The 121,896-nt window shown below is 44.5% G+C and overlaps 1 protein-coding gene across 3 annotated transcripts; it reads left to right on the top strand.

Moving 5' to 3' along the window:
• The first annotated feature begins 331 nt into the window (after positions 1–331).
• On the top strand, positions 332–96,691 carry RPS6KC1 (ribosomal protein S6 kinase C1). 3 transcript variants are annotated; one of them, XM_083604975.1, is made up of 16 exons: positions 332–983; positions 8,997–9,032; positions 18,006–18,126; positions 27,675–27,790; positions 33,264–33,357; positions 34,101–34,157; positions 34,610–34,972; positions 50,324–50,445; positions 55,170–55,262; positions 67,377–67,424; positions 69,596–69,728; positions 75,976–77,499; positions 77,771–77,860; positions 90,645–90,727; positions 91,619–91,714; positions 94,525–96,691. In XM_083604975.1, the coding sequence occupies exons 1-16, from the start codon at positions 879–881 to the stop codon at positions 94,633–94,635; spliced, it is 3,192 nt and encodes a 1,063-aa protein (XP_083461101.1). In that variant the 5' UTR covers positions 332–878; the 3' UTR covers positions 94,636–96,691. The 3 variants fall into 3 exon arrangements, with proteins under 3 accessions (XP_083461101.1, XP_083461103.1, XP_083461102.1); XM_083604977.1 differs by having other exon boundaries at positions 341–983; positions 8,997–9,073; XM_083604976.1 differs by lacking the exon at positions 18,006–18,126 and having other exon boundaries at positions 341–983.
• Positions 96,692–121,896: the final 25,205 nt, after the last annotated feature.

Genomic DNA, 121,896 nt, shown 5'->3' with positions numbered 1-121,896 from the left:
TAAATTGCCAGAGCAGGTGCAGAGTCTATTTCACTCGCCACCACTGAATAAATACAGAGAACTGATGTGGCCTACTGGCTAGACATCTGTCCTGGATTTACTAAGTGGTCTTAAGTCTCTCTCTTAATCCCCCCCTCTGGGAATAATAATACAGATCTTCCTTACAGGGTTGTTGTGCATAGGTCTACATCAAGACAGTGTATATGCGACATGCCAGGAACATGAGAAAATGCTGCATAAAACGCATCATTATTAGAAATCATGAGTCAGGATTAAGACTGCATTTTTACGCACCGTTTTATTTGGGAGCAAGAAGGACTTACTTCCGAATAAACATGTTTAGGCTTGCGGAAAAGAGCGCCCCCAGAAGCGGAAGAGGTGGTGGGAAAGGACAACAACCCCGCGTCTTCGTGCTACTTTCTCTCAAATTAAAACTCTGAGCAGAGGAACCTTTTTTCTCTCGATCCTGAAAAGGGTCGCGCGCGCGCAGTCATTTCATGCGCCCCTGGACACCCCGAGGGACAACACACCCGGCTTGATTCTGCCGGCGCTTCTCCTTCCAAGGCGTGTGTGGGTGGGGAGGCTCCATCCAGACCCCCGCGGGAAGGATCTGGCAGGGCGGGTGGGGGAGGAAAGAGAGGCAGGCCGGCGAGCTGCGTCGCGGGGGCCGCCCTCGCCTGCACCGCGCGCCGGATCCACGCGGAGCAGAGGAGAGGCGCTCCTTTTGCGGCTGCCGCCGCCGCTCCCTCTCTCCCATCGCTTCCGCCGCCGGCTCGGGCCTGACCCGGGAGTGGATCTCTGCAGCAGCCTGGCGGCGCTGGGCCGGCGCCGAGGAAGCCACGGCCTCCGCACCTCCTGCCGGCCCGCTGCAAGCAAGGATGATCTCCCCGCAGGGACGAGGCGGGGACGTGGCCCGGTTCTACACGGTCACCGAGCCCAAGCGCCATCCTCGGGGATACACCCTGTATAAGGTCACCGCGCGGGTGAGTGAGCCTTGGGAAGAAAAGGGAAACAGAAAGAGAAATGGGAAGGCCGTCTTCCGTGCAATCTTCGATTAGGGTCGGAGGGGTCGGGAGAAAGGGATCCTTCCCCTTCTGATCTCCGCCACGGGCAGGGAGATCCTGGGAGCTTGCCTGCCTACAAGTAGGCAGGTTGTCCGTGCGGCTCGCGGGCAGTGGCTTCCCGGCATCTTCCGAAGCCGGAAAGGCAGGATTGGAACCCAGGGCCTCTTTTGGAAATGCCCGGCGGGCATGTGCTTTTGCCACAGCGCCGTGGCCTCCTACAGGGATGCCTTTGCTCGTCCTCCAAGCAGATGTCCAAATCTCTCTCCCCCCCCCAATCTGCTGAAAGGAGTGAGTGGGCGGCCAAGAGAGAGACCGATTCTCTTTCTTCCCCGACATCTCTATTCATTTTTCCTCGCTCTATAGCAGGGGTAGGCAACCTAAGGGCCGTGGGCCGGATGCGGCCCAATCGCCTTCTCAATCTGGCCCGCGGAGGGTCTGGGAATCACTGTGTTTTTACATGAGTCGAATGTGTCCTTTTATTTAAAATGCATCTCTGGGTTATTTGTGGGGCATAGGAATTTGTTCACCCCCCCCATATAGTCTGGCCCACCACATGGTCTGAGGGATGGTGGACAGCCCACGGCAGAAAAAGGTTGCTGACCCCTGCTCTATAGGATGAAGGGAGTCGCATTTCCACTCGGACCCCACTCCAGAAGTACCTAGTTTGGGGGGGTAGGAGGGATTATGGCATCTCCCTTCCATCTCAGATCCTCCTCTTCCCTCATTTCCATGCATGTGGGTTTATCTGGAGGGGAGGAGTGGACGGGATGTAGGAATAACACTGCAGTCCTCTGCATGCTTAACCTGGGATAAACACCGCCGAACACGGAGGGACTGGCTTCTTGCACACTGGGTCAGGGATGTGAGCTTCCCCCAGTAGAGATGTGTTTGGGGAGAGAGCCAAAATCTGCATTATGTAAGTAAGGCTAGGTCAGAAGGCACAGCCATCACTATAGGTGTAGAGATGGGAAGCAGTTTGTAGTTGTGCCTGATTTATCGATGGGCCTGGTTGTCCAAAGGGCAACAGGAGGTTATGGTTTGATCTGGGCTTCCAGCTCAAAGGGCAGAGCCAGGTTTTGATGGTGTAGTAGCACTCATTTGTTTCCTAGAACTGGTCCTTGAGTACAATGCAAAGAGACCATGTACTCTCATCTGTGCTACTGAAAATGAAGGAAGAGCTGGTTTTTTTGCACAGATGACAGCCTAACTCAAATGAAAGCCAAAAAAAGTCATATTTCCTATGTCTTGGATCTCCCCACCCCTATTTTAACATGGCCTTAAAAACATTTATTTGAGACCCAGTGTGGCATAGTGGTTAAAATGTCCGACTAGGACCTGGAAGATGAGGTTTCAAATCCTTACTTGGCTATGAAGTTCAATGGGTAACCTTGAGCCAGTCACTGGCTCTCTCCTACACCTCCCTCACAGGGTTGTTGGGATTAAATGACAAGGGGGAGAACTATGTCAGGAATTTGAGCTCCTTGGAGAAAAAACATGGGATATAAAAGCAACAAATAGGTAATCAATAAATAATAGATTGGCACCTATCAGAGAATAGCCTCTTTTGAAATTCCGTGCTCCCGGTAGGAGACAAGGGCTCATTCAGACATTACTTGGGAGAAACCTTCATCTGCTAAGAGTCTTGGACTCTCATCTCTCTTCTCCTGCAATCCAGCCCACATTCTCACTGCTGGGAGGAAGTAGCATTATATGCAGGCTATACTGGTGTTAATTTAATATATTTATTTTGCAAGGTTTATATATCTTTTAACAAAAATCAGCCTCCAAATGGTTTCCATAAAATACTATTATTATTATTATTATTTTAAAATGGTATCCACCTGATTCCCTATCTGTCCTTGGAAAAAATGTGAGTTTCCAATCGTGATGATGGAGATACTGCAGTCAAATAAATCTGGTACAGCCTGGATTAGATGTTGCTTTCTTTTCCTTTCAGTAGTTATTACAACAGTGTGTGTGTCCAAATTGTGGTCTGTGGACAACCTGTGATCCGCAGGCTTCCATGGCATGCCTGCATTAAGTATTCATAGCGAATTTACATTGCATTACTATTGCTGCTTTTATTTCGTATATATTTTATTTTTTTGTATTTTGTTAACATAAGAAGAGCCTGCTGAATCAGGCCAATGGCTCAGCATCCTGTTCTCATAGAGGCCAGCCAAATACTCATGGGAAGCCTGCAAGCAGAACATGATGGCAACAGCAATCTGCTCACTTGCAGCTCCCAACAATTGGTATTGACAGCTGAGATAGCCATCATGGCTAGGTATTCATTGATAGCCTTGTCCTCCATTGACTTTCTCTACTCTTCTTTTAAAGCCATCCAAGTTGGTAGCCATCACTGCCTTCTGTAGGAACAAGTGCCATAGTTTAACTGTGTGCTGTATGAATAAGTACTTTCTTTTATGTGCTCTGCTCCTCCTAACATTCATCAACCTGCTACTTTCAAAGGTGCACTGGTTTAACAAACATTTAAACTCTGGTTATAACTGCCTCTACTTTTTGCATCTTGGTGCCCATTTGACTCCTACCTTATAATTTTTCTCCTTTGTATACAGTACTTGCCAACTAAGATTTCGCTTTGTGCATCTGAGGATGTGGGTTTCAGCCCATGATTGTGTTTGTCCCAAGAAGTTTGTTAGCCTTTAATGTACCACAAGTCTCTTGGGCCACACCCAAACCCTACATTTAAAGCCGTATAATACCACTTTAAACAGTCATATCTCCCCTCCATCCCAATCCTAGGAACTGTAGTTAGTTAAAGGTGCTGAGAATTGTTAGGAAACTTTTATTCCCAGGGCTTTTATTTTCAGCTGGAACTTTCTGGAACTCAGTTCCGGCACCTCTCAGGTGGCTGCCTTTGCCATTATAAGAGAACAAGGGAGGCATTCATAGTGAGTTCTGGCACCTCTTTTTCTAGAAAAATAGCACTGCTTATTCCCCTCACAAAACTCTGGAAACTGTAGCTCTGTAAGGGGAATCGGGGTCTCCTAACAATTCCCATCATTCTTAACCAACTACAGTGTTTTCATTGTTGGAACCTGTCCTGGGATCTGGCAGGTGTGATGTTCTTTCCTGTCATTTTTGCAAACATCTTCGTAACACAGAGTTGGTCTGCCAGTGAACCTGGTGCCAGAAGCCAGCTCCCCATAGAGCACACCTTTGGGGAACCTGTTGTCTTCTATGCTGTGGATGGGACCAAGCCAGTGTCAACGTTGCTGAGATAGGAGTGCAGACATGCTGGGAATGTGGGCCCAGGAGAGCGAGAGCACATATTTGCTTGAAACTCTGTCCTGCCATGTGATACCCCAAATCTTCCTGAGGCAACACATGTAAATACTAATAGTAATAATAATACAGTTCCCAGGATCCCTTGGGGGAAAGCCATAACCGTTAAAAGTGGTATGGTAGTACTTTAAATGTAGGGTGCAGACGATGGGCCCTTTGTTGTCCATTCCTGGTGGTAAATTCCACAGCGCCTTTCTCTCAAGAGATAAGAAAACAGGCTTGTCCAGGAGGATGGTAGATAAGAAAACCCGGCTGTTAAATTTCCAAGACAATTCAGTTACTTCATTGTAAGCCTGAGGTGAAGTGGGATATATGTGTGTGAGAGAGACAAAGAGGAAGAGGGGCGTAAAGATTGTGCAAGGCATGTGAAAGGTAAACAGTGAAAGCCAGAACTGTTCCACAATTATAGATAAATGCTCTTAAATCAATATATTAAAACCTGCAGGCCCTTGCTCTTTAAGAGAATTGGATTTGAAATGCACTCGCCCAAGCAAGGTTAAAGAAAAGACCCAGCGCACCTGCTCACGCCCACGATAACAGTCTCCAAAAGAGGCTGGGATTCCTTTCCTCCCCCTGCTCATTGCATCATGCTCCCTTGGTTTTATTTGGTTCCCGAGTAACCAAAGCAAATGCATCCGAAGCTTCAAATACCAGGGGGATAGTGCTTGTTAAAGTAATGTTAACAACAAGCATCTATGTAAGGTCTCCCCATTTTTGTCACAGAATAGAGCCAGCCAGCAGTACAGAGTTTAGTGCTGGTGGCGCTTGAAGCTGCTGGCATGAACTGAGCTTACATGTCAACATGCTGGAATTGGAGTTAAAACTTTGACGGTAAGCTTCCTTAGAATGTTCACAGTCTTCTCAGGTTGTGAAATGAGTGATAATCTGAATCAGCCTTCCTGTGATGGTAGGATTGCTTAGTCTTGGGAATTGTGGACTGCCATTGGTTGAGTTGCTGTGATGTCACTGAAGGGCTGTGCAGCCATAGGACAGGCAGCCCAGCATGAAAGCAGATTGAGAGACCTTTAGCAGTTTGAGTTCTAAAGTCAGAGCCTTTGTTGAATTAAACTTTTTATGTGTGTTGCCTTCATGTAGTGGGGTACTTGGTTGGTTGAGTGGATGCAGAGAAGGGTTGTGGTTCAGTGGTATATACTTTGCATGCAAAAAAATCCCCGGCATCTCCAGGTTCAGCTTGGAGAGAGCCCTATCTGAAGCCCTGAAGAGGTGCTACCAATCAGTGTAGGCATTACTGATCCAGATGGATGGATGGTCTGACTCTGTATAAGGCAACTTTCTATGCTCCTCTGAGTGGTATTGGAACATTTTAATGACCACTGACCACTCGCTGCAAGTACCACCGAACGCTTTCATTAAGAGTTAATTGGAGTTACCTTAAAGGGTACAAAGGTTATTGCCCTGATCCATCACATACAAGCTGCCTGCAGAATTGGGTTTGTCTATGGCCCCTTTCAGTTGTTGTTAAAGTGGCAAAAGTTATCAGCTGGGAGTGTGGGGCAGTGGGGTTGATGAATGTACGGTACTAGCTCCACATCTTTCTTTTCATTTAAATTGTTTCTATTAAAGATTTTGTTGGGTTTCAAAAGTACATACTGCGACACTGCTATCAGTTCATAGAGTTCTTTCTAACAGATCATCCAGTCTTCCAAGAAATATGCAAAATAACAAAAAAAGGTACTAGAAGCCACTCCAGAACTGGCCCTACTGAATATTTTCCAAGACAATAACACACGCTACAAAGAACTCATAAGCCACCTTCTCTCAGCAGCCAGGGATCATAGAATTGTAGAGTTGGAAGAAGTGGCCACACTGATCATCCTGCAATGCAGAAATATGTTGCCCAATGTGGGGCTTGAACCCGTAATTCTGAGTTTAAGAGTCTCATGCTTTACTGACTGAGCTATCCCAGAGGTCGCATCATAGCTGGGCACTGGAGGGACCTGTCAGGAGTAAACATGGACCACTGGTACCAAACTATATGGGAAACAGTAGGGGACAAACAAAAGATGAAGCCTTCACCCTGGTGTGGCTCCCTACATACACAGCCCAACAAGACAACAACAGGAGCCCACTGACAGCATATGAATCGATATTTCTCCCAACTTGTGGAAGCTGACCTTCTGAAGCGTGAATCTTAATGTGCTTGTGGAGGATTATGTGTTTTAAAATGCTGGAAAATCAGCCTTTAATAGTGCAGAAGGCTCCCCATTTCATAGGGATAACCTCCACAATTGGAGGGAGGTGAGAACAGGAGTGGAAATAGCCCTCGCTTGTGTTAACTCTCTTTAGTAACACTTGAAGAGGATTTGTATAGATCCCTACTGGGTTTGGCTGTGGTTCCTCCCCCCACCCTTGTGTCTTCTTTTAAATGGGCTCTTAAGACTACTTCCTTTCACCAGGCATTTTTTAATTAGAGCCTGTGGGCTGATGCATTTTTATCTGCTGTTCCTGGTGTGTGTTGTTGTGGTATTTTACTGGAGTATGTTGTTGTGCATTTTAGCATCCATCTCTATATGCCATTATATCTTTAAAGATTCTGCATGCCACCTTGATTTGGCACAAAAAGGTGGAATATAAATGCCAAAATGAAGAAATGAATAGCTTGGGACTTTTTAGCTTTAAGAAAAGGTGAATAATAGAATCTTAGAGTTGGAAGGGACCCCAAGGGTCATCTAGCCCAACCCCCTGCAATGCAGGAATCTCAGCTAAAGCATCTATAACAGATGGCTATCCAACCTCTGCTTAAGAGACAACATGCTAGAAGTTCATAAAATTATCTCTGATGTGGAGAAAGTGAATTAAAAAAAGGCCCCCTCCCCTCATAATATTGGGCTAGCCTTTCTATCACTTGAGCCCTGCATCCTGTTTGCGGCCTTCTAAGGATTGGGGCACCTAATTAAAGAGCTTGTGGCTCTAAGGTCAAACTGCCTGCATGGGGGTCTCAGACCTGGTATTGGCAGTGAGCACTGGGACCCCAGTAGCTGCCTAAGATTCCAGCTGCTGCTGCTGCTTGTCCTGCATGCAGAACAAAAAACATCAGTAGGTTTGTAAGCCCAGAAATGGCGGTTGAGTGAGCTCCGAAATACAGTAGTAGCTTGGATGCCAAACTCTTTGCGAGTCGAACATTTCGGCGAACGCCGCAAACCCGGAAGTGAGTGTTCTGGTTTGTGAAGGTTCTTTGGAATTCAAATGTCCGACGGGGCTTCCGCAGCTTCTGATTGGCTGCAGGAGCTTCCTGCAGCCAATCAGAAGCCGCACTTTGGTTTCTGAACGTTTTGAAAGTCAAACAGCCTTCCGGAACAGATTCTGTTTGACATCCAAGGTATGACTGTAAGGAGGATTGGCAATTTAAAATGACAAGAATATGCAGAGCTGGCAGGTCTAACAAGTAAAATAAAACAACAAGAAGATCAGGTATATAAAGAGGAATGGACAAATTTTGTGTACTATCTGGAAAACAACTGTAAACATGTGAAAATGTTAGTAGGATTAAAGTAAATTCAACAGTTTAGCACATAACAAAGGAGTAATAAAGGAATAAGGGAGTTAAATGGCTATGCAAGAATATGCGGGAATATTAAAGGAACCAGGGAAGGGGAAGAAGGGAAGTCGTGAATGATCCGTTTATTTTAAAGAAAGATATGAATGGGGAAATGTTTCTTTTAATGTGAATGTGGTTTTGAAAAAAAATTGTAACACTGAAAAATATAAAATTTTAAAAAAGAAAAGAAAAGAAAAAGCGTAAGTAGGTCCCAGTGTATGCATTCCGACTTGTTGGTTTGTTTCACCTACAGTGCATCCCTCCTTTTACCTGCAAGCTTTATTATGGTTGTTTTCCCATCAAGTGGGAAAGACCAGTCAGAGACATTTCCGACTTTAGTAATTCAGCAGGTGACTTTTGGATGCTTTCTAGGGTGTACTTTCCATTTGTACTGGGCAATGCTGAGATCTTGGCCTGCTTGTCTTGTGAACTGATGATGCACCTTAGACTATTCCCTAGAATATGGTACCGTACAGGGAGCTTCTGTGTTAAGACACACAGGGGCTTATTAGTAGATTGGTGTGAGGGGAAGTTGAAAATTACTGATGAAGAGGGAAAAGAGGTTTCTTTTCTTATCGTGCTGTTGAACTCCATTGTTTAATGACTTGCCTTTCTGTTCCCTTGCACTTCTGCATTTTTGCCTACGGTACAAAAATACGCTGAATGTGGTGTTGTAAATGACATGTTATTTTGAAGACAGTTTGCAAAGACAACATACACTGAGAGTAATAGGATTGGGTGCTTTTGCTCTGCCTTGCATTGGATCATGATGTTCTCATACGGTCTGAAGTGCATTGAATTCAATCTGCATAGGTGTCAGCTGCACTCTATGGGACTCACATGAATTGGTTTCTATGTGTATAAACCCCTCTGCAGATATGATGCTGAAATGTGTGGATATCAAGACTGGGATGGATGAGTGTAATCCTAATCAAGCATAGCCTGGGTTTTTAGAAAGGGTTTTTAAAAATCAATATTAGATCATTGGGCGCTTTTGCGTGCTCTCTCTGTGTCTCTCATTAACAAACTCAAGCACTGACAGGGCCTTTGCTTTTGTTTTTCAGATTGTATCTCGAAAAAATCCAGAAGATGTTCAAGAGGTAAACTTTTTTCCTTTAAAGCATCTTTGGTTCTAGCATAGGTATGGCACAAACTGTTTTGTCTTTTTATAATGCAAAATAGAACAAGTAAGTTCTGTTCCTGTTTTAGTGACTAGATTGGCAATTGGTGGCTAATCTTGTTTCTGCTGCCTCAGTTGGTCATTTGCTCGCAGGCTAAGTCTAGGGACCTCCTGTGCAGGTGTGCACACACCTCCACACGTACACACACACACGTTCCTCATCTTCTATCAGATATTTGAAAGAGAGTCCTAATGGATTGTTAAGGAAATGGGTAGCAATGCACTTTTCTCTTTCAAGCTACCATTGTGTAATTAGCACAGTTCTAATTAAATTAGTGAGGTCGTCAGTCCTACCTTGGGTGTGTTACCTACCCAACATAACTGTGAACTCCTGGTGGCCATGAAGTTTTGCCCAAAATGACAAATGTAGTACAAACACACACACACACACACAGAGAGAGAGAGAGAGAGAGAGAGAGAGAGAACACAATGCCCAAAGCATAAGCACAGCACCACTTTCTGAAAACATCTTAAGAGTCAGGGAAACTACTCAATAGCCTATCTACAACCAATACCAGAATGATGGATGGAGAATTGGAGAGAGATGTGATCCATAACCATCTGAACACTCGACGGTGAAAGTGATTATGTAAGATTAACAGGATGCAAAACAGAGTTGACAAAAGGAGAAACAAGGGTAGGAAGGTAGGAAACTGTCTTCTCTGATGGGCAGTGGCTCCCTAGAGCCTCAGGTAGAGAGGTCTGTCATATAATTTCCTACTTTTTGTCTGAACATTTCCGGGATGAAATCTGAGATTTTATTCATTCACATCATGTGCTCTACCACTGAGCTATGGCTTCTTTCCCAAGGGAAGCGGAACAATCTAAAATACTTGCAACTGAGAAAGTCTTCACATAAACCTTTGGGCAAAAGCTTTGATGAGTGGAGGAGTGCTGTTTATGAGAACACAAGCAGGCCAAAGGCCCATTCAGGTCACATGCATGCCATGCAGTTAGGGCACATGGCTTCCCCAGAAAGAATCATGGGCACTGTATTTTCTTAAGGGTCCTGGGTTTGTCCTCTGAGGGATAAACTACACTTCCCATGATTCTTTGTGAGAAACCATGTATGGTGTGGATGTGAAAGCAGTTCAGCATTTTCTTGTCATGGTGACCACATGTGCATCTGCACATGTGAAGTCTGCAACAGGACCTGAGTCCTGCCTGCAGTAATTGGTGTACAGAAGCATGCTGCCTTTGACAGTGAAGGCAGAACATAGCAATCATGACTAGTAGCCACTGATAGCTTTATCCTCCAGGCATAGGCCAGGAGGCCTGAGGCTGTGAACAGAGCAATATAATTCCACTTGTGCAGTTTTGGGATGGGAGATGCTCAGCCCCTGTACTGCTGAAGTGCTAACCTGGCTGCATGAAACAGAAGAACCAATGTTTCTCAATCTTTCTTGCCACATTCCTCATGCAAGGCTTCTGTCCGACGTGTTTTGCATGAGAAAGTCACATTCTCTTTAGATCGAAAGCTGTTTCTGCACACGAAGTAGACTTCTGGGCATGATGGAAGAAATCAGCATGTAGGAAGGTGCAGGCAGAATCAAACAAGAGGGACTGAAAAGGGCAGATGGGTCTGTAGGCAGAGGGGTGAGTGAGAAAGGGTGTGTAAGGTCAAGGAGAGTTGGGAGTCCTTAACACAAGGTTCTGGCGGTATGCTGGCAGTAGAGGCTTAGTGAGAATAAAGTGGGTATGATTTCAGTGAGATGGGATTCTAGCAGAGGCATTTTAAAATGATGGAAGTGTGGAAGGGGAAGGGGAAGATGGTCAGGGTAGGTATATCACAAAGCCTTCTCCCTTGTGGCTTCTACAGTATATTTAATATTTCAAAATAAGATCTTTGCCGTAATGAAAGATGCATTATGCACTCCCACTTCACCCACAATCTAGAAATAAAACATTTTTTCATACACTCAGTTGGTTCACCTATTTATAGCAAATTTAGTAAAATATCTATCTATCATCTATCTTAGAATCATAGAATCATAGAATCATAGAGTTGGAAGAGACCACAAGGGCCATCGAGTCCAACCCCCTGCCAAGCAGGAAACACCATCAGAGCACTCCTGACATATGGTTGTCAAGCCTCTGCTTAAAGACCTCCAAAGAAGGAGACTCCACCACACTCCTTGGCATCTATCTCTATCATCTATCTATCTATCTATCATCTATCATCTATCGATATCTATCTCTCTATATCTATCTATATCTATCAATCTATCATCATCATCAACAACAACTATCATCTATCTATCAACGAGGGAAATTTGAACTTGAAACAACCCGATTGATTTTGACAGTCCTTGGGTATGGATCATTGAGTAAGAACAAATATAAAAATGGATTAATTACAGAAACATTATCCCAGTACTGTCAAATTGTTTGCTTCCTACTTTCTGTGTGCAAGGGTAAAACCAAGTTGCCAAATCTTTTCCTTGTTTGCCCAGTGGGGGGTGGAGAACCTGCAGCCTTCACAGATGTTGCTGGACTCCAAATTCTATAATGCCTGACCCAGTTGTCATGCTGGCTTGACCTGATGGGAGTTGGAGCCCAACAAAATCTGAAGGGCCACAAGTTCCCCATCCCTGCATCGATCACAATCTTTCTCGGACCTTTTCTATTTCACCTTTACGTCTGTGACAAAGGTAGACCAGCAAATGAACTCTCTTCCAGATTTGTCTTCTTCTAGTTTGTAACTTGTTCACCTTTTCCAAGGAGGATCCTGAACTGGAAATAACCTGTGAAAACAGGTTGCCATTATCATCTTCCTAAAAAGAAGAGCCTGCTGGATCAAGCCAATGGCCCATCTAGTCCATCATCCTGTTCTCACAGTGGCTAACCAGATGCCTGTGGAAAACCCAGAATCAGGACCTTGAGGGCAAGAGCACTCTCTGCCTCCTGCGTTTTCCAGCAACTAGTTTCAGATGCGTTATTGCCCCCGACTATGGAGGCAGAGCATAGCCGCCATTTTGTCATACTAGCCATAAGTGTTACATTCATGAGGCACACCGTGGCCTGGTTCACACATCCCATTAAACCATAGTTAAAATACACAAGCCACGGTCTGGCTTGCCACATCATCTGAACCTGGGCTCTTGGTTTGCTTCTCTCTAGACAAACCATAAGCGGAAGATAAAGTTTGTTTTTGGCTTGCCACTTGTGGCTTATTTGGAGGAAAGAAACCACAAGCTTGGGTTTGGATGACACAACTAGTCTGACTTTGGGTTGCTTTTCAGAAGCAGGTCAGGTCCTGCTTGTGGGCTTCCCATAGGCATCTGCACTGTGAGTGCAGGATGTTGCATAATATGGGGCTTTGGCCTGATGCACCAGGGCTTTTGGCTTTTCTTATGTTCTTATGATATGCCATTGTAAGTTTATCAGCCATTGTAAGTTTACTTTCTGTTGCTGTGCTACCATCCCCAAACCTTGACATTTCTCCAGGGCTTTATTAACAAAGCATAGTAATGCATTTCCTTTCTGGGCCTTAATGGTTTCTGAAAGTGCAAACACTAAGGTGCCATACATGGTAAATCACCAGGGAGTTTTAATTTATATAGATGCGGAAGGCAGATAATAATGCTGGTATACCAAAAGCATTTGTTTGCAGCAGCAAATGCTGCTGATGTGAAAGTTTGCAGCAGTTGACTGTAAGACATTCACTATTTCAGACTGATGCCTAAACCTTTCTCTGCATGAAATAAAATGACTTTTCAAACGGGTTTGGCTTAATGTCTTGTGTGAGCCAGTTCATTGCACAGGCTCTGTTTTAAACAGAGATGTGATTCCGGTGGGATTCCCCCTCCCCATTAATCTGTTGGAAATGGAAACAAGACCTACTGTTCCAGGGGTGGTGAACCTTTTTCAGGTCAAGGGCCGCATTCCCTTCTAGGTAACACTCTGAGGGCCACGGGTCTGTGCTAAGTGGGGCCAGGAGCAAATGCTAATTTACTCACACATCCCACTCTAACCCCCCATGTAGGCAAGGAGGAAGCACTTATCAGAGTTCAAATACACATTGTAGCCTGGCAAAAGCACTCAAGGAAGGACGCAAAGTATGACCAGGGAGGGATGTGGCCTTGGGAGAGTCCTGAGGGCTAGATAGAGAAGCCTAGAGGCCTTCATTTGGCTTAGGGCCTCTTCTATGTTCTTAAAGCGGCAACAACAGCACACATAATTTATAATTTTGGAGCCATTAGTGACTTTTGCTTCCAAACAGTTGTTCACGTGTAAACTTTGGCCCAGGTACAGGGTGAAATGCGCTGTTTGTTGTCAGAAAAGAACCTGCCATTTGTCCATATGGAATGCCTGACTTCCAAACTTGGAGATGAGGGAAATTATCTGGCAAATAGATAGTGCAATTGTGTTTAAATTGTTTTGTTTGATTGCCAGTTGGCTTTGCTTAAAGCTAGTATTATGTGCAGTATATTTTAAAATATATATTACATAATAAATAACAATAACAACAACAACAACAATAATAATAATAAATGAACCATGACCATCCAGATTTTACTCTTAGGGTTAGAAGTGTCAAGATCTGGAAAGAACAGTATCTCCCTTTCTGTTTTTCCAATTCTTTGGAGAGAAAAAGCAAGTTAAAAACCACATTGCCAATTGCGACTGGAAAGAGCCAACACAATGTGCAAGGCATTGAGGCCCTCAGCTATGCTTAGTTGGTGTGTTCTGGGGTTTGCTGGGTCCTGCTCAGTCTGCTCCTGATTATTGCTCTAGAAAAAGGAACAGTCCACTTCAGATCTTCTGAATTAGCACTGAGCTTTCTCACCAGAAAGCCTATTCTTAATTTGAATAGTGTTGCAATTTGAGTAGCCCGGCAGCTTCTATGTCTAGTTGCTTTCAGAAAATTGTTACCACGGGCAATTTAAGTGGATGGCTATTTAGAACTGTGTGGCAGGGCCGTCTTGAGAGGAAGGACAAGATGGCGGCCATCTCCATTTCTCCTACAGAAACTGACTGGACTGGAAGTAACAGTAAACAGTAAACAGTAAACAGTAAACAGTAAACAGTAAACAGTAAACAGTAAACAGTAAACAGTAAACAGTAAACACTGACACTTCCACCACACCTAAGGGTGGCAAATTAGCTTAAGGGGTGCAGGGCTGGCTGTGTGGCACACATACGCCTGCCCCCAGCAGAAGGGGGCTTTTCTGATGCTCCTCATACACTTCAGTACCTGAGGCAGCTTCCTCACTCTGCCTTATAGTAGGGCTGGCCCTCTCTGGTAAAGTGGTAAGAGCTTTAAAGGGATGAGTCTTGATGTAAATCTTTGAAGTGAATGGCCTCCCTCAGAGTAAGAACCTTTCATGATTCACCTTTTTCAGTGAATTTGGGTCATTTTATTTGCTCACTTCAACACCTTAGCAATTTTATCTACTCCCCCCACCCTTTACCATAAGAATTGGCAAATGTTAATCTTAAACAAAGAGCTGCTCCGGTTTCTTAATTTTTTCATTTCAGCAAAAATGTTGTAACTAGGTGGAATAGGCACAGACCACTTATTCTTAGCATATCATTATTTTTAGTGGTGGATTTTCTGTTTCTGTTCTTGTGGGTGGACATTATTCTTCTCCCTTTCCCTTTCCTTTTGGTTGCTGTTAAAGAATTACAATAAGACAGAACCCTTTTTGCCATGCTTAGCATTCCTTGTAGCACCATCCTCTTCTGCTGGATCATCCGCTCAAAGATGCTGCAGACACTGTGGGAGTCTGTTATTTTGCTACGTAACTGCTGCAAATGAGGCTGAGGTTTTGAACCAAGGGGTAGCAAAGGGCCATAGTAGCTGGTTGTTGTTCCTTAATGCTTCAGTGGTCAAGCTGTACGAGCCACCATTTTTGTTAGGGGTTAATGGCCTGCAGTATGGACAGGGCCCAAGCCCAAAGTGGATGGGACCAAGTCATACAGGTGTGCAGACATAGGCACACACATAGATTTTGAAACAAAGTTGGCTGACGACTGAAGCATTTTGGGATGCCGTGTGACCCTCTCTGAGATTCTAATTTAGAGGTAGTGACTTCACTGCCCTCTGGGCCAGCCCAAGGCATTCTGCCACCTGAGGCAAAGGACAAGATACACTCCTCCAAACAAAATTATGTGCGCAGAATCCAGCTGGACTGGCAGCTGAATCTTACTTCAGCAGTAGTGGAGGACAGCGGCCCCCGCCACATGTGGGTGTGGCAGGCTATTTCTCTGTCCCTTGATACCTTGCAACCACTGCCCAACCACCTGGTGCCTGAAGCAGCTGCCTCACTCTGTCTAACACAGGGACGTCCAACTCCCAATAGACTGTGATCCACTCACAGTATAAAAAAACTGGCAGTGATCTACCCATTGTCGTTGGATGGACCTCAGTTGAGCTTTTTTTAGGAAGCCAAAGTTCTTGAGCTTTTTTTGGAAAGGCAAAGTTCTTGTGCTTTTTGGGGGAGGCCAAAGTTGTTGAGCTTTACCAGGAACGCCCCGCGATCTACCAGTAGATCGTGATCTACCTGTTGGGCACGCCTGGCCTAACGGAAGGGCTGGCACTGGCTGTGCTGCCAAGAGTGCCAAACTGTTTCCCTCCAACTATGGGTGACTGTAGGGGTGGGGGTTGGCAATGCACGCTGTTGCCTCTTCACCAGTTAACTGTAACCTTCAGATTCCAAGCTTTCGGTTTTATTTTGTTTTTCAAAAAGACTGTTTTCTAGCGTTTGTAGAGTTAGCATTTGTAGGACCCTCGTACCTACGGGACCGCCTCTCCTGGTATGTCCCATGGAGGACCTTACAGTCTTCAAACAAAAACATCTTGGAGGTCCCGGGCCACAGGGAGGTTAGGCTGGCCTCAACCAGAGCCAGGGCTTTTTTGGATGTGGCCCCGATCTGGTGGAACGCTCTGTCACAAGAGACTAGGGCCCTGCGGGACTTGACATCTTTTTGCAGGGCCTGCAAGATGGAGCTGTTCCACCAGGCCTTTGGCCAAGGCACAATCTGACCCCCTCCTTTGGTAATCCTCACAGAACTCTAGCCCAATGGTTGCCATTAATCTGATTTTGAATTGATTTTAGAATGGATTGATTTTAGAATGCTGTGTTTATATTTGTAAGTAAAACAGATATTACAGAATGCTGCAAGTCCCCATTGATCTTTTCTTCAAAAGGAAGTCTCATCCCCAGGTTAGTGCTATGCCTGGAACTTCTTCCTGCCCAGCGAAGTGAGGAGCATGTGATAGTATAAAGTAAAATTTACCGTATTTTTCGCCCTATAGGACGCACTTTTTCCCCTCCAAAAATGAAGGGGAAATCTGTGTGCGTCCTATGGGGCGAATACAGGCTTTCGCTGAAGCTTGGAGAGCGAGAGGGGTCGGTGCGCACCGACGCCTCTCGCTCTCCAGGCTTCAGGAAGCTATCAGCAAGCCTGGGAGTTCCCGCAGGGCTCCCTAGGCTGCGGATAGCAGCCTGCTGCACGGAGCGCGGGGCGCGCTGAAGCAGAGCGCCCTGCGCTTCGGGCAGACATCAGCCAGCCCCACAAGCTCGGGGGACAGCGGGGAGGCGCAGCGCTGCCTTCCCGCTGTTCCCCAACCTGGTTTGGTTTCCCCGACCTGGTTTTGGGGGGGAAATAAAGGAAAAAAATTTCCCCTTTATTTCCCCCCCAAAAAACTAGGTGCGTCCTATGGGATGGAGCGTCCTATGGGATGGAAAATACGGTATATAGGCAACCTGAAATCATTTTATGTGTCCTGGGGGTCTCTTTTCCTGGCGTTCTGCAGCCCATGTTTATACATGTTGCATAATGTTTGAGCTGCAGAAGAGGAACTGAGAGAAGGGCTGTAGTTCAATGGTAGAGCCTTCCTTGCATGCCAAATGTCCCAGGTTCAAATCCCTGACATTTTCGTGTAGGACTGGGAAAGAAATGTTGGGCCCCTCCAGACTTCTGGTTTTTGTGTTTCTTTGTTTTGCGGGTTTATTCTGCAGCATGTCACTGATTTAATAATAGAGTGTTGGGGTGGATTTGTACTGGATAGTCCATGCATCATTCTGCTTTATTTGTTGCTTTGCAATGCTCCCGCAATGTTACTGCTACTATTGCTGTTTGGAGGGGCACCTTTGAGTTATTATAGTGCACCAAAAGCGAGACACACGCCTGTGGGAATGTTCATGGTATAAAAAAGTCACAGGATTTTAGCAGGAAGCTGCAGGAGATGTGCACGTACTGGGAATGAGGCAACATGTCTGCCTTGAAACCTTTGCAGGTGCAAATGGTATTGAAAGTAAGGTTGTGTATAACTGCCCTGATACCACAAATCACAGAATTGATCATCTAGTCCAACCCCCTGCAATGCAGGAATCTTTCACCCAACATGGTGCTCGAACCCAAGACCCTGTGATTAAAAATTTCATGTTGTGCTGACTGTGCTATAATCATGAATGCACAATACAAAGCAAATTGAAATGGGAGGGGGGAAACTGTCCCGAAAACCTGCAGAGGTGCTGCCACTCAGTGTAGTAGACAATACTAAGGTAGATAGACCAGTGGCCTGACTCAGTATAAAGTAGCTTTCTTCTGTTAACCCAAATCCACAAATGCCCTTTCATTGGGGTGGAAATTGTTTAAGTTTAAGCACAGCAGCTGCTTGCGTAGTTTAAGTAGTTTATGGACTGCCTTGGAGATTAATTGTTGCTTAATATATTGGCGGAACGATACTTCGCAGGGATGTGGGTGGGTGTACAGCAAGGGCAAGATTTGATTAATAGCTGCAGTTAAAGAGTTTAGTGACTTTTAAAAAGATCTCATAGGGCACGTATAATACGCTACTGTGTTGGTTTCTGCCATTCTTGGTAAATGCTCAATTAGCAGGAATGATTGCCTCATGGGTGTTTGTTTTCTGTTTTCACTTCAGATAGTCGTTTGGAAGAGATACAGTGACTTTAAGAAATTGCACAAAGAACTCTGGCAGATTCATAAACACTTATTCAGGCATACAGAATTGTTTCCTCCTTTTGCTAAAGCAATAGTATTTGGTAAGCATATATACTTTTTTTTTTAATTTGCTAAAATCATTTGGGAAAGATTGGTGAATAAATCTGTGGATTTTCAGAGTTCTGTATTGTGCTAGCATTGTTTTGATTCTGCCAAAAGCAACATAGTAACTGAAGTATATTGTGTGTGATCAGTTGTTTAATAATAATAATAATAATAGTAATAATAATAATAATACCCCACCCATCTGGCTGGGTTTCCCCAGCCACTCTTTTAAATGCTAGTGACTGGTATTGCATAAAGAAACAAAAACCCACAAACCTCTCCTCACCCCCTACATTGGGTCTATAACACGTGCTAAGTTTTATTAGTGATTGTAGAAACTTAGACATAAATGATAGTGCAGATCTGCAAACTTTGCAGGGGGACACTTCTGTGAATTCGGTATAGACCCAACATTACCTAATATTTTCTTTCATATGTAATATTTTATTTCATATTTTCATATCCTGGAGTTCCTTAAGCCTTTCTTATTACTTCCTTCATTTGTGCAGATTCCCCTTCCCTTTTATTTTTGAAATGCACCAAGGGTTAGCCGTTAACCATAATTTCTTCATGTGTTTTTTAATAACCACGGGGTTAGCTCCAAACCACAGTTGGCTGTTGTGCTGATCTGTGTGTTGAGATAACTATGGTTAGTCATGTGTTAGCTCTGAAAAATTATTAGGAAAGGGAAATCTCATGGGCTTGAGGCTGCAAAGCATTCCTGGTATTATAACCACAATTGCATGGAAAGGGCTTTTATACTTCCAAGTGTGATTATCTTCTTAAAAATAAGAAAGTTTAGTATTTTGTCCTAGTTATGGCAGAGGGGGCTCACCTGGTGGGTCAGAGCCACAGTGCTAGCTTCCTGGCGGCGGGATTCCTGCGGCTTACCAGGGAGGCAGAGAAGATTGGGAGGGTGGCACGGTGCAAATGCACTTGTGGAGTGCCGGATTGATTTCACCACTGCCCTCACACACTGCACTGACCTCTCTGCTAGCTCCTCTTTCCAGTAAGTGACAGCAATGCCGCAGCCAGAAAGCTATCATTGTGGCTCTGCCCGACTGGGTGAGCTGCTGTTGAATTAGAGGTGGCAAACGTGGCGCCTTTCAAATGTTGTTGGACTTCAACACACATCTTCCCTGCCTATTGGTCACCCTGGCTGGGACTGATGGGAGTTGGAGCCCAACATAATCTGAAGGTCACTTTGTTGGCCACCCTTGTACTAAATTAAACGAGAGAGGAATTGCTAGGACAAAACAACCATAATAGAGAGAGCTAGCTTCGTCTCACAACTTCTGCTAGCACCAAGAATGAGCCTTGTATCAGGCTGCAGAAAGGCTTTCTTTCCTTTGAGCTTTGCAGTTTCTCTGGGTTTCTCCGTTGCAGAATAACATATTGGCCCAGACTGAATGGGGTTTTTTTTTTTTGCAAGGCTCATGCTGTCGCTAGAACAGGATTGGGCCACACTTGGCTACCGAATTGCCACAGAGCGTTAAGTTTTTAAAAAGCTCAAAGACATGATGCTGATGTGCCCAAAAGATTTGGCAAGGAGAGGGGGAGGGCAACCTATTTCTATAATTTAAACGTCATCCTGGTTAGTATACAGAGCTGCTGAGCAAGTGGTCCAAAAGCTAGCGATGAAATTATTGCATCACTGAAGTGGTAGGCAGCTGTGACGTTTGAAATACATGCACCAGGGCTTCCCCAGTTTCTTATTGCAATTGCACCTCTTCCAGCTGAATGCAAAGGCCATGTTTGTGGTGGGGACCATAGTTCAGTAGAAGAGAACCTGGTGCAATCTTTGCAATCTTCTGTCAGGTAGCAATGAGATGAATCACCTCTACGCCACACTCAGTGGAGGCTTAAAGGTAGCAAGTTGAGGACCCACTTAGAAATGTGCCGTATGTGCAAATAATGATGCCGCCCATCAAACTATATTTGTTACTAGGGATTACGCTTTTGCTCTCTTACTCACCAACCCCATCTGCCCCCTACCAAACCCCCCTTGCCAAAGCCACACACACACACACACACACACACACACACACTGTTTCTGCTAGAGCACCCAAAACTTCCTCAGTTCACCTGGGCCGCCCGCTCACTTGCTTGCCTCACCAACCCACCTCTCCTAAGCACCCACTATCTCCGAGGGGTGCCTGGGAAAGAAGCCTGCTAGCCTGGAGGTGGGGTGGGTGGTTGATGAAGGAGAGAACTAAGTGTCTTTCTCCCCTTCATTTCTCCACCTGCCAATGCCGTGGGAATCTGAGAAAGAAGCCTGCCCACTGGCCTGGGCTGCCAGTCTGCCTATTGGCCTGCTCACCTGCCTTCATCTCCAGTTCCCTCCCTTCTTGCCCACCCTCCCACCCAGCTTGCCTGAGAGCCCAGTTTGTCCTCATGGTGCAGTTCACTGCCCCACCTATCTGTGGCCAAGTGAACCGCAGTGTGATAACATTCGTAGATTTTCATTATATGTATCGAAAAACATGTTTGATGATATTAGAGTATGCACTTTCCCATATATATTTGGCAAAGGTCTCTGCCACGTGTTGGAAGTTATGTAGCACATAGTTCAGGTGGTGCAGATATTATATATACACCTGTATACTTTTTGTCCTGGCTTTCGATGAAAATAATGATTTTTCAGATGGCCAGCTACACTATGCACTAAAAGTTCTAGAGCATCTCCTGCCTTTTATTCACCTAAAGTTCATTAAAATCAGCCCAGGAGGCGCTGCCCAACCCTCCCCCCTTTATTGTTGTGTGGATGGGAGATCCCAAACCTTTTCCCCAATGACTCTCTCCCTTGGGAATCCCCTCCCCAGAGAGGGACATCTGGCTGGCTTCCTTTTATCATTGATCTTTCAGAGGGTTGACAAAACCTTTCTGCTTAGGAAAGCATTCTGATTGCTGCATTAGCTGGTGAGATTGTGATTTTTATTTATTTTTTACTGCTTTTTGCAAACTGTGTAAACATATTGTTGTTTATCCATTTACGGTATATGATTATGCCAGCCATTGTGAGAGGCATGTGCTGATCATGGAGGGTAGCAGTATTAAAACATCTAAGTTGGCAAGTATTATTCCATCCTACTGGGTACAGTTGGCTGGTAAGGGCAGGTGTTTGTAAGTCGCTTTGGGTTGCCTTGGGCAAGGCAAAGCAGCTAACAAATTTAATAAATAATAAGAATAAGATATGAGGATGCCATTGACAGTGACTGTTGTTCTCTAAATCCCAGTGAGTTTTTTTGCCTTAAATTTTGAATTAATTGGATAATAATTTAGCCAGTCTGGCACATATTCTTTCATCTCTTCTAATTTTTTCATTTTTGGTTCTCCTTCCGAAAAATCTAATTGCTCATGGTAGGTACCCCATTTATCCCCCATGTTAATTTTACATTTGCCTTCCAAATCTGAAGTATCAGGGCTCCCTCTCCCCAGAGAAACTTGTGAACTTGGGAATTGGATGAATGCCCTCTTCTTTTTTAATAAAAAAGGTGGGCTTGTTTTTCCAGCTGCTGATCCTCAGATAGCCAAAATGGCACCATCTATACCCCAGAGGAAGATGCTGGCAGGCTTGGAGGAGTTTCAAGGTTGGCAGAAGCACAGATCTGCTCAATGAGGACTGATCATACTCAGGGGGCATGGGATATTGGGTGTCTGTTGGTGGTGGTGGAAGCAGGGAGGGTGGAATGGGGTGTCTTAGAAGAGGTCATGGCTGGCTGGCTGGTGCTCTGAACAGGAGCACTTGACGTTGCAACATTTTGTTGCAGGTCCCATTTCTCTAATGGAATTTCCAGCATGCTTGTAATAATACAGCAATTCTGAGGAGTTTCCAAAAGGAAGCAATGATCAATAAAACAGTCCCCTCCCCTTCAAACAATCATCTCCTCACCTCCCTGGATGCTTTTATTGAGTTGCATGAGCAAGATTAGAATCCTGGGTAAAATGTGCTCTGAAAGTGGCATTGTTTAATTTCTCTGCTCAAGCAGAGGTTGTAAAATATTCAACGTCATGATTGGGTTTTGTGGGTTTTGGATGTGTGTGTGTGTGTGTGTGTGTGTGTGTGTGTGTTTTTAACAACAGCTTGCTTTGGGAACAAGAGTTGGCAAGAGCGAGAGCCCAATAGAAGGGCGGACGAATATTTGGAAGGATGAGAGTAAGACTGGAATGTTTTGCGCATTTGGAATAGTAAAATTAAGGCGATGTGCTTGACAGTTATTGCTCGTTAGTTTTCTCATTTATTTTTTGAAAAAGCAAAAACTAATTCCCCTGCTTTCAAGACATTTTCTAACACAGAATAGGGACGAAAACCTATTGTTACCTGCTCCTTTGTTCTGTAGACCTTCCCAGTCAGGGATGATGGGGGTTGGAATCCATTTAGAGGATACAGTGTTGGCTAGCCATGTCTTGGTGTATATACGGAACAGAATATCCACAGAACAGTTAACCTAAGTACCCCACGTTGAAAGAAAAGGCTGTAGCGTGGAAGGCAGTGCTGGTTACCACTGGACCAGAGCCCACCAAACATCTGCAGGCCACTTACATGAACCTAAACACATTCTCTGAGTGCCAGTCTTTATGTCGCAAGGCAAGTTGTTAAGCCTTCAAAAACTACTAGGGGCCAAGCTGATCTTCCCTTTATGGGAATAATCTCAAAAAGGCAGCCCACTTCCAGCAAGGCTTAGTTTTTTGGGTGATGAGGGAAGCCAGAGTGTGCCCATTCTCCTCTCCTCACCTCCGTAGCAGCACAGAAGCTTGAATAAATGTTTTCTAAATACTTCTGTAGTCCGGAAGAGCTGCTACATTCCTTTCTCTCTGCACCCTGTCCCCCTTTGCAAAATGGGTGGAGAGCTAAGAATTCCCCTGTTCCCACAAAGTTTCAAAGATGGAAAACCGATGTATTGTTCTGTTGGTGCTGCTACAATAGAGACCTGTGCACCACGGGGTTATAAGAACCCTTTGATGATGAGGAAAGAGTTCATGCTGCTTTCCTGAATTTTGCTTGGAGTTTTCCACCTTCTCCACCGGTTAGACAATGCTGGCACAGAGCATGGAAACCAAAAGTTAATGACAATAGACCCAGCTGCTCAGCTTTCTTTGATCTTCGGTCCTGCTCCCAGATCTGGCTCCAGCAAAGTAACTTACAACCCCATACGCACCTACTCAAAAGTGAGTGCCGCTGAGTTACTCCTAAGTGTGCATGTCAGAGGGTAGCCTTAATCAGTATTTTAAATTCCTGTTCCCCTTCCTTGTGAGGCTCTCTCCTAGTGGCTTTTGAATGATTACAAATGTTACGTGAAAGATCCTTTCCATCTACAACTTGGTCTCTACAGCTCACGCCAGCCCCAGCCAGAATGGCCAATGCTGAGGGATAATGGGAGTTGTGGTGTCACAACATCTGCAGGATACCACATTGGCTGCTCCTGCTTTATTCATTCATTGAAGAGACAGCTAATACACAATGACAAGCAGTGATCCTAGTCAATGTGGCACAGAGCAATAATGCATCTCTCTCACTCAGAGGCAAAAGTCCTCTTGAAAACCCCAGACTCTGCAACTTTTCTAAATGGCCGAAGTGAACTGGCCGTAGTAACTGGTGTAGTCTTTTCTATCTGACCCGTGTTAGAAAGTCAGATATAAAAACCGGGCACCAAATGGCTCCTAAAACCAGGGTTTCAGTCGCCAAAACTAAATGTCTAGTTGCCATTTTTGGGCAAGCTGGCTGTAAAGTCTTATTTTTCAAATGATGGACTGGCTGTGATTGATTCTCAGTTAAACATCTGGCTAGTTCAGATGACAAACTTGAGCTAGGCACAGTGTTTCTCAACCTGTGGGTTCCCAGATGTTCTTGGACTACAACTCCCATCATTCCTAGCCAGCATGACCAGTGGTGAGGGATGGTGGGAGTTGTAGTCCAACAACTGGGGACCCACAGGTTGAGAACTTGGAGAACTTAATGAAGAAAAGCCACTTAACCCAGGGACAATCCACAAATATCTTGGCCTATTCCTACCCCTCTCTTTTAATGGTGACACGGACCATTCATAACGTAAGAACATTCTTCACAACTGTGAGCGGGGCAGTGGGGTGGGGTAAGTGAAGACAAGTGACAACCACGACATTGTTCAGTGCTCCTGCTGAGGCTGCACAGAAGAAGCACTTTGGTTCCTGCAATTCATTCTGATTGTGCAGATAAAATATAATGGATAAAATTCTACAGGGTGTGGTTATTAGTGTGTGAAAACAGTCCAGATCCAAGGATTCTTGAGGCAGGCACCTCCAGATGGTGGAGATGTCGGATGCCACCCTGGCGCCCAGGCATCTTCGCTTGGTCACAAGTGGCTGATAACCAGGTGCAAAATGCGCCAACGCCTGGCTCATTTCGAACACCGATTATGACACTACAGTGAAAAGTCCTTGGAGGGCTGTTTCAGTGTACAGTGGACGCTTGGCTTGTGAACGTGATCCGCATGGGAGGCACATTTGTAACCCGCAGCGCCGCGTCTGTGCAAGCGCGGGTTGCGATTCGGTGCTTCTGCGCATGCGTGACCGCTGAAACGCGCCGAAACCCGGAAGTACCAGAACGGGTTACTTCCAGGTTTCGGCGCGTCTGTAACCCGGAAAAAACACAACCTGAAGCTTACCTTCCTTGCATCTGTCTCATTCTTTTTTAAAGGTTATATTTTTAATATTTTCCCCCAAAGAGATACATTGCACGGAAAATAGCATAACCAAGGAACATTACAGCTACAATATAAATAAAAGTGTCTTTCCATCAGGGTTGGGGAAGTCTGTTTCTGTTAGTTATGTGGAAGTGTGAGAAGCAATACAAAGCCCTCAAACTGCTTCCATGATGGCTGGAACTTGGCCACTCCTGTAAGATTTTGTCAGGCATTACCCAGAGCCTTTCAAGTCTATTTCTGCAAAGATAAGGGACATTGGCTCCCTACGTTGGGTCCCAGTATGTTTCCGAGCACAATTCAAAGTGTTGGTGCTGACCTTTAAAGCCCTAAATGGCCTTGGTCCAGTATAGCTGAAGGAGCATTTCCACCCCCATCGTTCAGCTCGGACACTGAGATCCAGCTCTAAGGGCCTTCTGGTGGTTCCCTCACTGCGAGAAGCCAAGTTACAGGGAACCAGGCAGAGGGCCTTCTCGGTAGTGGCGCCTGCCTTGTGGAATGTCCTCCCATCAGATGTCAAGGAAATAAACAACTATCTGACCTTTAGAAGACATCTAAAGGCAGCCTAGTTTAGGGAAGTTTTTAATGTCTGATGTTTTATTGTATATTCAATATTTTGTTGGAAGCTTCTGAGAGTGGCTGGGGAAACCCAGCCAGATGGGCGGAAAATAAATAAATAAATACATAATTACTATCATCATCATAATCATCTTAGCTACACAGGTGAATTTATAACGTTATAAATGCATCATAAAAATGTGACACCAGATCCTGCTGTAGAGCAGAAATCCAAAGTCTGTGAAAATATCAATTGGGAGCTGTATTTTTTTTATAGCTTTTCTCCCTGTAATGGTTCTAGGGGTTGCTCGTGCGTAAATCGACGCCACACCTGGCTAGGTTACCTGGGTGAACCCTTTCTGTCCGGACAGCCACTCACCCGTGGCTGTCTCAATCGCTGGCAGAATCCGTCAGTGGGCGTTTCTTGAACTTCTTCCAGCAAAGAAGCTCTTTGACGCCTAGTCTTCTGCGCAGGGAGGGTGTGGGCAGCGGAGGACCCGTGCTCTCCCCGCTGGTCTCCGGCGAGGAGTCATGGAGCCACCTCGCCGATTCCCCCATCTGCCCCCCTTCTCCACTGGTGCTATGCTGATTTCCTTCCCCAGAAGATGGGCTGCTTCTCTCCCTCCCTGGACGCTCTCCGGAACCCCTCTGGAGCCCTCCCTCTCCCTCGGGCTCCGATGGCAGTTCCCTGACACTCCCCATAGTGTTTTTTATATCTGTGTAGATCCAGCCAAGGTCTAAAAGCTCACCCTCTCACCCCCACAATGAAGGCTGGCAGGGTTCAGAAAGCTGAATTCATCACCCAATGCGAAAGATAAAGTATTTATGGAGCATTTCGGAATATAAATATTACTACCGTTTTGTGTTGTTCTTTTGGCCATCATGGTCATATTAACCACAGAAAAACTGAAATGAAATGTGCACTGTTAATATTATCTTTAGATTAAAACAGACCAAAATACTACTACTAAATATTCAACATACAAAAGATGACAAAAGAATAAAACAAAAATACGCATTGGAGTACAAATGGTCAAGAGAGCTGATACATTTAAAGGCATCCAGATAAATGTTTAAATCAAATCATCCAATTAAATTATCGTGCTTTGCCATATTAGCCTCCATTAGTTTTTCCCTCCGCTTTTGGGCTGCCACTGCAAATCTCATAACTCTGTCTTATCTCAAAATTGTCAAAATCAGACAACAGATACGGAATACATATATATTGCAATGAACCACACTTTTTGGGAACAAAATAATAAATCAAAAAAATGACTAGAACATTTCTGTGGAGGGGAGGACTCCTATTCACACAATAACTTTTAATCCAGTGGGGTCTCTCTTTGATGGGGGGAGAAGGTGCCAGTTTCTGACTATTCCCATTTCCCCCAGCAGCTCCTGTACCTCCAACTGTTCTGGGCAGTCCTCCAGCCCTCCGGAGCAGATTTCCGGGTTGGGAGGGTTGGGATGCACAGGGGCTGCAGGTGGGAGAGGGAATTCGGGCGAAAATTGCCTTTCCTTTCGATGGGAGCGTCCCATAAGCAGAGTTCCACTCAACATCCATCCAAGCCTCTGCCTTTATGTTAGCTGAGGGCCCAACTACGTGTGATGTTAATGATGCGATTAGTAATCGCGCTGTGTGTCTTTAAAAATTAAATAACTGTCTGGGGGGAGACCCACACCTGGTACCAAGATTGCAGCGTTCAGGAAGGTGAAATAGAATCTTTCCCTCTCCAGCTGCAAACTCTGTAAAATCCACCCCCCCCCCACTCCAATCCTGGTGCAGCAATTACCATTAGGGGAAGGGAAATTAAAAAAAGAAAAGAATCCCATTGGCGCCCGGTATTTAATTTTAGCAATCGTGTCGTTGACTTAACACGTGCAGTTAGAGCCTTGCTAGGTGGCGATCCAGTCTGCGCAGGCTTAGGCCTGTAGCTAAGGCAGAACGTGGCCATCCATAATGTGACAAGGAGGATTAGAACATTTAGCTTCTGGAAACTGATGGACATATGCTTGTGTCTCTTGGCTAATCTGGAGTGTTGCTTCGCACGTCTTTTAAAGAGGGTGGAATCTTGGGTTCTGTGAGCCGCTGCCAGATTATATCATTTGATTGCAGAAGGCAGGATTGTAGGGGGCATTTTGAGAAGTGTGAAGCTTGTCGCTGTCTCCCAAAGCGATCATGCGTCTTCATAGATGCGGGGCTTTCTTCTCGTAGGGTGGTGGGTTTTGTTTTGTTTTTTGTTTTTTGATAAAGCAAGGAAAAGGCTTAATTGTTTCTCAGAATGTTGATGCTTTTTATGTTTCAGGGCGATTTGAAGAAAGCGTGATTGAAGAGAGGAGACAGTGCGCAGAAGACTTGCTTCAGTTCTCTGCCAACATCCCGGCGCTCTTTAACAGCAAGCAGCTTGAAGATTTCTTTAAGGTTAAATAACTTCTGAGCCGCTCCACGCCTCGTCAGTGATGCCACTAGGCAGAATAAGCAACAGCCTCGCTCTTTAAGGCAGCTACTCTTTTGAGAGTCAGGTCAAGGCGACATAAACAGGGTCTCCCCTAGGGAAGGAGGGAGGAGGAGGGATCCATTTTAAATGGGTTTATATGTGGGGTGGCATTTGGCCAAGATGGGCTCGGGATAGATCCATTGAAATGAAAGAAACCTAGTAAGACAGGTCCATTAATTTCAGTGGGTCTACTCTTGAGTAGAACTTAAGCCACACCCACACCATACCTTTAAAGCATTATCATACCACTTCAAGCAGTCATGGTTTCCCCCAAAGGATTCTGGGAACTGTAGCTTATTAAAGGTTCTGAGTAGAGCTATTTTTTCTAGAAAAAGAGGTGCTGGAACTGTGAATGCCTCACTTGTTCTCTTATCATGGCAGTGGTGCCCACCTGAGAGCTGCCTGATCTGAGTTCCGGTGAATTCTGGCTGAAAAAAAGCCCTGGTTCTGAGAGTTGTTAAAACTGCTAAGGTAAAGGACCCCTGACAGTTAAGTCCAGTCGTGAACGACACTAGGGTTGCGGCGCTCATCTTTCTTTACTGGCTGAGGGAGCCAACGTTTGTCCGCAGACAGATTTTCCGGGTCATGTGGCCAGCATGACTAAGCCGCTTCTGGCAAATCAGAGCAGTGCACAGAAACACCATTTACCTTCCCGCCGGAGTGGCACCTATTTATCTACTTGTACTTTGATGTGCTTTCGAACTGCTAGGTTGGCAGGAGCTGGGACTGAGCAATGGGAGCTCACCCCGTCGCGGGGTTTCTGAGAGTTGTTAAAGGTAAAGGTCAAGGGACCCCTGACGATTACGTCCAGTCGTGACCGACTCTGGGGTTGCGGCGCTCATCTCGCTTTATTGGCTGAGGGAGCCGGCGTACAGCTTCCGGGTCATGTGGCCAGCATGACTAAGCCGCTTATGGTGAACCAGAGCAGCGCATAGAAACGCCGTTTACCTTCCCGCCGGAGGAGTACCTATTTATCTACTTGCACTTTGATGTGCTTTCGAACTGCTAGGTGGGCAGGAGCTGGGACCGAGCAATGGGAGCTCACCCCGTCGCGGGGATTCGAACCGCCAACCTTCTGATCGGCAAGTCCTAGGCTCTGTGGTTTAACGCACAGCGCTACCTGCATCCCCTGAGAGTTGTTAGGAGACCCTTATTTCCCTCACGGAGATGCAATTTTCAGAGTGGTTTAACAGTCAATCCCTCTTCACAAGAACTCTGGAAATTATAAATCTGGGAGGCAAACGGGGGTCTCCTAACAATTAAGTATCCTAGAGAATCTGCAGTTCCCATAATTATTTTGGGGAAACCGTGATTATTTAAAGTGGTGTTAGTGGCCAAGGGCCTTATAATTCAACATATTCAGACTAACACATGCAGAGAAGAGGAAAATAATTAGAGCACCTCATTTGAAATTGGAAAGTTAGATAAAGTATTAACACGAATAGTTAATGGTTAAAAATGCAGCCGTTATCGCAGACTTCCGGGTTGGCGCCTCCGGCAATGGCGGAGCTCCTCCGATCGGGAGGGACTTGATCCGTGAAAAGCAGGGTCTAACCTCCACGGCGAAGGCAGAGACCCATAGAAATCACAGGCGGGAGAAGCCTGTGAACTTGGGATTCGGCTGGCACCTTTTGCGCCTCCCCTACTCACGGGGAAACCCTGTTTTGGGGATCCGGAGTGACGTGGGGTGAGTGGCGCGGTGCTTTGAATTGACTGCTTCTTTCACGGAGTGAAGCCGCATTGCTGCTGCCGGAGAGCGCTGACTTTTTCCTGTGGGCAATTGGACCTTAAACAACTACCCGTGAGTAGATTGGAAAATTTGGATCTTCAAATATTTTAATTTGGCAACGAAGCGGGAAGGCTCTAAACAGGAAGTCCGCCTTCCGCTTTTGTAAACAGACTGAAGCAAAGACGTTACAAACTAAAGTCTCTGAAAGTTTTTGATAAAGGATTAAAATTCCATCGGTTAAAAATACAAAACCCCCTTGGAAGCAGGAGAAGAGGGGGGAAGTTGTGAACCTAGTGAGAACCTGCAGGAGAGAGTGAAAAGCAAACTACCACCGCTCTGAACCTGGGAACGGTCTGCCTGATGACGTTTGGGGAAGGTTCATTGACAGAACGGATTTGACAGTTACTTAAAATTGGAAAGATACTGTTTCCATTGATCTCTTCTGAGTTTATCAAAGGGAGGAAAAAAATAACTGAAAAATTGAAACTGTTTCTGTGCTTGAAAGAATTGATACAAGTGGAGACTGTGTCCCTCTAGAGGGAGCATGTGAAACTGTTACAGGAGTGTAACAGGGTAAGCTCCAGCTGCAAGATAAAGTTTCTGAGAATCAGAGATTGACCTTGGACTATTCAAAATGCTGATAAGAGAAGGTATTGTGACTGTATTATATAAGATAAACCATTCACTTGAACAGCTGCATAAAAAGGCAGATGACATGATTTCCAAAATTGACAGCCGGGAACAGAAAGTGACCAATTGGAATCAAAAAGCAAGCAACAATACAGAAATAATTCAGGACTTGGAACAGGAATATACCTTGGTAGGACAAATGGTGGAGGAAAAGGAGAAAAATGCCGTTGCGAAACCTAAGGTAGTTCAAGCAGGATCCTCAGTTCTACAGGAGCAAATTGAGGATTATAAATTGAGGCCTTGCATGATTGATTCCAGCAAAAGCCAGATTTTGAGGATTGGACCCTGGCTTGGACTGAAGAACGAAAGTTGGAAAGATCTCTTTATTCAGGGACCAACTGACATTTGGGACATGGGTTTGGGCCTGGAGGAGGTTGAAGCTTTGGGGGCCTATGGATTTGGAGGAATCCTGAAATACGTCCTGAAATACCCTATGGACCTTAGTTTCAATTATGGAAACTTGGCTGAGCTGTTCAGAAGGAAGAAAAGGTTTGTTTGGTTGGAGTTTTCGCGAGATTTGCTCCTGAGCATTAAAGAATATGAAGAAGGGACTTGGAAGGGACTTGGAAAATAATTAAGAGCCTCGGATATAAGATCTCCAGGTTGATGGACTATATGGGTCGAAGAATTGATGCTTTTGAATTATGGTGCTGGAGGAGACTCTTAAGAGTCCCATGGACTGCAAGAAGATCAAACCTATCCATTCTTAAGGAAATCAGCCCTGAGTGCTCACTGGAAGGACAGATCGTGAAGCTGAGGCTCCAATACTTTGGCCACCTCATGAGAAGAGAAGACTCCCTGGAAAAGACCCTGATGTTGGGAAAGATGGATGGCACAAGGAGAAGGGGACGACAGAGGACGAGATGGTTGGATAGTGTCTTCGAAGCTACAAACATGAGTCTGACTAAACTGCGGGAGGCAGTGGAAGACAGAAGTGCCTGGCGTGTTCTGGTCCATGGGGTCACGAAGAGTCGGACACGACTAAACGACTAAACAACAACAACAACAAAATGGATCTGACGGAAAGGACTGGCAGAGTCCGAAACCAGGGAGAAGGGAGGGTGGAAGAAGATTGGGAAGTTAAAGTTCATATTTAGAAATTTTGTAAAATTAATGACTGTTAGAAAAACCGTGGAACGATATTATATGGATTTAGTAGAAATGTTAGAAGAAGTTAAGTATAGATAAGTAATTTAGTCTTAAAGGGAAATAAGGTTAAAAAAATATGTTATTTACAAGATGATAAAAAACAGAGAAAGATGGAAAGGATTTGCTGAAACAATTAGAAGAACTGGAATACAAAAAGGGAGGTGTGAGGAAGTCGAGGAAATAAGGAAATGAAGGATAGAATATGGAAAAGGAGAGATGTATTTTAAACTGTTTTTGTTTTAATTTATGTGTTTAATGTAATGGGTTTGGGTTGGGTTTTATAATATTTGTATACTGTATTGTATTGTGGTGTTTTTTCATATTTTTTTTCTCTTTCTTTCTTGTCTTTATTTTTCTTTTTTCTTCTTTTTCTGTAACCTTCAAAAGTAATAAATATTATTTTTTTAAAAAATGCAGCCGTTATCTTAATGATTAATATACCAACAGAAATATAATTAGATGATAATAAAAAATATGAACTGCAACAATATAAGGACTGCATAAAAAAAATGATCAAGGAGCACGGGAAACCACTTTGATTAAATTGTATAAATTTGGAATCAGTTGGAATTATTTTGACATTAACTGGAATCTGCATAATTGGCAAAACTGTGGTAATATTGGGTCAATATTGGAAAATCAATTAAAAAATTATTTTTAAAAATAAATGAAGTGGTATTAGGAAATGCAGCTCTGAACCTTGGTTTGCCTGCATTTGTAAAAGCTCAAAGCAGAGTTTCCCAAACCTGGGTCTCCAGCTGTTTCTGGACTACAGTTCCCATCATCCCTGACAATCGGTCCTGCTAGCTAGCGATGCCATTCATTTCCTATACATGTAGGCATGAATGGCATTTGCCTGTCTTTAAACACCCATATACCAGATTCCGGGAACCCTTGCGCAGTTAGCATGGTCAGTAGGACGTTAAGAAGAGCTCTACCTGGATCAGACCAAAGGCTCATCTGGTCTAGCACCCTGTTCTCACAATGGCCGACCAGATGCCCGTGGGAAGCCTGCAAGGAGGAAGTCTGCGTACAACAGCACTCTCCCCTCTTGCAATGCCCAGCATCTTGGTGTCCAGAGTCATACTGCCTCCGACAGTGGAGGCTGTCATAGCTAGCCATCATGTCTAAGTAGCTACCTATCTATCCCCCATGAATTGCAAGAGGTGCTGGTGTGTTGTGTATCACTCGATATATGAATAAATGGGAATATGCCTGCAAAGGAGACACTTGTGTGCAGCCAGAATGCCACTCACGCTTCAGAACTGCTCTCTTTTGCGGAACAGGGCTGCAGGCAAGCAGGGTGATTTAAAGTTTAGGGAAGCTTTTAATGTTTGATGCATTACTGTATTTTAATATTGTGTTGGAAGCCGCCCAGAGTGGCTGGGGAAGCCCAGCCAGATGGGCGGGGTATAAATAATAAATTATTATTATTATTATCATTATTATTATTATTAAAGTAAATGATATTTTTTTTCACCGAGAAGGCTGCTTAGAATGTGTTGCTTATAGTTGCTAGATACTTAGGGCTATACTGCACACTCAATAAATACGTAGTTGGCAACTATGAGCTTAAAAAAATACCATTCAGGTGTGGGGGGCTTCCAGTGTGGGGAGGGGAGGTATAACTTTTCCTTTCCCCAGGTGGGTGAAAATACCAGTGAGCCTTTTATTTAAGAAGTTAGGTTTTGAATGGAGAGGGTGTTAAGCCTCTGTGGCCTGGCCACGTTTATCTATAGCTCTTTTCTTTTTCTTGGGGAAAGTGGAAGTTGCGTTAATCCATAGTAAGTAACAGTTAAATAAGTCCTAATTTCTCTTTCTCTTTCAAGGATGGAGAAGTACATGCTGGGTCCGAATTGATTGGCCCTGCAGATCCTCTGTCGGATTCCCTGACAGACAGCCTGTCGGTCTGCAGTTCTGAAGGTTGGCTCCCACCGTGTTACTTCTCGTAATTTTGTCTCCAGCCCAAGTTTACCAAGTAGGATGATTTATAGCATAGTCAAGGAATTTAAAAGCTCACCTTTTCCCTCCTCATCTCCTCTAGATGGCAGCATTAGCATTTCAGCTAGAATTTTTTGGTCCATGCAAACATGTAAACGTAGTTGGTGTTAGCATGCATGGAGTCCCAAACCTTGCCGCTCTTCGCTGATATGGGATAAAACCTGCTAATGCCAGAGCTTGAGATACCTTAATGCAGCTGTCTTTCTGTAAAAGGCACTTGCAACCCTAAGCTTGCTTGTTTAGGGTATAAGCTCTGTTAAAAAACTGTGGGGATTCTGAGCAAAAGTGCCTAGGACCAGGCTGTAAGTTCCTAGTTTGGCGTATTTGCAATGTCTTTAATAAGCATGTGATTCATTTATATTGTTTTAGTTCATGAGGGGTTGGTTTCTCAGACCTTTTTTCTCACACCATTTAAAGTGCTGTGGTACCACTTTAAATACTCATGGCTTCCCCCACAACTGTTTAAAGCGGTGTATTATTGTGCTTTGAGCTATGAATGCGGCCAAGGTCATTTGATTTCTACACAGAGTAGAGAAAGGGTTCAGTATCCCAGTTATAACACATGCAGGCATCATCTCAAGAGTTGTGACTTGTCCCGGGCTACAGAAACTCACCCACTTTCCCTTCTATATATTTCCCCTCTCTTCCCTCCCTTTGGTTTCAAGCTCGGAAGGATGCCGGTCTCCTCGATGACGTGACACTCAGCCAGTCAGAGTATGGAGGTAAGCGTGAGTAAGGAGTGGCCGATTTGAGTTTCGGCCGCGAACGCCGCAGCGTCGTGCCGATGGTTGCTTCTGCGATTAGCTGAAATCTTGGATTTTACCATGTGGGGAGGGGGGGTCTTCTTTGCCAGTGCGTTCCCCTTAGAAAATGTACTGGTGAAGCAGCACCCAGCAGGACTGAACTGTCTGCTCACCAGTGGATGAGTGGAGAGGAGACTTCAGTCCTACTCTATGCAGGGGTCTGTTTCACCAGCAAATTCCACCCCCTTGCCTATCAGCTGACATCACCCAGTGACATCACCTGATTGACACTTGGACATGGGTCTCACTGGCCAAATTGGACCCTCTGGCAGCCATGATTTGCCCACAGCTGGAATATGCCATTTTGGCTACCTCTGGACTAGATGACCCACCAGATTCTTTCACAACTCCATTCTCCTTCTGCCCTTCAGGTTTCTCAAGCGACAGCGACCTGATCTCTTTGACCGTTGATGTGGACTCTCTTGCTGAGTTAGATGATGGAATGGCATCTAACCAGAATTCCCCCAGCAGATCCTTCAGCCTCAGCTTTCCCGCCGAACCGCTGGCGCAGGCCTCTGCCGTTTCGGACCATGAATGGAGTAAACCCGATGGCGAGAGGGAGAGCCGGGGCCTGTTCACTGGGAGCTTAAAGGCCAAGCTTGGCAGGCGAGACTACCTGGACAAGGCAGGGGAGCTGATAAAGCTGGCCTTGAAGAAGGAGGAAGAGGAAGACTATGAGGCTGCCTTTGGCTTTTATCGGAAAGGAGTGGATCTGCTCCTGGAAGGGGTGCAAGGTATGGTTTTACTTATTGTGTTTTTTTGGCTGCGTTTCTTGTTGACTTGGTTTAGCTTTCGCCAGCCTGCTGCCCTCCAGATGTCTCAGCCTCAGGTGAGAGTTGCCTCTTCTCTTTCGCCGGTTGGAAGATCCCATGTGTGGAACTCTGTCCAGGGGATTCTCCTGCCAATGGGAGCAAACTCAGCATCCCAGTCAATAGCTGCATTGTGTTTGCATAGCTAGTTTGCTAAGTGCTAAAAAGAGTCCACCTAAATTATTAAGCCTGTTTGTCTTGAACTAGGTTTGGCATAAAGTAGGAATGGGGGGACTTGCAACTTCTTAAATGTTGCTGGGATTGGACTCTCATGATCCTTGACCACTGGCCATGCTGGTTAGGGCTGATGGGATTTGGGAAGTTTGGAGAACTACGGGTTCCTTATCTGTGGTGTAAATTGAAAACCGCCCTGTGAGGATATCAGAGTAGCCCTGCTAGATCAAACCATCTACAGTGGTACCTCGGGTTACATATGCTTCAGGTTACATACGCTTCAGGTTACAGACTCCGCTAAACCAGAAACATTACCTCGGGTTAAGAACTTTGCTTCAGGATGAGAACAGAAATCGTGCTCCGGCGGCACAGCGGCAGCAGGAGGCCCCAGCTAAAGTGGTGCTTCAGGTTAAGAACAGACCTCCAGAACGAATTAAGTACTTAACCCGAGGTACCACTGTAATCCTGTCTCTTCTGTCCATCGGTAGCCCTGAACATGGCCTCTGACTACTCACAAGTGTGGCCATTCCTTGGTGTCGTTATCTTCTGACTCCTGCTGTTCCAAAATCGATTTGATTTGATTTATTGTGTTTCTAGGCTGCATTCCTTTCAAATGAATCCCAAAAGCGGCTTACAAACAATAAAGAGCAGGAGCATATGATGGAACGTAACAGAACATCATGAATTCAGCACAAATCAAATGGAATAATGAGCAAATCATCAGTGTAAAAACTATTAACAGTCCATAAAACACTGATAACAAAGCAACAACTAAAAAAACCAAGCTAAACATTGTGATTAAAGGAAAAAGTCATATTATATGCTTTAACTGCTTTGGAGAGGAGGAAAGGGACTGTGTCACTGTTGGTGCTGGGATGCTGGATGATGGCCAGAAATGAGCCAGGAGCAGTGGGATGGAGAAGCCTTGGGGTCAAAGGACGAAGCAGGAGGTAGGACTGAGGAGAACAACCCAGGGGTCAGGACTGAAGGGCAATGAAAGGATATGGGAACATACTGTACGTCAGAGCTCAGGAAGTGTTTGTTCTTCAACTGGAACAAGAAGCTTCTTCCATAGCTTTCTGCCCAGGAGGATCCGTAGACCAGCCTGGGTGGGTGGAGCCACTCCAGGGCCTGAGGGTATTTCACTGAGAAGCTGTCACCTGCATTTCAGAGGCTCAGCGTGGGGCAGCTGTCCACAGATCACAGCTGCTCCCGGCAGTTAATCAGCCCCATAGGAATCTGTATCCTGCCTCACATTGATTTTCGGAGCGGGCTTCCTCCGAGCTTGATCTAGGGGAGAAGGCTGTGCAGCTCAGTTGAACGTGCTTCTGCAGTAGGCAAGCTGGCCAAAGTTATGCCCCTGTTGCGGATATGCATCCTTTTTGCCTATATTCCAAAAAGAGAACTTCCTTCCCAGGTTATTGGCGAAGAGGGCCTTCTTGATGCTGTCAAGTCCACACAGGGGCTACTTAAAACTCAAGTTCCCCTGAGTTAGAGGAATCCTTTCCCTTGGAACATTAGCTGAAACCGGAAACTTTAAAGTTCGTGGCTTCCTCAACCTCATTCATTCGTTCCCTTTCTTCAAAATATTTCTAGGGTCGAATGATCTCAGTAAGCGCAGGCTAGACTCCACTCAAGCAGGACTTCCCTCCCGCATTTTGGTTTCTTATATTATTAAATGGGTGAGGTTTGAGCACTACAGACCCTGGCTTTTCAACCTTTATGTGTAAGCATTCCAGAACTGCACAGCCGGGTAGTGATGGAACCACCAGCTTGGATGGCTTTGGAAAAGTCTTATCCTCCTTTCATTGGTCTAATCCTATCAACGGCTACAAACCGTGATAACTATTTTCTGCTTCTGTGCCGAACACCAGTTGCTGGAGAACATGAGAAGGGAGATGCTGTTGTTCTCATGTCCTGCATAGTTGGCTTTCCACAGGCATCTGGTTGGCCACTGTAAGAACAGGATGCTGGACTAGACGGGCTGTTGGTCAGATCCTGCAGAGCTCTTCTTATGTGTTAATGTCTGTCGAAAATGATGTGGGTGCATGAGAAACAGTGCATTCTTGCAGAATTTACATATCTGCATTAATAGGAAGCTACCTATGGATTTATCCTTCCTAGTGGGCTTGTGTCAGGAGACTTACACAAGTGTTGGTATGTTTTTGCTTGTGAACAAGAGTTTCCATTCTCCATTGATGGAAAAAGTGGCAATACAGATTATTGCCACATGGTGGCGCCAAGTAAGTAGGATTTGAAGCTTCCAAACTTCAGTTGCAACACGGAGAACAAAAAACCCCAAAGCACCGCTTCTTGATTTTTATCTTTGCTCTTAATGATTTCTGCTATCCGTTGATCTAGAGCACTTTACTTCGCAGTGTGCCTTGCAGAAATCTCTCCTTTCCATTGACTCCTATCAGTGCCATATCCCTGTAATAGTGTAATAGCCTCTTAACTGCTGTCTCCTTTAGTTCACAGCATTAAGTTTTATAATTTATATAGTCCAAAAGGCCACTTCTCATTTCCTCTTGCAAGAATCTCATGGTGACATTCCATATGCTGTACGTGTAGTGAGTTTAAGGGGTACAGCATTGCCCGTTCAGGTGATCATTACTTGACTTAATATACTGAGATATGAACAAGCATTTTGCCGTAAGTGTGGGAGCGAATTTGGGCAACCCACTATCAAACTGGGAAACCTCTAATTAGCCACAAGCTTCCAGTCCCCCCACCCCTTGAACTGGGAAACTATCAATTTCAGTTTGGTAACAAACCAGGAAATTCAAAGCTGCTTTTGATTATGTATGGACTTTATAATTGATTTTATACAGTGGTACCTCGGGTTACATATGCTTCAGGTTACATGCGCTTCAGGTTACAGACTCCGCTAACCCAGAAATAGTACCTTGGGTTAAGAACTTTGCTTCAGGATGAGAACAGAAATTGCGCAGCGGCAGTGGGAGGCCCCATTAGCTAAAGTGGTGCTTCAGGTTAAGAACAGTTTCAGGTTAAGAACAGACCTCCAGAATGAATTAAGTTCTTAACCCGAGGTACCACTGTACTTGACAGCCATTTGGGCAGGCAAGTGGTATGTAAATTAATAAGCAGTGATAAATAATGGACTTCACACCGTGGTTTAATATCCTGACTGCTCTGAAGCTGGTAACCGTAGTCCCCCAGTTTGGACGTAACAGGAAACTATGGTTGGTTGAATACTTCCTAGTTTGTTTGCCTGTGCCACAAAGGGTCTGCATGCCCTGACAAAAAAGTATGTCATAGCTCTGCTTCTAATAATAATAATAATCTGAGAGATGCTTGATCTCCTAAGCACAGCCAGTGCATTAGAAGGGGTTATATTTTCATGAGAATTTACTTTTGGATCTCCTGAGAAGACCTCTCTCTCCCTCAGTAGAGTTTGCATCAAATACCAAACGACTGCAATAAAACTTCAGATTGGTTTGCATATGAGCCCTTAGTAGTTCGTGGTACTAAACGGTTGCCATCCTGCCAACATGCAACATTAGTGTGAAAATCAGATGAACCCAGCCTTTTCTCAGTAGCTCAACCAGCATTTATTCTTACTGTATCTGTAAGTTGCTAAAAGGACTCTTCCCCACCTGCTTTGTTTAGTATAGTGGGGATCTGCGTCCCTTTCCATATTTAACATGTGCACGTACAATCACCTAGTTTATTATCCAAATGATAGAATAGAATACAAAAAGAAAAAGGGAAGCAGATTTTTATAGTGCTCTAGACTTTTTTTTTAAAAAAATTATGCTGGTGCTGATGATGACGTTGGCTGCTGGATTTGAAAACTATTTGGAATCAGAAACCTGGGACCCTGAGGGTCATCTAGTCCAACCCCCTGCAATGCAGGGATCTCAACTAAAGCATCCAAGGCATTCAGAGGCATTCAGATGTATGGAAACATAGGAGGCTGCCTTATACCAAATCCTCAGAGGTTTTATTTACAATTAAGCAGTATACAGATTCAATTAAATACACAAATAAATAAATAAAATCTGTTTGATTGCCGTGGCCAGTACAGTGGTACCTTGGTTCTCAAACTTAATCAGTTGGAGGATGGATGGCGGCTGATGGATTGAGGTTGAATCCTGACAAGACAGAAGTACTATTCTTGGGGGGCGGGGGCGGGCTGGTGTAGAGGACTCCCTGGTCCTGAATGGGGTAACTGTGCCCCTGAAGGACCAGGTGCGCAGCCTGGGAGACAGTTGGACTCACAGCTGTCCATGGAGGCGCAGGTTAATTCTGTGTCCAGGGCAGCTGTTTATCAGCTCTATGCAGGCTGAGACCCTATCTGCCCGCAGACTGTCTTGCCAGAGTGGTGCATGCTCTGGTTATCTCCCGCTTGGACTACTGCAATGTGCTCTACATGGGGCTACTTTTGAAGGTGACCCGGAAACTACAACTAATCCAGAATGTGGCAGCTAGACTGGTGACTGGGAGCAGCCGCCAAGACCACATAACACAGGTCCTGAAAGACCTACATTGGCTCCCAGTACGTTTCTGAGCACAATTCAAAGTGTTGGTGCTGACCTTTAAAGCCCTAAACGGCCTTGGTCCAGTATACCTAAAGGAGCGTCTCCACCCCCATCGTTCTGCCTGGACACTGAGGTCCAGTGCCAAGGGCCTTCTGGTGGTTCCCTCACTGCGAGAAGCAAAGCTACAGGGAACCAGGCAGAGGGCCTTCTTGGTAGTGGCACCCACCCGGTGGAACGCCCTCCCATCAGATGTCAAAGAGATAAACAACTCCCTGACATTTAGAAGACATCTGAAGGCAGCCCTGTTTAAGGAAGTTTTTAATGTGTGACATTTTAATGTATTTTTAATCTTTGTTGGAAGCCGCCCAGAGTGGCTGGGGAAACCCAGCGAGATGGGCAGGGTAAAAATAATAAATTATTATTATTATTATTATTATTATTATTATTATTATTAGTCTGTTCCAAAAACAAGGCACGCTTTCCCATAGAAAGTAATTCAAAATGGATTAATCTGTTCCAGACTTTTAAAAACAATTCCTAAAACAGCAATTTAACATGAATTTTACTATCTAACGAGACCATTGATCCATAAAATGAAAGCAATAATCAATGTACTGTAGTAAAAAATACATAAAACAGTATTGTAGGTGATAAAAATTTAAATTAATGTTTTATTCCTACCTGCACTGATGATAGTCATTGTTTGGATGGGGGGGCTTTTATCCATTTCTGCACTCACTCACTCACTCACTCAATCCATCAGTAGCTGAACTGGGACCCACACAGTCACAAAAACAAATTAACTGAAAAAGTCGCAAAACAAAAAACGCAAAATAAATAGCAAAAACAAAAGCACCAAATATAAGCTCCAAATATTACCTCAGAACACTGCAGTTGGAAATGGAAGGCTTGAATGGGGCGACGCAAATTAGCAGCACAACAGGAAACATAGGGGGACTCAAAATGGAGCACGTTTGATTTCCAAGAAAAAAGTTTGAAAACTGGAACACCTACTTCTGGTTTTGCAGCATTCGGGTTCCAAGCTGTTTGTGAACTGAGCTGTTCGAAAACCGAGGTACCCCTGTATTGTCTGCTTGGACTGGAAGCAGCTTCCCAGGGTAGCGGAAAGAGGTTTCTCTCATTGCCTGCTATCTGATCCTTTTAACAGGAGCTCACCGGGTTTGAATCCGGGGTCATCTGCATTCAAAGCATGATAGAATTCATAATGCTATGTTGTCAAGGATGGGTAATGGCCATATATGGTCAAGGGACCAGGGGCCGGTACCTTTTTCAGAGTTGAGGGCCACATTCCATTATGAACAACCTCCTGGGGGCCACAAGTGTGCAGGGCCAGAGGAAAAGGTAGGCAAAGCAGCAAACCCATAAATCTTACCTGTGAGTGGCAGGCTAGTTTCTACAGTATCACACACCCTTCCAGCCAAGCAAGCAAGGGGCATTCAAGGGCACATTCCTGCAAGGCAAAAATGCTCAAGGAGAGAGGAGTGTGTGGCCGAGGAGGTGTGGCCTGGAGAGAGTCCTGAGGACCAGATAGAGCAGTCTGGAGGGCTGCATTACACCCTCATGTGTGAGGCCCTGCAGCCTTGATACAGTCCAGTCCTATGCCAAATGCCCCCATGCACCTAGGAGAGGAGGGGCTTCTTTAAAGAGTCTCTCTAAACCAGAGGCTCTCAGACTTATTTGGCCTACTGCCCTCTTTTCAGAAAAAAGAAATTCTGTAAGCGAACAAGCAGGAAGATACAGTGACAAATTTGCGTTCTTTTATGTATCTCTATTTCTACCTACCGTATTTTTCGCTCTATAAGACGCACCCAACCATAAGATGCACATAGATTTTAGAGGAGGAAAACAAGAAAAAAAATATTCTGAATCAAATGTTGTTGAAGAGGCTTTGAGTGGCTATCCCTGAAGCCAGAACACCACACACATTTCCCCTACTTTTTTTGGGGGGGGGGAGTGCGTCTTATAGAGCAGAAAATACGGTACATCCTACGACATGGTAAACAAAGATGTTGCGAAGAAGACACCTTAAAGCTTGAAGTGATAAAATTATTTATTAAAACCAACCATAGTAACATTCACATTGCACACAGAAAAGTAAGACAATGAAGGATAATATTAACGTAAAAATTATGAATAACGTTGAAAATAGTCCTAATGAGAAGGACGAACCTTCTGTCTTTTTGCTTCTGTTGCCCCCTTATTTTTATTCAACGCCCCACAATTGCATCCGAGGCTACTACTGCCCCCCTGGATCATTCCAGCGTGCCCCCCCGAGGGTGGCACCTCTCATTTCGGGAAACACTGCTTTAAACCCATCAGTGTAAACCTCCCCGTTTCTTGATAACCAGAGCAAAGCTTCTTCATCACTCAGCACTCAACAGTGGAAGCAAGCATTGCTATTTCCTCCTTGGATCCATCATCTGAACTGGCCTTTCTGGTTACATACAAAGCTTTGGTTCACCTCCATGTCTACATCAACTGGCATAAGGTTGAACCTGACACCCCTTTGTGTGCAACAGAGATGCTCCCAGCCACGACTCTCCCCTTGGTGTTATCGTTTACGTGCTCTCCAACCAAGAGAAATTGAAACGCAAGGAGATGTGCCTATATCTCTGTGGCTTCACCCTTTCATCCTGGCTTAGCTCTACCAAGAAATGTTGGCCATGGTGCCAAGTTGCTGAAGAGAGCCGGATCTTCTGAGGCACAGAACTGTCAAGGAAATTACCCTTGCTTATCAGTGGATTTGGAACCCTTTGGTGGTGCGGCATTGTTGCTGTTGTTTTTCGCCGTCCCTCGTCGCTCTTCTGTCACATGGTTTCCACTTACAAGTCTCTCCAAGAAAACTGATCTGCCTGTCGCTTCAGGGCGAAAGCGGTCGCCTGCCAGTCTCCGTTTGGAAGCTGGAAAACTAGTAGCGCCTGATGGCTGCCCAAGGCTCAGGTACAAGGAGTGAAACCTCTTGGCCCAAATTCTGTTCCTTGGGGATGGTCCAAGGAGAGAGAGAGAGAGAAAACGATAGTGTCCAGTGAAATAACAAGAGAGCAGGACCAGACGGAAGGATTTTATTTTTTGCTTTGGCTTGGAAATGATCCAGCTGTGTGTTTATATACTGTATTTGAAATCCGACTTAACCCTAAAGCACAGGCTGGGTAATGACCTTCAAAACAAAGACAAAACAAAAGCACGATAGATAAGAAGAAACCCCTTCGTGTCATGGTGGCGGTCCTAGTGTTTTGACTAGGGAGATACTTGGCAGGGGTAACGTGGGGCCCCAGATGTTGAGAGCCAGTGTGGTGTAGTGCTTAAGAGTGGTAGACTCGTAATCTGGTGGACCGGGTTCGCTTCCCCGCTCCTCCACATGCAGCTGCTGGGTGACCTTGGGCTAGTCACACTTTTTTGAAGTCTCTCAGCCCCACTCACCTCACAGAGTGTTTGTTGTGGGGGAGGAAGGGAAAGGAGAATGTTAGCCGCTTTGAGACTCCTTTGGGTAGTGATAAAGCGGGATATCAAATCCAAACTCTTCTTGCTAAACTACAGTGGTACCTTGGGTTAAAAACTTAATTCATTCTGGAGGTCTGTTTTTAACCTGAAACTGTTCTTAACCTGAGACACCACTTTAGTTAATGGCGCTTCCCGCTGCCGCTGTGCCGCCGCGCGATTTCTGTTCTCATCCTGAAGAAAAGTTCTTAACCCGAGGTACTATTTCTGGGTTAGTGGAGTCTGTAACCTGAAGCATCTGTAACCCGAGGTACCACTGTACATCTGTCACACATGTATCTATTAGGAACCCTCGTGTGTGAAGCTGCCACTCGTGCCCCTTTCTCCTATTGCCCCTAGCTAGCATGGCCAATAGTCAAGGCCGATGGGAGCTGTAATCCAACAACATCTGGAGGGCCGAAGGCTCCTCACCCCTAATGTAACTGCATGGCTGAGGCCCAGAGTTCACAACCCTGCGAGATGGGTTGCTTCAGGGATGTGCAGCATGGTTGTCTCCAGATGTTGCTACAACCTCACTTACCAGGCTGGCTGGGGCTGATGGAGACCATCGTCCTCTTGACTACCACTGGCATACACGACAACAGCCAGAACAGGGATAAGGAACCCATGGCCCTCCAGATGTTGCCAGGCTCAATTCCCATCAGCCCCAGCTACCATGGCCAGTGGGCAGGAATGGTGGGAGTTGTAATCCACTAACACCTGGTGGGGCATAGGTTCCCCATCCCTGCCGTGGAACTGCGCTGGCTCTGCTTGGACTTTGCAGCTCCAGTTGTAGAGAAAGTCACGCTCGGGCCTCCTGCTGCTGCCCCTCCTGTCTTTGATCAGCTTGCAGAGCAGTCTGAGGTCGGTACACCCCTCCAGGCCCATTGATTGCCCTCTGATTTAGTGAGCAGCCTCCTTCTTAATTGACCCTTTGCGGTAGTCCTCGAATGACCCGTGTGCCACATAACTACGTTGCCCGCCCTGTCTTCAATGTTGATTTAAAAATCAACAAGCGAGAAATCTGATTCCTTTATAAGCAAAAGCAGTGGCTTTCCTATTTGTTTATTTCCCCCCTTTAGGGAATTCTTCCCAAGTTGACACGGTACTGTTTTATTATTTGGTGAGGTGCCTTGAGCATTTTAGAGGATTGCAGGGAATGGAAACCATTTTAAATAAATAAATATTGGCCGCGGAATCTCTGCTTGCCACAGAGCATCCTGGGAATGTTCTGGGCCCCTGTTGCCATTTCTCACAGAGCACTGCATATTGGGTAGTGTTCCCTAGTAGCACCTCCACTGCCCTTCTCCTCGCATCTGGTTGCTCTTTATTTATTCCTATTTTGCTTTATGTACTGCGTTGATCTTCCACCTTTTCCCTGCAAGGAGATGAAGGTGGCACACATAATTCCCCAGTCCTCATTAATCCCCACAACAACAGTCTGAGGTAGGTTAGGCTGAGAGGCAGTGTCTGGTCCAAGGCCGCCCATTGAGCTTAATAGCTGAGTGGGGATTTGAACCCTGGTCTCCCAGTCCCTAGACTGACACTAAATACCACACCGGCTCACAATTTCCTACATGGAAGAGACTTGTCTATGGAAGTTTGGCAATGTGTGAAGAGGCCCTAGTACAAAGGCAGCAAAGTACACCCAGTGCTATGGGTAGCTAATCTGAGGCCCATCAGCCCCAGTCAGCATGGTCAGTGGCCAGGAATTATGGGAGTTGTAGTCCAAAAGTGTCAAGAGCCACATGTTCCCTGTTTTACCCTTTTTTGCAATTCAATTTGCAAAAAAATGGAAAAAGAAGATACTTCAGTATCTTCCAGGAAGCGTGTAATACAAATATTTTTCCTGCAGCCCCTGTATCTAAAGTTATGTTTGCTGTTCAAGCTGCTGTAGCTGGTTTCCCAGGATCAGGCGTCTGCTAGGTTCCTCTTTGTTGCCTAACAAGTTCCTTTTGTGCTACTCTGATTCTTGGCCATCTCTGCCTTTGCTAGATTGAAAGCTCTTCCAGAACAGAATGCAAAGGGAACTGGAAAATATCGCGCCTTCCTTCCCCACTGTTCAGAGGTTGTGTGTGAACAACCTCAGAACGTGGCTATGAAAACAGCCTCCTCCTGTTTCTGTAGTCTTTATGCTGGAACATGGAGCGCTTCTGGCACCATTTTGTTTTCTTGTCGGCAGTAAGAAGCTGTTGCTTCTCCCTCTGTCTTTTGTCTTGATCCAAAGCCCAGATTTGAAATTTCAACCAGCACAATAAAGCACCCATTGTCACAGAACCAGCTAAGAAGGGGAAACAAAATTATCTTACGTCACCTTTAACCGGATCCTTTAAATGCCAGCCTAAAGAAAGAGGCAGTAGTGATTATGGGAAGTGCTCCATCTTTGATTTTGAGAGATAGTCAAAGGAAAGTTTCCTTCTCCATAGAAGGCCAAAACCTTATTTACATCCCGAACCAGCAGCGAGGGGACTCCTGCCCTGTGGCATGATTCTCATGCTGCTGTGATTTGAAGACCAAGCTGCGGGAGGCAATGGAAGACAGGAGTGCCTGGCGTGCTCTGGTCCATGGGGTCACAAAGAGTCGGACACGACTAAACAACAACAATTGGGAAAAACCCACCTCAATGGGTCTTCCTTAAAGGGCCTTTGGACAGTAGTTCAGAGCCATTTGAAGCATCTGATGAGGCTATGCCCAGCCTCAGCTTGCTTCCCCCCTTTCTCCACCCCTCTCCCCTTTCCCTTGTGTCTTTTTAGATTGGAAACCTGAGGGCAGCTGTTCTTGTAAACCGCTCAGGAAGCTCTGTATGTGTGTGTGTGTGTGTGTGTGTGTGTGTGTGTGTGTGTGTGTACTAAAGAGCGGGGTAAAATACATTGAATAACTAGATAAATGAACGTTAGGAGTGGGATTTCAAAATTACAGTGGAGCATTTTCTAGTTTTCTAAATGGAGCTGCCTTCTGCTCTGCTGCAATGCTTGGTGGTGGAAAGGAGGACACCTTCTAAGCAGGTTTTGGGGGCACAAGTGGTACGGGGTGGCGGAGGAGGGAGAGGAAAGGGAAGTCCCACTGGGCAAAATGAACCCTGCTTGCACAACCTTAGACATTGCCTGATACCCTGTCATAGGATCCAACCACGTTGTTTTGCTACCATTTTAAGGTGAGGAGAGGTAAAACTACAGTTGTGTTTACTATTCTGCAGTTGAAATACTCTTTCTGTTAGAAACAAGGAGATGTGCAGAATGGCGCCTGGCGCCAGTGGGAAGATTTCTCTGAACTATAGTTTATATCACATCTCCAAAACTTTTTCTGTAAATCTTTTAGTCTAGCAACCTACATGCACTGGAGTCCTCAAGATGGTTCTTCATCCAGGAATCCTCAAAATGTTTTGGACTGCAATTCCCATCAGCCATTGCCAGGGGTTAGGGGTGATAGGAATTCTACTTCAACAACATCTAGAGGACATCAGGTTGGAGGAAGGCAATTCTAGAGCTTCTAATCTTTTATTATTATTATTATTATTAATGTGACTGGCGTTTATTGATGATCAAATGCTACTTCCCTCAAATGGCCTCTCCTGAACAAATGACTTCCACACCGAGAGCGCCTCATCCCGCTGCTTGCAGTTGTCGTGCCCTGAAGCCTCTACTGTGAAATTAACAGAGTTCTTTATTGATAAAAACAACAACACAAATTGATTATCTCATTTGCTTTTGAAGCCTACCAAGGAATGTAGTTGACATGTACCATAAATGAATGAATGCAACTCTCATCTTGTTTTCAGATAGTGTGCTTTTATAGGGTAGTTTTTCAAATTATTATCTTATTTCTGTAAGTAAGGCTTGAGATGCAATATTAACTTTCTATAGTTGGTTAGTGCTGCAGTTTTGACCCACCATAGGTCATGCTATAATTCAGTTACAGCCAATGTTTTAATGAATTATTAAGCTTAAACACTGGACAGATCAAATACTCTGCCCATCATACTTGAGGTACAGTGGTACCTCGGGTTACATACGCTTCAGGTTACATATGCTTCAGGTTACAGACTCCGCTAACCCAGAAATAGTGCTTCAGGTTAAGAACTTTGCTTCAGGATGAGAACAGAAATCGTGCTCTGGCGGCACGGCGGCAGCAGGAGGCCCCATTAGCTAAAGTGGTGCTTCAGGTTAAGAACAGTTTCAGGTAAAGTACGGACCTCTGGAACGAATTAAGTACTTAACCCGAGGTACCACTGTATTGGCTGTACAAAAAAACCAGTGTCGAAACTAGTGGCGTTGCAGGAAACACTGTTCCTGCATAAGGTGAGGCAGCCCTTGGATATTTGGGGCAGAAGGAGGGGTGGAGAATGAGACAGGTTTTTCTGCTTATCCGCATTGCATACAGAAGACCCCAGGTTCGATTGGAGAAGGAGGTCTGTAGCTCGGTGGTAGAACATCTCCTTTGCATTCAGAGGTTTCCAGGTTCAATCCTCGCTATTTCCAAGGTAGGGCAGGGTTGAGGTATCTGCACCACATAGAGCCAACTTTCCCCATTTGGCCTGCAAGGCTAGTTTGGGCAAGCAACACCCATGTACCCTGTACCTGAACTCATACATGGGTGAGGCTTGGCCCTGCCAATCAACCCCCTTCCGGAGCTTCCAGGGTGCGGCAACCAGGGGCTGGCATTGAAACAGCTGCTGAAACATAGCAAAAAGCCTTTTAGCATCACCTTGCTGCCTGCCAAGCGCTTTGAATAATAATAATATAATAATAATTTATTATTTATACCCCACCCATCTGGCTGAGTTTCCCCAGCCACTCTGGGCGGCTCCCAATCAAGTGTTAAAAACAGTACAGCATTAAATATTAAAAACTTCCCTAAACAGGGCTGCCTTCAGATGTCTTTTAAAAATAAGATAGCTGCTTATTTCCTTGACATCCGACGGGAGAGCGTTCCACAGGGCGAGCGCCACTACCGAGAAGGCCCTCTGCCTGGTTCCCTGTAACCTCACTTCTCGCAATGAGGGAACCGTCAGAAGGCCCTCAGTGCTGGATCTTAGTGTCCGGGCTGAATAATGGGGGTTGAAGTCCCAACATGCTTTGAAACCCCACCCACCTGTCAGATTTAACCCTTGCAGCAGATCCTGATAAAGATCTGGCCCTTGGAGGCAAAATGGTCCCCAAGTAGATAGGACTTTGGGTTGCCCCTTACTGAAACCCTGGAGAGGTGCTGCCAGTCATTGTTGAGAATACTAGGCTTGATGGACCAAGGGTCTGACTGCCAATACAAGGCAGTGACCTCTGTTTCTGTGGCCAAGAAGAATTCAGTTTGACCTGACCAGCTCAGATGCTGATCCAAATAAAAGAAAGATCAACCCTTTAAGCGCAACAAGATTGTTTGCGACGAGGGGAAGCAAATGGCTAGAAGCCTGTATATGTTGCGTAGTAAGCTGTGTTGAGTCCCTCCCTCCTTTTTTTAATATTCTGTTTGCAGTAACGGTGAACAGAGCATCTAAAATAACCACTTTCACATTGCAACAAACACATCATCATTTGCTTAAAAAGAGTTATAATTACAGTTGACGAAGCATGGCCACCATAAAAATGCATTAGTTTAGCTTGACACATTAATTACCTGTTTTTGCAGATGTTTTTATATATTGTTGTGCGAACAGTTTACAAAATAATTACAGGAAAGTCATATGGAAAACAAGCTAAGGGGGTGGTTTCTCGCCCAAATATTTTCATTCATGTGAATTTGCGTGAGGCACAGCTGCTGTATAGCAAATGGGGAGGGAGGGAGAGAGAAAGAGAGAGAGAGAGAGAAGAGGAATCTCGAAGGGTTTTTTTTTTATTTGAAGGTTTCTGTCATCAGCATTAACACACTTTTTATATCTTTCTTCAGAAGAGGCTAGTTTTTTCAAACATTTAAAATGACATTGCTCATTTTCTTTTCTTTTTTCGAATCTGACTGATTTAGGTGAAAAGCTTTGATCTTTATCAAATGAAACACAAATATCTGCTGGTATCTTGGAAAACAACTAAATAGAAAATGAATCTTTTGTTTGAAGTGGGGTGACCTTGCATGATCTTGCCATCAAGAAAAATTAAAAGCTTTAACGCAGTTAACACTTGTATTCCTATATACATATGAACCCACAAAGCACTGAAAAAAAGAAAGCATCTTAAGGTGAACTTAGGAGAAATGCCTATTGAATACCTCAAGATATGTGCTAGAAATATGAATTTTTACAATTTGATAATAATTAGCAATTTCTTTGTCTTGTGTTTGATGTTTATGTGATGAATAGAATTGGAGGCATGTGCAGCATGTTAATTTTTAGCTGTTACACACTCAAAATGTATTGTTTGTAAGCAGCAGTCTCTTTCATTTAAACAAGGAAAATGGAATCCTCAACTTTATCCTTAACACCTTAAAAATTCTAAGCTAGAAAATGTTAGCATTGAATGAGATGTTAAATTCTGTATGTGTCAGTGTATGTGAGTGTGTGTAATAGATGTTAATGTCCAGAATTTGGTGACAACAATAACAATTTTGTTAATTCTATACCGCCCATCTGGCTGGGTTGCCCCAGCCGCTCTGGGTGGCTTACAACACATCTAAAATGCCAAACATTAAAAAAAACTTCTTGATAGAGGTGAATCATGCAAATGCAACCAATCCCAGATGAATTTTATGAATATCTGTGATGCTGAAGCCAAATTGAGCAGTGGTAGTTGGAGGTTATGTAAATACTACTAGGTAGAATTACTTAGTAGTTGGAAGCTTCGAGCAACTCACAACTATAATTTGGAACACAAATGGAAAACCACTGGGTTGATGACAGCACTGAACATGTGGTATTCCGCTCGCACAACTGGACTTCCTCTTCTCTTCCTGTGCGCCTGTAAAATCTTCCCCAGAAGGTCCTCCAATCCTCTGAAGCAGATTTTGAGGCGTTGTGTATGTTCTGTAGGGGAGAAGAGAGAACCACTGTACGAGTGGAAGTTTACTTTGCTAGTGAAAAAACAGCCTTGGATACAACCCACTGATTTGAGCTGAATCTACAGGAAGACAAAATCTCAGAGGTGGCAGATTTTTAACACCCTTGTCTTATATCACGCAGGGGAGTCAAGTCCAACACGCCGTGAAGCAGTGAAGAGGAAGACTTCGGAATATCTGATGAGAGCAGAAAAAATTTCAAGCCTCTATTGTAAACCCTCATCAGAAGACGGTTCGGTTTCTGGAGTAGGTTCTTTTCTTTTTACAAAATGCAAAATAATGTACAGTTGTGCCTCGGAAGTCAAACAGAATCCGTTCCGGAAGTCCGTTCGACTTCCAAAACGTTCGGAAACCAAGGCGCGGCTTCCGATTGGTTGCAAGAAGCTCCTGTAGCCAATCGGAAGCCGCGGAAGCCCTGTTGGACATTCGGGTTCCAAAGAACGTTCACAAATGGGAACACTCACTTCCGGGTTTGCAGCGTTCGGGAGCCAAAACGTTTGACTTGCAAAGGCGTTCAGCTTCCAAGGTACGACTGTAATCTCTCTTGGAGTGTTTGTATGTGTTCCATGCATAGTTGTTTGCTTCTCCTTATGAATTACAGAAGCAGGATTCTGCCAGATAAGCAAATATGTACAGCTTTGGACCAAAGCATTGCAGAAGTGGAGAGGGAAGGCTGCCCATAATTAAGGCGCTATCCTTGCCATTAGAGAGAGGGAAGCAGCTATCTCAGGTGGCAGATTTGGGGGCAGGGAATGCCAGGGAAACATAGCTGTGTCTGCCATGTGGCTTTGCACTGTGCCACGTGCTGTCCTCAGGTGCAGGGAAGGATGGTGTTTGGCCATCAACACTGGAGTCAGAGTCTACTGCCAGTTTTTGTGCATGGTATTTTGGGGTGTTGGTGGGCACCTTCTTGCCTTTTGCTTCAGGCAGACCATAGCTTCCCTGTCCTGTTTGGCTCATCAGCAGTTATTTAGCTTATTCATGGATTTTCAGTTTAAGAAAGAAGAATGCTGGATTAAAGATCGCAATTCACAAATGAAAAAAATAAAAATAAAAATAAATTTAAAAAGGCCACTACTAAGTATCGAGCGCCACCTTCAAATATCTAAATGGCTGTCACATGGAAGATTGAGCAAGCTTCTTTTTCCTGCTCGGAAGGGTAGGATCCATAGCTAAGGATTAAAGTTGCAAGAAAGGATATTTCACTAAACATCAGGAAGAACTTTCTGACAGTAAGAGCTGTTTGACAGTGGAACGGACTCAGGAGGTTGTGGACTCTCCTTCCTTGGAAGTTTTAAAGCAGACGTTGGATGGCTGTCTGCCATGGATGCTTTAGTTGAGACTCCTGCATTGCAGGGGGTTGGACTAGATGACCCTTGGGGTCCCTTCCAACTTTACAATTCTATGACTGCATGATTCTTAAACGGGGGCACAAAAACGGCAGTACCACTCTCTGAGGAAAGGGCTTTTAAAAAGTCTTGTTTGGGCAGTGTAAGAACAAGGAAGTTTGTAGGTGGATTTCTTCAGGTGTTAACTTCCAAACTGTAGATGCAACAATAGAAAAAGCACAATCTCACATCCCAGCTTTTTTTTTTTATAAAGTTGGAGGTTACGGAGAAGCCTCTCCTTCTGATTTGGAGGGGAGGCGAGCAGACAGGATTGCACAGGAGAAGATGTTCTTTTAAAGTAATGATAAGGGACACCTTGGTGATATGATAGTCTTTGAACATTAAGGCGCTTCTGAAGCCATCTTCAGTGCGATCTTTACATGGGGATTTTTCCAGCGAGGAGTGATCGTTAAAACATTTGCAGGAACTGGGGTGGTAGCTCTTGGACTTGGAACTGAGAGAACGAGATACATCCTTTAACAAATCTTGACTTTGCCCTTCTTCGGCAACAGCCAAAAAATAAAATAAAAGATTCCCCGAGGACCTTTCTGTTCTTAGCTTAGATGTCTTTTGCTGCAGTCACACAAAACTGTGTGTGATTGTCGATGACTGCTCTCATGTAGCAAACGTTAAAAGTTCCAAACTTCCTGTCTGTCTACATTTGTATCACAGAAGGACAAAAAAGGGCAAATGAGTCTTTCATCTTACTTTGAACAACCCTAAGAATAGTTGAAGGCAGCTAGTTGCTGTGAATAGGCAAAGGGGTAAATTAATCTCTGCCTCGCTGAATGGTGATTGCCTTTTGTTGTTGTTTTCTGTTTGAGGGAGGGTTTTGGGGGCGAGAAAAAACAAAACAGGGAAAAGAAGCCTCTTCTACTCCAATAGAACTCCCCAGATGAGCTTTGGAGGACATTTTTCCCCCCACCTGAGGACTGCTTAATTTTTAGCGGTATATTTGTGCATTGAGATGTTACGGTACAGGGTTGGCCTTAAATTCCCTTCAGGTTCTTTCCAAGCTTAGAATGTAGGTCCACTTAACCAAAGATTAAATTGATTGCATAGCAGGAACTCCTGTGTGGAAATTTGTATAATTACCACAAGTATTTCAAGTATCTTGTCAAAGGTGGATGTGGTTTGAGAGAGGCATCAGCATAGAGCCTAACATTGCGGCCTGGCCTATCTAGGAGGGGCCTGGCAACACCTTAAGCCTCCTATTTATAAAACCCTATGGACTATTGACTTCACTGGATTCTGTGGGACAAACTTAGATGGATTGCAGCCCGGGTCATGGCTGAGAGGAGGCAGGTTTAACATTTTACAAAATGTCGCGCTGTATCTCTGGCCCCCAACTGGTATGCTCATGTTTGGGGTTTCTGTCAGCCTGGAATGGTCCCCATGTAGGGAAAAATTCCATGTCACACTATGTCAATGATTCTGTCAAGATAGGCATTTCGGCTGGAAAGCTGGGATGAGATCCCCTCCCCTCCCCTTGCTCACTGGTCTGGGGCTCCAGCCCAATTTTGTGGAGCATGGAGGGAGTAGAGTGGGGAAGCCCCCATTTTGCCAGCGGAAGTCCTTGCTCTGCCCTCTGCTGACAGGATTCGTTAATTGAACCCCACCCATAGTGTTTTTGAGGGCTTATGAGAAGGGAGGTGAGAAAGAAGAAAAAGACATTTGTTTATTTTTGCATCTTGCCCTCCTGAAACCTCCCCACAAACTAGAACCATTTTTTCCCTTTTAAGCAGGGCAAATAGAAGCTTTCATGCGTACAGCTGCACTTCCCTGTAGAGATTTGTGCTGACACCAGGAGGAGTAACTTCTTAGAGCATAAAATGGGGGAAAGGGCTGTTTGGCTTAACCTCACTGCTCTCTTGTGCATTGACACAGAAGTAGACGGTCTGCACAGAGGTATTGGGGTGGGTTTTTACTAAGGCCACATTCACACCACACATTCAAAGCACTTTCAACAATCATGGTTTCCCCCAAAGAATTCTGGGAGCTGTCATTTCCAAGGGTGCTGAGAATTGTTAGGAGACCCCCCTATTCACCTCACTGTAGCTCTCAGAGTGGGTTAACACTCAATCCCTCCTCAAAAGTTAACTGGGAATTGCAGCTGTTTGAGGGGAATTGGTGTTTCCTAACATGCGGGTGGCGCTTTGGTCTAAACCACTGAGCCTCTTGGGCTTGCTGATCAGAAGGTCGGAGGTTCGAATCCCCACAACGGGGTGAGCTCCGGTTGCTCAGTCCCAGCTCCTGCCAGCCTAGCAGTTCGAAAGCACGCCAGACAAGTGCAAGTAGATAAATAGGTACCGCTCCGGCGGGAAGGTAAACAGCGTTTCCCTGCACTGCTCTGGTTTCAGTGTTCCTTTGCGCCAAAAGCGGCTTAGTCATGCTGGCCACATGACCCAGAAAAAGTGTCTGCGGACAAACGCTGGCTCCCTCAGCCTGTAAAGTGAGATGAGCGCTGCAACCCTAGGGTCGTCTGCGACTGGACTTAACTGTCAGGGGTCCTTTACTTTTTTTTTTAAACAACTAATCTAATTAGGGAATTTCTGCCTTCTGTCAAAATGTGACTGATTTGGGGGTGTGGCAGATTAACTCTCTCTTCTGCCTCACTTGGAGTTGTGACCACTAAGTGCTTCTTCTTGGAGGGAAAGGATGTCCCTTAAAGGTAAAGGTAAAGGTACCCCTGCCCGTACGGGCCAGTCGTGTCCGACTCTAGGGTTGCGCGCTCATCTCACTCTAGAGGCCGGGAGCCAGCGCTGTCCGCAGACACTTCCGGGTCACGTGGCCAGCGTGACGAAGCTGCAGCTGGCGAGCCAGCACCAGCGCAGCACACAGAAACGCCGTTTACCTTCCCGCTATAAAGCGGTACCTATTTATCTACTTGCACTTAGGGGTGCTTTCAAACTGCTAGGTGGGCAGGAGCTGGGACCGAACGACGGGAGCTCACCCCGCCGCGGGGATTCGAACCACCGACCTTACGATCGGCAAGTCCTAGGCACTGAGGTTTTACCCACAGCGCCACCCGCGTCCCTTACTTATATGTTTATGGTTGGGGAGCCAGAATTAGGTTCACGATCCATAATTAGTTTAAAGTCAGGCTATTTAGCAAATCACTTTTCTGGTTTTAGGGTTGTTGTTTTTGTAATGAAAGTAAAGACTGAATAATGGCACAAAACATTGCCTGTAGTTTCCCTGCTATACTTTTGTCACTCTTATTTTTGTTCCTCTTCCTTCAAACCCAGTAATGGATACGGGTGGGGTTTCTATAGCAATGCACCCGAGATTCCTTGCATGCACAAAGAACTGGGGAAGTGTCTAAATTCTTAATATTTTTTTCTTAAAATATTAATATTCCTTTTTGCCACATTTCCATTTTCAGTGTCCCAGCGATTTATTTACTATCAACTCCCCCTGCTTCCTTTTTTGCATTAAGGACAAACAGCAAACTTCTTTCATCTTCCCTCTCTCTGATTTATGATAAATTTAGTTTCCTTCAGCCTGGCATTTGCTCCAGCAGGCAGTCTTCCTTCAAGTACCACCCTGATTGATGTTGTAATCTTTGATATCTTCCATTAGCCTCCAGGATCACTAAGTTCAAGGCCCTCTTGGAACCTAAGGAGCCCTGCCGAGGAACTGAAGGCCTTTAGAGTCCTTGGGGTGATTGACAAGGTAATTCTTCAGTGTCTCTTCAAGAGTTCAGTCATAAATCGACTGCATGCTGACATTCTGTCTTTGAAGCTGCGGATCTTAAGGATATGAAACAAAGAGGGAAAATGACTCAAATGCATCTGCACTTTAAAATAACAAAAGTAGAAGGGGGGAGGGAAAGGCTTTTATCTAAGCAATTCATGTAAGGTCATGCAAAATATATTTGAGCTAAAGAATATGGTGCCAGTCTGCAAAAAGGGCCCAGTGAAATTTTTATATTTAAAAAAAAATGCTATGCCCCGGCTACTATGCTGTAGCTAAAAACATGCCAAATAAGGTGCCAGGTTGCTTCCAAGAATGGCAACTTTGAAAGAAAGTAAGATGGAAAATTGTGCATCCTGTCCCCCCAAAAGATGACGTCCCCCATTTTACTCAAAAGGTAAGTGTAAATGCTGCAAATGCTGACAAACAGGTTCTCAAGGCATGAATGTTTCGTTTTCTTTCAACCTTGGGTGCAACTTGAAGGAAGGCCCAGAAGTAACTTCAAAACAGGAGTTCCTCTAGGATGGGTCATCTCTCCCCACTTGCTATGCTCCAGTTTTGCCTCCCTCCCCCCGCCCCCCGTATTGGAGCTGGGCAAACATTTTGTGGCTGCGTACACAGCATACGTACAAAGTACATGTGTGAATGGGATGCTGGACTAGATGGGCTACATATCCTGATCCGGCACGGCTTTTCTTATGTTCTAGGAAAGACAGCGGTTTTGGTCTTTCAGTATTAGGTGAGACGGAAACATGGAAATATATATATACGTTCAGTGGAGTTGGTGTGAGAGTCTGGGGAGTTAGTTGGAGGTTTGCGAGTGTGTGTGTGTGTGTGTGTGTGTGTGTGGCGTAGGGCAACAGAGGAGAATAAAAGTGAATTTTAAAAAGGTGTATCTCCTTGTTCTTTTCAATCCCCCCAAGTTAAAAACTATGGGGAAGAAAATGATGGTTCCCTACCTCCTTGTTTTTAGTATATGTGGGATAAAATACCTCCAGATTCCATCCAGGGTAATTTCGTTTTGTCTTGAGTAAACATTTATGAACAAGATGTGGCTCTTGTAAGCCTAATTGAGAGACCAAAGAGATGCTGCGATTAAAGTGACTGCCCTGGTTAAGTATAGCCAATTAGGGATCCAAGTCAAACTTGGGAGCCATGCTAATGAAATGGGCTGTTTAACTTTTAAAGGCGCACTTCTTCATTCAGCATTTAATCTGCCAGCCTTTTGATGGTTCCTTGTAGTCACTCAGATGAGGTTTATTTCTTTCATTTATTTGAAAATTTTAGATCTGCCCTTTCATAGTGTGCATTTGATCTGTGCTCTAAATTCTGAGTTTAGCACCTCAGTTGCAAGGTGGAAATGCCTGGTTCATATGCCAGTTCAGTCACATACTCTCACAGGATAGTGTTGCCAGGGACAGAGGATGTGTGACCTGCAGGGTGTGTTTGTGTGCATGTGTTTATGTGTGTTTGTGTGACGGAGAGAGAGAGAGAAATGAGTGTGGCTGTATGCTTTCCCACAGCAAGTATTGGCTCCTCCTCCTCTTGCTGTGTTGCTGGCAACTATTTTCCAAGGGAATGTGGCTCTTCATGGTGAGCGGGGAAGTTCTCTATCTTTGACTTAGGTAAACAATCCTCTCTTTTTCTTAGGAGAAGCATACTTACATGGTTATTTGAATTATTGAGATAGTGAATAAGAAGCATGAGACCTGCTATAGAAATAACACACACACACACACACACACACACACACACACACACTGCAAATCAAGAGTCTTCATATATTATATATAAGTCAAGACTCTTTGAGTGGCGGTTACAGATGCCCAACCCTTTCATATCCAAAATATTGAAAATGCCAGATTCCCAAAGCATATGAACTAGGCCAGGCATAGGCAAATTTGGCCCTCCAGATGTTTTGGGACTACAACTCCCATCACCCCTAGCTAACAGGACCTAGTGGTCAGGGATGATGGGAATTGTAGTCCCAAAACATCTGGAGGGCCGAGTTTGCCTATGCCTGAACTAGGCTCATGCACTAGAATTCTTCTGGCAGGTGAGACTGTCTTCTGTTTGCTATAAATGGAGATGGCTGTTGAGGGGAGGGAGTTAGATATGTTAGGCTGAGAAGGAGGGAGGGAGCAGGTTTCTTTCTGTACAGCCCTCCCAGCCAAGGTCCCAACACTCTGTTTGGATGCTGGAGCCATTTGCACCCATTGCCAGATCAGGACTTTGCAAGTGGCTCAAATTTCTTATTATTAGTATTAATTAATTAAATTTCTATACCACCCTTCATCCGAGGATCACAGGGCAGTTTGCAATATAAAAACACAAAAATACACAACACAGTAACAAGCAAAAACAATATTCCTCACAAAACTGAACTGAATAACCGTTGTCTCTGAACACAATAACCGTTGTCTCTCATATTCCCCTCTACCTCTGATGTTCCTCTACGTCATATTTCATGCTGTTAGCCTATTCAGGCAGGGACTACCAATGTTTCTTCTTGCTATCCTGTAAAGGACGTTGTGCACTGATAATCATGTTCTTATTGCACTGTGTCCATGTTCAGAAATATGATCGCTGTTGGGAAGGAGCGGGCAGCCCACTGCTTGTTGGTTAGAAATAAAGACCAGAAATAAAGACACAAGAAATAAATACAAATACCTGATGGATGTCAGTGCGATAAAACGTGTGGCCTTGGGAATAACTAGTAACATCTCCCTTTCCGCTGCGATGTATGATGCATTAAGCTTGCAACACTAGGAGACCTCTCAGTAATGTCTTGCCGCCTCGACTGCAGACCTCTTTGGTCAGACCGCTTAGATTTGAGTCAATTTAGTTCCATTTCCTCCAGTGTCACTAGGTCAGGCTTGTAAGTCAACGTCTTTTTCATTCTCATCTGCTTACATCTGCTTATAAGGGTCTGATCTGGTCTGGTGTTCCTTTCTTTGCGTATTTATTAAAGAGCCTAGACAGCAAGAGCAATTTGACCAAGCCGATGATAGCTTTCAGCTGTGTATACTGTATAAATCTGTAAGACGGTGGGATGGTCCAGGAACGACTTAACCTCCTAATCCTTCACCAGGAGGGATGGAGCAGATAGCTGCAAGTCTTGGGGTACATCCATGTGTGGGATTCATTCACTGCTGGTGCACAAGCCAGAACTGTTTGCATAGGAGCAGGATGGAGCTTGAGCACTTCAGCGGCGGAGACCTATGAGATGCTGGCAGTCTGTTAGCGGAAGGCAACAGTCAGTGCCTTCTAGGCCAGCCTTGCAAATAAGGGGAAAACAGAACCCAAGATCAGCAAATACAGAGCTTGCCAGATGTGCTCAGCCTCTCTTTTGCTCTCACTTGCTGGCAAGCAGAAATCAAGAGGAAGAAAGGGCAGCCAGCAAATGAGGATTTTTTTTGCCGCCTGAAGGAGGTTTTTACAGGTGGTCTAGGGCCAGGAATAGCCAACTGGCAGACCAGAGGCTGAACCAGTTTCTATTTAGCTCCTTGTGGTCTTACTTTTCTTTAATCAATGCATGGCGAAAAAAAGGAGATGATGACAAAAGGGAATTGCAAGGAAAGAAAGGGGTTTTCCCCACATTTGTAAGATAAGAGCTTCAATCCCCATTTAATATTAAATTATCTTTGGATTTACAATTCAATACCTTGACAGTTGTGTCTGCGAGGAGGCCAGTTTGTGTGGTGAAAATACACCCCTCTCCATCCCGCATCAGGGGAAAAGTTTCCAGAGATAGAAAAGTTGGTTGCTTTAGGTGTAGGCCACGCAGCAAACATTACATGTCTCATGGTGTTGCCCAAAGAATCCTGGGAGTTATAACTTGGCAAAGATGCTGTTCGTTCTCTGAGTTCTTGGAAAGAGCAAATTCCTGCATGGTGCCCGTATGCCCCTTTCCCCTGGACTTAGCAGCAGCTTCATTGTATGTGGAGCAAATAGATCGGGGTGGTGGTGGCATGGGGGAAAGGGGGTAAATGCTTCCCCTGCAGCACTGCTTCCCCCTATCAGATCACATTAGTAGCTCGTGTATCTGCTTTGAAGTAAAGAAGGCGACGCAGGGGAAATCCAATCACAGGTTTCTCTGTGGCGTTTGCCCTCCTAGGTGACATCATACTGGCTCATAAGGAAAGGGTTAAATGAGTGTGAAGTGATTGGCTAGTGGGAACCCAAGGGGAGGAGTTAAGAGTTAGAGTTAGTGTTGTTAAGGAGTTAGTCGGGTGTTAGAGAAGAGAGAGGGAGGATAAGTCTGTGGGTTGGGATAGTTTGATGTGAGAGAGTGAGAGAATCTGTTACGAGGAGTCAGATAGACAGTTGGGATAATTAGTTAGAAGTTATTAGGAAGGTATAGGCCGGTAAGAACCTAAAATTAAGAGACTGACAAGAAAAATCATCGGAAACCATAAACTTGTTAAGGCTTATAAAATAAACTTGTTTATTTGGTTTAATGTTAACAACTGCCTGGACTCCGTGTGTACCCGAGAGAAATGGGTTGGTGGCAGTGGGGAAGCAATCACAGTGGTGGCACAGGGATCAATAGACCGTCAAACGTCCGGGGACCCTGTGTGATCACCACATTCTCACATAAAACATGTACTCTGACCCTCAGTTTCATAGAGCATAGAACTGTAGAGTTGGAAGGGACCACAAGGGTCATTGTAAGTCCAACCCCTACAATGCAGGAATCTTTTGCCCAACATTGGACTTGAACTCATGAGCCTGAAATTTAAGAGTCTCATGTTTTACCAACGGAGATACCTTTGTGAAATTTCTTTCTTTTATACTCCCTGGGTCCCCATTTAGGATTCTGTTTTATACCAGCCAATGGAAAGTATTGAGGTGCAGACCTAGGACGTTGCCTTACACCGAGTTGGACCATTGGTCCATCTAACTCAGTATGGCCTACACTGACTGGCAGCAGCTCTCTGGGTTTTCAGCCCAAACTGGAGAGGCCAGGGATTGAACCTGGGACCTTCTGCATGCAAGACAGATGCTCTACCACCGAGCTACGCCTCTTCCCATAAAGCACTGAATGTCTTACGGGGTTTTGCAAACAAAAACTGATCCAGGGAAGCAGAGTTAAGTCCCTGTGGGGTGTTTTACTACCCCCTGATACGCAAATTGTCCCTCCGAATCCATCTATGCAAGTTTCTGTTGAAGGAAAAACCGACTGGAGACAGGCGCATTTTATTCCTGGCTCGTAGTTCATCTAGTTGTGTCCCTTGTGACCTTGGCTGGGAGTTGAATAAGGTGACTTCGCGATTCGCCATATTCCCTTTTTCTGGTGGCTTGCCTGTTGCCCGCCTCTGGGCTTTCAGCTCCCCTCCCTTTCTGCTGACTTCTGCAGCATTCCTTCTGTCTCTTATCTTGGCGCTTTGATGCATATGTTCTGAAGGTGGCCACCGTGACTTGGGGTGGCAGCAGATGGTAAACCTTCAGGCTGCCACCAGCTAGGCTGGTGTTAAGTTGGAAACTTTGCTTTTGATGAAGAGTCAGCAGTGCATATGAAAGAGCTCTTGCTGCAGAAGTATCTTTTAATTAAAAAAAATTAGCATACCGAAACAGTTGCTAATTTCTGTGTGTTTAAAGGTTTTTTTAAAAAATCAACTCTTTTCTTTAGGCTAAATTGTGGTTATTTTCCAGCTTAAAAACAAATAAACAACCCTCCAGTTTTTGTTTTTTAAAAATGCATTTATTTATTTTCACAAAACTTGTCTTCCCTTCTCCTTTTTTTTTTGGTAAACAAAACTGTTCGATCCCAATTATTTTATTTTATGGTGACGGGGTGGAACGGGGAGTAATTTAGATTTTCCAGCCTAAGTCTTCATGTGGAGCCAAGGCTGCAATGCTGTGCAATCCTGGGACTGAACTCCATTTATTTCAGTGGAAATGTTTTTAAAGAATCCATATGGGCTGCAGGTTCCTTGATTTCCAGTGAAGTACTGTACTTTTTTGTCTATAAGATGCCGCCATGTATAAGACCCCCCCCCCCTATTTTGGGGGATTCGATTTTAAGAAAATGAGGGGAGATGGCCCAAAGCTGTTGAGCTTCTCTCCCCATGCAGCTGCGAGCAGGAAAGACTCCCTAGATTGTTTCCCGCGTGCAGCAGCATCGAGGGAAGTTGCACTCCCAGGGTGTACAATTATGATCTTTTTTTTTTTTTGTTTGGTTATTAATATGAAAATTGGGAAATTCGTGGAATGGAATCAGGGTCGACTTTAGGAAAAAGATTTGTGTATTGAGGTACAAATATTGATGTTTATAAGTTAAAATAAGTTAAAAAAAGAAAGGAATTAAATATAAAAAGGTTAAAAATTGGGGATAAGAACTTGTTGAACAAACAACTTGAATTGGAATGCAAGAATGGGAAGTGTGGGGAAGTCTGGGAAATATGGTAATGAAAATATGGAATTGTAAATTTTATGTGTTTTTAAATTTTTCCTTTTTTATTTTTTTTATTTTTTTGTTTTTTTATTTCTTTTGTATTGAATTTGAAAATCCTAATAAATATTTCATTAAAAAAAAAAGGAAGTTGCACTCCCGTCAGCCAGCTGGCTGGGGGTGCACAGCTCCCCGCCCCCACTACCCATGTATTGGACGACCCCAGTTTTTGACACATTTTTTTTTAGTCAAAAAAACCTCGTCTAATACACGGAAAAAATACGGTACACCTTTGCACAGTTACAAAGTTACAATCACAGTATTTGTGTCAATCCTCAACTTTGGGGACGTAAAAATAAAATGGGATTATTTATTTATTTCTTGTTTTGCAGCCCTGCCCTCTTACGAAATTACCGTGTTACTGTCTTAGATATCGTTAATGTTCCCTTGCTGCTCCACTTACAATAATTTGTCCTAATTTTACATGCAATTTTTAGAGCTTTATACTGCTGACTTGGAGACTGAAACTACTGTCAAAGCACAAAGAGGCCTTTGAAGGCATTGACTTGGTTTTTCCTCTTACTGTTTCAATGTGATCTGCATATTTGTCTTTAAAGCATTAGTAAAGGTTTTGTAGTCAGCTGGGTTTTTTTAATAAAAAAAACCTCACTAAGTTGTCGGAGAGGCAGTTGTGCAGTTTGGTCATTTTAGGCTTAGTTCTTAATGGTCTTTATGGGGGACAGCCACGCCCACCCACACCCTGTTTAGATGGTAAAGTGGATCAAATTGTTCGCTTCTAAATGCAGAACGCCAGCTCTGCTGTGTTTTCTGGCCCTTCTGCCCTGCATAGCTGTGTGGGATCCTGGAGTCCTGTCCCAAAGTCCCACTGTGATGGGCGCCATTATGGAGAGGTGCCATTTTGGCTGCAGAGCAGTTGAAAGCAAACCAGAGAGAACCAGAGGCCCCTGTCCAAATACAGTCGCTTTGGGGATCATAGCCTAGTCTTTTCTTTCTGCTTTGCTCATCTAGACTAGAGCAAAGGGACTATAAGAAGGTGCCTTATACAGTCGTACCTCGGAAGTGGAGCGGAATCCGTTCCGGAAGTCCGTTCAACTTCCGAAACGTTCAGAAACCAAGGCGCGGCTTCTGATTGGCTGAAGGAAGCTCCTGCAGCCAATCGGAAGCTGCAGAACCCACATCGAACGTTCGGGTTCCAAAGAAAGTTTGCAAACCGGAAGACTCACTTCCAGGGTTGCAGCGTTTGGGAGCCAAAACGTTCAGCTTGCAAGGCGTTCGACTCCCAAGATACAACTGTACTGAGTCAGACCATGGGTCCATCTAGCTCAGTATTGTCTACACTGACTGGCAGAATCTCTCCAGAGTTTCAGGGAAGGATTTATTCAAGCTCTACCTGGAGATGCTGCAGATTAAACCTAGAACTTTCTTTATGCAAAACAGATTCTTTACCACTAAGCTATGGCAAGGAAGGTTGGCATCCTTGGTGGCAGAACTTGCTAGCAGACTCCTTTGAGGGCTGACAATAGGGTTGAGATGCTACTTCACTCCATCCTAGTACAAGTAGTAGCTAATCAGGGATTTAAAGTATGAGGTTATTGTGTTGGTTTAGAGTTCAGAAAGCTTTTTTTTTTTAAATCAGGGCTCGTTTTCAGATGTCACGTTCACTGAAGCAAGATGAGCTGCGCACTCCACAGTTAAGTTTGACTGGGGTCCTTTACCTTTTTTACCTTTACAGGTAAAGCTACGCAACTTAACACACTGATGGAGTCTCTTAACTCAATAAAAACTGCATGGGCATTTAATTTTTTTAAAAAACTTTTTTAGCTGAGAATCGTATCACCAAATCTGGGGAAGTACAAAATCAGAAGGATAATTATATTCTGATCTTCACGATTCATCCAGCAGGGCATGCCAGTTCACATTGGAATTCACAGAAATCATATTCCTCAAGCCTCCCTGGTCAAAACATCTTAATTTTGCCAGGTGAAGATTTAGATGGCAAACAAAATGGTGGTTCACCACCCATGGAAACCTATGAAATCTGACGTGAGCCAGGAGGTGGTATGCTGTGATCTTACCACATGTATTAGTGATACATATATCAGAGCCTTCATAAAAATAGATGATAGTTCTGTGGCTATACCAATGCATCTGCTTCTACGCTATTTACTAAAAAAGGAAAGAGATGCGGGTGGCACTGTGGTCTAAACCACTGAGCCTCTTGGGCTTGCTGATCAGAAGGTTGGCAGTTCGAATTCATGTGACAGAGCGAGCTCCCGTTGCTCTGTCCCAGCTCCTACCAACCTAGCAGTTCGAAAGCATATCAGTGAAAGTAGAAAAATAGGTACCACTGTGGCAGAATGGTAAAGGACGTTTCCGTGCACTCTGGTTTCCGTCACGATGTTCTCATGTGCCAGAAGCGGTTTAATCATGCTGGCCACATGACCCGGAAAGCTGTCTGCAGACAAATGCCGGCTCCCTTGGCCTGAAGCGAGATGAGCGCCGCACCCCATGGACACCTCTGACTGGACTTAACCATCCAAGGGTCATTTACCTTTACTTTAAAAAAAAAGGCTGCTAAAAGGAACAGTTCTCTGTTAAAACAAAATGGAAGTGTGTATTGTTAGGGTTGGCTTTCCTCTTTTTAGCCCCGCTGGTGAGTTTTGAGCGTAGAATTTTCACAGTTGCAAGTAAATTGGTGCCTGCTTCCATCAAGGCCTGACGTGAACAATAGGAGGAGGCGGAAGATTGGTGAGCAGTGCTTGACGAAGTGGTTGGCCATTGTTTCCAGCTTTGAGTTGGCAAAGCTCAGCAAAAATGGCGCTTCTGCAGTTGACAAGAATAGGATGTGGGTGAGCTGTGCTCAAGGTCATCTGTGGAGGAAGAGTTGGACTATGCGCCTGATGGTTGCATGTGGCTTATGGTCAACATGTGACCTACTCCTGCTTAGACAATTAAGAGCCACCCCACATACTAGTTGGGAGGTAAAGGAAGAATTAAAGGGAGCATTCTTTTAATGGTATTTGTCCCAATAATGATATGCTATCAAAGGTAATTATTTCATGACGGCTTGGTTACAGCAATTGTTTTATCCTGAAATGAAAGTCTGTGTTGGGCGCTTTTGATTGGGAAGACGATCATATCAAATTAGTCCAAATTAGATTTTTGTCTTTATAAAGGTGAGCAAAGCCATGAGCAGTGTTATTAAATTGGTATGTTCTAGCCTACAAATGATCCAGCCCTCTTGTGGGTTAAAGAAGCTATTATTCTGTCCTTTATGCTGACGGCTTCACTACCGATTAGCCTTGTGTTGGTATTCCCCCCCTCCCCAAAATAAATGCTTGGCTCCTTATGATCTTTGTGTATGCAATGATAATATTAATACAGAGTCGTAGGCCCATTCATTAAGAAATGACTCTAAAATGAGGTTGCTTCATTTAAAATTGGAGAGCTGCAGATGTTGTGTGCAGACATTTCTTTTTCGGAATTAGCCGTATGGCTTATAATTTCCAAGTGGCTAAAGCTCTTGTTAGCAAGAGTGCTGGGGTGTTAAGAATGGCCCTATAAATAACTTTAAGAAGGGAAGTTGAAGGTGCTTCTTTTTAAAGACTATTGTTAACTAAACATTATTGCCAAGCAGATGGAAAGCATTCACCAGCCTGATGTTTTTACTCTAATTATATTATCTCCAGTCCTGTACGGCTCAGTTGAAGAGGTGTATCCAGGGGCCAATTTATAATCATTTAACCAACACCTGTTTGGGAAAAATTGACAGTCAAAGGGCACATTTAAAAAAAAAGCACATATGTTCTTGTATTTACTGCCTCAATGTGAATGTTAGCTAGCTGAAAACAAACTTGGTTGAAAAGACAAAGTCCCTGGGAAAATTGATGTATCACTTTCTAAGCATTTTTATCTATTTTAATTTGGCATGTCTTTTCCACCCTTGCCTTGTGGCTAAACAGGGAGACCACAGCTCAATTTTCCTGCTATGATTTATCCTATCAGTTCCTAGTCTGCTTTTAAATAGCCCTGATTTGCAATCTTATAAAATCTTGATGGGAAACTCACCAACCCAGGGACGTAGAATCAGCACCTGTTTGTATGCGTATGCTAGAAGTGAATTCATTTATCTGAGTGCTGTTCTTCATGTAGCCAAAAGGAAAAGTATCATCCCGCTTGGGAACGAACCATAGGGTTTTCCGAAGTACAAATAATATTTCCAGGGAGTGGGGAGACTGCGGGGAAGGGAGAACACCTCAAAAACATCATGGCAAGAACTGAGCCTGTTCAATGGGCAAAGAGTGATGACTGTCTGTTGGCAGAGGCAGGGGTCATGGAAAATGGATGGAAGAGGGAATAGAGTGACTATTCTGGGCATGAACATGAATATGCCACACCATTTTGTTACTGTTCCCCGTGAAGCTAGAATTATTACCTAGCGTTTTGGAACTTTTATTGAATGTTGCTTTTATTGCATGTTGTTAGAAGTCTTCATTGTATTAACTGGGATAAATAATAGAATCATAGATAATTTACAGTGCACAAATAAACAGACTATATACTAGGGTTGCCATATTTCAGAAAGCGAAAATCAGATGCTGAAGTTGTTGAGCTTTTCCCCCCTCAAAAAAATAAAATAAAATGGGAGTTTTTACCTATATTTTTTAGGAAAATCAACATTGCCAATATGGGTTTTCCTGGATATTTTAGCTGCTTCCCGATAATTCCAGCCAGACACCATTTTCATCCTGGCTATGACTGGGAAATTCCGGACGTATGGCAGCCCTACTATATATGAGATCTTTAAATGTCCACATACGCATATGCATCATGCTCTGAATGAATTCTGCAACAGAAGCTCTTTAGCTTTGGGGGAAATCTTGGTATGAGGATCAAACAAGATTCTGGAAGTTCTGATCACTTGCAGGTTTCTGTGTTCAGAGTATCTGGATAATTGCCACTGGATAAGGACCGAAGCTAACCATGGGCTTTCCTGTAGCAAGTTTACACTTTGGATATTCAGTAAATACAAGCCCAGATTAGGTGTCATCACCCAACCATTTATGACTATGAGATAAACCAGGACATTAGCGTTGACAAAGGTAATGTTAACACATTGGGCGAGGGTGGTGTAGCTGTGGCTGTGTTCATCATATTTGAGAAGAAAGTGGACTTCTCTCGATTTTGTTTTAAGCTGATGCAATCATATTCTGCAAGGGGTCTGATTTGCACAACAGATAAGACTCCTATTAAAAGTTGCTTCTTCTGTAGCTCATACATTGTTCTCCTGCTGTGCTAAACAGGTTCTCTGTAATGCCCCTCTCAAAACAAAGCAGCAAAGTCAGTGGTCCCTGGGTTGGAACATACACATTATTAAAATAGTAGATAGCAAACACTCTAAAATCAAGTGGGAGTTTGGGTGTTGTGTACTGGTGTGTAAAAGCTGATACTCCCCACTATCACGTTGCATTCTTGAATGACCCACTGTCTTGTTAAGCCTTTGCAGCATTACTGTTTTTCTAAAAATGCAATGAGTTGTTGCCTATTTTCGAGGGTTTTTGTAGAGTTCCTTTGCGGGGGTCTTGTACTCTCTGATATGCAGAGAGGAAGCCATAAGAGCTGTTCCGTGAAAGCTCATACAAATTGCCTGCATTTTTGTAATTGCTGGTTTCATTTAGGTTTTGCTGGTAATGGATACTAGGACACAGCAGACATTTATACTGAAGGTAAGTCATTATTTTTTCCTATATCACTTGGTGCGCTGATGTTTGTCTCCTCGCCTGCCCACAGATTCAGTCAACAAAATCAAGACCCCAAAGTGCCATAGGCACTAATTGATAAAGCCTTGAACAACTTAGGTCCAGGGTACCTTAGGGGCCCACCTGAACCCCTATATCCCAGCTTGATCACTGAGATCATCTGTCAGAGTATTGCTGGTTATCCCCTGAGTTGGTGAGGCTCATGTGGCATCAACACAAAATAGAGCCTCTTGCTTGTCTGCATGGAGGATAGAGAGGTATGTGTGTAGAAACAAGCCTTAAGGACCACCTCTCTCCATATGAACCTGCCCAGACCCTGAGATCACCTTCTGAGGGCCTTCTTTGCCTGCCTCCTCCAGGAGAGCTCCGGAAGGTGGCACCCTGAGAACAGGCTTTTTCTGCAGTGGTTCCCTGTTTGTGGAATGCTCTCCCCAGGGAAGTTCGGCTGGCGTTTTCATTGTACGCCTCTAAGTGCCTGGCAAAAATGTTTCCCTTCAACCATGCCTTTGGCTTTTGGAACATCCGATACCCCTTTAAATGTGTTGTGGAAGGGGAGGAGTATGTCTTTGTTCTTATTTTTATTATGTATTTTTATATTGTAGATATACGGGTATAGGGCGGGTGTTGTTGTTGTTCAGTCGTTTAGTCATGTCTGACTCTTCGTGACTCCATGGACCAGAGCACGCCAGGCACTCCTGTCTTCCACTGCCTCCCACAGTTTGGTCAAACTCATGTTGGTAGTTTCGAGAACACTGTCCAACTATCTTGTCCTCTGTCGTCCCCTTCTTGTGCCCTCAATCTTTCCCAGCATCAGGGTCTTTTCCAGGGAGTCTTCTCTTCTCATGAGGTGACCAAAGTATTGGAGCCTCAGCTTCACAATCTGTCCTTCCAGCACTCGGGACTGATTTCCTTAAGAATGGATAGGTTTGATCTTCTTGCAGTCCATGGGACTCTCAAGAGTCTCCTTCAGCACTATAATTCAAAAGCATCAATTCTTCGGCTCAAATTTAATAAATAATAATAATAATAATAATAATAATAATAATAATAATAATAGTACTGAACAAAGGCAAATGTTAACATTCCTACCTCTGACGACTTTTGCTTCTGGCCTTGCCAACCACTGGCGTGTGGCCCCCAGAAGCGAATATGAGCCCCCCTGGTTTCCATCCTGTTTGTGGAGTTTAGCGCACAAGGGGAAATCGCATGACACCGTCAGGCTGAAAAAAGTCCCCCACTTTCCACTTTCAGGATATCTGCCTCCCCTGAACCATCTATGATGCCTTTTATTGTTGTGCCCGAGATTATGATAGGAAAAGGTGTTCCATGAGGTCTGTGTCAGCTAAGGATGGCAATGCAACACCTCCTCCTCCTGTCTCCTCTTAGCAAGTTTGTAAAACAAAATGCGCAATGTGAAGCCATCAAATGGATGCTTATGACCTTTGTGTAGCCTTTGCCAATCTGGTGCCCTCCAGATTTTTAGGACCACAACTCCAAAACATCTGGAGGGCACCAGGCTGGCAAAACCTGCTTTAGTTTCCTGAAACACATTTTATCTGTATGTTTACCAGCAGCAAGGCTCCCCTCATCACGCTTCCCTTTGCCCGTGCCACCTTTTGAAGTAATAACCTCTTTGGGAAACAAACCGTGTCACGCCATCAAGCTGAGGGAAAGACAGAGCGGTGTGTGCTTGCTCCTAACCCATTAAAAGTGGGTCGGAGTGTGTGTGTGTGTAGGGGGGAAGGCTTGCCTATGAAACGTGGGTGGATGTAAAAATTTGCACCTTACTCTCCAATTTAAAGCACGGCACCCACCCACCCTCCAAAATAGATTTTTAAAAAAAGGTCACGGGGAAATAACAAAGTGTCATCCTGATGACTTGGTTTGCGAGAGATTCTAATGAAAACATTGACCCATGTAATTGATTTTAATGGGAGCTTTGTGCCATCTTCTGTTCTCTGGACCTGCGCCAGATGCCATCAGCAGGGCCTCGGGGGACCGAGGGCCATAGAGCAGCAGATGAGTGGCTTCTCTGAAGCCTGGAGTAACTCGGATAGATTAGTTTGGTTGATAAACACCGAGCACAGCATGCTGCAAAGGCAACTGAGGGTACAACTGACCTTTTTGTTCTCTGTCAGGGTCTAAGGAAAAGTAGCGAGTACAGCAGGAAGAGAAAGACCATCATCCCCCGCTGTGTGCCCAACATGGTGGCCCTGCACAAGTACATCATCTCGGAGGAGTCGGTCTTCCTTGTACTGCGCCATGCGGAAGGTGGGTCTGCCGCTTCAGATCTCTTGCAGGAGGGATCGGGGAGGGGAGGAGGAGGAGAACGATGCTGGCTTTTCAGTCAGCAGCATCCCGGAGTTAGAGGGCTGTCTTTCAAGCCAGAGGTTTCGGAGGCACGGCTGCAAAGCACATAAATGCCACACGCCTCTTTCCGAATCGCTTGCTATGTGCAGTTCCCACTTTTTGCATTTTTGCGCTTGTCTCGGAAGTTTCCCCCAACCCTCATGAAGCACCAAAACACAGGAGGGCAACAGCTCTCAGTTTAAGAGGACCCCAATACCAGTTAAAAGTTTGGGGGAGGGATGTGGGGAAGCCTTTTTCGCCACTGCTGGCACTAAACCCCAGCCAACCTGAGCATTTGTACTGCCATGCTAACTCATGGCTTGTTTTAGTGCGTATGAAACTCCTATGCAAGTCGTGCACCTGGGATTTGTAATGTGTGTTTTTTTTAATGTTTCTGGAGCAATGTGGCGCACTTACCATGTTTTGACCCATATTGAACGGCAGCAAGTCCCTGTCCTGTCCCGGAAATTTTTATTGAGTTTGTGATATATACATTACTTTGAGGCAGTTTCTTAATGACAGAACCCTTTTGGCTTTCCAATATGTTGCTCGTTGCTGCATTTCGAAAGTGGCAGTGCTCAAAACCCCCAGCCCAGCTGTGAGTGTGCAAGGCGATGGTGTGTGCAAGGTGGCTGCTTAATCAGCCTTCAAAATGAAATGTGTTCTGCAAAGCAGTGATGATATTCTCAGATAGGTATAGCCCAGCTACATCTGGGCAGCCACATGTTCCCTGCTCCTGCCATTAGACTATAAGGAGAGTGCTCCTGGCTCAGATCCAAAGTTCCATCTGGTCCAACACCCCATTTCCAACTGTAGCCATCCAGATACCTCTAGAAATCCCAAAAGCAGTCTCTGAAGGCAACACCTGACCTCTGCCCCCCATGTCTGATTCTTAGCAGGTAGGCGACCTCTGAACATGGCTCTGTTTTAAAGCAGCCTGGTAAATAAACCCGCAGAACTCCCTAGCTGGCAAAAATAGCTAACTTCCTCAATACACAGTTGCTGCTGATGAAATGAAGGGCAAGCTGGTCCCCCCCAACCCCCTCATTCCATGGACAGAAACTGACCATAGTCAGAGTTGAAACTTACTTCAGCAATGCTGATGGGGCAGCGTCCACCTCACCAGAGAACAGCAGAGAGCGGTAGACTCATAATCTGGTGAACCGGGTTCGCGTCTCCGCTCCTCCACATGCAGCTGCTGGGTGACCTTGGGCTAGTCACATTTCTCTGAAGTCTCTCAGCCTCACTCACCTCACAGAGTGTTTGTTGTGGGGGAGGAAGGGAAAGGAGAATGTTAGCCACTTTGAGACTCCTTCGGGTAGTGATAAAGCGGGATATCAAATCCAAACTCTTCTCTTCTTCTTCTCCTCAGGGGGCTGTGTGGCACACATAGCTCTTGTCTCACTCTCGCACTCCCCTGCACCTGACATTTGAGGCAGTCGTCTCACTCTGCCTAATGGTTAGGGATGGCCCTGCTTACCTGTTGAAGGCTTGCAGAGACAGGATAAAGAACTCTGTTCGCCTTACAGCCGCCTGCTGCATTTCTGTGCTGGATGTTGGGATTAAGGGCTTCCTTCTTTGGGCAACCCACTTGGTTTCCTTGCTGGATGCAGACAAGAGACAGAGCACTCTGCCTTCCCTTCACCAGCCCATACTAGTTCCCTGAACTCGCCTGCATACAAGTCCATATTGCCCTTGCCTACCAGGCTAGTGCTTAAATGCATGGCTCTTCCTAACATGGGAGAAGTTAAACCCCTTGTAATCTTCGGCAAATGAGCCGGTTTCTGTTCTGTGGTTAATATACCTAGCATCCAGACGAGAATAATCACTGCTGCTTTTAATTATTATTTATTATTATTTTATTTTTTAAAGCAAGCTTTTTGTTGAGTTTCCACAGTCAACGCAGCAGCTGATCTGGTTTTCTAAAAGGAAAAATAGCCAATGGCATCACATAGGAGTTGAAAGCAGCACAGCAGAGTGGTGGCTTCCGTGTCTTTAGGAAATTTGCTGGTATGTTCAGGGAACAGGTGGCAAAGAATAATTACTTATTAACTCCCCCCGCCCACCTGAATAACACAGGGATTTAAATATTTCTTACATTTAATTAGCCCTTTTGTTTAGAATGGAATGGAGCCTTAAAAAAGTACATTGCTGCTAATATCGCTATACAGTGGTACCTTGGGTTAAGTACTTAATTCATTCCGGAGGTCTGTTCTTAACCTGAAACTGTTCTTAACCTGAAGCACCACTTTAGCTAATGGGGCCTCCTGCTGCCGCCGCTCCTCTGGAGCCTGATTTCTGTTCTTATCCTGAAGCAAAGTTCTTAACCTGAAGCACTATTTCTGGGTTAGTGGAGTCTGTAATCTGAAGTGTATGTAACCTGAAGCGTATGTAACCTGAGGTACCACTGTACGGCAATCCCTCAGTTTGCATGGGGTTACGTTCCGGGGATTGTCCCTAAAGCCAAAATCTCGTGTAGTCAAAACACATTGGGTGCAATGGTAGGTGGGATTGCCAAAGTCTGTTTCCTCTTGCCCCCCCTTTTTTCACTTTTACTTAATTCCAGAATATATCCATCCAGTCATGTTTTAGAAATCCTGAGCTGCATTCTGGAAACCAGACTCAAAGCAACAGAAAGCATCAGTGCCAATGTTTTTCTTATAGTCGTATCCAGACATCATAGATCAATCTAGTAGAACCTTATCTCTTCTCTCTTCCTCCCCCCCACTGTCTCTCCCGCAACTTGGTCACGATGTATTAAATGTCTTGTTAAAGACGAGGACATCCATAAAGTGTCTGTTAGCTATGTCACAAAGCACTTGGCTAGATGTAATGTGATGGAAAGCCAATCTGAGGCTTCACTACTACTTAGCGGTGTCAGTGCCAGAAATTGTTGAAACAGATGCTTGTTTATGCTTAAAAAGAGTTGACACTTCCCAACAGCCACTTAGACGCTGATATCCGTCAAAGCCCTCCCCACCCCTGGCCCCCCAGACTCCTTTAAAACAGTCTGGGGGGCAAGGGGTGTGAAGGGCTTTGACGGATATCGGAGTTTAAGTGGCTGTTAGAAAGTGTCAACTCTTTTTAAGCATAAACAAGCTGGAGTTCATATCCATCTGGAAAGCACTCAAGAAACTTCAAGATGAAGATGTTTCCTGTTAGCAGACGCTGATATTGTAGCAGGACAATACTATAGTAGCCTTATATTTTTCTTGTCTACAGTCTTAAGGGTCATGTGTGTGGATGTAGAAAGGCACTGTTTTCCATTCTGCCGTGTCTTCGTCTCAGTGCAGCACTGTTTCTTTAACACTGCAGTTCATCTTCTGCCCCAAAGTACATTATTCATTTCACATTATCTTGTCATTAAATTATTCTGACCTGATCATTTTAGTGCAAAGGAAGCACACTGTAAATTGAGCGGTGGTGGGATAATCAATTGTGTATTGTTTTGTGCACTGAGCGAAACAACAGTGAATATCAGTTATATTCACTGGATTGATTTCTGTTCCAGACAAGGGACAAATAAGTGAACCTCCTTCAATCTCTGCCCCCATTCCCATTTCCAGTAGACTTCTCTGACGTCTCTAGTCAGAAGTACTGCTAGCCGTACATTTTGTTCCATGGACAGAAAGCAGGAAGCGCGTGTCCCGCCCCCCCCGAAGACTCTTTTTAGCTTGACACAAAAATTGTTCAGTAAATATAAACCACTTTTGAGAGATGGCTCTTACCTGGATCTAGCTTGGTGGTGCGTCTCAAGGCAGTTTACAACATGAGAAGATTTACATAATTACAAACATAACAAAGGTAGTCATGAATAATAAATTAAACACATCTAAAAGTTGATGCGTGTTGGTGTCCATCTGCCTCAAGAGACAATGGAGTGTCCCTTCAGGGGTGAAGTCAAACCCCTGTGTTAGCAGCACTGGAGTGACCTTTCCAGGGTGCAACCTGGGCGGTGTGTATGGAGATACTGGGCTGCCCAGATGACAAGACCCCAATCTTAGCCTCACCAATTGTGGTCCAGATCAAAAAGTACACAAGCAAATTGAACAATATCCATATAAATAATAAATCATAAGATCTAACAGTAAAGATGCAAAAATGAATATCAATAGTAGCAACAGCATGCGCCCCCCCCCAGCCCAAAAGTCTGAATGACTGAAGGGAAGCTACATGGATATTTAGATGCTGACATGGAAAGTGTCTATTAGGCAGCTGATGCAAGGGACTGGACCTGGGACCTTTTGCATGCAAAGCATGCCCTCTACCTATGAACCTTTCCTAATTGCTAATAAGGTGCAATATTTAAGGAAACTCCTATGCATCGATTGATTTCCCAACCCCCTGATATTTTTACATGCATTAGATGGCCAGTAGTGCACCAGCTCTGCCTAATGCATTTAATTGATCTTATCCATCGCAGTACAAGATAGAAAAGATTATTAGTGTGTCATTCATAAAGACATAATTACATACCCAGAAGGAAATATTGCTCCTCTGTAACCTAGATTGGGCATTTTGAGGTGTCTTTGTATGAAATAAAATCATTGATTCTGTTTCTCTCTAACCCAACTATTATTATTTTTTAATTGTTTACATATTTTTACTTTGGTGCCTTTTCCATAACATTCATACAGAAATGACGATATATTCAAATGATTTTCATTGGTTGAACATCGAGGTGTGCATCAACATCGAAAATGGGGTTTTCCTTTATTTTCACTCTCAGCTTCTAAAAACAGTTCTGCGGTGGTTTTTTCCTAACTTTTGGGAGTGCATTGATCAGAGTAATGACAGGTTTCAGAAAGCATCTGAAATTAAGAGCTTAGAATTGTATTTATGATGATGCCAATTATTTATAAAGCGGCATCAGTAAACATGGCACTTTGTAGAGCAAAATGCAGGTCCCTTTCCCCCAAGAGTTTAAAATCTAAATTTAGATGGGTGCGACACAGTGAAAGGAGGCAGGGGAGGGGGGGAGTAAATAGCTGAAAGCAAGCAAATCCAGTTGCACATATTTAAGCTTTGTTTCTACTAGGTATGAATTCTTAAGAGATAGAATTCTTGCGGAAAGAGCACATGCAGAAGGTCTCAGGTCCCAGCAACTCTGTTTAGAAGAATAAGGTAGGAAGAGATAATAATGGCTAGTGCCTGACACCAGCCAGAATACTCAATACAAGGCTAGGTGGATTAACAGCCTGATGTTATAAGGTAGCATCATATGTTCATAAGGATTTAAGAACTAGAAAACCTCCATGGAAAGGAAGGAACACAATGGGTAGGTGGGCGAGTTTGTAAAAGTAAACGTTAACAGTTGGACTTTAGTAAATACATGCCCCTGACTCTGAGAGCTCAAAAGAATTTCTAGTGATATTTCACATTGTAGTCCCTACCTGCCTATTAATATTAATTAATATTAATCAGACATCCTCTTCCTCCTCTTGCTGTTGCTCCTCCTCCTCCCTGCAGTAAGTTTATGATTTGTTAAGCTTGTTAGGTGTTGAAGGTCTCCTACAACACATTTTAAAACATAAATATAAATATATTAGATCATAAAAACCAAACCAAACAGATGATTTCAGATGATTGTGTCATCTGACTTCCCTGTTCACAAAAGCTTTCTCTGTAGTGTGACCCGGTTTGATAGCATTCGCTTATTACTGCCTGGTGGCATGGTATATATATTTTTATATATCGTGAGATTTTATGCTTTAAGTTTCATACAAATTTGTGTAAATAAATGCACAAGAGAGAAACAGTTACAGTCAACTAGCAATAATATGTTTCCTGAAGTCTTCCATTTGGGGTCCAACTTAAAGCTAATTGATGCTCATTTAAAGGTAAGAGTAAGGCAGGCAACTCTTGACAGTTGCTTGTTTGCAAGGTTGGAGATGGGAAGGGCTTGACGAGATGGTCAGTGCAGATATATTGCTAATTTGTCTAAGCAGGGTTAGAGGATTAGAAGCAGACTGGAACATAGTATGGACTATCTGTCATATGGGCATTCAGCCTCTTCTCTTGCTTTCAACCATTCTTAACCATGGGTGCAACAACCTAGGGTTGTTTATTTCTTAACCTAGCATTTAGAACCAAGGGCAATTTGATGTTTTCCTGACATGCATGTCTGTAAAGGAAACACAATTAATCCCAATTACTTTATTTGTTGTAGGAGGCAAGCTGTGGTCTTATATCAGTAAGTTCCTCAACAGAAGCCCCGAAGAAAGCTTTGAAGACCCCAAATCCAGAAGATCGAGTTCTACCAAAATACATTTGCACCAGGCAACTCCTAGCCCTCAAGATATTGGCAGCAGCATTGACTCTAGAGGAAGCAATGGTGGTAACATGCTGAAGGTGTTACCGCTGAAGACCAGTCTCACTCCAAGTTCTCAAGATGGCAGCAGTAACCAGGAAGATGGCCAGGAAAGTTCTCTCAAGTGGATTGATTCGGGGTCCAGTTCAGAGGAAGAATGCACTACAAGTTATCTAACCTTATGCAATGAATATGGTCAAGAAAAGGTCGATCCCGGATCGTTAAATGAGGAGCCTATTCTGAAAACAGACAATGGCACTCTCATTACCAAAGAACAGGGAGGCATCAAGGCACGTGATGAGCCTGCCAGTGGGAATTTGGGGTCCCCATTCACATCTCAGGAAGTAAACTTTTTTGCTGACGATGTTGATCAAGAAATTGTTAGTCCCACCCGAATATCAGAATCGTTAAGCAAATCCAAGAACAGTCCCATGGAGTTCTTCAGAATTGACAGCAAAGACAGTGCCAGTGAGCACCTGGGGCTGGATTTTGGAGATAAACTTTACAGCTTAAAATCTGAGTCTTTGAAACAGTTTTTGTCCATGCCAGATCAGGATAAGAGCCTCGATGCCATAGAAACCAAACTGGGCCCTGCCTACCAGGACACAATCAGCAGGGGCTCCAATGACTCAGTGCCAGTGATCTCCTTCAAGGATGTCGCCTTCGACGATGTGAGTAGCGTGGACGAAGGAAGACCTGACCTTCTGGTCAACCTGCCAGGCCTCACGGAGCAAACGAAAGAAGCCACGGCAGACGGGCCGGCTAAGCTGGCGGAGCAGAAGGGTGACAATTTGGAAAGCAAACTTTTGGAAACCCCTGACGTCTTGCAACTGAATAACAGCACAGAGCAATGCAGAGGAGGCCTTGAGCCAAAGGTGGACCAGGTGGTGGGAGAAGACACTCAGGAAGCGATCAGGACATTCCACAGAGCTGCTAGTGACCCAGTTGGCTCTGGGGATAGGACTCTCTTTGGAGGGCTTGGAGCAGCCTCTGCGTCATCACTGGACGCGTTCAGTGTGCAGGGAAGGTTGCTGACTTCTAAGGCGCAAGCGGGTGCTGAAGAACGCAGCTTAGATTTGGACAACGAAGCTGTTCTGCTGTTTTCAGATCAGGCGGAAGACTTGAGTAAAGAGGAAACTGCCTCTGCTGTGTTGCACAAAGCAGAACGCAAAGAGTCGGGTGCGAGGGGCAGAGGAGAGAATGAGATACACCAGATATTTCAGGACCTCGACGAGAGATTAGCGCTAACCTCCAGATTTTACCTCCCTGAGGGCTGCGTTCAGAGATGGGCAGCTGAAATGGTAGTAGCCCTTGATGCCTTGCATCGAGAAGGAATTGTGTGCCGTGATTTGAACCCAAACAACATCTTATTGAATGATCGAGGTCAGGAACTTCTGCAAATGCATTTCTTTTTATTCGCTGTTGCTTCCAATTAACTGAGTAGGCGTTTTATCTTGTAATTAGTATCTTCATTTCCTGTCTAGAGCTTCATTATCAATGCAGCAAATTCACCCCCAGTAATAGCTTCTAGTACTTAATGATGCCATTATTCTTAATGATACTGTTTTTAGCTACAAAAGGAGTAATTACAGTTCACTTCTGCAGAAAATGGAAGGGAAAAATGTTTTGATTTCTCCTGTCGTTTTGTTTTTAGGACACATTCAGCTAACGTATTTTAGCAGGTGGAGTGAGGTTGAAGATTCCTGTGACAACGATGCCATAGAGAGAATGTACTGTGCCCCAGGTTAGAGCAATCACCTCAAATGTTTCACTTGGAAAACAGATTAGCAGCTTTCATTTTCTCATGGAGCTTTCATCCCATCCCACCCTCTGTTCCTTGGGAATACAAGCTGTTCAACATCTTCTAGCTCTTTTTTATTTTTATTTTTAATACATTATTTTGGAATCTGAAATGCTGATAACTGAGCTTTGTTTAGCTGGAGAATGTCACTGAGAACTGTAGATTTAACACATATGCATTAAGGTTCTGAAAAGCCATGTTCTTTTAAGAGTGTGCAAACATCATCTATGTGTACTCCAGGGATGGGGAATCTGTGCCTCCGGTGGTGTTGGGACTCCTATTCCCATCAGCCCTAGTAAGCATGGCTAGTGTCTTGGCATGATGGGAATTGTAGTCTAGCAACATCTAGAGGGCTTGAGGCTCCCCATCCCTGACATTATTCATGGAAATGAGGGGGTTGTTTTTAAAATATATCATGCTTTGGGGGACATGTCGAAAATGCATTATGTGCCTTCTTGTGCTATTTTGCACAAGAGATGTTCCAAGTAGACTGTGTCTCTGTGGTGCTGAATGTGCCATGGATTCCCAGTACATCCAAACACAAGTAACTAGGGGTGTACAAGAAGCGGCAGTGACACGTCTTTGTGACCCTTAAAAGTTTTAAAGATAATATAGCGAGAATATACTTTGTGTAGACAAATTTGCTTGTTAAGTAAGCTGGGCTCCAGAGGAGGAAGGCTTAAAGAATTGTGGTGTTTCAGATTGGGAAATGCTTCTTTGTGAAAGAAAGTACTTCTTTGCACAGCATGTAGTTAAACTGTGGAACTCGCTGCCACAGGAAGCAGTGGCGGTGACCAATTTGATGGCTTTAAAAGAGGATTAGACAAAGTTCATGATGGTAAAGGCTATGCTTCTGAATACCAGTGTCTGGAAACAACGGTTGGGGTGGGGTGGGGGGTGGGGAATGCTCTTGTGCTCAGGTCCTGCTTGTGGGCTCTTCACAGGCATCTGGTTGGCCACAGGATGCTGGCCACATGGGCCTTTGGCCTGATCCACCAGGCCTTTTCTTATGTCTTATGAAGGCAGCCTGAGACATTAATCAAGGAAGTGTCTGCTGAACATCCATGGGGAGGCTGTTCTGTAAACAGGGCTCCCCAGTGGAAGAAGACCCCACCTAATGACTGAATAGGGAGATGCTCAGAGAAGAGCTTCAGAAGATAGCCTTAATAGGCTGGCAGATTCACATAGACAAAGGGCCTCTTAGGACTTTATAGGTCACAGCCAGCACTTTCGGCCAGAAATAAATTGGAGGCCAGTGCAGTTTGTTTCAGCACCAGTGAATTATGGTCTTTCTGATGAACATTTGTCAGTATCCCAGTTGTTGTATTCTGAACTAGTCATATTTTCCCCAAAACACATTTAAAGCACATTGTGCTAATCTAACACAGATTAGATCAGATAGGTCTCTCTCAGGTGCAAGAACCAGTGGGGATCTTAATATGTAGAGATTATGAAGAACTAAACTTCATAATCTCTTTTGATAAATTGCAAAGGGTTGGCCTGTGCCTGTCAGGGACTTCTGCAAACTTGATAGGCAGAACTGCATATTCTTCGCTTTTAATCCCCTAAAATGTAACGCAGTTAAGGAGGCATTGCTGCTAGGAATCCCTTCTTTCTGGAACTTTGATCTTAGTTCTAAAAGCACAGATTGCGTTTGCAAACTTTCAGTTCTTAAAGTCATATATGGAAGCATTGCTTTGAGTAATGTTTACACGAATGAATGAATTTAAGTGGCACGTGCCAAACTCCCAATATGTATAGTCACATTGTACAGCTCTGGCTGTTTGACTTAAATTCTCACCTCTGGCCTGCTCTGGCATGTACACACACGCAAACACACACACGTCCATCCTGTTTTCCATGTCCGTATTTTCTGCTGGCTCCTAATACTTCAGGTAGCATCATTTGGAATTTTAATACTGTCAAGCCTTTTCCAAAGGTTACTGGCTTCATAAAGATGGAGCTAACCTTTTGTGAGCATTTGTTTGTTGCAAAGTAGAAAACAAGAAAGCTCGCTACAGTCAATATTATAATAATATCTTATTATTTCTGAAGCATTTTTTTTAAAGCAAGCCACTGTACAATATGCTAACATAAGATTAACTGTGACAAAACCCTATCTGCAGACTTACAATATAAATAAACAGGTCTGTGAAGAAAAGCAAGGCAAGAAACTGCTTAAGTATTTCTGGATTTCCAAATCTTGATTTCTGTTTTCAGAGTTGGGATCTTGCAGCACTTCATCTCATGCTGCAGGAGATAATCTAAAGCTGCCTTCTCCAATTTGGTTGTGCTCTCTGGGCGTTTTGGACTCCCATCATCCCCAGGTGGTATGACCATAGGTCAGGGATGATGGGAATTGTAGTCCTGAAGCGTACCAGGTTGGAGAAAGCTGATCTTCAAGAAAGCTCACATTCATGGATGGAACTAAGCTATGGTGTAGAATCAGGATTTACTTAGTGTGTTCTTCTGTGGTGGTTGCTACATCAGGCACAGCTTTGGCTGTCCTTAGTTGTACATCTGGTGGATTTTGAGGCAAGAGGACAAAAGACGTTGATCACATAAGGCAGGGGCTGCCAATGTGATTCCCACTAGACACTGGACTACAGTTCCCACCGTCCCTGCTCATTGGACATGCCGGTTGGGACTGATGGGAGTTGTAGTCCCAACAACAGCTGGAGGGCACCACTTTGGCTACCCCTGCCCTAAGCAGAGTCCACCACTTATTCCTGCCCTACCTTCTACTTCAAAACAACAAGAACAGCAGTCCAAGCAGCACTGGGCAATTAGGTCTGGGAGCCGCCATTTTGATTTCTCACAGCGATCTTAAATGAAGCATTGCTCTCGGGGAATTGTGGGAAATTATGAAATGACTCCGAGTCACTTGGCACTGCTTCCTACCTGCCAAGACCTGCCCACATAATAGGGCCACTTTGCTAAGGACTGTCCCGAATCGGGAGCCTGCCCTGATGAGACGAGGGAAAAAAATAGGGGGCAGGTACTGAAAATGGCAGTCCTATGCCAAGTTCACTCTTCTCACTATATAATGTGAAGTAATAACAATGCGTGAGATGATGGTCATCACCTCACATTTTCTCCTCCCCTCCCCAACCACAGCCAATGAAATGACTGGGGGAAGTGATGATGATGCATCATTTACTCTTCGTTTCAGGGGAGAGGAAGGAGTCAATGCTGGGTTGCCATTTTTTGCCAGGAGCATCCCCATGCTCTTTGCTATGCTTAACTTCTGCCCTCAAACCCCCCTCATCTTTTTCGCCTGGATTTATGCTGTGTGGATATATGTTGGCTCCATGGTTGAAAGGGATGAATGCAGGTGGCAACGCAGCATGAATGGTCACACAGGGGGAAAAAAGTGAAGTGATTGTCTGCTGCTCCAAGGGCTCTTTAGTTCCATCCTAGGGCATCTTTCCAAGTCGAGAAAAGATGCTTTGAGACTCCCCAGCTGACAGAGGAATTAGCAAGAAGAGCTGCCTCTCATGTCTCTTGGTGTGGGGTAAAGCAGAAGAGGGGTGAGGCTGGGGGTCCTGTGTCAAGCTTCCCCTGACTTTTCTACCCCATCCACCCCTTCCTAATTTGAGGGACTGGACCACGTCCTTTATCGAATGTAAGGCATTTTCTCCGTTTGAGCCAATGCACTTCCAGCCAATGTATTTTTTGCAGAGGCATGTAATTTGTTAAATAGATTTCTATGCTGCTTTTTTGTTTGCAGAAGGAAAAAGAAATACCAAAGCAGTTCAGACCTTAGCAACAAAGCGAATAATAAAAACTCCCCAGTTACGTTCCAAGGCACAGAATTGTAGAGTTGGAAGGGATCCCAATGGCCATCTAGTCCAACCCCCTGCAATGCAGGAGTCAGGGTTGTTGCAATCAAGGATGTGCAAAGTATGTGAGATTGAAGGCAGTGGTTGGCTTGCCAGGAAGGGCCTTGTTCTGTAGCAGTACAGATGCACAGTATGCCATCTCAGTTGTAGACAATACTGAGCTACATGGAGCAATGGTCTGATTGGATGTATGTTGTGGTTATATGCCAAAGCACGTCCTGGGACGTTGTACTGGCTTTGGTGTCATACATTCATGGCTATGTGGCACGAATGGAACCTCCATGTCCAGAGGCAGTATACCCTTCAAAAATCTGATTCTGGGAACAAATGGAAAGGCAGTCACTGCTGACCTCTACTGGAAGCAGTATGCTGGGTGAGATGCGCTTTGGTTTGATACAGCAAAACAGTTCCCTGGCAGATGAAAAGGCCCCTGTTTGGCCTTCAAGAACGTACCCAATACTGTGCAACGACACACTGGTTCTGCAGTTTTTTTCTTGCAACCCGCTTGGGGGCAAAGCCCCAGCACACGTGGACTGCAGGGTTGATGCTTCTGTTTCAGCCCAGCCCCTTTTGCCTTTTTAAAAATAATTTGTCTCCTGATCCTGGAGAAAAGAGACAATGTGGAGAGAAACAGGCTGCGATTTATTTCTCCAACTTGTCTTTTAAAATGCCCATTAAATAAAATCCACTTTTAGGGGACCAATATTCCATGTACCAAAAAACCAAAAAACCTTGAGCTGGCTGCAGCTCAAAACCACAGTGAGGTGAACTGAATTTCAAATGTGCACCATTTTAATCTTTTCCATGCCTGCCATTTCTGTGCTCCAAAAGTGCCGCTTCCAGCTGCTTTTCAAGACAGGAGTGTTTGGAAGTGTAGAGAGCCAGTGTGGTGTAGTGGTTAAGAGCGGTAGTCTCGTAATCTGGTGAACCGGGTTCACGTCTCCGCTCCTCCACATGCAGCTGCTGGGTGACCTTGGGCCAGTCACACTTCTCTGAAGTCTCTCAGCCCCACTCACCTCACAGAGTGTTGGTTGTGGGGGAGGAAGGGAAAGGAGAATGTTAGCCGCTTTGAGACTCCTTAAAGGGAGTGAAAGGCGGGGTATCAAATCCAAACTCTTCTTCTAGCAAGTGGGAGTGGGAAAGCAGTCGGCAGGGAAAGGGTCAAGCCCCCCTCCCTTGGTTGCTTTTCCATAAACAAAGCAGCCCTCTGGCTTGGAGGGTGTGTGTGTGGAATGACCAAACCCAAAATATTCATTTGCTGGTAGCATCTGCTTCGGCCCTCAAACAGCTTTTGCCAGGGGAATTCTTTCTTGAAGTTGGCCAGTAGGTGGCAACCTACCATTAACTGATTTCTGTGGTCAAGGGGGGGGGCTAGCAATTCCCCCCAGTGCTTCAGATCTAGATATAGAGGAGCTTTGTTGTAATTGCTTGTGCTCATCTGCTCTGTCGGCTGTGCGAGTTTCTGAGTATTCTAGTACTATCACATATCAGGCCATCCCTTTAGTTCCCAGAGTCCCAAGGACAGGTTACGTAAAGAAGTTTAAGCTGAAATAAATAACTATAATGCTATTTGCAGAAGCTCTCCAAGTAAAGCACTCGCCAAAGCGAAAAAGGCGTGCTGCCCAAACAAAAGTCAGATTTTTTTAAAAAAAATTCACTATATTCTGTAGCATAATAGGAATGATTGACTCCAAAATCCATCCTGGTAATTAAAAAAATAAAGAAGAACATTTAATAATATGTTTTATCTCCGTAAAAAGCAAGGCGGCTGCGTATGAAAATTATAAAACACAACTGTGCCCAAAGGCTTACAATCATAAGAGCAGAACTATATATTGTAAGAAATGCCGGTGCCAAAAATAGGGTTGTAGTCCGCTAATCCTGCTCAGAATAGACCCACTGAAATTGATAGACGCAAGCTAGTCACATCTTTCAGTTTATGATTCCATAATTCCCACAATTCTGCTAAGCGTATGATTGACGCAGGATGCAGCCTCATGGACTCATGTGTTGCCTTCCTTGCCTGCAGAATGTATCGCACAACTTACTCAGTGCCCTGATGACATTATCTAGAGGGTTTCCCCATTCTTTGCACCGTCAGCTAGCGATACGGAGCGGAAGGCACAGAAAACAAAACAGCTCCATATTTCTTAAAATGCAGATCGGTTGTGACCAATCAATAACACAACGGAGAGGAAGAGGTAAGGGAAAGCAACAGTAGTCTCAGGCTGCATTTACATTTATTATCTTTTCCTAACATTTCTCATAACTGTTAATTTCCACATCGTATCTGAGCTTTCACGAGACATCAAAGCAACCTCCAGAGATATAGCAGAATATAGCACAAGTCTGGCACTCATTTCCCTCTTTTTCGTTTCCAGGGAAAATTCCGTTTGCAAATAATACGCGGCTTCTATGTCGTGTGGAAGCTCAGATATAAAGTGGAAATTAACAAATGTCAGGGAAACAGAATAAACTGTTTTCTGAGCGCAGCCTCAGTTACTTCTGCTGATTAGCCAAAGCACGGGCTATTGTGGGCTGTGGGAGGTATTCAACAAAATATTTGCACTAGAGCAAGGATTAGCACTGGAGCCCCCTCCTTCCTCCCCCATCCCCATAGCACTATCCCCATATCTGTTCTGGAGAGTTGGGGGAACCCCAGAACTGATTTAGGGGTGCCTGGGAGAAGGGGAGGGGGTTAACTTCCCATTGTCCAATAAATCCTTCCACTGACAGAACTTTCTCCTTAGCACTGGGTTGAATACAACCCTATATTATTGACACATAATATTGTAGTATTTTAGAGCATGTATGTTCTGGTCGAACAATCTTGAGTTTTATCAGGAAAGACAACACCAGAGTGCATGGCCTGTGGTCTGAGCAGGTTTAAGGCAATTTCCTAATAGCAAGTTAGTAACCAGTGCTTGAGAGTTTGCAGCACACCGGTAGCTCCCAAAATGCTTGACGTTCATTCATTTTTTAAAGAAAGAAAAAGAAACCCACTATATATATAAACCCACTATATATATAAAAAGAAAGTAATGTTAGCATATCTATGTATGTGGGTGGTGTTTGGATAAAAGGGCAAAGTTATCCTGAACTCATGATGCAAATGTTTCACTTCTGTTTAAACACCCCTTTGCTCCCAGTGTCCCCTGGGAATCCTTATCACATATTTGTGCTAAAAAAACATTAACCACCTGCCCTGTGCTTTGTAATATCAGCAACCGATCTTTTTATCTCTTGGTTAATGTGCCTTGGTATTTTGAAAGGGGGAGGAGGGGTGAGTGGGGAGGGGAGGAGGAGAAGAGCTGAGGAAAAAATTCCAGTAACATTCGATTTGCAGGGACCGAAAATTTTGAGCAAATGCCAAGCTAGCAGGGGGGCCATTATTCTGCTCTATAAATAAGTTTGAAAAAAGAAACACAAACACTCTCTCACACAAACCTTTTAAATCAACATGTTTTGGTCTAATTGAGCAAGAAAGATAAATTTTGAAATGCAAATGATCGCCTTCTGTTATTGACATATTCCTGCAACCGTTCCCCGCCCCCGTCAGCATTATGATCTTGGATTTTAGAGAGTCATTGCAGTGTTAGAAACTCGGATATGAAAGCTAGGAGCTAAATGACACCTTAAACCTACAGTAGGTTATGGGCACAACAACGGAATGTCTAGGCATACTTTTTATAACAAGAATACAAAGCTGAAAATGAATGAACTGCAGCTAAAATCTTATGTTCATTTTTCACATGGTCTAGTCCTCATCTGAAGTCTTCAGAAAACAAATACCTGCTTCACCTGCCCATCCCCCTAATATTCTTTAAAGGGTCTCTTCTGCAGTCATCAGAGAGTGGCTGGAAGTGGGGAGGCAGAAAAAGGCCCTCCTTTCCTTTCACTCTGCAGACAAGCCCTGGATTCTCCCTACACCCTCTTTCCTTCATACAAATATATCTTTTTGTCGCCACAGTTAACACATATTAAAGCCTATAGAGCTGATGGCAGAGACGCCCACCTTGAGTGTCCAGTTTGCAAACCTAAGACTTAAGGGTCCTTCAATGATCCCAGTCCAAAATTTGTTAGGATTTTAAGTATCACTGTGAGAGTCTGAGGTAGATAATGCTTTAACATGCACCAATTAAACCATCATAACTAACTGGCTAGTATATTTCAAATCAAAAGCACATCATACATTAAAAGTACATTAAACAAGGCAACCAAAACCTAAACAAAACATGTTGGGGTTAAAAGAAAAGAAAGTTTGCAGGTCCCCAGACTATTCATGTTTTACTTGGGAGGAAGCCCCATTGAACTTGACTGGGATTTACTTCCAAGTAACAGCGGCAACTTGAATCTGAAATCTGAGGCGCAGTACTGCACCCAGAGCTATAAAACTGCTCGCGTTTATGAAATTCCCTGTCGCAAAACGCGCCTAGAACAATGGGAGTTTTGAACGCTGAGTCATTGGCAGCAAAACAAGGCAAAAGGTATAAGCTGCGGCTAGCTCACAAACAATACAAAGTTTATAAAACTGCAGTTTGGGGATTTGGTTCAGGGGAGGCTAGCTGATCCTTTTCTTCTTATCTGCAAGGAGCTATAGCCTGGTCAAGATCAATCTGAACATCAGTGCTTAATTTGTTCCAAGAGAGGATCTTGCTTCAATATCACAATGTCATGTGAAAGAAATTCTTATTATTATCATTTATTACCCGCTTTTCACCCTAAGTTCCCAGGGAGGCTTACAACAATTAAAACACAATATTAATATCAAAGCACCGCATTTCAAAATATTAAAAACAGTTTAGAACAAAATGACAAAAACAAGGCAGGTCCTAAAAAGATACCTGTCACATACAATGCGGAGTCATAGCAGTGCTCCATCTGCCATAGTACTGAATGGAATAATCTGAGATCCCTAGGAAAGTCCTTTTCCAGTGTTGCCACTTGTTCCTTTAATTGGAGATAAGAAGAGTTGAACCTAGGGGCTTCTGCATGCGCGATGTGTGCTTTACTACTCAGCTATGATTCTTCCCCTTGTTCCCTGGATTATTAGCATCATCAGTTTTAGCCGAGACCTTTTTCTGTCACCTGTCAGCTAGGTGGGAAAAAGCTCCTCTCTGGATGTATGTACCACCCCCCTCCTCCCTGCTGAACACCCTCAGCTATTCTCTATACATCTAGGATTATGGGATAGGGCTTCCAGTTCAGCGGGCTTGTATTTCAGGGCAAGGTTGAGTATCGGCACATCCCGTGTTTAGAAACTGACACATCAGGTCAGGAGAGATATCCTTGGCCCTTACCAAGTAATGTCTTTCAAAACTCTGTTGCGATACATTTTAGGGCTTGTTGCTGCTGAACAACAAACCTTTGTGCCCTTAAGTTAAGTCATATTGACTCGCACGTTTCAGCACTTCAGAGAAAGAAATGTTGTAGGGGAAAATGGAGTTCTATTTGCATAGAAATATTTTTTACAGGGGAGGTGGATAATCCAGAGACCTAGGTACACATGGAGCATCAGTAAAGAGAGCCAGTTCTGTGTGTAGAGAATTGACCCTCCATTGAAATGAGTGGGGGAGCCCATTGGCAGGGAAGCTTTGTGTGAGCCCTGGAGAGTCCAAATATTGGTTTGGCATGGTTGATCTTCGATCTACGAATTCCACACTGTTATTGTCGGAAGAGCAAATGGATTCTAAGTGCTGTATTCTTAAACATTGCATACAGCAAATTACTCTTTTTGTATTTTTCAAGGCACCAGGAACAAAGTGCAATCCACATTTAAAATGAAGCCGTAGTTCTCAAAGGGAGCCACTTATTAGGTCACAAGACCTGAATGTAGTAGTTCTATGGTTTGGGGTGGGGTAGTTGCTCGTCTATATAATTGAAAGGAGCTAAAGGGCAGGCTAGGAGTGAGTGTTTATCATCTTTGATAACGCGGCACTAAACAACTTTGTCCTTTTTATATTGCCAGATGGCTTTAGAGGAAGTTTTAAATCCATCCTGAGGCCAGCTAACAGGAAGAAAAAGAAGGATTCCTTCTATTGCTGTTAGTCTTTGTCTTAAAGGGCACACGGGTTTTTAATTTTTATTTCACAAAGCAGAATGCAGATGCTTATATGTTTTAAAATGAAATGCTTCGTATTTTTCAGACTTTCCTTGTCAGAACTTTCTGGACACACATGCATATGAGAAAGATAACTGAGTACAAAATTTGCAGGAAACATTTTGATGGTTAATGTGGATTAAAAAAGAAGTTGCAAAAGTGTTTGTCCGATGAAAATTAAGGGAGGAGCTGGAAGAAGCACAGCTAGTTGGAGACAAAGTCCGAAGAGGACTTGCAATTGGGAGAATTCCTGGCATGATGACCTGATGACAAATTCAGCACATTGTGACGTCTGGATGGGGAAAATCAAAATCAAGGCTGAGGAACAGCTCCAAGTTGGCTGTCCAAAGAACAAGGACAGTGTGGGTTCTGTAGGTGGAGCAATGACCTGATTTGGAGTATGGCATCTTCCCCTGCTTCTCAATCCAGATAGCCCCACGTTCTTCCCTGAATGACTCCTGAATGGCTTGCATCCACAAAGTGGAGAGACCATTTGCTGCCATTTGTTGTGTAAATGACTTGGGTGATGTGAACGAAATGGCTTCATTATTAAGAATGGGTATTGGGATTAGATTTACTGCAACATTAAAGCTGGGGGGGGGCTGGGGAGAGCAATTTTGTCATGCAGAATGGCATCAGCTGCTTGGACAACTTATGTGAAATCACACCACAGTCTATAGTTTTCTAGATTTTTCTTCTTCTCCCCTTATTGAGAGAAAAGGTAACCTTATTGATGTGATATACCGGGCCTACTACTTTCAATAGGTTGTGGTGGCCATTATGTGACCCATTCAAAGGAAGGGAGAGAATATGGCAAATGTTTATCTGCCTCTGTCTCCTTGATTACTGAAAGTCTCTCACTTTAATTCTGAATGTGGAAACAGCCTGCTCTGAGAGGCAAAGCAGGGAGAATGAAGATATTGAGGGATGGAAGGGTAAAATAAAATTATATCGAAGAGCGACTACCCAGTTGGCCAAAAACATCTAAGATCTTCAAGGCTGCAAATCTTTGCATGCTTATCTTGAATGTTAACTGAACTCAGTGGGGTTTTCCATTGAGTAAACATGCAAAGGTTTGGATTCTTCCAGTGCAATCTTATGCATGTCTGTTCAGAAGTAACACACACAGCCTGTTGCAGCCTGGCGAAGCCTCACCGAGTGTGTACTGGTAGTTAAGACTCAGGATTTTAAAGTCTTATGGGGGACCTCCCTCTGCACAATGAATTCTGTACTACTTTACTGACAAAATCTGGTAATCAGCCTTATTCTGCTGAGTGGGGCCCTGGGCTTGGGGCCCAAAGTCCTGTCCTGACAGCACCATAGAGGTTAATGGGACTCACTCCTACATAGCTGTGCTTAGGACTGCAGCCTTATTTGATTTCACTACTTTGTGGGTGGCTAACATTGGCCTTGGCTCTTTAGAAAGGGCATTAAGTGGTTGTTTGAATACAGCTTTTACTTGTTTGTAAATTACAAAAGATACACACAGCACAGATGCATATTTTTTTTTTTTATACCAATCAGGTTTTTTAGAAAAATGTATAGAAGGATGCTAGTCTAAAAGGACTGAACGATAATGCTTATGTAGTTATGGTCTGTAGCTATGGTTTGTTGGAACAAAACATCAGGGAGTTGCAACAGACACTAGTCCCCGTCCTGCTCTTGTGTGGAAGAGCTGAACCCATTCGGTTCAGTGTTGGCACACGTTTGAGCAGACATTCCCACTGTATTCTCAAGAGTTGTTCCCATAATGGCCCTGTGCAACTACTGTGTCATGTAAACCTGGTTGGTCGGTATGCCTGAATGTCTAAACCAGCGGTAGCCAATGTGGGCCCTCCAGAACTTGTAGGACTACAGCTCCAATCAGGCTCATCTAATATGGTCAATGCTCAGGGATGTTGGGAGACCAGCAACACCCTGAGGGCACAGCTTAAACTTCGCAAAGTGGGGTTTTGTTTTTGTTTTTGCTAACCACCTCCAGATGTTGTTGGACTTCAACTCGCATCACCCCAGGCTATTGGCCAGGCTGTTGGGAGTTTGATTCCAGCAACATCTGGAGGGCCATAGGTTCCCTACCCTTGATGTAAAGACTGATAATATACCATGGTTCTGCTGTATTTTGTGTGGGGCTAGGGCAGTGCTAACCAAGATTAAGGCAATAAACTACCAGTTCTGCGTTCATGTAAAGAGACACTCATGCACCTAGGACACTGTGATATGCTATAGTGGGCATGCTCTTTCCTTCAATGTGCCAGGGGAATTCATCCCTCTTCATAAAGATTTGCGGTGGATAAACCCATAAGAAGAGTCTGTTGGATCAGGCCAGTGACTCATCGAGCCCAGCATCCTATTCTCACAGTGGCCAGCCAGATTCCTGGGGGAAGCCCTACAAGCTGGACCTGAGCTCAATATTACTCTGCCCATCTGTGATTCCCAGCAACTGGTATTCTGAAGCATAACGCCTCTGACAGTGAGGAGAGAACATAGCCATTGTGGCTAGGTGCCACTGATAGCCTCATCCTCTGTGAATTTGTCTAATGCTCTTTTAAAGCCATTCAAGGTGTGTGGGTGGGGGGGGGAGGTGTTTAGGAGGGAGCAGCAGCCTCTGTTGACATTCCAAACTGAAGAGTAAATCGTTTTGTCTGTAATGATGCGTGTCTATGCACTAGGTTGTCTGAAGGGCTTAGCTTCAGATATGTTCCACTAGCATCTGTGTCTCCTTGTAAATGCAAGTTTCAAGGTGCACACATCGCTTGGATTTTCATTGCAAATGTCTTTCATTCAGAAGTTGGCGTTGTCTTTGAAGAAACGGAGGCCTGCGATTGGTGGAGTCTAGGTGCTTTGCTCTTTGAACTTCTGACGGGGAAGGTGAGCCATTCTGACCATTATTTAGCAAAAGGGGCATAGCAAATAACAGAAACTTTGAGAAGATCAGCAGTCTCTTTATTGAGAGTAACTGAATTGTGGGATGCATACTTCTGTCCTGCACAGAACTCTTCAACAGGCAAAGGCATTCTGGCAAACAGATGATGCTAGATCATCTCACTAGGGATGCTCTATTCTTTGGGCAGAATGAAGCATTGCTTGTGTTAATGTAGACGCTGTTAATTAAATTCACAACGGACCATTCTGGTAAGATTAATGGCACCAAAAGTCTTTCCAGGGACAATGAAAAAGTTATGTTCTTCTTGAAAAGGTATCATACAGGAGCAAAATTTACAATGAATGTTTGTTGCAGGATGTAAACTAGAGGTTAACTGGCCTGTGGGCTTCCAGGCTGACCATTATACACAGTCTGCTGATATATCATGTTAACTCCTGTATTTTGTTATGTTGACTCTTGTATTTTGGGGACTTTGTAGAAGCCCAGGAAGGCAGAGAACAGATAAAGGCAAGACAGTAATCTGGTTTGCACGCCACACTAAGCCAAACCATGGTTTAACATGTGCAGGTGCTAGGAGAGGAAATCAGGGCTGTTCTGCTTCTCAGTCATTCTGCTGGTTAGAGCTAAACCGTGAGCCTGATTTACGATGGCATGCTAAGTTGAACCATGTCCTTCTCCATGTCTGAATGTAAAATGAGATTCTGAGCATGCACATTGAGCTCTCAGCAGATCAAACTCCCAAAGCCAACTGTTTTGGAGACACATGTGCAGAGGTTCTGTAGCAGAGTACTGTGGTGCACATTACTCTTCTTTTACATCATTATATCACTACATACATTAACAACATTATCATGTTTCTTGTTGGTTTGCTATAGACTTTGCTGGAGTGCCACCCAGCAGGAATAAATACCCACACCTGTCTGAACGTGCCAGATCACATCTCGGAAGAGGCAAGATCACTCCTTCAACAGGTACATTCCTGGAGAATTTGTATATGCGATTTCTAGACACATACATGCCAGCTGGTGATTCTTTGTGGGGAGGGGGAGTGTAGCAGAGAAATGAATGATTAACAAGGATGGCCTGCAAAGTCACACAGCCATAAAAATGTGTAGAGCTGCAAATGGACATGCATTTCCTGAACATTTTTGTAAGTGAAGGTGGTTCATCTTGGAAAGAGGTTAAAGAGTTGTTGAGGGTTTGGCATAAGGGACCTTCACAGCCATGGTCATGGCAAGTATAACTGTGGCCTGATTTTTTTTATTTAAAAAATTAGGTCTTTAATAGTTTATCCATGGTGGGTGATCCACCCCTTTGACACTTGACACTCTCCCTAGTCCTGCACCTTTTGTATGAGTTAAACTGTTTTAATATTGAACTGAACTGTTTAATATTGAATTTAATACTGAATATTGACTGAGCCACCCTGTCAGATGGGTGGGATACAAATAATGATGATGATGATGAAATTTTTGTAGCCTGCCCTGAGACCTTATGATGAAGGGTGCGTAAAAAACTGAAATAATAATTATAACATTAATAGCAGCAGTAAAGTAACAATACTACTGCTGCTACCAATAGCAGCCTGTCCCCTGTACCAGAGTGAATGTAATACTTCATAACTATGCTCATTCAGTACATAAAAACTCATAGAAGGCTGAGTGCTTCCCCTCTGCACACACAGAGATTGAAAATAAATGGAATTTTACCACTGGCATCTTGGAGACCTTTATTAAAGCAACACATAGCAGTGCTCAGCTCCTGTGGGACCTCTTAAGCCAGGCCATTTGCTATTTCCCTCCTCTCCAAGTTCAAAGTCACCCATGTCCTAGAGGAAGCGTTCCAGCCCTAGGCTGCACGTGGCTGACTTTTGGGTCGAAGGGTACGCCCCATTGGCTAGTAAATCAACCTTCTGTTGTGTGTCTATCCAAGGAAACTACCATTCATATTTGAGGAAGCTTAGTCAGGAAAAGGAAAAAGGGGCTCTTGGCATGGCTGGTCATTTGTCATTGTAATTTTCCTCTTCCATCCCCTCGCAGGGTTGCTTGGGTCAGCCCGTTGTAGAATGCCTAGGAGAGGAACAGTGTGCAGATGCTATGCCAAATGTGTCTCATGACACAGCTTCCAAAACCAGTGACCTCATTTTTAAAAAATAAATAAATCAACCCCCCCCTTTAGCCAACTAAGTATTCTGTAATTCAGAGCTGTTATTATTTATATTTGGATGTATAAATCTTTTTAGATGAAGTTTGGAAAGACTGACTTGACTGGCATTTTGTCTACAAGATCTTTCTCAAAGGTTGTCTCGGCAAAGCATAATAAACCCGTGTGTTTCCCAGCCGTGTAGATCCAGCACAATTTATTCTGCATTTGCTTTCCAAGATTATAGTTCTCTCCTTGCAGAAAGGGGAGAAAGCTTCAGAGCATAATTTTCTTTGCACTTAACTTTCCCACCTGCTGTCACTTGTTCCGTTTTCCAGGAAGGACAGCAGAATGGCAATGCCTGCGACTGTTTTTCTGTCGGCTCATGTATATTCACAAAGGAGAGGCTTGTTTTTGCTCTCCGAGTTATCTCTACCAAGTGAGAGGTTTGAGAGATTTTAAGTGGCAGAGCCAACTTAAGATATGCAAATGAATACATTTTATGGGGAAATTTCTCACTTTGATTATGGGGTTGTATGCATTTGAAGACGCACCGCCCAGACGAATACAGAGCACTACTAAATGACAATGGGATGTAGGGAGTTGCATTATACAGGAGTCAGACCTTTAGAGGAAACCCAGAAACGAATTTATTCTTTTGAACTGTTTATTTAGAATGCGACAGTCTCATAAGATGGCAAAATGTAAACTTCAGCTCCTTTATCCTTGGTAAATATTTTCCTGCCTCTTTGCTGGTTACTTCCTTTCAAGCAATCATTCTCCATCAGAATTTGCAGATATGAAGAGCTGGCTTCACTTTCTACATATATTCAGCTCCCCCCCTTTTGAATATATTGTAAGTTCTTCAATGCAAAATAAACAAGCTGCTTAGTTTTCATAATTCTGGCAATCAGCTGCTCCATTTCCTTTAGACTTGGTTTTAGAGCATCACTAGTTTCTAAAGATTACCAAGACTTCCTTTGCACATTACTCTCCCCCCTCCCTCATTTTGAAACGTACACCTAAAAGTGTGGCTGCAACAAGAATGAAGTTCGTTAAGATGGGGGTTGTAATTGGTATGTTCATCATAATCAGGGATGGGGGACGAAGGCTGGCAGTGGCTGCCTGTTGAGCCTGCACCTGGTGTCTGCTCCCACACAGTGTGTGGAATTGCCCTACGAACTGGAGAGGCAGGCAGGTACCAACAAAGTGAAGCTTAAGAAGGGCTCAGATATAATGGAAGAAAGAACAAAATTCAAAACTAGTTGGCTAGGGCAAAGACAGTAGCAATTCAGGGAAGGAATTAGAAGTTGCCCCTGAATAGCTTGGGACCAAAGTATCTTCTCCATTACCAGCCATCTCAGGCCCTATGATGGGCAGAGCACATGTTGGTGCCGCTGCCACTGGGAGGTGCCCAGTTGGAAGTAATCCCTGATGGGACCTTATTTATTCTAGTTCCCCATTTGTTGAATGCCTTCCCTAGTTTGTATGCTGCTCAATAGCTAAGATCTCTGGGAAGCTTACAGGAATGATACAATCATAAACACAATCTCACGGACTGTACCAAGTCTGTTCTGGTATGCTTGCTGAGCACTTTTATTCCTATGGTTCATACTAACTCTGTATATTTTGCCTTAAGCTTTTGCAGTTCAATGCTGTGGAGCGTCTTGGTGCTGGAATCGCCGGAGTTGAAGACATAAAATCCCACCCCTTTTTTGCCCCCATCGACTGGGCGGAATTAACAAAGTGATAAGGTGCGATGAATCCACTGCCCATGTTTACAGATACCTTTCTTGGCTGGCTGCCATCATAAAGGTTATCGGATCTTCTGGGCAAGGATGAATAAAGTTGGAGACTGGAAAGGCATCAAAGAGAGAACACTTTTAGCCAGAATTGAGGACTAGGCCAAACTAAGGTGTGGTCTACACTGATAGGCACTGTATTTAGTAGTCCTTTTTGGCCAGGATGAGATGTGATGCTGATCATGCCCCACTCTCTGTCTTTGTTCTGTTTTGGAGAAACAATGCTGTACATTTCCTCACCCCACTTTTCATGTTTTTGGCAGCCATTTGGGATTGGGGTGGCGAATGCATGGGAACGGGGAGCTCAACACAGAACTGGAAGTTTTTGGTGGCGACCTGTGTTTGTGATCCCATCTGGTTTGGGCACTTGGGAATTATGTATAATGGAATGCACTTTTTGTGTTTCTCTTGTAAGTCATGACGGAAGTGCAGCACTCCTGTTGTACATGCCAAGCTCCTCTTGCATATGCCAGCTGGAAATAGCCCTCCCCCTCTTTTTATAGTGTCAATGTACTCCTTCCCTAAGCTAGACGCAGCTGAGGTTGGGGAATGGGGAGAAGAATAACTTATTAATAACATATGCTAAATAAAATGCTATGGTGTTTCTGCAAAACTTGACATGTAACATGTATATCTCTGTATGTTTGCTGAGTGAGGGGGGCGTACATAGCATCATGTAATGTAACTCCAGAATGATTGCCTAACATCTGTCAGAAGATGGAAAAGGGCAATCTGGCTACTCTTATCTTGTGCACGTTGGTTGGCAATGCTTGTTTTAAAGCACTAACTCTAACCTCCAGTGAATTACATGTTTTAAGTCACTACAAGACAGGATATCTCTCAGCCCGATCATGATTGCTTTAGTTGTTGGACTTGGAGCAAGGCAAGAAGATGCTGACTAAGTGTGCAGATATAAATGTTTGGATATATATATATTTAACAAAGCTGCCACATTCCTGTTTAGGCTATTTTAAGGTCTCATCTGTAGAGGCAGATAAAAATCAAGTGCTATGGAATTCATTACCTGTCTCATCTCAGATGGCAGGTGGGGAACCTTTGGGATGCTTTCCCATTTCAGAACCTCCTTGGACTCTCCTTCCTTGGAGGTTTTTAAGCAGAGGTTGGACAACTATCTGTCATGGATGCTTTAGCTGAGAATCCTGCATTGCCGGGCGGGGGCGGTTGGATTAGATGGCCCTTGAGGTCTCTTCCAACTCTACAGTTCTGTGATTCTGTCACCATGGAAAGCTAACATATCAAGCATTAGTGCTGGCCCTCCCTGCCGAGCTAAAGAAGAAGGGATTTTCTTAATGGGAAAAGACAGTTGTGGTGTTTTGTTTTGGCTTTTTCTTTTTTCATGTGGGAATGCTGAACCGTGCAGGATCCCACCTGCAAAATGGAATCGTGTACAACACAATCTATTTGCATGTGCATATTAATTCTGGAAAATGTCGTTTTGCTGCCTCCTAGATTCCACTGCCGCCTTGTTTCTTCATTCAGAAACACCCAATAAATGTGTGTTTCTGTCTTACCTATGTGCATCCCTCCTAAGGAGGAGAGAGCCTCCAAATTGGCGTGCTTAGATTTGGAATGGGGTCATCTTAAATTGCTTCACCGAGAAGCAGATTGGAAGCCTTCCATATGCAACAGCATTCTACCATTTTGAATTCCATGGCACTTGCTGTGGGCAAGTTTCTGACTACATGTATGGGCTGTCCACAAGAAGATGGCCATCCTTTCCTGGAAAACAATCACTCTTTTCAAACAGATTGTTCACTAAGAAGCTGTTTCAGGTGGGTTGTAGGCCTACCAACTGCTTAAGTCCATAAAAATCATGGTAGTTCTGCCATTGGTACTTAAAACATGTTGGTAATTTTGCCAGAGGGAGAAAAAAAGGAGACGATACTGCGGGCTGCAGATGTTTTGGGGGAAGGGAGTGGGGGAAATAAAGCACTCTAAAAGCTGATATTTCTATCTAAATAAAGAGATTTTCTTTTTAAAAAATGCTTTTGTTTTATTAAATTTATAACTCACAGAGGGTACCAATTCAAAGTCTTCAGAGATAAAAACTGCTATGAGGATATTCTTGCGCTGTTCCCAGATTGCTAAGTGCGTGCTGCAGAAGATGCTTTTCAACATTGCCTCTGAGAGTTGCTTTGGCTTTGAAGGAAGGGCGTTCCAGAGCTGGGAGCTGTCACCACCCGCATGTTGGCATGCGCCCTGTTGATATTTGGTGCAGGCACCCTTCAGTTCACTATAAGCAACTGGGAAGTGCTCTCTCTTGTGCAAGCCCAATGTTTTGAAAGCTTTGGGGGAGGTCTTTGATGTACTCAGAAGACTGCTACACCCCAGGGCTGCACATGGAGAGACCAGCATGGTGGGTTTCAGGTGTCTTGCTCTCTCTGGGTAAGGATGGGCAAATATGTCCATTTCAGTATCTCTCAGTTTCTCATTCTTCAAGTTCAGTTCTCTGCGTTTCTTTATCAGTTTGCTTTTTTTTTTTTAAGGAACTAGTTCTTAATGTGAATTTTCACCTCACGAACACGTTTTTGGCATGCAGCCTTGCCTAACAGACACATTTTGGCAAAGCAGTTTTTCCTTATATAATTCACACCCGTGTGTTATTTTCACTATTGCACACATTTTAGTAACACACTTTGCACTAGTGCCCATCACTTGGCTGGAGAAACTGCATTGCAAAAGGGCTGATTTCAAAAAGGCTGGCTGTGTTTCGCTTTGCCCCTCAGAAAGTGTGTGTTAGATAAGTTTGCCTTTAAAATGTGAACTGAATCAGACTTCTCCCCGACCATACCTACAGAAACTGTTTCTGCACCTTTGGTGCTCGCTGCAGCTTCCAAATGGGAAGTAGAAGCAAACAAGAAATAACAACAAGAAAAACAACAACCCACAACCAGGGTGGGAGTGGGGGGTAGACAAAAATAGGGGGTTGGACTTGATGGCCCTTGTGGTCTCTTCCAACTCTATGATTCTATGAAAAATGAAGTTCTGTGCTTCATACCCTACTGGTCCTTCTTCAGGGAAATTCAGAGAACAGTGGTTTAGAATTCAGAAGTGCTACTTCTTGCTTCTGCTTCCTGTTCCTTTTTGGAGTTCCCATTTTTGTCGCAGCCTCTGCACATCAACTGATCCCGTGTACATTTTCTCTGAAGTAATTCCCAGTGTTGCTTTCTCCCCAGGATGTTTGGCAAGGATTGAAGCCTTAGGATTACCACCTGCTATATATTTGCATGTGTAAGTGAGACTTGCTGTCATCGTAGCCTCAAGCAGTTCTCTCCAGCAACTGGTTACGGGTTAGAGAAACCCGCTTTTCAAAGTGAAAGATGAAGCCCACAACTTTGAGAAGGGTCACACAGCAAAGAAAATAGTATTTTTCAGTAGGGATGGGCGGATCTATCAATATTAATCTGAGTTTCTCATTTTACCGGTCTTAAATTCCGTCCTCTACATTTTCAAATTTAAGTCCTCATGAAAACTTAGCAGCTATTTAGTGCCCCCCCATATACACAATTTGGCATGCGATTTTGCCTGACAGAGACATTTTTGCAAAGCAGTTTCTCCACATATAACACATTTTTTTCATGTTAATATGCAATTTTATACACACATTACCATAGCATTTTTGTACATGTTACTTGGCAGGAGAACTGCACTGCAAAATTGGAGAGTCAAGTGCCGATGTCTAAAGATGGCCGTGTTTTGGTTTGTACATTGTTTTGGGAAGTGTGGATTTGATCGAGTCGCCTTTAGATGTGAACTCAATTTCCTCCCCATCCCTCCTTTTCAATTCTCTCTGCCAGGGAAATGTCTCCAGCAAGATGGGCAAAGTTGTCAGTTCACTCACAAGTGAGAACTGGAACAGAAATAACTAGCCAATATGCAGGTTGGTCATCCCACCATGTTCATTTTGTAAAAGCAAAACATCACCAGCCCCTCCAAACATTCGTAGAGTACACTGGGGCGCTTGTACACCATGATGCGTTAATATCTCTTGCCTGTGCATTCTTTCCCCCCAGCTTTATCCGGAGAACAAAGGGCAAATTCCTTTTGGTAAAGGAGTTTTCAGGCTTTTCAACAACTCTCACTGCTCATCCTAGTTCATGGGTCAACCTTAGGTTTTTATGGGCTGTCCCCCAAGTTCATCTGAACAGACTGCATCTGTTAGGCGCCAGGACTGCGTGGTCACATAATATGGAAAAGGAAAAGAGTTCATTTAAGCAAAGGAAATCTGGAAGCTCTTTTTTTCTTTCCTTTTGAAATTATTCTGCTCCTGTTTCCCCACTCCCTCTCTCCCTTGTGATATAAACACAAGCCACAGGACTGTAATAACACTGTAGGCTGCAACCAGGTCACCAGTAGAATTACTACGATGGAGGGCTCTCCAAGATTACATCATTCTCCAAAACTTCCTTTGAGCAAAACCATTCCATGGCTACATAACAGGAAGTCTCTCAGGTGAGCTGCAGCAACAACTTCCTGTGCTGAGAGGTGAGGAAATCTCTGAAGTTGAGAGAAATATAGTGTTTCCTTCCAGCAGTGTTCTCCCCCCATTGGTTTGGAAGAGGATCTCATTCTGAAGGCCACAATCCATGGATTGATTTGATGGACAGTAATGATAACAGATTGGAATGGTTGGTCTTTTACCGCATTGTGGTACAAGAAGTATTCTCTTCAAAAAATCAAAACAAAATGGTTCTGCACTTGCATCCTTCTCATTTTGTAATTATTATTCTGTGTGAGATTTTAATGTCAGCCTTACAAGATCAATTTCCATCGGTGTGTAGAATATGAAACCATAATCCAATAATAAAATATAAAGGGTGGTGTTTAACAAAGTCATACTTGGGGCAGACCCATTGAAAATCCTGTGGTGGTTGCTAGGAGGCCTCTATTCCCCTCACAAAACTACAATTCCTGGAATTTTCTGTGAAGAGGGATTTCTTAAACCATTCTGGAAACTATAGATCTGTGAGGGGAACAGAGGTCTCCCAAGACCTCTCAACACCCTTAACTATAGCTCCCTGAATTATTTGGGGCAAGCCATGACTGTGTAAAGTGGTACCATGGTGCTTTAAACGTAAGGTGTGTACACAGCCATGTCAGTAACAGAACAATAGTTGTGCTGGATTTATACTGGCACATTTATGCATCATTCCACTTTATTATTCCCCCACAGGCACCCGACCCTGAATATTTGTGGCATGCGGAGTTACAGGACTTCAACAAGACCATGAGGTTAATCCAAGGCACAATTATTGCTAATTGAAAACTTTCCCCACTGTCACAAATTATGCTGTCAGTGGGGCATGCCCCCATTGGGAACAAAGCAACATGTCCAACCCCCAGACTTTTGCAGGTGCAGACAGTGTTGGAAGTGGGATTGCGCATAAGTGCCCTGATGCCGTCATGCACCCCAATCATCATGAATGCGCAAGAAAAAGGGTGTCTGGTGGGTCCCTCCGTTTCATAGCCTTAAATGACTCTTCAGTTGGTTTGCAAATTATGAAGTCCTTTAAAAAGTTCCTACAAAGAGATTCCAGTTGGTAGATTTTGCATCAAGGGAGGCCAGCAGGTTCTTCCCATAACATGTTTAGACTAAACAAGATGCAAGGGAGTAGGAACTCAAGTGACTGTAGATTTCTTGTGAATGTCGTTCTGATTGTTTTCTCAAGGATGCCAAATGGAAAGCTGAAGAAACAGGAACTTCCTCTTTGGCAAGATTTATGAGAGTGATTTAAGTAATAAAATGAGAGCTTATTTGCTTTCGTAGCCATCAATACTTTATTTTTTTTTTAAGTTACAATATACTGCTGTTCAGAAGGAGATTTAATCAAGAGATGACGGTAATCTAAATGAGAAGCGCTGAATGCTCGTTCTCTCACATTTCCCAGGCACATGCAATGAATGAAGCAGGCAAGCACCAGTGTAAAATTGAACTTATCATGCACTTCTGTCAGTTTTATCTGCCTTATGGCTTAAGACTGCAGTGTTTTACACACACTGTGTTGGAAAAGACGGGGAAGGGCCCTCTGTTCCCCACAGTTGCAATTCTTTTCTCTAACCACCTCAAATGTCTTCAGGTAGGGTGGGCAGACTTTAGGCTTGTGGGATCTACTTTGTTTTAATCCAGAACTTCATGGTGCATTCCCTGGAGACCGATTCAAAAGAATAGCTTGGAATCAGATGACTTGGAGGGCATCCATCAGAATTACTGCAGATCAGAGAATCAAACTAGTTTTCTTTTGTGGTGTTGGTGGTGGGTGCATAAGTATGAAAATAAAACTGCCTTTTTGTTTTTAAATAATTGTCAGAAACTCTTCTTGATCTACTGTAAATGATCTAGCACTCTACATGTAGATCCCAGCCTACCTTTTGCCCACTCTCACCTTGAAGGTTCTTCTCCTTGCTTGGTGCTTGACACAAAACAGAAAAGGTGGAAGAAGTTCTTTAAAAAAAATGCATTCTGGCCAGACTCCATGTCAACACAATGCAGTCATTTGGATGGTGGGACATGCCCTGGAACAATGGCTATTCCTATATACAATGGAGATGGGGTAGGCTTCAGCCAACCCTCTGTTCAGGCCACGTAGAAAAATAGTTAAACCATATTGCTCAACTGTTCCGATTTAAGTGGAACATTCTGGAATTACAGAAGCCACTCCCGGCTTCTGATTGGATCCTGGAATGTCCTGTCTTTTGGTCTGGTGCTCTGGCGCCAGTCAGCTGGCCAGACCAAAAGGCATTTTTTTTTTGTCTCTTTCGCACCAGAGCACCAGACCAAAAGACGCTCATTTTTTGGTGCTTGCGCTCTGGCATGAGTCAGTTGACTCCCATAAGAGTTCAGGACTGAAAAAAAACGAGTGTCCTGATTTGGATCACCTGAATGTTGGAAGGTCTGGTTAAACATGTGTAAGCAATATGTGAAAAGAGCCCTGTGGAAATTTACCCTGGAAAGTCCCACTAAACCAGTGTTCTACAGCGACACTGAAAGAAAGCGATGCACCCACAACTTCTGGATTAGCAGTAGGGGTGTGGGGTTGATTGATGTATTGAAAGCTGAACTTATCAAAGTTGCACCTTCTGAAACAATATGATAACAAAAACATAGCCATCCTTTGAAATTTGTACTTATCTCAATTCTGATTTGTGGAGGGTTTACTACTTAGCCTTTTCTTCTGAAGGCAGAGTATTCCTTCTCTTAGATGGGCTACCTTCCCAGGTTGATGAGCCCCATCTGCCCCTCACTTCCTTCTACAGCAGATACAGAAATCATCTTGATCCTTGGACACACTGTTGGTCTTGTCCACTCAGTCCACCAGAATCTGTCTTCACGTACAGGGGAATTCCATAACTCACTGAGGGTTTGAGACCCATCAGGTACCCTCACTTGCTTTAGCTGGCCCGTCAAAGCCATTCCTGGGGTGTGGCTGCTGTTGCATGCTGACAGCTTCTAGGAGCCACAGGTGAGAGCTGAGCGTGGGATGGGGACTGAAGGTGGGCAAACTACCCCAGAAGGAGCATGGCGTGTCCCACACCAGAGGTGTTACCCCTCCCCTAACATCCCATACACCCCCCAAAAGAGAATAAGAATACAATAGAACAATAGTCCTGCTGAATCAGACAAAAGGCCCATTGGGTTTAGCATCCTGGTCTCACAGTGACCAAGCTGATGCCCATGGGGAGCTTATAAGCACAAGACATGGGCAACAACACTACCCCCACTTTTGTTACCCAGTAACTGGCATTCAGAGGCCCACTCCCTCTGACTCTGGAGGCAGCACACAGCTGGTCCAGGATGGTGTTGGTGTTGGTGTTAGCGGCAGTCGTGGGTCCGTTGCCGGGCAGGATGAATTACATTTGTCCTTACTGTTGTTCCAACAAGGACTAAAGTGGGAATCAAAGAGATAATGCTTCTGTGGATGGGTGACGGCTTAAGGCAGTGGTCCAGCTGTTGGGGGACCACAGGCAATGATTCACCAAAGGCAGCTCTACCTCCATCTTTTTGGCCAGCCGAGTGCTCAATGAGGATTAAAGCTCTCCTGCTGGAGGGTTGATCTGGCCTTGTGTTGGGCACAGGAAGGAGGGGCAATCACCCCGATTCTTCTGCAGCTGTAAACCCAAGATCCTAGGTTTGGCTGGTTTGGGAAAAGCCCTTCTGGGGGAAGTAAACCACACTGGCCAGCTGGCAAATGATCTGGCTAGGGAAGCCTAAAACTGAATTAGGGGAGGACCAGCCAAGAAAACAACAGATGTCGTGATGGTCAGAGGCTCTTTCAAAAAACCGGCAATGCAAAACCTCTTTCTAATTTGACTGGGGGTTAATAAGCGGCACATCTCTGGATAGTCTTGCCTTGGCACCGTGTGAACTTCTGAGCAATTCTCTTTCCCAAATATGATGGAAAGACAAATTAATTGAATTATAGGCACTAATATGCAGGAAACTGTTTAGTTCATCATTTTGTCCGGCAAGGTTTCATACGGCAAGGACAGGGAGCGGCCGCCTTTGCTCCCTTTTGTTTATCATTTCTGTAGCACTTCTGGGGTCATTGTGATTTTGCAAAGAACTTTTCAGTCTGTCCTGGCTTTGATCTCTGGGCAACCCTGTGAGCCGTATTAATGCCTTCCTTGTACTGTGCTGCCCATTTGGATAAAGAATGACCCTCAAAATCACACTACGATGTAAGAGAGGAGATGAGGCATGGAAGCATGCAGTTAGTCATTCTCCTCAGTTGGCAAAACAAGAGGCAGAAGAGACTATGGTCAGGTTAGGGCCTCAGACCTGGGAACCCAAATGCAGTCCTCCAGATCTCTCAATCCAGTCTTTGGGACTCTGCCACGGCCACACACATCCCTGGAAGCCACACATCTCACTGACCCTTCTTCTCTGTCTCCTCAGGTGCTTTTGCCTGGCTGGAATGTGTCCTTGAATAGCAATACAGTGGTACCTCTAGTTACGAACTTAATTTGTTCCGGAGGTCCATTCTTAACCTGAAACTCTTCTTAACTAGAGGCGTGCTTTTGCTAATGGGGCCTCTTGCTGCTGCTGCGGTGAGGAGATTTCACCCCTCCCATATCCAAGAATCTCCTGATGAGTCTGGTGATTCTCCAGAGAGGAGGAGCAGTGTTCTGCTCTCTACTTATTCCACTCCAGCACCACATCAAAGAGTCAGTCAGTCAGTGTCGGAGAGAGAGAGAGACTGAGTGTTAGAGATCCTGTGTAGAGATAAGGTTGCTGCTAAGAGCAGCTGCAGACACTCAGTGCAGTTTAGCATTCATTTATGCTTAGACCTCATTTAGCTCTGTTGTATAATAGTTGTAGATAGAATAAAGAAGTTATTCTACAGAGCTGCTCTCCAAGTCGTTTATACTCTGCTATACTCTGCTATACTCTGCTGTGTGACGACTGTCTTCTTGTGGATGTGAATCCGGTGCTCACAACTCTAAGCTGTGAGTCCACAGCACTTTGACCTGTTCCTGTCCAGAAGGTGGTCTCTGGAAGTGCTACCCCCAGCTTGCCTAGCCCAGTCGGGGCTGAAGTGCATGAGTCCAGTTGGTGGTACTGGCTCAAGGGCGATGCTGACAGGCACACAATTTCCGTTCTCATCCTGGGGCAAAGTTCTCAACTCGAGGTAACTCTTCTAGGTTAGTGGAGTTTGTAAGCTGAAGCGTTTGTAACCTGAGGCGTTTGTAACTCGAGGTACCACTGTAATGCCTCTTGCCTGCCTGGCTGGAGAGTGGTGAGTATAGTAAACTCAAACTTTTATGTGGCTGAAATGTCACCAAGAATAAGAGTGACATCCATTGCTCCACCCACTTTGGATGCTGGCCCCACCCACTTTCACTTCTGGCTCCGCCTGCCACTGGTTCCAGAAGGTTCCCCAGGAGTGAATGAGGCTGGAAAAGTCAACAATACTGAGCTAGATGGACCAACAACCCGACTTGCTATAAGGCTTCCTATGTATCCTGCAAGTAACAATGCAGTAACGCTAAGAACCAGTTAAACTGTAAAACCAAATTCAGTTAAAATGCCTGCTGAATTTTCAAAGTCTTCAGTAGGCACCAGAAGTTCAATGGGGAGGGGTGATGTTTGACCGACCTCAACTAGAGGGGAGTTCCCTACAAACTAGAAGGGAGTTCTGCCTGTCTGTGTGCTGTGTGGAGACCAGCAGGAGATGATTGCGGCCTCGTCTCAGGGTAGATGAAGATCGCGAAGCTTTTGATGCGGAGAATGAGCGCTTCTGATCTCTGACAAAAACCCTGCTCAGAACTCTGCGCTGGGGCTTTCCCACGCACGTTTATAGATGAACTTGGGGCGAATGGCAGGTCTTACGAACTCAAAGCGGTCCCCAGCGAAACGATGCTTTGTAGATGTCCCCGGCCCCCCATTTCCCCCCCTCTGCCTCCTCTCCTTTTTGTCTCCTTCAGCAGTCGGGAGCAGCATCCCCAGCCAAACGGGAGAGAGCATGGTAGCCGTTCCAGACCCCAGATGCCAATATGTGGCAGCATCTGGTTCATTGGCAGGCATTGCAGACAGTTGTGCTGGCTGCTCTTGAGCCTTTCGTGTGGCTTATTTTGCTGTCAGGCACACTGACTCTTTGAGAAAGTGGTCCCAACTGTGCGAACAAAGAGCGAACGGAAGAAAAGTGGCGCTGGCGTTGTGTGCGTGTGTGGAGGGGGAATGGCCTGCATTAGAGATGGAGCTTACAAGGTAAGGTGACTGGTGCTGTGGGATGCTCCCCCTGTTCTCGCGCCACTGAACATCCCATCCCGATGCATCTCAAATAACTGCACCTTCTTGCGACGTTACTGTTTTTGCAGGTGCCTTAAGGCATGGAGCTCCTTGAAAGAGAAACACAAATAGCTCAAAACGGAGAGATAAAAAACAAACCAAAACCCCCTCTCTCCTTAGAGGCCATGTGTTTGGCTTGGGAAACACACGATAACAGCTTGCTTGAAAAAGGTGACATTTCTACCGAAAAGCTGAATAATAAAAATAAAAGAATGCCGCTATAAATGCAGCTCGCCCGTGTCTTCAGACAGGGACGAGACTTTTCTGATGGAGACAACCTCTTTGTTGGATGAAATAAACTTTTCCCTTGAACGACAGACATTTAAATTTCTGCCACCCAGCTGGATCCGAGCAAGGTATGTACGGGGAAGGGTAGAGAAATGTCACCTGTTTTCATGGTGCAAACCAGAAATGCCATTCCTTCCGGGCTTTTACTGGGTGCTGGTGGGGGTGGTTGTGTTCTGTTTTGTTCAAGCCTTGTCTGCCTAAAATGTGTCTCTGAACAATAACACAGCAAGGATTTCTGGGGGGCGTTTTTAATAGCATGCTTTGCAAGGGAAAACTAAGTTTAACAAGACTTGTGGGAGATGCAAGCTCTGTTCACTCTTATCACTACCCAGGATTAGACAAATCCATGCACTGGAAGGCTACTAGCTGCAATAGCTGTGCTCTAACTCCACTGCCAGAGGCAATACTCAGTTGCTGGGGAATTGCAGGTGGGCAGAGTGCTGTTTGACTCAGTCATGGCAGGTTTCCCACAGGCATCTGGTTGGCCACTGCAAGAACAGGATGATGGACTAGACAGGCCATTGGCCTGATCCAGCAGAGCTTTCTTTTTGTTCTTATGGCCTCTTACATTAGCACAGCACCAACTCATCACCTGTGCCCTGTCTGCCAAATAGGCTGGACTCCATTAGAGATGACAGCCTTTTCCAATGCCAGCCAGGGGCGCCCTGTTTAACAACACTAGGTTGGATCTGGTCAGGCTTAGAGGAAATCCATCAAAATCAATGGGACTCAACCTTTAAGACTCATTCATCTTAATGGGTCTAATCGAAGTGCTGTCGTCTGGATCCAACTCATCGAGTTGTAGCCAATGTTTGACTCTACTCAGAGGAGACCCATTATTATTATCATTTCTCTATTCCGTTTATATACTGCCCTTTATCAAAAGATTCCAGGGTGGTGTGCAACATTAAAAATGCATTAAAGGGTAAAGGGACACCTGACCATTAGGTCCAGTCGTGACCGACTCTGGGGTTGCGGCGCTCATCTCACTTTATTGGCCGAGGGAGTCAGCATACAACTTCCCGGTCATGTGGCCAGCATGACTAAGCCGCTTCTGGCGAACCAGAGCAGTGCACGGAAACGCTGTTTTCCTTCCCGCCTGAGCGGTACCTATTTATCTACTTGCACTTTGACGTGCTTTTGAACTGCTTGGTTGGCAGGAGCAGGACCGAGCAACGGGAGCTCACCCCGTTGTGGGGATTCAAACTGCCAACCTTCTGATTGGCAAGTCCTAGGCTCTGTGGTTTAACCTACAGCGGCACCCACGTCCCTAAGTGGCTTACAGCATATATAAAACATATATCAAACACTAATAACTTCCCAATACAGGGCTGCCTTTAGATATCTTCTAAAAGTTATGTAGTTCTTTATCTCCTTGACATCTGAAGGGAGGGTGTTCCACAGGGAGGGTGCCACTACCGAGAAGGCCTCAAGTGTCTGTGTGTGGGATTTTAATGCTGTTTTGTTCTGCTTCAATGTCATTCTGCTTTATATTATTTTAATAAGATATTTATTACTTTCCCCCTTACTCACCTGACCCTTTTTGGATTGGATGGCATATAACTACAATCAATCAATATAACTTTCTTGCAGATCCAGAAAGATAGGAGAAGCATCTTGGAGCCTTAGCAATGTGGACATCATCTGGCAATGGTGGACCTATAAAGGAACAAGTAGTTTCTATGTTTTCTGTGCAGTGTCAAGGCATTCCTTCACTGGAGATACTGAAGTACACTCTGGGTGGCCATCTGCCAGGGATGCTGTGGCTTCATGATTTCTGCACTGGGCAGTGGGCTGGACTGCATCAAATGTGGGGAACCTTTGGCCTCCAGATAATGCTGAACTACAACTCCCATCAGCCCTAGCCATTAGCCACGTTTGCTGGGACTGATGGGAGTTGTGGTTCAGCAACATCTGGAGGGCCAAAGGTTCCCCACACCTAGACTAGATGATCTCCAAGGTCCCTTCTAACTCTGATTCCATGTACCCCACCAGTGCCTTGATGGGGACCAGGGAAAGGGTCTTTCTGTGTCTAGTACAGACTCCGACTCCCTCCCTAAGGAGACCCACTTTGATTCCTTGCTCATGACCTTCTGCATCAGTAACTGTAGAAGACATTTCTTTATAGAAAGCCACTGAGTTTGTAGGAAGGGTTTTAAACTCCTTCTAGTACTTTCTGATCCCCACTCTACCCCTAGTATTATTAATGTATAGGCCCTTGTTGATTTTAAAACAATGTTTCATTGACTCTGTTATATTTTTAGCCTTTAAGGTGTCGGTCATTTGGATTTTATTTGCTGTCCTACTGCTTGAGATTGTTGTTGATAACCCTTATTAAAAATCAGTTTTTGTCATGAGTAGCCATCTTGGATATTTTATGAAAGGCAGCTTAAACTATTTCAAATATATAAAGCAGCATGACCATCCATTGCTTTCCAGTGGTGATCTCTCTCTCTCCTTCCCCCTCTGTCTCCCGGGTGACTTTATGTACAAGAAGAACCTAGGAAGACCATTAGCAAGTTCTCGTGTCCTGACAGCCAAATGAAAGCAATGGAAATGTAATTTTGGAGTTATTCCTCCTTTCTGCAGAACCTTCAGGCAGTATATAAATGCACAGAACTTGATTCATCAACCTCCTAGCAATGCACATTCCCTGCATTTTGTACCAACATGCAGCCTTCCTATTCAGGATCAACCTCAAGGAGAAACTTCTCTGTATTCCTGCAAAAACCAAGCCAGCCCTGGAGACCACTGATTGATTGGCCTGCATGTGATGCCACTAAGTCACTATGTGGATAGTGTCATGATACAGTTTGGTCTCTAGGTGGCACTGGACTTGGATACAGCTGGGGGAGTCCTGTTACTATTCTGGTTCAGCTTCAAAAGAGAGAATAAAGTTGTTGTCAATAAAATGTGTCCCCTATTCCTTTCATGGCCTCCACTTTCTCCTCTCTTTGCAGAGTACTGTATCCATAATCAAATTGTGATTTGTACATCTATCAAATGGGTTGCTAAGTTGGGGAGTAGTGGGGGGAAAGCTGGGCTTGAGTTGTGCAGGGGAGAAACATTATCAAGGTACACAAATATGTTGCCTTGCTGAGACCTATACATTACTGTTGAAACAAACTGTAGGGCACACAGAAATTTTCAAGTCTCCAGGCTTCTGATTAGTAGCTGGTCAATGGGTTTCCTGGAAGAATAGGCACTGGAATAGATGGATCAATGGTTTGACCCAATACAGTGAGGAGGCATTTGCCCGTTCAGTTAGTATGAGGTTCTTATGATGCACTGATCTCTTTTACTTGGGTGTGCATCTATAAATCAAGTCATTAGCAAATTTTATCTTTCTGGGTTTGAAACACAGATCGGCTTTGATACTTGGCAGTCTCCGTGCTGTCCGCTTGAGATAAGCTAACAGGAGTCGTGAATGGGCCCTTTAGGAGTTCCACCCATTACAGTGCAGGGGCTCACGTGAGCCTCCTGTATGTTTTGGTTGAGCTTTTCTGGCACAGCTTACGGAATCTCTGGAGCGTCTCGTGGCCATCATTCCGGGGGTGGCTTTGTGACCTCCCCTGCCGTTTCAGAGCAGCATCAGCCACCATGCCAGCACACGCTCTCTCTCTCTCTCAGTCACATTGTTGGCAAGGCCCCTGGAAATGTAGTATCTAAAATTAAAGATTTGTATCCGTTTTGGAAAATCTGAGCTGACCTTTGCCCCTCCAAAGAGGAGAGGGTGGTTATGAGGAAAGACTTGGCTCTACCCAGGGTAATTAGGAAAAATACAGTTTGGAGCAGAGAGACGCTTCGTACCTGAATGGAAGTGAAGGATTTAAAATCTTGAAACAGGCTGCATTATTATCATAATCACCGTCCTCATCTTCATTGTTTTGGATTCTGCTTTTTCTCCAAGCAGTCTGAGGTAGCACATTGTGGCTTAATCTCATTCAGATTTGTTTTTGAGAGGTTAAGAAGAACAACAGAGGAGCACTACGGGATGGGACTCCTCTTTGCCCCATTCACACCTTACATTTAAAGCACTGCTTTTAATGCTTCCTCCACCATAATCTTGGGAGCTGTGCCTTGTTAGGGGTGCTGAGAGTTGTCAGGGGACCCCCTATTCCCCTCACAGAGCTAAGGTTTCTTAGAGTGGTTTAATGGTCAATTCTTCTTCACAGGGAACTCTGGGAATTGTAGCTCTGTGAGGGGAATGGGGGTGAGTGGGTGTCTCCTAACAACTCTCAGCACCCTTAACAAAAGACAGCACCCAGAATTCTTTGGGGGAAGCTATGACTCTTTCTAGTGGCATAATAGCGCTTTAAATGTATGGTGTGAATGTGGCCCTTGTCCAACAACCAGATGCCTATGGGAAGCCCACAAGAACCTGAGAGCAACAGCGATCTCCTCACTTCCTCAACAACTGGTACTGAGAAGCATGCCACCTCTTATTCTGGAAGTAATATAATATATACTAATACATATATATATATATATATATATATATATATATATATATATATATAGTCCAGTAGCACTTTAGAGACCTACTACAGTGGTACCTCAGGTTGCATATGCTTCAGGTTACATACGCTTCAGGTTACAGGCTCCGCTAACCCAGAAATAGTGCTTCAGCTTAAGAACTTTGCTTCAGGATGAGAACAGAAATTGTGCTCCAGCGGCGCGGCAGCAGCAGGAGGCCCCATTAGCTGAAGTGGTGCTTCAGGTTAAGAACAGTTTCAGGTTAAGTACGGACCTCCGGAACGAATTAAGTACTTAACCCGAGGTACCATTGTATGTTTGTTCTTGGTATAACCTTTTGTGTGCATGCACACGAAAGCTTATACCAAGAACAAACTTAGTTGGTCTCTAAGGTGCTACTGGACAATTTTATTATTATTATTTTATATATTTTGACTGCGTCAGACCAACATGGCTGCCTACCTGATAATATATACTGTATGACTACTAGTTATCAATAGCCTTATCCTCCATGAAATTGTTTGATTCCTTTTAAAAGCCATCATTTGAATGTGCAATAGCAAAAGTGGAAAATTACAAAAAAACAAAAAACCCAGCTACCTTTTATGTGAGGTCATGTGGCATTTCCTTTCAGGGAAAGTGTGTGGCTTTGAGCTAACCCCACAAGGGCTGGTCCTACTAGCAGGCAGAGGGAGGCAGCTGATTTTGGGTGTCATGAAAGGGCAGGAAGTTGTTAAGATACATGATTTGTTAATGTTGTATTTTCACTGCCAGAAACTAGCACTTGTGGGATTCATATTGTCAAAATAATTTAGCCACTCTCAGATAGTGTGCACCTCGGGGCCTTCTTGGGGTTTCCAGCAACTGCTATTCAAGCCACTGAGACTCTTGTGCTTGCCGATAGGAAGGTTGGTGGTTCAAATCTGGCGACAGGACGAGCTCCTGTTGCTCTGTCCCGGCTCTTGCCAACCTAGCAGTTCGAAAGCAAACCAGTGCAAGTAGATAAAGAGGTACCACTGCAGCGGGAAGGTAAATGGCGTTTCCGTGAGTTCTGACGCTCGTCATGGTGTCCCATTGCACCAGAAGCAGTTTAGTCATGTTGGCCACATGATCTGGAAAGCTGTCTGCGGACAAACGCTGGCTACCTCGGCCTGAAAGCGGAGAGGAGCAACACACCCCATAGTCACCTTTGACTGGAATTAACCATCCAGGGGTCCTTTACCTTTAATTCAGAAGCATCTCTGCCTCTGACCATGGAGGCAGAATATTGCCTCCATTGTGGTCGGTAGCCACTATCCCCAGTACGCATGGATTTACATAGGCATATTGATGTGTAAGGACTGTGGATAACGGATGTGCTTGGCTACACATCCATCCTGCTTTGAAACCCTGAAGTGGAAATCCCTGGAAATTCCTTGGGACATTCAGTCCTAATGGTGCCCTCAGCCACCCACCCACCTGGCTCAGAAAAACATCACATCGCAAAAGGGTTTATAATGTCATCTGCACTGGCAGGGCACATGAAAGGCTCCTTCCATGTGTGGAACTCTCTTTCTGGATCAAGATGTCTGCTGCTAATAGTATTACATGCGCAGATTCAGTGCTTGTCACAGCAACCTATCCAAATAGTGGGGAAATAGGGGGAAAGGTGGAAAACAAGTATTTATTACTTTATTTCTACCCCAGCCTTCTCCCAAGGATAGAGATGTTTTCTAGAAAACAAATAAATGGGCAGATGAACAAATAAAGGCTAAGCTGTTCACGAGTAGATAATAACTTGCATTATTAGACACTTGTATTTCGCAGGGGTTATGGAGTTTATTGCCGGCTTGAAATTGTGAATAATTTGATGCTGCTGCTTATTATGCATTGGTTATTATGTATTATGTACTGAGTACTCTTATGTACTGCTTATTATTATGAACTGTATTTAAATAACTTTTCATTTTTGGATTTTGCGGATATTACGTTCTATTTTTATTATGTTATCATGTTACTGTGCTGTAAACGACACTGTGGCCTTTTTGACTACGGGTGCTATATAAATATCTTAAACAAATATAACAAATAAGCATGATCTTTTCAGTCATCGGCATCTGCTCTTAAAAGGATCAAGGGGAGCATGGCTGGAAACACTGTCTCCTCGAGATCTTCCAAGACTCTCTGTGGGTGAAAGCAGGTGTGCGGAAACTTTGCTGAACTACAACTCCCATCAGCCCCATCAAGCACGGCCAATGCTCAGGAATGTTGGCAGTTGTAGTTCAGCAACATCCAGGGGCCAAAGTCTCCCCAGGCGGGAGTTTGAGTGCGGCCAGAACTGAGTAGGTGGACCAAGGCACTGACTCAAGGATGGCCTAAGCCATTTTGCTACCTGAAGCAGACAAGATGGCATCTCCCTCTCCTCCCACCTGTTCCAGAAGCCGACTAGGGACACAGTTGACTCTTTCTTCAACGCTGCCAATGGGACAATGTCCTCTGCTGCACTTGAGGGCAGCAGACCAGCTTAGGGGGTGCATGCAATTGCTGCCTGAAGCGGCTGCCTCCCCCAGTCTAATGATAGGGCCGGCCCTGCACTGACCCCAGTGCGTAAAGCAGCTTCTGTTCCCCTCAACACCCATTTCTGTGGTTAAGAGAGGAACTCTCCTAAAGGGTTTTTTTTTTTAAGTTTGCTTCAGGTTGAGGTATTTTTGAACCCGCCACAATTTTTTTGTTGTTGTTTGACAGACATGACAGCCTGTCCTCATTATTATGGAAAATATAGGGTTGGTGGTAATTACTATCTGAATATGAATGGGTACAGAAGTGGGCACTGCTGCCACTGGCCTTTCTTTGACAAGGCATAACTTTCTTCTGAATTTCTGCATTAATTAATGCTTATTTAAAAACCACTTTAATTGGCAGTAAACACCTCAACTTTTTGTACTCATTAAAATGCAGCCATTGATGTGTGATGGATTTTTTTTAAAGCTTAATTAACTTTTCTTTCTGTATATATAACCTATAATAATGACAAACATTGAAAACGGCTCCCAACCCCCCCTTGCATATTGCTATCACTTCAAGAAAAGGCTATAGAAGCAGAAAAAGCATCTCTGACTTGGTTAGGATCAGATGGCATTTGGAAGATTAACACGGCGCATCACATCAATGCTAAGTGAGACATTAATAGATCAGACACTGCCTGTATCTGTGTGACACCTGCCACATCAAGTATTGAATGAGGGACCTCCCAGTTTAAAAGCACAAAATCTGTGCGCTTGAGCTGCAAAGCTGGAAAACTGTAGTCAGATAGCAAAAAAAGAAAAGGAAAAAGGTAATGGATACAAATGGTTCTCTGAGTAGGGAGTCTGTGAAACATATGAACTAGGGAGACACAGTTCTTTTCTGGAGCAACAGCTCCCATCATCCTTGACTGTAGGCCATGCCAGCCGGTGCATTTGGCTGGCCACAGTGAGAACAGGATACAGTACTGGACTAGATGGGCTATAGGCCTGATCCAGTAGGATTCCTCTTGTGTCTCTATGCAGGCATGGGGAGAGGATGATCTGCAGGTTTCTAATGCCTTAGCAGCCGCTCACAAGTCTGATAGAGGTAAAGGTAAAGGGGCCCCTGACCGTTAGGTCCAGTCGTGGCCGACTCTGGGGTTGCGGTGCTCATCTCACTTTATTGGCCGAGGGAGCCGGCGTACAGCTTCCAGGTCATGTGGCCAGCATGACTAAGCCACTTCTGGCGAACCAGAGCAGCGCAAGGAAACGCCGTTTACCTTCCCGCCGGAGCGGTACCTCTTTATCTACTTGCACTTTGACATGCTTTCAAACTGCTAGGTTGGCAGGAGCAGGGACTGAGCAACGGGAGCTCACCCCATCGTGGGGATTCGAACCGCCGACCTTCTGATTGGCAAGTCCTAGGCTCTGTGATTTAACCCACAGCGCCACCCGTGTCCCTAAGTCTGATAGAAGAGGGCCATTAATGCCAGGCTTGGTGCTGGTCTCAAATTTGAGGAGACCCTAAGACATGACTGTCAGTGGGGCTTCTTTCTACAGTGGGTTTCTCTCCTCCTTGCTTTGGTTCATTCACTCAGCAGGCAGAGAGAGAGAGAGAGAGAGAGAGAGAGAGAAGGTGGTGGAGGTATTGGAGGTATTGGAGAAGGTATTGGAGAAGGTATTGGAGAAGGTATTGGAGAGGACAGGGCATAGAATCACAGACTCATAGGGCATGCAGAGGTTATTGCTCCTAATAATAATATAATAATAATAATTTATTATTTATACCCCGCCCATCTGGCTGGGTTTCCTCAGCCACTCTGGGCGGCTTCCAACAAAACACTAAAATACAATAACCTATTAAACATTAAAAGCTTCCCTAAACATGGCTGCCTTCAGATGTCTTCTAAAAGTTTGGTAGTTATTTTTCTCTTTGACATCTGGTGGGAGGGCGTTCCACAGGGCGGGCACCACTACCGAGAAGGCCCTCTGCCTGGTTCCCTGTAACTTGGCTTCTCGCAGCGAGGGGACCGCCAGAAGGCCCTCGGTGCTGGATCTCAGTGTCCGGGCAGAATGATGGAGGTGGAGACGCTCCTAAGCCAAGACTGCACTGAACCTTTGACTGTGTTGGGCATAGGGAATGTTGGCCCTCCAGATGTTGCTGAACTATAACTCCCTGGATCATTTGGTCTGATGGCCAATGTAAGTTCTTATGCACAATACCTTCTTTTTCTAGTAATTCCTCCCTGAAGTGCCGTGCTGGAAGTGGGGATAGTTTCCAATGCATTAAATATTGTCTATGGCTCCCCAGCTTCCCAATCAACCCTTTGGCTGCGATGGTCACTGGGTCCTTTACTTTTTGCATCCCGTCACAATTGCTTTCAAGAAGGCTATGTTGTGTTGTCGCCAATGTTAGAATCATGACTATATCTCACCCCAGGCCTGGATGGAGGAGTTTGCTTTTGCCATTGTGACGGACATAAATCTGGGTAGTCATTGCAATTCTGTAAAGTGCTTGGCTAAGAAAAGGAACTAGGTATAAATCAATAGCCATACCTTGATTCACAACTGGTCCTGTTCACCAAAACATGTCAGCATCTATTACATACAACTGAAGTCTGCATTAATAACAGAATACGTTAAGTCTACTGTCACCTTGACCCGCCTGATGCTATCCTGTTTGTCTTTCACCAGTCTGCATGTTGTCATCATCCAAGACGGACGCTGTTTAGAACAAGGACTGAATCTGCTTGTAAAAACTTTCTATGTGCAATGCAATTTTAATTCCAAAAGACCCCAGTCAACCACGGACCTTGAATTAGAGTCACTCGCTATTGGTTGTTCTGCACACAATAGAATCAGGATGCAGGATTTAGATTGGAAAGATTCTGTCTGTGATGCAAATGGGTCACAATTTTACCTCCAAGACATTCTATTCTCCATGGAAGGGCAGAGAACCTGTGACCCTTCCTTCAGATATGACAGAAGTACAACTCCCATCATCTCTCATTATTGGCTTGCTGACTGAGGCTGCTGGGAATTAAAGTCCAAGAACACATGGAGGGCCATAGGTTCACCACCCCTGCTCCGTGGGTATGTTGTTCTAATAGATACAGAGGCAGATTTCGGAGAGCATGACAGGTTCGGCTGCACCAGGCGCAGAGCTGCGAATGACACAGCTATGACTTAGAATGGACTGTGAGAGGTGGAGGAATGCTGAATTTTGGCACCACACATGGCACTGCTGAAATTGGAGACCCCAAGATCTGCCACTGATATGTACCACTAAGATAATATGCATATTGTATCTTTCTGTCAGGGACTGGACTGAGGAGGGATGATGGAGACTGCCCCACCTCCTTCCTCACTTCCCAGAGAAGAGGGAGACAGTACAGATTTACAACAGTGGTTTGCAGAAGGTCACAGTTCAGAGGCTGCAGAGGGGAGAAGCTGGGAAATACAGTCATACCTCGGGTTACAGCTGCTTCAGGTTGCGTCTTTTCGGGTTGCTGACCACCGAAACCTGGAAGTACTGGAACGGGTTACTTCTGGGTTTTGGCGGTGGCGCATGCACAGAAGCACTAAATCATGCTTTGCGCATGTGCAGAAGTGCCAAATCGCAACCCACGCGTGCACAGACGTGCAGATGCAGGTTGTGAACGCTATGGGTTGTGAATGTGCATCTTGCATGGATCACGTTCACAATCCGAGCGTCCACTGTATTGGGAGAGGAGCAGGAAGAAGAAGAAGAAGGGGAGAGACAGAGACAGCTGACAGACTCAGTGTCTTTAGAAAGCATTCCAGACCCACCCCCCCCGGACCCGGAGGTATTGAAAGTAGGAGAACAGAAAGCTCAGAGGCAGAAAGCACAGGTCAGCCAACGTAGCGATGACGTATAATAGGAGAGACGGAGGGGGTGGGGCTTTACTCTGAGCAATGCCATTATCCAAGAGAGATGGCGTTTCTACGTCTCTCACTGTGAATATTGAATAAAAGACATTGGTAAGAGCTTCCTGTCTTTCCATTACTGCTGAGAGGGAGGGGGATCAGATTCCCTGAAGCATGTCACTTTCTCAATAGAAATTGGCTGTAGCCAATTGTGACTCTCCAATGACTATTGGTACATGCCCATTTTACATTTTAAGGCAGGGCTAAGTTTAGGGTTGGACACCAAATCCCGTTAGCGCCAGCCAGCATGGACCATGATCAGGGAGTATATCATTCTATATCTATATCACTTAATGCGGGCATAGGCAAACTCGGCTCTCCAGATGTTTTTGGGACTACAACTCCCATCATCCCTAGCTAACAGGACCAGTGGTCAGGGATGATGGGAGTTGTAGTCCCAAAACATCTGGAGGGCCGAGTTTGCCTGTGCCTGACTTAACGCCAGAATAAGAGGGTGGCAGCTGTAATCTAGCAACGTTAAAATATAACATCAAAATGTAGAACGTGAATGTGACATTTTAAGAGGTACACTTAACAGCACAATCATATTCGTGTCCACCAAGAAGTAAATCTCACTGAGTTCACTAGGTCTTTATTCTCTCAAACATCGTAGGCATATAGCTAAAAATGTGGTGGTGAAGGAATAACGTGGCCTGTATGTGACTAATTAACATTTCATGCCTCTGTTGTCCTGTTCCATAGCTGCTGGCTCTCCCAGTTTTATCGGTGTATACAGTACAGATGTGCTACACATTACACCAGTTGTGCTAAATATGCCCGATCCTGGCAGAGGGGCACCGCTTCCAGCTGTGAGCTTAACAGATCTATATCACATAAGCTGTAGTTTTTGGAACAAGGTTTCCAGCTAACAGAACATTCTCAAGGGACAAGAAATCACACCTGGGACTTCTGGGGAAAATTTCATGTGCACTGCACAAAGCCTGGCTTTGCTTTCAGCTTAAAATATTTTACTGGAGTTTTCCACTGCAGTTACAATATTAAGTACATAAACATTACAAAGTTACACAACTTGGTTATGATTAACTGGTGCTGTGTCGAATGTTTGGGAGGCTTTCTATTTGAAAATTACCATCTGGAGGAGGCAAAAGTGGCCACCCCCCCCCTTTCCACTCTTTCACACAATTTTTCCACACCTGCTCTGTCATTGTTTCCCTGATCTGGTGCTGTTTTGGAAATTGTGTGTGTGTGAGAGAGAGAGAATGAGAGAGAGAGTGATATTTTTCACTGCACAAGCCCAACCAATCAAGGATCATGTCCTGAACATGATAACCTCAGTGGCATGTAGTCAGGAAGATCTGGCAATGTGATAAGGGAAACTGAAGCCCTTTGAATGTGGGGAGGCAAAGGGAACATATCCCTACAGCTCAGGTCATCATAGCAACAATCCCTGTTTTGCCACAGTGTGCCTATCTTTTAACCTGAACATCTAGGAATATGTGGTTTAATAACTCATCCAGTATTTGGAGACCTAAATAGCCCAATCAACAGTATCAGCTCATCTGCTCTGTACAGAATCGAGCAATTCTCAGCCTCATCATTGCTGCCTTATTTGGGAACACACGTCTACATTTTGCGTCTCCTTGGCATAATCCACTGGGAAGTTCGCCTGCACAAGCCACACTGGAATGAATGGGCTCTGCATGGATGGAATGGTAATTCTGCTGTGCACCTTTCATTCATTTTAGTGGGACTTGCCAATGCATTGTGTCCCTAGTCGCCTGTGGATGTATATACTAATGAACAAAATATTGTGTGCAGTCCTTCATGCTAAGTAAGATACTTCAGTGGAGAAATGTATTTCTGGAGCAACATCTGCAGGTCTTTCTCAAAGCAGGGGAAGAGGGGTTTTGAGCAGTAAAATGCTGATCCCAGACAAAACCTTTCGGCCACAAACAGGCTGCTGTAATCTTTCGCTTTTGTTGTTGAATTTTCCTTCTAATGCAAAATGAAGGAGAGCTTGCCACTTTCCTCAAATTTCTCCCATGATTGAGAGATGAGTGAGCCCAGCAACTGCGATATCCGATGGCTTTGGCGATTCAAGGATATGATGACTGAGTAATAACGCCCAATTTTACACACTTCAGATCCATTAGTAGCAATTACCTTCCCCGAGGTGTTTTGAGTTAGTTTTAGTGCAGCATTCTTGCAGTTGGTGGATAATGAGAGTAATAATGTATACAGCATTTTCAAGTCGCTGTGTTTTTAGCTGCAATAATGCCATTAGGATGGCTATTTAACAAATGTGTTTCAGAGTCAAAGTTAAGATTTTTGTTAACAGCTCCCTCTCTCCCCTCCCTTCGCTGTCTCGCCATGTTGTTTCACAACAGCTAGATTTTCCTTTTAAAAAATAAGGTTTGCAGGTAGGGATCAGTGATTTTTACATTTTATTTTATTTGTCCCCATAGGACAAAAATTGAGCCCATACTCCATCCCAGGGGTAGATTCTGCACAGACAGGTGGTTGTGGTAAGTTTTTTTTAACCCCCTGGAAACACCAATTGAATATATGTTTATACCACTGAAACTAAAGTAACAAGCTAGGTAATCACCAGAGCAATTCTAGACTCAGCTGTGTTCAACTGCATGGTTCAACTAGTACTTATAGGATCCCAAATCACAGCCTAAGAAATGTGGCACAGAGTAGCAGTTGTTGGAAGTGTGGGCCTGGGGAATGCAAATTACGATCACTGCTGTTAAGTTCATAAAAAGAAGAAAGTAAGCTGAGGACCAAAGGATTGGCTCAAGAGTCCATCTAGCCCAGCGTTCTGTTTCCAGCAATGTCTCCCGCAATCAAGGCCTGAAGGAAACAGGGTCCTTTGTTGTTTGTCCCTAGCACCTAGTATTCAGCCTTTGATGTAGGGTGGTCACCTATGCATCACCCAAGAGGAAATGCACCACTTTGAATTGTTCCCCGCAGTGAATCGGCAACTTGTTCTGAAATGGGCGTGATGTTGCTGTGAGCATCCTAGCTGCCATATTCTGTAACCTACTTCACAGGGTTGTTGTGAGACTTAAAAAGGCATGGGGAGGCATGTCCTTAAAGCCTGACGTTCATACCTAACATTTCAAGACAGCTAGTGGAGCATAGCAGTTGTTAATGTGTTGCCTAAAGAGAGCCAGTTTCAAATGAGCCCTGAAGCTCACTGGCCCAGCTTACCTCAGTGGGTTAATGCGATGATGAAATGGGGAGAGGAGATGCTATCCTGAGTGCCTTGGATGGATGGTCTGAAATAAACAATAACATAAAGAGGACTGTGCACACCTAGGCCTCAACCCCCCCACCCTGAGAGCTCCCACAGGAAGAAGGGAACACAGAGGTCCCACATCAGTCCTTGTGGTTCACTGCCACCACAAATTTCTGCCACAGGCGTACAGTTCTGTGGTGAGAGCTAGCATTCATTTTTATGAAGGAAAGTTGGAATCAGGAGTCCCCCCTCATGTGCTAAATACCATCTTTCACCACAGGAGGGGGCATTCAAATGTAGTATATACTATGGGACTCTCATGTGGTGAACTTCTCTTGTAATTTTAGCACAAAAACGAGGGTTCCTCCTCACCAGAAAGGCTCTCCTACAAACACCAGCCTCAGAGGTACAAGGCCAATGCTCAATTCATTAAACACACTATGTGTGTGTGTGATTTAAACATGCTAATCCAAAAGTCTATGAAACAGGGCAATGAAAGAATTTGCTGGCATGGTCTTTGAATCTGCTATGGGCAGAAATGGGAGAGTTTGTTCACTCGGTGAAGAGGCTGATGCCTTGATTTTCCAATAGGGCTGAAGCCTTTCCTTGGTCACCTCAGGGAATCCACTTATAACTCTATTACCTGGCAAATTAGCGGAGTGATTCAGTCAGGTATATTTATCACGAAGAGAACTGTAGATAATTAATACACTGCATTGAATGCAAATTGCACCCACAGCACTTATCTCATTTTCAATTAGCACAAACGTTACAGCACTGCAGGCTTGTTATAGTTTTTTTTTTTTTTTAACCAGGAGCTGGGTAATTAATTTCTGTGAGCTACATATCAGACACCTGATAATGTCGTTTATTAATAAATGTCACCCCAGGTATCTGTTAGGAGAGGTAAATAAATTAAATGTTCAGTTGCCTGCCCTGCACAAATCTATTCTTACACCTCATTGCATCTTCCCCCCTGTTTGTTTATCAGGTGGAATGGCTGCAGAGATTATGGTTAAAAACAAAAGCGATATATGTGACCGATGATAATCCGTAGGGTTGGTATTTTCCCTGGCAAATCCCAGTGCCTGTAGATCACCATGTGTTGGACAGAATCCCAACAGGTAGAACTCCCCCTCCTGCCCCCAAAGGAGCGTAAGGTGATGAGGAAATCCTTCACCTGTTGAATTTCTGCTTCCTTGGCAGCTGTTAAATATACTCTACCAGCCTTTCCAAGACCAAATGACAGTTGTAGTAATTGTGCTGAAAATAGCAACTTTTCCAGAAAAATATAATATTTCCAGCCTTGGAACAGGGAGATAACTGGCAAAGGAATGTAAATACACACACCCTCCAGTTGTTCACCAATGGAGAAAGGGACAAATTCAGGGTGATTGTAGGTCCTACTTTGTGAGGACAGTCCTCTGTTTGAAGTTGTCCTCTCTTTGAAGGGCTCTCTGGCCCATGTCTGGTTTAAAGGCAAAGAACTATGTGCCGGGAGAGCAGGAGCCCTGGAGTTGCCCATTGGCTGTGAGTGGCTGAACAGCACCCTCAGCTCAGCAGGTCATATAGTCTTCCCCACTCTGGCGAGCTGTGTTATATTTCTGTTTAAGCTAGTAACGCATGGTGAAGTGAGGCAGCAGCTCTCGCCGGACATCTGGTCAGTTGCAGCACTGCTGCTTACTGGGAAATAGAGAGGGATGGACAAGGCAACAGTGAGGCCAGCACAGTGCAAATGTGCCAGCAGAGTCAACCCAATACTCTGATGCCTTTGCACCACACTGACCTTGCCCAGGAACATGGAGCGGACACAAGCTTAACATGAGTCAACAGTGTGATGCAGCAGCAAAAAACCCCCAGAAGCATCAACAGAATATCGTGTCCAGATCAAGATCAAGGGAAGTAATAGTACCGCTCTATTCTGCCTTGGTCAGACCACACCTGGAATACTGTGTCCAATTCTGGGTGCCACAATTTAAGAAGGATGTTGACAAGCTGGAAC

This window comes from Podarcis filfolensis (assembly GCF_964270895.1).
Source record: "Podarcis filfolensis genome assembly, chromosome: 3".
In the NCBI taxonomy this organism is placed as follows: domain Eukaryota; kingdom Metazoa; phylum Chordata; class Lepidosauria; order Squamata; family Lacertidae; genus Podarcis; species Podarcis filfolensis.
The sequence above is the reverse complement of the archived record's forward strand: the minus strand, read 5'-3'. Positions and strand labels throughout refer to the sequence as shown.

Bases quoted from the DNA above. Each gene is read 5' to 3' on its own strand.
- RPS6KC1 (XM_083604975.1), top strand. From the start codon at position 879: ATGATCTCCCCGCAGGGACGAGGCGGGGACGTGGCCCGGTTCTACACG. The intron at 33,358-34,100 runs GTTGGCTCCCAC...TTTGGTTTCAAG, and splicing joins GTCGGTCTGCAGTTCTGAAG to CTCGGAAGGATGCCGGTCTC. The intron at 34,158-34,609 runs GTAAGCGTGAGT...TCTGCCCTTCAG, and splicing joins CAGCCAGTCAGAGTATGGAG to GTTTCTCAAGCGACAGCGAC.